Source organism: Saimiri boliviensis, chromosome 13 (genome assembly GCF_048565385.1).
Source record: "Saimiri boliviensis isolate mSaiBol1 chromosome 13, mSaiBol1.pri, whole genome shotgun sequence".
In the NCBI taxonomy this organism is placed as follows: Eukaryota; Metazoa; Chordata; class Mammalia; order Primates; family Cebidae; genus Saimiri; species Saimiri boliviensis.
The window spans coordinates 46,174,741-46,300,784 of NC_133461.1; the positions used below are offsets into that span (position 1 = coordinate 46,174,741).

Sequence of the window (126,044 nt, forward strand, 5' to 3'; positions counted from 1 at the left end):
GCAGAAAGCAAGAAAAAGAAATAACCTAAATCAGAGAAGTACTGAAGGAGATTGAAACATGACAAACCATACAAAAGATCAATGAATCCAGGAGGTGGATACTTGAAAAAATTAGTAAGATAGACCAGTAGCTAGACTAATAAAGAAAAGAGAGAAGATCCAAACAAACATAGTTAGAAATGACAAAGGGATGTTACTACTGACACCACAGAAATATGAATAACCATTAGCAGCTGCTACGAACACCCCTACACACACAAACAAGAAAATCTAGAAGAAACAGATAAATTCCTGACTGAATCAGGAAAAAATTGATTCCCTGAGCAGACCAATAACAAGCTCTGAAATAGAATCAGTAAGAAATAGCCTACCAACCAAAAAAAATCGCAGGACCAGATGGATTCACAGCCAGATTCTACCAGATGTACAAAGAAGAGCTGGTACCATTCATATGGAAACTACTGCCAAACATTGAGGAGAGACTCCTCCCCCAACTCATTTTATGAGGCCAGACAGAGACAGAGAAAATCTGACAGAGACACAACAAATAAAGAAAACTTTAGGCCACTATCCTTGATGAACATAGATGCAAAAATTCTCAACCAAATATTCACAAACCAAATCCAGCAGCACCTCAAAAAGCTAATCCACCATGATCGAGTAGGCTTTATCCTTGAAATGAAAGGTTGATTCAACATACGCAAATCAATAAATGTGATTTATATAAACAGAATTGAAGACAAAAACCACATGATTACCTCAATAGTTTCAGAAATGTTTTTGCTAAGATTCAACATCCTTCAGTTAAAAACTCTCAGTGTACTAGGCATTGAAGGAACATACTTGAAAATAATAAGAGCCATCCATGACACATCCACAACTAACATTGTACTGAATGGGCAACAGCTGGAAGCATTCCCCTTGAAAACTAGCACAAGACAAGGATGCCTTCTCTTACTACTCCCATTCCATAGGACCTAAAAGGAGTCTGCATGCGATAGGGGGTGAGTCTGAGAAGTAAACAGAACCAGCAAAATCGTCAGGCTGTGCAGGAGCTAAGGCTAATCCATGGGCAGCCAGAGCATTTGAGACATGGTGCAGCTGTCTCAGGAGCACCAGATGCTGCTCTTGGTGGACCAGAGAGTGAGGCCCGCGGGAACATAGGGCTCCCTGCAGTGAAAAGCCTGAGTAAGTCTTGTGCAAGGAGTTGAACTAAGCTATCACTTACACAGCTTTCTGCAGCAATGGCCGACATCATCATTGGCTTGAGTTCCCATTCTCCCTGAGCTTCTCTCTTTTGAAAATGGTCCTTTCTACTTCTATGACCAGACATCCCTCATACTATGACTTGCTTTACCCCTCAAAGAGTGGCAGATGTTCCCTGGAATTATTCCTTGGAGCACAGACAGCTTTGATAGGACATGTAGAGTCTGAACCTTGGATAGCGGTGGAAGGGGGGCCATTGGTATCATTTAGAGGGAAAAAAATCACAAATGTTAGGCTTTTAAGCCACCGACAATGTGCAAAATGCCAATCGCTCCATCCTTGAGCCTCGCATGATTGCTGACTTGTATCCCTGGGGTTGCGGTTAGGGGTAAGAATCAGGAGTGAGGTGGCTCCAAATGGAATTAGGGAAGGAGTGATGGGTCCAAGTGAGGAATAAGGGTCAGAGCTGGAATAAGGCTCTGAGCCAACTTGCTGAAGGTCAGAAATGGGCTGGGGCAGGACTGCCTGGTAAAGCTCTGTACTTAGCATTAAACTGCTTTGTAAAAAGTGACTTTATGCTTTGATAGCATCCTTTGATGTGGCATACTGGCAAAATGTATCCCCTGTCAGAGTATCTGCAGCCAAGTCACATTTTTACTAAACCCTTGAAGGTGTTATAAGCTGGGTTATAAGATCAACCCAGCTCTTTTAGCAATCATATCAGGCAGGTCCAAAGTGATTAATTTCCCCAAATTAGAGAAGCAACTTCCAGGGGAGCCATCTGAGGATCCCCCTTATTTGGGGCCCCTTCAGGTTCCCTTCTTATTACAAGACCACAGGCAAATAAAGGGAGACTTAGGCCGATTTTCTAAAGACCCTGATAGGTATATAGAAACTTTCCCAAAAAGCCGGGCGCGGTGGCTCGAGCCTGTAATCCCAGCACTTCGGGAGGCCGAGGCGGGTGGATCACGAGGTCAAGAGATTGAGACCATCCTGGTCAACATGGTGAAACCCCGTCTCTACTAAAAATACTAAAAATTAGCTGGGTATGGCGGCGCGTGCCTGTAATCCCAGCTACTCAGGAGGCTGAGGCAGGAGAATTGCTTGAATCCAGGAGGTGGAGGCTGCGGTGAGCCGAGGTCGTGCCATTGCACTCCAGCCTGTGTAACAAGAGCGAAACTCCACCTCAAAAAAAAAAAAAAAAAAAAGAAAGAAAGAAAGAAAGAAAGAAACTTTCCCAAATTTAACTCAGGTATTTGACCTCATTGACAGATATTATGTTGCTCCCAAGCCAGACCCTCTCTGCAGCTGAAAATAACTGGTTGTTTAAAGGGAGGGTGTTTAGAACAGGTCAGAAAGTTTCAGTATGTTTTAAGAGGGTCTGTGAAAATCATGAAAGAGTTTAATAATGAAAGGAATTATCAAAATTAACGCTAAAGTTATCTTAGCCACCCAATAACGTATTTCTCCTAATAATATTGCAATTTATAAAATGGCCTAAGCCTAAGATTATTCTCTACTGGTAAGTCATGGGGGAATGTATGCTTTTCTCAAGGAAAATGTTACTTTTAGGCTGGGTGTGATGGCTTGCGCCTGTAATCCAAGCATTTTGCAGGCCAAGGCGAGCGGATCACCTAAGGTCGGGAGTTCAAGACCAGCCCGACCATCCATGTTAAAACCCCGCCTTAAAAAAATAAAAAATATAAAAAAAGAAAATGCTACTTTTATATTAATATTGCTGGTAATGTACAGCGACATCTCGTGGACGCAAGCCAGTATTACAATCCATTGGTGTAACAGGTAGCAAATTACTGTCACAGTTAGGCTCTATAGGACTTCCACTAACAGTGGCAATCTTGTTTTGGTGGTTTTTTTTTGTTTGTTTTGTTTGTTTTTTAGACAGACTCTATCTCTGTCACTCAGGCCGAAGTGCAGTTCCATGATCTCAGCTCACTGCAACCTCTGCCTCTTGAGAGCAAGCAAGTCTCCTCCCTCAGCCTCCTGAGGGGCTGGGACTTCAGGTGCATACCACCATGCTCGGATAATTTTTTTTTTTTTTTGTATTTTTGTAAGACACAGGGTTTCACCATGTTGGCCAGTGTTATATGTAAATTTTCGGTGCCACAAAAGAAGTAGCCCTCGAATATAAATTTCCTCAGCAAGGCAATTTACTTCTGTAGAAGGGTGCGGCTCACAGATGGAGCAATGGCAAGTGTACACCTGGACAAGGGAGGGGAAGAGGGTTCTTATTGCTGGCAGAGGTAGCCCCTACTGCTGTGCTGCTCCCCTATTGGCTAGGTTTAAACCTCACAGTTTAGGCTAATTCTGATTGACCATTTTAAAGAGAGTGGAGGTACTAGCATGAGTGGTGGGGTGGGTAGTTTGGTGGGAAGGACAGTTATGAGACAGGTCAGAGCAGGTAACCAAGGGTCAAAGCAGGTGACCAGTGCAGGTGACCTGGATGAGTCAGGATGGAGCAGGGGACTGGGGGAACAGATATGAACTACTGATTAGAATTGGTGGAAAAGGTTGTTTGCTGAAATTACAAGGAAATTATACTTTCAAATGGAGAATCAAAGGATAAGAGAGCTGAAAATACTGACATACTGATTCTTTAAAGAGAAGCTTGGAGTTAACTACATCTAACAGCCAGTCGGGTCTCAAACTCCTGACTTCAGGTGAACTGCCCACCTCGGCTTCCCAAAGTGTTGGGATTACAGGCATGAGCCACTGCACTCAGCCAACAGTGGTAATCTTAATATTCATGTTCTAACCCTGTATTTTAAACCTTCTTTTAAAATTTATCTATTTTCATCTAGAAGCAATCAAACTGCAAATGGTGCTGCAGACAGAATCACACATGGACATGCCATTCTTCGAAGAACCCTTGGATCAACCTCAGGAAGAGGCCCAACAGCTGCCCCTCACATGACACCCCCTTTTCATCAGGAAGTAGCCAGAAAGAATTGTCATTCAACATGCCCTAACAGCAGTTAGGTTTACTTCTCCAGAGGTGGGAAATACAGGAGTTATTTAGAAATAATTTTTAGGCAGCTAGAAAGAGTGAAACTTCTCAGTGGAATTTTCCTTTAATAAAAAGCAACCCCCAATACATTTCTTTTCTAACAGAAAGCGACCTGAAAAACCAGACTGGCAAGCATTGCTAGGCAAATGCTGGTGGCTGGAAGCCAGGTACATTCAATATGGTGTCTCCTGCCCTCTTTACCTTGTGACTATGTGTGCTAGGTGTCACCGCAATCTCTAGATAAAGCCACAGGTGCAGGACATCGTGGCAACATGAATTTGCATATTAAAAGGCTAGGGTGGCAGGGCTAGATTTTTTCTGGGCTATGTGAAAGACACATGCAGTCAAACCAATCCATTGGGCTCTATGCAAATCAGACACAGTCTCTTCCAGCCTCCCAATATAACTGACTGCTTTCCTCCATACTTGGAGTTTTTTCATTTGGAGCACCCCTCCCACCGTACAGGGGAGCTGTTTTCTTTTTTCTTGTCTATTAAACTTTCCACTTCTTAGAACCACTCCGCATGTGCCCATGTCACTAATTTTATTGGTGTGAGACCAAGGACCCTGGGTGATTCTCCAGACAACAGAACCATATCACATTCAGATGGTTGGGGGTGGAGGAAAAGGGTGCTTAGAATTTTGATTTTGGTTTACAGAACTTTAAACAAATACTTCTGTCCAAACTCCACCATTTAAATCAGATCTTTGGTGGAGAATCAGGCGCAGTATTTCTTAAAAGCTTGCCAGGCTATTATTATTATTACTTTATTTTTAGTTTTTGAGATGTAATCTCACTCTGTCACTCAAGCTGGAGTGCAGTGGTGTGATGTCGGCTCACTGCAACCTCTGCCTTCTGGGTTCAAGCGATTCTCCTGCCTCAGCCTCTCGAGTAGCTGTGACTACAGGTGCAGGCCGCGATGCCTGGCTAACTTTTGAATTTTTAGTAGAGATGGGGTTTCACCGTGTTAGCCAGGATGGTCTCAATCTCCTGACCTTATGATCTGCCTGCCTCAGCCTCCCAAAGTGTTGGGATTACAGGCGTGAAACGTCACTATTTTAATGTGTCATCAAGATTGAGAACCGTTGCTCTAGAACATAAAATGGTTGTAGTGATTCAGATTTTATGTTCTCAGAGCCTAGATGAATGGCAAGGAGAAGCATTAAAAAAAGTCATCTGGCTAGTGATAATTTAGGATGACATATTTGGCATTTATTACTATTTGTTTTCAAAAGAATGTAAGACAGAAAAAAACAATTTTATGTATAATTCAAAATACCAGGCTAGAGACATCTAGAGTTGAATTTAGATGCTTACTCAGAATTTCAGCAATCTTCTTTTCCCTCTTTGGCCAGTGTCATTTAAAGTTAAATGCAGAGATAAAATTTCCAGTAGTCTTTTAATTTGGAGTCTTCAGGACTATGAAGTGGATGATTTGGTGATTGTGTGGGAGTTGGGGTGGGCCTGTGTCAACATGAATATACATCTTCTAGCCTTCTAATAAATTTGAAAAAAAAAAAAAAAAAAGAAAAAAAAGACAAAGAAGCCATATGAGGCTGAAAGAGCAACATCAAATCATTATCCCCAAACATAAGGCCTCTAGTATGCTAACTTGGATTAGATCTTCCTATATTCCTGTCCTACCACAAATCTAGAGCTTTTGCACCCATTCACCATGATTTGAGATTAAGATACTTGTCTCTCCAGCCATATGGAGAATCCTAGCTCTCTTAAGACCTAGTCACTGCACAGGGCTTTGGACCCCTGACAGTGGCTCTAGGCCCTTCCCTGGTACACTCGCTGTGTAACTCGCTATTCGTATCTTGGCAGTGAGCTAAAAGAGAAATAAATCTGCAGCAAGGGTGAGCGAGAACCAGACATGAACCCAGTATTTTCCCCCCTTTATCTCCAAACAGATAAGTCTGTCTTTGTCTCAAGGAAAGCAGAGAGTTAGGGGCATTAAAAAGAAGTTTGAAATATTCTTCAGTACTGTGTCTTCTCTTTATGAAAATAAGCATTTCCTTTTCCTCAGTTGCACGCAAAATACGTTTCGGAGCAAAAGGTATTATTTCTGTAAGTCAATGTGCTTTAAATGTAAATGTCAAGAAAACAATAAAGCTTAACTTACTTAGCATTTTCCTGAAATCCTGAAAAGCTATTGCAAATACTGGTAATGTGTATAGAGGGTATACAACATAAGGTCTTCATGACAATTTATTCTATTAAAAATAAAGGCTGGGTGCGGTGGCTAACGCCTGTAATCCTAGCACTTTGGGAGGCCGAGGAGGGCAGATCATCTGAGGCTGGGAGTTTGAGACCAGCCTGGCTAACATGGTGAAATCCCATCTCTACTAAAAGTACAGAAATTAGCCAGGTGTGGTGGTGCATGCCTGTAATCCCAGCTACTTGGGAGGCTGGGCAGGAGAATAGCATGAACCCAGGAGGCGGAGGTTGCAGTGAGCCAAGATTGTGCCACTGCACTCCAGCCTGGGCAACAGAGTGAAACTCTGTCTCTAAATAAATAAATAAGGTTTCAGATGGGTGCGGTGGCTCATGCCTGTAATCCTAGAGCTTTGGGAAGCCTAGGTGGATGGATCTCTTGAGCTCAGAGTTTGAGACCAGCCTGGGCAACATAGCAAGACCCCCATCTCTATGAAAAATAAAAACCTTAGCTGAGCATGGTGATGTGTGCCTACAGTCTTAGCTACTTGGGAGGCTGAGGCAGGAAGATCCCTTGAGCCACGGGGTTTGAGGCTTCCGTGAGCTATGATAGTGCTACTACACTCCAGTCTGGGCAACAGAGCAAGACTCTGCCTCTTTAAACAAACAAATAAATAAATAATCCTATAATATGGGGAAGGCACTTTTAGACTAGAGGTCTCAGGATGAGTGCCATTTAAAATATTCTGTGGGATCCACATTAGAGAAAAAGTGAGGACCATGTGGAGATGACATCCTGCAGTTAGAAGTTTCAAACTATTCTTAGATGGTCTTTATTTTTAATAACAATTTTTTAAAAAATTGTGAATAATAGATTCTCTTTTTCATTTAACTTGTAACAGAAATAAACCTCAATGAAACAATTTGGACCTGAATTTTTCATGCTGAGGAACAGGCCATTTTGCTAATTCCATAATTATATCAACAAATAAACAAATTAGTGTTTATTCAATTTGTTACGAAATTTGGGATCTCACTTGAGCAGCTGGTTGTCTTTGCTTGCCAAATTAATTGTAATGAATGATCTAATTTCTTAAGTAAATGAATTCGAAAAAATGTTGGATTAAATAGGTTTGTGACTAAATGGTAGAATTATTAGGTTACCCTGTGTTCTGTTATGAGTATCCTGGAAACCACATTTTGGAGTCTGAAACTCTGTTAACAAATGTGACTCTATAGTAAAACGCCCTTTGGTCATTAGTCTACTCCCATAATTAGCTGAATGAAGCCATTTGAGTATATTCTAGCAGTTTGAATTTGAGAGCCAATGCTATATTTTATATGTACGCATGGGACCGGATTTTCACTCCTATTTTTGAAGGCATGCCTTGGCAGCACAGGTCCTACACAGTTGACCCATCAGTTTTGATCATATTCAGCTGTCCCATAAACAGAGAAAGTCCCCTGGCCTGTTTTTCTGGAACTGCCTATAGTGATAAGACATGACCCTAATACATGCTATCCTCAGATCACAGCTTTTGAAGAACTTGAGCACCTTTATAATCAAAATAGAAAAGGGTACGGCTGGGCGCTGTGGCTCATGCCTGTAATCTCAGCACTTTCAGAGGCTGAGGTGGGTGGATCATGAGGTCTGGAGTTCAAGACCAGCCTGGCCAAGACAGTGAGACCCTGTCTCTACTAAAACAAAAAATTAACCAGGCGTGGTGGCAGGCATCTGTAATCCCAGCTACTTGGGAGACTGGGGCAGAGAATTGCTCGAACTCATAAGGTGAAAGTTGCAGTGAGCCTAGACCGCACCACTGCACTCCAGCCTGGGTGACAGAGCAAGACTCCATCTCAAAAAAAAAAAAAAAAAAAAGAAAGAAAATGATATCAAAAAGGTTTTTCCCCATATCTGAACTAATCTCTTTTGCCTTATCACATTATCTATTACACTTCCTTCAATGACTGCTGACTATTCAGGGCAGTAGACAGCATTCTTTTTTCTATTTTAATAAAAATAATTTGTGTTTATTTAAAATGTTTATGATTATTGATTTCCAGGAAATAAACGTCAACATGTTTGGAAGCTTCTCTTTGTCTTAAATGACTTTTGAAATATGAAGAATGGCTAGTTGAATTTGTAGTATCAGTTGTTATGATCATGTTTTTATTCTCCTTCCATGTCTTAAAATTTTAAATCATGTTTTTCCAGTTCTCGAACTATTCCTGAATTTCTAAATTAAATCCTGTTTTGTTCACTGATTCTTTCATATGTTGATAGATTTGATTTGCTAGTTAAAAAAAAAATTTCTGACCTGTATTCCTAAGTAAAAGTGATATTCCGCTGGGCGTGGTGGCTCACACCTGTAATCTCAGTACTTTGGGAGGCCAAGGCAGGAGGATCACCTAGGCCAGGAGATTGAAACCAACCTGGCAACACAGCTAGAACCCTGTCTCTACAAAATAAAAAGTGATCCTCAATTGTCCTGTGTGTGTGTTTACTTTTTATTGATTTTCCCCAGCTTTAAGATATAGCTGATAAATAAAATTATATATATTCGGCTGGGCGCGGTGGCTCAAGCCTGTAATCCCAGCACTTTGGGAGGCCGAGGAGGGTGGATCACGAGGTCAAGAGATCGAGACCATCCTGGTCAACATGGTGAAACCCCGTCTCTACTAAAAATACAAAAAATAAGCTGGGCATGGTGGCATGTGCCTGTAATCCCAGCTACTCGGGAGGCTGAGGCAGGAGAATTGCCTGAACCCAGGAGGCGGAGGTTGCGGTGAGCCGAGATCGCGCCATTGCACTCCAGCCTGGGTAACAAGAGTGAAACTCCACCTCAGAAAAAAAAAATTATATATATTAAAGGTGTACAATGTGATATTTTATATATGTACACATTGTAAACCATTAAACCAAGCTAATTAACATATCTATTATTTCACATACTTAGTTTGTGGTGAGAACATTATAAAATCTATTCTCAGCAATTTTCTTTTCTTTTTCTTTTTTTTAAGATGGGATTTTACCATGTTAGCCAGGCTGGTTTTGAACTCCTGACCTCAAGTGATCCGCCCACCTTGGCCTCCCAAAGTGCTGGGATTACAGGTTTGAGCCACCACACCCAGCCGAAATTTTCAAGATTACAATACATTATTATTAACTATAGTCACCATGCTATACAAGAGATCTCCAGAACTTATTCCTCCTGTCTAAATAAAAATTCGTGCTCTCTGACCAAAATCTCCTCATTTCCATCCCAGCCTCACTCTGCCCCAGCACCTGGCCACCAATATTCTACTCTCTACTTCTATGATTTCAACTTTCTTAGATTCCACATAGAAGTGAGATCATGCAGTATTTGTCTTTCTGAGCCTGGCCTATTTCACTTAGCATAATGTCCTCCAGCCTCATCCATGTTGCTGCAAATAACAGGAATTCCTTCTTTTTTTTAAAGGCTGAATGGTATTCCATTGTATATCTATATCCCGTTTTCTTTATCCATTTGTCTCTTGACAGACACTTAGGTTGATTCCACATCTTGGCTATTGTGAATAATGCTGCAATGAACATGGGCATGAAGATATCTCTTTGACATAATTATTTCATTTACTTTGAATATATATCTAGAAACGGAATTGCTGGATCATATGGTGGTTCTATTTTTACTTTTTTGAGGAAGCCCCATACTGTATTCCATAATGGCTGTGCCAAGTTACATTTCCACCAACAGTGTGCAGGGGTCCTGACTTCTCCACACCCTTACCCACACTTATTATTTTGTCTTTTGGATGATAGCCATACTAACGGTGTGAGGTGACATCTCTTTGTGGTTTTAATTTACATTTCTCTGATCATTAGTGATGTTGAACATTTTTTCATATACGTGTTGGCCATCTGTAAATGTCTTCTTTTGAGAAATATCTATTCAGGTATTCTGCCTGTTTTAAAATTGAATTATTTGTTTTCTTAATATTGAGTTGTTTCAGTTTCTTATATATTTTGATTGTTTCCTAGTCTGTGCAGAAGCTTTTTATTTTGATGAAATTCCATTTCTCTATTTTCACTATGTTGCTTGTGCATTGAGGGCCATATATGATCAAAATATCATCTCTCAGACCAATGTCTTGGAGCTTTTCCCTTATGTTTTCTTTGAGTAGTTTTTTTTTTTTTTTTTTTAGACAGAGTCTCACTGTCACCAAGCTGGAATTCAGTGGTGTGATCTTGGCTCACTGCAACCTCCACCTCCTGGGTGGAGGTTCAAGTGATTCTCCTGCCTCAGCTTCCTGAATAGCTGGGATTACAGGCTCGCACCACCATGCCCAGCTAATTTTTGTATTTTTAGTAAGACAGGGTTTCACCGTGTTGGCCAGGATGGTCTCGAGCTCTTGACCTCATGATCTGACTGCCTTGGCCTCCCAAAGTGCTCAGATTACAGGGGTGAGCCACCATACCTGGCTTCCTTGAGTAGTTTTATAATTTCAGGTCTTACATTTAAGTCTTTATTTCATTTTCTTTTGTTTGTTTGTTTGTTTACGGGTGAGACAAGGGTCTAAGTTCATTCTTTTGCATGTGGATATCCAATTTTCCCAGTACCAGTTATGGAAGAGACTATGCTTTCTTGAACATTGTATGTTCTTGGCACCTTTGTTGAAGATCAACTGAATATAAATGCATAAACTTATTTCTGGATTCTCTATTATGTTCCTTTAGTGTCTGCATCTGTTTTTATGCCAGTACTATACTTTTTTGATTACTATAGCTTTGTAATATAATTTGAAATCAGGTAGTATGAGGCCTCTAGCTTTTATCCTTTTGCTCAATGTTTCTTTGACTATTTAGAGTCTTTTGTGGTTTCATACAAATTTTAGGAATCCCTTTCTATTTCTGGGAAAAATGTCATGGAATTTTGATAGGCATTGCATTGAATCTGTAGATTGTTTTTGTGGCATGAATATTTTAGCAATATTAATTCTTCCAACTCATGTACATGGGATATCTTTCCATTGATTTGTGTCTTCTTCATGCTTTATCAATGTTTCATAGTTTTCAATGTACAGGTCTTTCATCCCTTTGGTTAAATTTATTCCTAAGTATTTTTTTTTTTTTAAAGATGGGGTTTCACCATGATGGTCAGGCTGGTCTTGAACTCCTGTCCTCAGGTGATCCACCCACCTTGGCCTCCCAAAGTGCTAGGATTACAGGCGTGAGCCACCATGCCCGGCATTTTTTTTTTTTTTTTGATGTAGTGTAAATGGGATTATTTTCTTGATTTCTTTTTTGGATAGTCTGTTGTTAGTATATAGGAATATTGCTAATTTTTCTATGTTAATTTTGTGTCCTTCAACTTTACTGAATTTGTCTTTTCTAATAGGTTTTTTGATGGAGTCTTCAGGATTTTTTGTATATGTGATCATATAATCTATAAACAGAGACAATTTTACTTTTTTTTCCAACTTGGATTCCTTTTGTCTATTTTTTCTTGCCTAACAGTTCTTGCCATGACTTCCAGTACTGTATTAAACAGAAGTGGAAACAGTGGGCATTCTCATCATTTTTCAGATCTTAGAAGAAAAGCTTTCCAGTTTTCACCATGGAGAAAGATATTAGCTGTGGGCTTGTCATATATGGCCTTGATTAGTTTGAGGTATATTCCTTTATACTCGATCTGTTGAGAGTTTTTATTATGAAGGGATATTGAATTTTGTCAAATGTATTTCCTATAGCTATTGAAATTGTCATAAATTTTTTGTTCTTTATTCTGTTCATGTGATCTTATATACTTGCATATGTTGAACAACCTTCCTCTGGGATAAATTTCACTTGACCATGGCATATGATTCTTTTAATGTGATGTTGAATTTGATTTGTTAGTATTATGTTGAGGATTTTTATATCTATGTTTATCAGAGATATTGGTCTGTAATTTTTTTGTAATGTCTTTATGGCTTTAGTATCAGAGTAATAATAGCCTTCTAAAGTGAGTCTGGAAGTTTTCTCTCTCCTTCAATTTTCTGAAAGAGCATGAGAAAGATTAGCATTAATCCTTCCTTAATTAATGGTTTGGTAGAATTCACCAGTGAAGCTGTTGGGTCCTGGGCTTGTCTTTGTTGAGAAGTTTTTGATTATGATTCAATTTCTTAGCTCATAGATCTGTTCAGATTTTCTATTTCTTCATGATTCAGTCCTGTTGGGTTTTGTGTTTCTAGGAATCTATCCATTTCTTCTAGGTTATCCAACTTGTTGGCATACAATTGCTGATAGTAGTCACTTATGATACTTTCTTTTTTGACACGGGGCTAGATTGTAGTGGTGCAATCTCAGCTTACTGCAACCTCTGCCTCCTGGCCTCAAGTGGTCCTCCCACCTCAGCCTCCCTGGTAGCTGGGAACACAGGGAAGTGCGACCATGCCTAATTTTTTTTTAGTTTCTGTAGGGACAGGGTTTTGCCATGTTGCCCAGGCTGGTCGTGAACTCCTGAGCTCAAGCGATCTGCCTACTTTGGCCCCCCAAAGTGCTGAAATTACAGGTGCGAGCCACTGTGCCTGGTCTTTATGATCCTTTTTTATTTCTGTGATATCAGTCATACTGTATCTTCTTTCATTAATAATTTTATTTGCACCTTCTCTCTTTTTTCTTAGTCTAGCTGAAAGTTTGTCCATTGTGCTTATCTTTTTCAAAAAGTTAACTCTTAGTTTTATTGAGATTTTCTATTGTTTTTCTACTCTGTCTTCATTTATTTCTGCCTTGATATTATTTCCTTCCTTCTGCTGACTTTGGTATTAGTTTGTTCTTTTTTCTAGTTCTTTGAGGCATAAAGTTAGGTTGTTTATTTGAAATCGTTCTCATTTCTTCTTTATGTAAGCCTTTGTTTCTATAAACTTCCCTCTTAGAACTGCTTTTGCTGTATCCCATAAGTTTTGGTATGTTATGTTTCCATTTTCATTTGTCTCAAGATATTTTTTTATTTCTCAAAAGGTCTCGAGCTCTTGACCTCATGATCCGACTGCCTTGGCCTCCCAAAGTGCTCAGATTACAGGCGTGAGCCACCGCGCCCAGCTTCTTCGAGTAGTTTTATAATTTCAGGTAATAATGATGTTATGAATAAGACTACCCGATGTCAATATTGACCAGAGTCTAAGACTCTCCCAAATTCACAAACAGGTCTAAATCTGCCTGTCCCACAATGTTTCACTCACTAGCAGGGCTGCTTTCAGGCGGTCTTTGCAGGCAAAAGCCCTTCCATCTGAGTTTCAGGTTTGGAGATAGAAAGCTTTTTGGATGTGAATCACTCACAGGTGCTCTGTAGCATGCCTTCTGACCTGTGGCCTCCTGTGCCTTCCAGGCAGCCGCAACTCATTCCAGAGACTTCCAAGATGTACTGCCACAGAGGCTGCATATCTCTGGTCAGTAACTAGTTCTCTGAGATGAGAATAAATAAACAACAATGAAATGATTCCGTCAGGAGATTTATCTTCTAAAAACTGCTGTCTGGAGAAAGATGGCAGTGTTAACAGATGATTAAATAAATATTTTCCCTGTAGCCACTGAAAATTCCCCAAAGAAGCAATAACAAAGGAGAAAATGACACCTGGGATGAAGGTAACAAAGTGCTGAAGAGCAGACAATATACCACAGGAGCAAAACACAATTTGAACAAAAATGAAAGACTCTAGCAGCCAACTGACAAGTTTAGTACCTTGCTGGGTGGTAGGAGGCAAGTGGGGGTAATACTGAGGTCTCCTGTGAATTTCTCTCACCTAAGAGACACAAGGGCTGGACACATGATTTGGGCAAAGATAGGAAATTTTCTTCATAGAAGATGCCAAGACTGGCAGAGCTGGAGGGCAAATTTATTCACCAAATAGTGTTGGAATTAAAAGGAGCTCCTCAGTCAAGCAACTCTGTTGGACTGGAGAAGGTTCTACCTTCTCCAGGGGTCTGGAGTCTGACCTTGGGCCTCTTGCTGGGCTGCAGATTCAGACCTTTCCGAAGAATCCAGAGGTGAGGAAGGGGGATGAGCCTGGGCTAGAGAGAAGTCAGCCTGCTCAGTGGGAAGAGGAGGGTTGCCCTGCTGGACTGGACAAGGTTCAGCCTCCACAGTGACTGCTGTAGGTATGTAAGCTCCAGATCCACATTTTTAACTGTGGTATTAGGCAAAGTTGAATTACTTCGGAATACTGAAGTCAGATCTAGAGGTGAAAATACCATCTCATCATTCAGTGAACTTAGAAATTCTGAGGAGAGCTGAGTTGTGGGCTCTTGATGGCCTGGAGGAAGTCCATCATATTCAGGGGTATTTAGCTGCTGAATTATAATCTCTTGCTGGTCTTTCAAATATTGAAACTGCTCAGGGGACATTAAGGACTCAGCTGGGGCTTCCTGTTGGGTTAAAATTTCAACCTGATTAGTGAGATCTGGAGTCATGGTAACCATGTGATCCACAGGTTTAACAGTGATATTGTGTAATGTTAGAGGAGGAACCGTTACCTCATGATGCTGTGGAGTTGAACCACACCTTCAGTAGGGAGCTCTGAAGGCTGAGCTGGGGCCTCTTTCTGGGTTGGAGAAGATTCAACCTCCTCAGAGGTCTGTGGATGCTCAGCTGCAGCTTCCTGCTGTGTTGGAGAGGGGTTCTCATCCTCAACAGGTTCTGAAGATTGAACTAAAGTCTCCTGCTAAACTGGTAAAGATTCAGCCTCTTCCGATGACTATGGAGGTAGAGGCGGGCCCTGTGCTGGGTGGTGGAATGTTCTACATCATTAACCGGCCCTGAGAGCTGAGCTGTAGCCTCCTGGTGCATTGGAGAAGTTCCCACCTCTGCAGTAGGCTCTGTGGCGATCTGGAGGCTTAACAGTGACATTGAGCAAATCCGAATGAGCTTGATGGTAATCTGGAGGTGACACTGTTACTTCATGATGTTCTGGAGGCTGGGCTGGGGCCTCCTGCTGGCTCTCAGAAGGTTAAACCTCCCTGAGAAACTCAGAAGGCAGAGCTGGCTGCTCCCGCTCACCGAAGGAAAGTTCAGGCTCCACAGGAGGACCTGGAGGCTCAGTCAGGGCCTCCCCTTGGGTTGCAGAAGTTTTCGCCTCCTCTAGAGGCTGGGTTGGGGTCTCCTGCTAGGCTGGAGAAGGTTCAGTCTCCTTGGTAGGCTCTGAAGTTACGGTAACCTCCACATCTGCAGGTCTAACTGCAGCACTGGACAAGTTATAAGGAGCTTGATCCTCACCTGGAAGTTGAACTGTCCAATTCAGTGGAATTTGAGCTGCTCTCTCCATAGAGGACTCTGGAGGCTGGGCTGGGGCCTCCCCGGGAAACTCAGAAGCCTTCTTTCTCTAGGGGAAGGTTCAGGCTCCAAAGGAGGACCTGGAGGCTCAGCTGGGGCCTCTAATTGGGTTGAGGAAGAGCCCACCTCCTCAGGGTGCTCTGGAGGCTGAGCTGAAGCCTGTTCCTGGCTTGACGTAAGTTCTTTGCCTGGCTCTGGAGTTACTGTAAGCTCCACACCCACAGGCTTGACTGTGACATTGGGCAAGTGTGAGTGCTGAGCTTCATTCTGACTTTTTAATGGAATATTTACCTGATGATGTATTAATGGCTGAGCTACAATGTCTCAGAGGCAGGGAGCTGCTATGCTGGGGTCTCCCGCTCTGTTGAAGAGTAGGCCTCCTCAAGGGACTGTGAAGGCAGAGCTGGGGCCTTCTGCTGGGTTGAAGAAGGTACTACCTCCCCAGAGAGCTGTGGAAGCTGCACTGGGGCTTCTTGCTGGCATAGAGGACTGGATCTCTTCACCGGTCTTTGGATGTTGAGTTTCAGGCTCTGGATAGAATTGAGAAAGTCAAACTTGCTCACGGGGCCCTGGAGGCTCATCTGCGTTCACCAGGAGTCCTGGAGGCAGGCTGCCCGGATTCAGCATATCCATACTTGAATCTAAATACTCATCCTGCAGAGTTTGTTTCTGACGCTGTTTTGATACAAATCGGTGTGGAGTTCTAACAACAACCTTGGCAAGCCCGTGATGCTGTGATAGATCTTTCTTCCGGTTCTTGGGCGAAACAGTAAAGGTGGTTGGTTTTGAATTCTATCTAGAGGTGCAACACGTATTTCGTATGCCTGATGATCCGCAGCCTGATCTACATCTACAGTTTGAAACTTACTTTTGAGGCGAAGAGGCCGAGCTAGGGCCTGGTTCTGACGCCAGTCTAGCATGGCAGCCACCTCTGGGAGCCTCCCTTGCTGAGTCAGCCTGTCATTCAGATCCCGGTGTGCAGCGGCCAACTGCTCTGGCCCCGGGGCAGCGATCCCGCTGAATCCCCATCCGGGAATGGAACCAAAGCCCGGGCCAAAGACTCAGTCAATTCCTGAGGCGGGGCTGACAACCGGGAGGAAGCAGAGGACCCCAGACAGTCAAAGTCCCTGGTCTGCCCGGAAGTGGGGGGTCGTCCATGCGGGCGATTCGGGTGGGAGATGGGAGGAGCGGGAAGATCAGGGCTCAGTTGGCCGCAGGGGGTTCAGAGGTCAGCTGGAGCGGGTCCTGGAGCCACTGCAGAGGCTGGGCCGCCCGGACTAATAGCCACAATAGTTGCCACGTGGGGACGGGCCGTGGGGCCCAGAGACACAGCCGGCACGGGACGCGCGCGCCCCTGGCAACCGCGCGCCCGCCCCATCCTTTATTAACGTCACCTTTATTTACGCAGCCTTTATGAGGCTCGGGTCCAGATCCGCTTCGCGTCACCAGGTGGATCTTTTCCCACAATCCAACCCAAGCCTCCCTTCCCACCCCGCCCCGCCGGAACACCCCTCCCCTCCGCTTAGCGAGGAAGGATTCGGACCGCAGACCCGGTGGTCCCAGGACTCCAGCAGCCTGTTGGGGTGGGGTGGGGTGGGGTGGGGCACGGCAGAGCTTCCCAAGGAAGTTACCGGACCTCGCTTCGGGATATTCAGAAGGGCCAGCTCAGTTCTGGCAGCCTGAACTCTTCCTCCTCCAAGCTAAAATCCGAGAGATACTCTTCCTTGTCTTGGCCATAGGAAGGAGTATCTTCCTCCTCTTTCCAGGGAAAGCATCTGACTTGCAAAATGTGCGCTAGTTAGGGTGTTAGGCAGAGCACACAGTACAGTCATTTATTCCAAAATGTTGCCATTTTCGCTAAACTTTCGATATCCTTTGTTGCATGTTTTATCATTAATTCACCACCCTATTACGTAGGGGCTGCCAGGGAATAAGCGAGGACTCTAATTTTCTGTAGGAGGTGTTTTGGGAGGTGGGTAATTCTGTCTGGGAGAGAGGGCTTTAATCCTAGTGAATAGCCCTTTGCACTAGCCTTGGGAGGAGGCTGAACTGTCATCCCGCCTTGACTTAGCATTAAGAAGTCACAGTGCCGCTCTTTTTTTTTTTTTTTTTTTTTTTTTGATACGGAGTTTCACTCTTATTTCCCAGGCTGGAGTGCAATGGCACGATCTCGGCTCACCGCAACCTCCTCCTCCCAGGTGAATTCAAGCGATTCTTCTGCCTCCCCCTCCCAAGTAGTTGGGACTACAGGCGCGCTCCAGCACGCCTGGCTAATTTTTTGTATTTTTAATAGAGACGGGGTTTCTCCATGTTGGTCAGACTGGTCTGGAACTCCCGATCTCGGGTGATCTGCCCTCCTCGGCCTCCCAAAGTGCTGGGATTACAGGTGTGATCCTGTAACACAGCCATTACCCTAGAAGTTACAGCGCCACTCTTGAGAGGTCTCCCCTGTGTGCACATATGGAGAACACGCTTAAAGTCAGCATGTTAAATAATTTTCTGAAATGCAACTGTAAGTAGAACCCAGCTGACTTCCCCCACTGCCGTTTTTACCTATTTTATCACTCACTGTCTGGCACAATCACAAAGTTCGGTGGTACTGATACTTACCTTTTAGGATTGTTTGAAGATTTAAAGGGATAATGAATGTAGACTGCTTTGCAAACAGTGAGCTTTGAATAAAAGGTATGTATTATAAAATCATAATTAAAAAAGAAATTAGAGCCAAAAAGAAAAATATTAACATTGTGTGATAGTCAAATATGTATGTTATGTTGCTAAATTATATGTTTAAATTTCAAAAAATTAGTTTAAAAATGGATTTTCCATATTTCATTATTCAGCTGCAACCTACAGTGGAAACGTGGTTAGGAAGTCCTTTCTGTGCATTCTGAGTATGTCAGGATTTAAAATCCAACCTCATGATTAATATGTAATTCATTTACACGTCAGAGGCTACACATACGTGAATAATCGTCCCCCAATTTTTTTTCGAGTTAATATTTTTGAACCAAATTGAGTAATAAAAAGGTCTTGGTATTTCATTCGTGACTAAAAACCTCAGATTCTCTTTTATTATGTTGTTCTGCGTCTAAGAACGGGATCTTAGTAGCGCTGTGGTTTATTCAAGTTCTGATTCTTCCCACTGTAATAGCCGCTTACTGCCAACATTACTGAAATCACTGTTGCCAGCTGAAATGAAGGCAGGTAGCCAGCAGAAAAGCATCCTGTGAGCACCCACTACAGGCCTGTGCTCCCAGACTCAGCGGAGCCGGCTGATGAGGGGGTCAAGGGGACGTTCATCTCAAGCACTTCTGAAAGCCGCCTCTAGAGGTCAGAGCAATCACAAACCCGAGAGCGCTACTGAGGAAGTCTCGTAACATGAGCAGTCACCCAGGATTCTGCATACTTTCCTTATAAATGTTATGTGATGTGCCTTTTAATTCCACTCACAATTGATTTGTTTTCATGATATGTGGTACCAAGCTCTAAAGTTACAAAAAGAGGTTCTTTTTCTCCACAATCAATATTACCCAATATTACCAATTCCTTATATTTTTTTTCCAAAGACTACGTGTGTGTGTGTGTGTGTGTGTGTTGCGTATATAACACCCTTGCTCCTTCCTCCTTTTTTATGAGTGATAGTATCCATATACTCAATTCTGTTTTTTGGTTTCACTTAATATTATCTTGGATGAAATTCAACAAGAGAAAACAGGAAGCTTTTTTTGTTTATGGTTACAAATTATTCTAGCTATGTGTGTACCATAATTTTAAAATACTTTAGTAAAGGGCATTTAATTATTTCTGCAGTGCCACAGAATCTTGTGTGTGCATAATTCACTTATGCATGAGTACAACCGAGGGTGGAAATCCTAGTGTAGAATTGCTGGTTCAAACGGCATGTGCCTTTTCAACTTGATAGATACTGCCAAGTGTATCAATCAGGGCTCTCCAGAGAAACAGAACCAATAGGACACACACACACACACACATGCACACACACACACACACAGACACACACACACACAGAATTGGCTGACACAATTGTGAGGGCTGATAAATCTGTAAGGCGGGCTGGTCTCGAACTCCTGACCTCAGGTGATCCACCCACCTCAGCCTCCCAAAGTGCTGGGATTACAGGCGTTACTGGTGCCTGGTTTACTAATTTTATTTTTTAGAGTTGAATGAACCTTTTCTGGTAGCACAATAATGCCCCATGATCATGCCACAGCACTCCAGCCTGGGTGATAGAAGGAGATCCTATCTCTATAAATAAATAAATGAATAAATAATAAAATAAAAAGGCAGTTGTAAGGAGACAGAAATTGACTAAGAAGTGAAACACTTCCCAGAGGCAGGTGAGTTGAATATGACCAGGGTTACCAAACCTGATGTAATTGTGGATGTGTGATGACTTGGGGTACCTCCAAGAAATTGCTCTCAACAGCGAAAAGCTTATTGAGATGAATTCCAGGACAGGTCAGCTTCAGCCACTACCCCCAGGCATTCAACTGGGGCAGGGTAGTTAGTTATCTGCCCTCTGGATCTTAGAGCCTAGATCAGGCGTCCCCATACTTTTTACACAGGGGGCCAGTTCACTGTCCCTCAGACCGTTGGAGGGCCGCCACATACTGTGCTCCTCTCACTGACCACCAATGAAAGAGGTGCCCCTTCCTGAAGTGCGGCGGGGGCCGGATAAATGGCCTCGGGGGCCGCATGCGGCCCGCGGGCCTTAGTTTGGGGACACCTGGCCTAGATTTACGGTTTCTCTCTACTTCTACTCCTTTTATAGTGGTTACCTTTCTCTGACCCTGTTCACTGCAGTGTAGTACCTGAAGTCAGATGAGGCGCAGAGCTACTCATTACGTTCCTTTGAGAAAATACCAGGGTATGAACTAGGTGGTGGAGGTAAATTACAGGCATGGTATCTCATTACATAGTTTAGCAACAGTTCTTTCAAACACTCTCTGTTGTTACTGCCATAACCAGTCCAAAAGCCAATTTCTAGATTATTTTGATTGCATTACCCAGTTTGAACGTTTACTCTCTCAGGCTCCTTGATTCCTGAAGATGTGGGACTTTTTGAATTCTGGGTCCCTGGTCTTCTTCTGCTTTCAGAATTGATTGGTGGGCTGGAAAGGTGTGAATCAAAAGGGTGGTAATTGGTGAAGTAGCCATACTCTCGATGAAAAATTCTCTTCTTTTTCTCTCCCTCATTATTGACATCTCCTTTCACTCGCAGCACTGAATAGTTCAATAAATATTGAAATGGGAACCCAGAAGACCTGAGTTTGGCACCTAGGTATGCCATTTATTAGTAACTTTACCTGAAAAATTTAAGTCGCTGAGCCTCCGTTTTCTCATTGACAAGGTAAGGAGACTTTTTGCCTTTCTTACTCTACCAGGTTGTTGTGATGATCAGATAACACCATAAAGGTAATAGTCACGTGTAGCTTGATGTTTCACTAGAGGAAACTGTGATTCCATTTAAAAGGACAGTTCCAGACCATGTGCTGTGGCTCAAGCCTGTAATCACAGCACTCTAGAGAATTGCTTGAAACCAGGAGATCAAGGCCAGATTGGGCAATATGGTGAGACCCCATCTCTATAAAAAAATTTTTAAAAAATTAGCCACGTGTGCCTGTTGTACCAGCTACTTGGGAAGCTGAGGCAAGAGGATCGTTTGAGCCCAGGAGTTCGAGGCTCCAGTGAGCTGTGATCATGCCACAGCACTCCAGCCTGGGTGACAGAGGGAGATCCTATCTCTAAAAATAAATAAATGAATAAATAATAAAATAAAAAGGCAGTTGTAAGGAGAAAGAAATTGACTAAGAAGTAAAACACTTCCCAGAGGCAGGTGAGTTGAATACGACCAGGGTTACCAAACCTGATCAATGTTGAGAATTTGTGGTTCCAGTAAGAAATTTTTTTTTTTTTTGAGACGGAGTTTTGCTCTTGTTACCCAGGCTGGAGTGCAGTGGCGCGATCTCGGCTCACCGCAACCTCCGCCTCCTGGGCTCGGGCAATTGTCCTGCCTCAGCCTCCTAAGTAGCTGGGATTACAGGCATGCGCCACCAGGCCCAGCTAGTTTTTTGTATTTTTAGTAGAGACAGGGTTTCACCATGTTGACCAGGATGGTCTCGATCTCTCGACCTCGTGATCCACCTGTCTCGGCCTCCCAAAGTGCTGGGATTACAGGCTTGAGCCACCGCGCCCGGCTAAGAAAATATTTTTATAAAAAAAGGTCATATAAAATTTCCAGATAAAATACACATTGCATAAATACAGGACATACTTATACTGAAAAATTATTCACTGTTTATCTGAAACTCAAATTTGACTGGGAATCTTGTATTTCCACTTGTTATAGCTGGCAAGCCTATGGAGGTGATCCTCATGAGCAATCTGCTGTTGAGACTACTGACCCAGATCCCGAGTAGGGCCTGCCATAAAGCCAGGGAAATGAGCTGACAGCCCACATGGTAAGAGTTCAGATGCTTCAGGGAGATGATAGTGGTTTTTTTGCTATGAGAATATAAAATCCTGCTTCGCCATCTCCCCTAGACTTGACATCTTACTCTTGGAATTTTTTTTGTTTTTTGAGACAGAGTTTCACTCTTGTTGCCCAGGCTAGAGTACAATGGCTCGATCTCAGCTCACTGCAACCTCCACCTCCTGGGTTCAAACGATTCCGCTGCCTCACCCTCCCAGGTAGCTTGGACTACAGGGGCCCACCACCACACCTGGCTAATTTTTTAAAATATATATTATTAGTAGAGATGAGGTTTCACCATGTTGGCCAGGCTGGTCTAGAACCCCAGACCTCAAGTGATCCACCTGCCTCGGCCTCCGAAAGTACTAGGATTACAGGCTTGAGCCACTGGGCCCGGCCAACTCTTAGAATTTTAAACATTGTAAATACCAATGTCCAAGGCAGGGGTAGAAACTTCAGGTACATATCCATTATTTATGCTTTACTGTAGTTGAATGAAGTTTTAGAAACTCTAGAAATAAGTTTTCCTGAGTGGGCAAAGAGATTATTAGGCCCTGGTTTCTGTAGAGAGGGGAGGATGGTGGCCTGACTGGTAAGTCCCAGAGTCCCAGAGCAGAGACTGGGAGATGCTAAAGACACGCTTTGCCTTCTTCCCAGGCTTTTCCGTCTGTGCGACCCCACCTGGCTTCATGTCAGACCCAGGGCAAGCCTGGGAAATAGGTGGGGCTGCCTGTGCAACCTCTGTCTGTTCAGATGAAAGAGAAGTGTCTGGAGTGGTCCTGGGCGAGCAGTGACTTCAGCATTCTAGTACAAGCTGTTGATCATGATGGAGGACAAAAAAACAGCTCTGATTTTCTTGTTGCTCCAGTTCAGTGCTGTCTGATAGAACTTTCTGCAATAATGGAAATGTTCTGTATCATCCATTATAGTAGCCACATATCATGTGTGACTACTGAACATCAGAAATGTGGCTAGTGTAACTGAAGAATTGAATTTTTAGTTTTATTTACATTGAATAAAAATGTAAATTTAAATAGTTGCATGTGGCCTATGGCTACCATAATGGACATGTGCTTTATGGGCCAAGGTCAAGTCTGTACTGGAGCCACTCACTGGCTCGCAATTTATGGGCTGTAGAGACATATTTAGTTTGCACAGTTAGAAAACAAATCTGATTTAGATGCTGACATTTAATAATTGAGAGATTTCAAATGAAAACGTGAATTTCTGTTTTCTTTTGAAAAATAATAGGCTACCTGGCAATGCCAGGCCAGCAATCCTTTGATGCATCCATTATCTTGAGCTTGCCAGTGGTTATTTCACTTTTGTTTTGCTTTGCATTCTGTTTTCCCTATTTATCTTACCTGCCTGGCTGCCACAGGCATTCGATTTGAAAAAAATTTTGTTTCACCTTTATGAAAAAGACTAAGCTCCTAACTTTGCTTTAGGAATTTGGACCTTAGGAGGTGTCTGAGACAGATATCAATTAGAAGTTTCTTCTCTCAGACCGACTAAAAAAAAGGCCAAGTACAGGAAGGCAGAGGCTTCAAACTGTCTGAGCAGGCTTGCATGCTGGATCCATCACGTTCTGAATGGACAACTTTGGGCAAGTCCCTTCCCCTCTCAGAAACTCAGTTTCTCCATCTGCAGCATCAAACCTGTAATGGTAGGGACCTTGCATTGCTGTTATGAGGCCCTAATGAAATGAGGTGTATAAAGTGCTCAAGGTCTATACTCTGTAATAAACTTAAAATTTAGAAAGTAACTTATTTACATATATATTTAAAGACAGAGCCTTACTCTATTGCCTGGGCTGGAGTGCAGCAGCATGATCCTGGCTCACTGCAGCCTCTACTTCCTGTTCTCAAGCTATCCTCTCATGTCAGCCTCCTGAGTATATGGGACTACAGGTGTATGCCACCACACTTGGCTGATTTTTGGATTTTAGTACAGATAGGGTTTCACCATGTTGTCCAGGCTGGTCTTGAACTCCTAAGCTCAAGTAATCCACCCTCCTTGGTCTCCCAAAGTGCTGTGATTACAGTCATAAGGCATTGTGCCTGGCCCATTAATAATTTTTATATTTAGATAATGTCACTTTTGGAAAGAAACTGGTAAGAACCAAACAGTGTAAAGAAAACATGCTTTTTTAAAAAATAGATCGAAAATAAATTGCTGCAGCCTATACACAAGGAATGAAAGATTGTTTTTATATGATTTCTGGGTTAATCTCATTGGTCACAGTCTAATAAACCAAGTAGAAATAGATTGCATTTTGAGCTTGTCAATATGATGTTTGCTGCTTAGTGGCATTCTTAATTTGGAATTGGAAAGGAACCAGAAATGGCAAAAGAAATCAAATTCAGAAGGCACATAAAGCACCAAAAGCCTTGAAAAATAGGGCAATGAATGTAAATGTGAGCACAACCAAAGGATTAGGAAGGAAGAAATGAAAATGTTCTTGCCACAGATACTACTCGAGCAAAGGGAAAGGAAAGAAGGTGTCTGAGTGGGTCAGGCGTGGTGGCTCATCCCTGTAATCCCAGCACTTTGGGAGGCTGAGGTAGGTGGATCAGGCAGGCAGATTATTTGAGGTCAGTTTGAGTTTGAGACTGGCCTGCCCAACATGGTGAAACCCTGCCTCTACTAAAAATACAAAAATAAGCTGGGTGTGGTGGCAGGCGCCTGTAATCCCAGCTACTCTGGAGGCTGAGGCAGGAAAATTGCTTGAACCCGGGAGGTGGAGGTTGCTGTGAGCCAAGATCATGCCACTGCACTGTCTTCACACTGCCTTCTCTGATATAAAGACAGTTGACGTTGGATATGGGGCTACTCTAAATCGCAGATTACATCTCTAAAGACCTTGTTTTCTTTTCAAATTAAATAATATCCACAAGTTCCAGGAGAACATATTTTTGGGGAGGCTGCCATTTAACCTACTATAAGAGGAGTCATGGTAAGAAGTCTCCTAGCTGATACCAGCCAATTGCTGAATTTCTTATTTATATCAGTTTACAGTTCACTGTTATTCAAGTATTTGTCACTTACTTGGTGTCTATTGTAGCCTAGGCAGACTTTCATTTCACAATTGTGTGACTTGGTTTTATTCTTACCCGACAATTGTCTTAATCAGAAAAGTATAGTTCTCATGAACACACTTCGTATTTCTTTTTTTCTTATTTATTTATTTGAGACAAAGTCCCTCTCTGTCATCTAGGCTGGAGTGCAATGGCACAATCTTGGTTCACTGCAACCTCTGTTTCCCTGGTTCAAGCAATTCTCCTGTCTTAGCCTCCCAAGTAGCTGGGATTGCAGGTGTGTGCCACCATGCCCAGCTATTTTTTTGTAATTTTAGTAGAGATGGGGGTTTCACCATGTTGGCCAGGCTGGTCTTGAATTCCTGACCTCAGGTGATCTGCCGGCCTTGGCTTCCCAAAGCGCTGGGATTGCAGGCGTGAGCCACCACACTCAGCAACACTTCCTATTTCTGAAAGACGAAAAGTCCTTGACTACAGTCTTTAAATTTTAGCCTGAATTTTCTATTTGCCAGAAATTGTTTTAAATTGTCGATATCTTAGAGCATCATTTTCTCACTTATTAGTCTTTGCAGAGTGATTTCCACTGATGTATTAAAACCTTCATGCAATCGACAAAGGATTACATGGAAGGATATGTGTATAAATATATGTCCTACTGTAACCTTTCTCATCCAAGGTACATCAGATACCATATGTTTTTCTAAAACAAAGGGTGCCAAGAGAATAGGATAGATATATATATATATATATATATATATATATATATATATATATATATATGGGTTGAAGAATGCTCGTTGTCACATACTCTAATGTCCATGGGTTTTTAAATTAGCATTGTCAGGTAAGGTGGCACATGCCTGTAATCCCAGCTACTTGGGAGGCTGAAGAGGGAGGATTGCTTGAGGTCATTAGTTTGAGACCAGCCTGGGGAACATAGTGAGACCACATCTCTAAAAATAAATAAATAAGAATTTTTAAAAAGTTCTTTTTCTGAAATGGGGTTGGTTACAAAATGAAACAAATTGTTCTTCCATGGAATTAAAGAATGAGAGACCTGAAAGTACTGTAGATTGACCAGCTCACACATTTTACAGACAAGGAAACTGATGCACAGAGAGGCTGACATATCAAAGGTCACACAGCTAGAGAGTGAAGGAGAGAGCATTAAAGTCTAGTGCTTCCTTCCTCACCTCTATTGCTTAAATTTGCAACAATTGTGAAAATTAAGTACGTAGATAGAAGCCCTGATGAAATGAAAACTGGCATTCCTGTTTCCTAATGGCGCACCTAGAATGAGAAACCCGGCCTCATCCTTTTTCTTTCACTTATTCCAAAACCCGAGGATGACCTCTCTCGCCCATTGCCATCACCAATTTACATTTTTCTAATTTTCTCCTCAGAACTATCTAATGTTTTATTTCTCCTTCCATGGAATGAGAAGAAGTAGAAAGTTCAGACTCTGGGAGGGAAACAGGAAGAAAGGTGGAAAGAAATAAAGGGGAGAGAGAAAAATACAATGTCTCCTTCCCAGCTCTCTATTTTTTCTATATTCAGATGTCAATATTATTCTAGGGTTTTTGTTTTGTTTTGTTTTTTATTATTTATTTATTTATTTATTTATTTATTTATTTTTGAGACGGAGTTTCGCTCTTGTTACCCAGGCTGGAGTGCAATGGCGCAATCTCGGCTCACCACAACCTCCGCCTCCTGGGTTCAGGCAATTCTCCTGCCTCAGCCTCCTGAGTAGCTGGGATTACAGGCACATGCCACCATGCCCAGCTAATTTTTTTGTATTTTTAGTAGGGACGGGGTTTCACCATGTTGACCAGGATGGTCTCGATCTCTTGACCTCGTGATCCACCTGCCCCGGCCTCCCAAAGTGCTGGGATTACAGGCTTGAGCCACCGCACCCGGCCTATTATTTATTTATTTTTTAGATGGTGTCTTGCTTGTCTCCCAGGCTGGAGTTCAATGGCACGATCTGGGCTCACTGCAACCTCTGCCTCTCAGGTTCAAGCAATTATCCTGCCTCAGCTCAGGCTCATGAGTAGCTGGGAATACAGGCACCCGCCACCATGCCTGGCCAATTTTTATATTTTTAGTAGAGATGGGAGTTCACTATGTTGGTTAGGCTGGTCTTGAACTCCTGGTCTCAAGTGATCTGCCCTCCTTGGCCTCCCAAAGTCCTGGGATTATAGGCATGAGCTACCTTGTCCAGCCCTAGTGCTGTGTTTTTAAAAATTAGAAAGAAACAAAATGCCTGTCAACAACAAAGTCGTTAAATAAGTAGTTCTCAATATTTGGTGTGTTTCAGAGTCTCCTCTAAACACTCCTTTTTAAAATTTTAATTTTAATTATTTATTTTTATTTTTTCCATTGGTTAGAAGACACTCCTAAATATATGAATGTTTGAGCCTCATGCCAGACCTTCTGTATAAGCTGGATACTAGCAAGAGGAGAATGACCAAACTTCATAGGTGATCATAATGCAGACTGAAGTCTAAGTACACATCAAATTATATTATGATAAATTCAAGCAAAGGAATACTATGCAGCCATCAAAAGGATAATGTAGATCTATATGAATTGACATTGGTGAATGTCCATAATATGTTGAGTGAAAAGGTCAGGTGAAAGAATAATAATTTTGAGATTATTTCATTTATTTTGTAATATATATCATATAACGTATACATGCAATTATAGCATATTGTGAATATGTGTGTATGTATGTATAGTAACAGAAAGAATATGGAGCCAGTGTTCTACAGTGGTGTTAGGGACTTCCATTTTCAGCCCAATATAGCTCCATTTTTGAATTTTTATACTGAGTCTATTATGAACCATGCATAATGTGTCGAGGGGGAGTGTTAAAATAAGAAACTTCCTAGGAGCTTCTGTCCTTAAATGATAAGGTCAGGGAAGCTTCTGATGAGGATTAAATTAATTAACACTATTTAAATAATTTACCACTGTAAAAATGTCTTATTCATTTTCTCCTTGAGCTTATTCTTTTCAACCATTCTAAATTACAGATAGCACATGTTTAACTTACCTTGTAAATTAACTTCTTCATCTAGAACAGGAAAGAAAACAAAATTTACTGCCCACCTGTTTTGTGGCAAAAGCCACAACTTGTAGTGAGGTTAGTTCACTAGCTTTCATAAGAGAAAGAATAAAATGATCATCATTCAGGACAGATACACTGTTTGCGTCACAGGCACTCCTGAAATATATTAATACATACTAACACTGGAGTGTCTTGGAACGTGAGTGAATATTTCACTGGAGACGGAGAATAGGTTCAGTTTTCCTACATGGCATTAAATGTAAAAAAAAAAAAAAAAAAAAAAAAAAGACAGACATTTAAAATCAATTTACCATTTCTCACAGATGGGGCATGGTTAATAATTTTGAGTCCCTGAGTAAAAAGTTTGGAAAAAGTTGGCTATAATTTTATTTGCAAGGTAAACAATTTCCCAGACACTCTGCAGTGTGGTCACTCCTATGAAAGGAGAAAAAGGACAGAGTAGTAGAGGTAATGCATGTTTCTCTGTGTTGTTTCCTTCTTCCTGATTTGGCATTATATTGTGTCTGTGATTTCTTAAAAACTATAAATTAGGTCAAATTCTTTTGGTAGGTAGACAGAATATTAATATAGTTATATCAATAAATATACATCTCTCAAACTGTAAATTAATTATTAACTATGTGAGTTTTTTCATTTTCCTAAGACTCTGAGCCACTTCCTCTAGTTGGTGTTTGTACGTATTGTACAAATGAGCCTATTGTATGTAGGTTGTTTAACTTTAATTTGAAAAAGACACTTCCATGGCTATTGCTAGCATCCTTAAAACAACTGGTTAATTCACAAGTATGTATTGTTGCTTAGGAGAGAGCAAAACCCTACATATTGTAGTCTTCTAAAAATGCAACCCATCATTACTTTTAGAAAAACAAGCCCAAATACCTGACTGTGTATAAGAGATTTTATATATTTGGAATATGGTATGACAAAAGTTGTACTAAAAATAGATGCAGACCTTTGATATGAGAAAGATCTTGGCTGGGCATGGTGGCTCACGCTGGTAATCTCAGCACTTTGGGAGGCTGAGGCAGGAGGATCACCTGAGGTCAGGAATTCGAGACCAGCCTGGCCAACATGGTGAAATCCCATCTCCACTAAAAATACAAAAAAGTTTAGCTGGGTGTGTGATGGTGCATTCCTGTAATCCCAGCTTATCAGGAGGCTGCAGCAGGAGAATCGCTTGAACCTAGGAGGCGAAGGTTGCAGTGAGCTGAGGTCACGCTGGCCTGCGTGACAGAGTGACACTCTGTCTCAAAAAAAAAAAAAAAAAAAGAAAAATCTCATGTTCTTTCATAAAAAGATATTGGTTTTGCCTAACCAATTCTATCATTTCTAGATATCTTGAAGTCCTTTTCAGATTTGTAACTAATTATAAAATTATTATTATTATATGTACTTGATGTTTTCATATTTATGGCAAGACTTACAAGACCAATTTTTCACATTCAGTTTTTGCTATTGTCATTAATGTTGTTTCTGTGGAAAATGGAGATGACAAAAAAGGATTAAAATCCTGGATTTATTGTGATCAAAGACAGTCTGATGGTTAGCCTCTTCTGAATCCTAAAGCACTGACTATTAACTTTCACAATAATATTAAACCTCTTACCCCTGGTTAATATATATGCAAAAGAACCAATGCAAAATACTTGAGCTTAGAGCTTTACGTTTTCTCCATATAGATTTTAGACATCTGTGGAAACACCTGAGTCAGATTTGTCCTTGAATGCATTTGTTTGGTTCTGCTTTAATCCTGTATATATCACACAGCTCCCCAGGCATGCTCAAAGCACCAGCTATTTAGATTCAGTCTTTTCTTAGTACTGGCTTAACCTCCAACCTCAAATATGGTGAAAATCTCCATCTCTCCTAAACTGCTGAGGATTTTCTAGGGGCTTATGTTTTCTGAAGGCAGGTTCTGTCCCAATTTCTGGTTGAGGATGAAAGTTCTTTCATATTGATCTAACAGTAGTTCTTTTTGATTCTCAGTCCTAAACCAATCCAAAACAGGAAGCAGAGTCCTTATTCCATTAATTTCTCCCACCGACCCTAGCCACATACCATAAACAAGGCAGTGGATGTGGCTGGCTTTTCTGAAGGATAGGCATAATATAAAACTGAGAAAGCTTGTCCTTGGAAATTTGTGTCATTCTTGTACTTTTTTTCCTCCTCAGGCCCCAGCTACCCAGTATTTTCTAAACCCTTGTATCTCTCCTCAAATTTTTCACTTTTCCCCCTTTCTGCCCACTCTTATGAAGAGAGAATTCCCCCCCCCCCCTTTTCCTTGCTCCTTTGCTTTTCAGAACTCCTTTTCTTCAGCTAGGATGACTATCAAGATGTTTTGCTAAACCAGTTTTCCCTCTAAAAGAAATTCTGCCACAAGCTAATTTTTTTTAATCAAAAGACTAATGCAGGCATAAGATTTAAAAACTTTCCACAGAGAATGCGGAGAAAGTGTGATTTTCTCCCACTGCATACTGCAAACCCTTGAATTCTAATGGTTCTTACTCGAAGGATCTCTTTGTGCTAGTTTCCTGGGTACATACGTGTGTCTATATCCCCATGTTTTGAAAAGTACTGTGCTGTGTACCTCCCATTTTCGCTGCATCTCCACTTTTGACCTTTTCTTCCTCACTCAGAGTTCCTCTTAGATGCATCCTCAGGCTCCTGCACCTTGGGCTTCACGTTGGAAGATGAGAGAAGAGAGGTGGGGCCTTGGCCTGGCTTCCTGAGATCCCACTGTGGCTCTCTCTGGTGACTCTTTTCTTCCATGTATGGTATTTGTGCCTTTCCTTCATCTGTTTAGGCCTTTTTGTGGTTACAGTGCCTCATCCTCTCTCTAGAGGTTTCTCTGCACCCCCCCACCGCCACCCAGAACTTATAAACAGTCTCCTTTTAAAACTCAGATCATCCAGCATGACTGTGCTATATGCTGCCTTTAGGGAATCCCAAAATACGAAGCAGACCACCACATGTATGGTTTTCTGGAGCTTAGCTGTCAGGCCATATCAACTTGCACGCAATCAACATGAGGCCTTTATGAGCCTAATTTCCAGTTGCACTGATGTAATTTATTTACCCAGTCCCTTATTGGTGGCAAATAGTTTGTTTCCAGTCATCCTATGTATAACTTTACTGCAAACCTAGATCCCCATGTTTGTGTCTTTGCACATATGTGTAAGTATTAACTGCAGGATAATTTTTAAAAATAGTAATTGCTACACCAAAGAGTATTTGTATTTAAAATATTAATAAATACTGGCACGTGTGCCACTTAGAGGTTTGTATTAGTCTATACTGCCATAGTGTCTTGCCATTATAGTGTATTATTTGCCAAACCAATAGGTGCAAGAAGGTATCTTGTTGCCATTTTAATTTGCATATTCAACATTTAAGATGCATAACAACTTTCCATGTACTTAAAATGATTATTTCCCCTGAGAAGCTCCTTTCCCTATTTCTCTTATGTAAGTGCCTTTTAAAATGTTATGTAATATATTCTTCTTATGTAAGTACTTTTTTAAATATTAAGGAAATTAATTCTTTTTCTCTCATGCATTTCGAATTTTTATTTTCATATCACATTGATTTATAACTTTACTTTTGAAATACTTCCAATAAAGACAATTTAAATTTTGTATAGTAACACTTATTAATCATTTATTTTCTTTGTTAACAAGACCTCCCCCATTCTGAGACAATAGAAAGATTCACACTTTCTCCTAGTATTTTAACCACTTTATTTTTTATGTTTTTATGTTTAAAACATTGAACCGTGGACATTTTTGGTATAAAAAATTAAACAGGTCTAGTTTCTCCTTGATGTTAGCCTTGTTCCTTTGCCACCTAATGACTGTTCTCATGTTTCCCCATGACTTGAAAACACGCCACTTTTGTATATGTATTAGTTTGTTTTTGCATTGCTATAAAGAAATATCGGAGACTAGGTAATTTATAAAGAAAAGAAGTTTAATTGGCTCACTGTTTTGCAGGCTGTACAGAAGCATAGCAGCTTCTGCTTCTAGGGAGGCCTCAAGAGATTTACAATCATGATGGAAGGTGAAGGAGAACCAGGAATGTCTTACATGGCCAGAGCAGGAGCAAGAGAGAGGAAGGGAGGTGCTACACACTTTTGAAACAACCAGATCTTGTGATAATTCACTCACTCACTATCACAAGAACAGCACTGAGGAGATGGTGCTAAATCATTCATGAGAACTCTGCCTCTATAATCCAATCACCTCTCACCAGGCCCCACCTCCAACACTGGGGATTATGATTCAACATGAGATTTTGGTGAAAACACAGATCTAAACCACAGCAATATATACTGAATTCCTATGTTTATTTGGGTCTGACTCTGAATTTCTATTTTCTTGCATTGTTTTTGTTAATCTAATTTATTAGTTGTCATAGGCTATGCTACGCCATGATATAAATTATTCCTGAAATATCAGTTGATTAATAAAATGAAGGTCAGGTTCTCACTCAGACTCTATGGCAATGTGGATTATTGCTACAAATGGGTGTGCTCCACATGGTCACTCAGAGATCCAGGTTGATACACACACCACTGATCTTATGACACCAAAGACCATCCTTGTAGTCTAAAATATGGTCAATTTTATAAATGTCCCATAAGCACTTGAAGCAAAAGTATATTATCTTTCACAGAGTATGAAGTTTCACATATATTTTAGTTAGATCGACATGCTTAATTGTATCATTTGCTTCCTCTATATCTTATTCATGTCTACATGGCTTTCTTAGATTAAGAAGAATAAATTATATTTCTTCTACTGTTCTATTTTTTCATTTCTTTAGTTTTGCTGAACAATTTTTAAGAGCTCCTTTGAATTAAAAACATGTGTTGAGTTATAATATACATATAGTAAAGGACACACCTCTTATGTGTAAAGACTGATGATTCTTTATGTGTGACCACCAGGATCCCAGAAGACACTTTCTTGCCCTCTCCCAGTTAGTACCCTGCCATAAATAATCTGTATATTAGTTTTGCCTGTTTTTGATCTTTATATAAACTCCCTTCTTTCCCACCATCTGATTTTGCTAGGTTAAAGAATTACTTTAGTAATTTCCTCTTTATTTTCAAACACATTAGACCTCTATAGCTTGACTAATCAACTTTAAACAAATTCCTTTTTTTTCCTCTGTGATAGATAAGGAAACAAATAACCTTACATAACTACCGCCTTTCTCTTTGCTTTCTCTTCCCAATTTTAGTGAGTTCAGTTATTACACTTATTATGCAATAACCTAATTGTTCAGTCTTTGTTCATCCTAAATTTCTATTGATTCAATGGTCACCTTTATTCCCTTCACCATTGTTTCTTCCTTCAGCACTTTGAGAACTGAAGTTCTCGCATAGCAGGTTTTTTCAAGAAGAGATTGATGGGAAGTATATTTCCTGATTTCTTTGACGTTTGAAAGTATCTGTCTGGACCAGGTACAATTGGCTCATGTTTGTAATCCCAGCACTTTGGGAGGCCAAGGCGGGTGGATCACGAGGTCAGGAATTTGAGATGAGCCTGGCCAACATGGTGAAACCCCGTCTCTATTAAAGATACAAAAAATTAGCCAGGCATGGTAGCATAATCCCAGCTACTTGGGAGGCTGAGGCAGGAGAATCTCCTGAACCCAGGAGGTGAAGGTTGCAGTAAGCCATTGCATTCCAGCCTGGATGACAAGGCAAAACTCTGACTCAAGAAAAGAAAAAGAAAAAAAAAGAAAAAGAAAAAAGATAAAAAATGTATCTGTCTATTGCCCTTATTCTAAGCAACCAGATGTGTGGGTCTAAAATTATTACATGGAGTTTTCTTTCCCTGATGACTACTTCTGAAATTATTGTAGAACTCAATGTTCCTGTAGAGAAGTCTGAGTCATTAAAGCCAGAAAACAATTACATTTTTTTTTTTTTGAGACAGAGTCTTGCTCTGTCACCCAGGCTACAGTGGCACAATCTTGGCTCACTGGAACCTCTACCTCCTGGGGTCAAGTGATTTTTGTGCCTCAGCCTCCCAAGTAGCTGGCACTACAGGCATGCACCATCACACTTGGCTAATTTTTGTATTTTAGTAGAGACAGGGTTCTGCCATGTTGGCCAGGCTGGTCTTGAACTCTTGACCTCAGGTGATCTACTTGCCTTGGCCTCCCAAAGTGCTGAGATTACAGGCATGAGCCACTGCCTGGCCTTACTTTTTCTTTTTAATGAGCTGACCATTTTTGTTTGGATGCCCTTAAGATGCTTTCCTTTCTGCTATTTATTGAGTATACTGATCAGTGGTAATCAATATATATTATTTTTTTCTTGGGACATGTTGTGTTCTTTTTCTTTTCTTTCTTTCTTTCTCTCTCTCTCTCTCTCTCTCTCTCTCTCTCTCTCTCTTTCTTTTTGATGGAGTGTTGCTTTGTTGCCCAGGCTGGAGTGCAGTGGGGCAATCTTGGCTCATTGCAACCTCCAACTTCTGGGTTCAAGTGATTCTCCTGCCTCAGCTTTTCTGTAGCTGGGATTACTGGTGCACATCACCATGCCTGGCTAATTGTTTTGTATTTTTAGTAGGGACAGAGTTTCAGCATGTTGTCTAGGCTGGTCTTGAACTCCTAACCTCAAGTGATCTGCCTGCTTAGCCTCCCAAAGTGAAATGCTGTGATTACAGGTGTGAGCTACTGCACCTGACCAATGTTGTGTTCTTTGAGCCTGTTGATTTAAGATTTCAATTTCTTGTAAGATGGTAGACTGAGTATTTAAGAGGGAAGCCTTCTTTCCATTGTAAAGACATTGAAAACGTCAAAAGCAGGAAGAGAAAAGTGAGTCCATAATTGAATTAAATATGTAGCTTAGAATCTAACAAGAATGAAGCATATAGAGATGAAAAAATGGAAAATTAAAAGAGAAGGCAACCAACAGGCAGAGAGTGGGAAGAGCCAACATATGCCAAATAGAATCCCTGAAGGAGCCTCTAGAGAGAATGAGGGGAAAGTAATATTCAGAGGACTAATGGCTGAGAACTTTCCAGACTTTAAGAAAGACACCATAACCTTGAATCTTTACGAGGATAAACGAAAACACATTATTGAGAAACAAGATATTGAAACCACAGAACATCAGGAATAAAACCCTGTAATAGTGATAGAAATTATCCACAAAAGAATGATAATGAGACAAATAGCAACCATAGATACCATAAGACAAATAATATCTTCAAAGGTTGGAGAAAAAACCCAACAACCTACATTTCTATACCAAGCTAACAACATAACAGTGAAAAGGAGGCTTAGCATGACTAACTCCATTTTGTTCCTAACCCTCTCATCCACGTGATATTTTTAGATTAACTGCTTTTGCTTTCTTCTGCACACAGGCCAAGCTAACTATGGGAGGAATTTAGTTTGTAGTTTAACTTTAAAGCAAAGATGATAATAGTTCTCCCTAAACTAACCTGAAGAGATAGTGAGGGTGTACACACAAGTAACAATGTTATGTTAAGGACTTCCAGGAGCAAGGACAAGGTTTCTTAACCCATCCCTTTCCCCTTCACCTCCAATCCTCGCTGCCACCCAGATGTCTAATCATTGGTCACCTCTGTACCTCAAACCCTTCCCTCTTCCTCCTGCCCCCAACCTTAAGGAAGCCTGAGATTTCTATTAACTTATGATGGTTCTTTAGGATAGTAGTCTGCCTACCATCTTCTCTCTTTTTTCCCAGGATGAGACAGGGTCTCACTCTATTGCCCAGGCTGGAATGCAGCGGCATAATCTCAGTTCACTATAGCTTCTACCTACTGTGCTCTCCCACCTCAGTCTTCTGAGTGGTTGGGACTACAGGTGTGCACCACCATGCCCAGCTAATTTTTGTATTTTTTAGTAGAGATGGTGTTTTGCCATGTTGCCCAGGCTGGTGGTCTCTAATTCTTGGGCTCCAGTGATCCACCTCCCAAAGTGTTGGGATTACAGGTGTGAGCCACCATGCCTGGCCTAGCCGGCTCTCTTAAAGTCACTTTCCTTGCTACAACACTTTGTCTCTCAGCTGATTGGCTGTTGCACTGTGAGTGGAAGTCTCATTGGAAATCTAATTGGTCATAATTGTAAATATTGTTATAGTAAGGGTATTGTCTCTTGCCATGGAGGCATGCTTACTGTGGTGCCTTAAATTATCTATTTTAAGATAAATAATCGTAATTTTCTACTTTGGTTACTCTCCAACATTCAGGGTTACATTTAGGAAGAATTCACATCTTTATGATACTGAATTTCCTATCCTTTTCATTATTTATTTATTTTTTAAAGACAGGCACTCTACTGCCCAGGCTGGAGTACGATGGCATGAACTCGGCTCACTGTGATCTCTGCCTCCTGAGTTCAAGCGATTCTCTTGCCTCAGTCTCCTGAATAGCTGAGATTACAAGTGTGTGCCAGCACACCTGGCTAGCTTTTTCTTTTCCTTTTTTTGAGACATGGTCTCACTCTGTCTCCCAGGCTGGAGTGGCACGATCATGGCTCACTGCAACCTTGACTTCCCAGGCTCAAGTGATCCTCCCAACTCAGCCTCCTGAGTAGCTGGGACTACAGATGTGTACTACCATGCTTGGGTAATTTTTGCATTTTTTATAGAGATGGGGTCCCACTATGTTGCCCAGGCTGGTCTTGTACTCCTGGGTTCAAGCAATCCTCCTGCCTCAGCCTCCCAAAGTGCTAGGATTACAAGCATAAGCCACTGTAACCAGCCAGCCCTTTTCATTTTTAAGCCTTCTTTTTTGTCTTCACTTTATTGATGTTTTTTTCTCACATTAGTTTTGCACATTTCCTTTTCAGTTTATTTATTGGTATTATGTATATTTTGTTGCTACTGTACTTGAGATATTTTTGTTGATGTTTATTATATGATCTCATGTTAACATTTGTATGAAGTAAGCTATATTTTATTAATTTTATAATATAATTGGGTATATCATATCACCCATTTGCTGTTTGTCTTTAAGATGTTTTAAAAAGTAGAATATGCTGTATGTGTAACAGGTATTTACATATTTGTCTATGATATTCTGTTAATAGGACTTTTCTCCATGCACTGAGTGCCATCATATGCTCCACCAGTGATTTACTGGTGTACGCAAGCAATAAGCAAAGTCGAAACTGTCCTGAGCTGAGTGGCTCCACAATGTGTGTTGTGTTTTCTTGTTCTCTGCCTGAGCCTCTCCTTCCGGTTTTTATCTTGAGTTCTAGTAAATCATTTTTATATGCACTGACTTCCAAAGTTATGGTACCAACAAGGGCAGAGAATCAAGAGGTAGCTGAGGACACACATGTTCTGCCAACGTGTGATGCTTTTAAGGAAATATTTGAGGAAGCAGAGAATAAAGAAAATTAGGAGACTGGTAGAAGTCTTTGACATTTTGAAGGAGGTTCTAAACATTGCTTCAACTGAGGATTGAGCAATCACTTAAGTACAATGTCTATACTACATCTCCACAGGAATACAGGATCCCATAAATAAGTTCAGTTAGAGCCCTAACACCTAGGAATGTATCCCCATGCTGAACTGGGTAAGTGTCCATATGTTTCTTGATTGACTCTGCATCAATCTCTCCTGTTAATTCTAACGAGTTTTCTAGTGAACACTATTTTTGGGGGTAATAGCATAACCTACAAATAACAATAATTATTATAATTTTCTTTCCCTTATTTTTTACCTCTTAATTTTCTCATCTACATGAAATTAGCCAATTCTTACCAATTATGTCTTTTCTGTTATTTGAATGGAGATGATTCCATATTTTGATGTTGATGCAACTTGTTTAAGGTAGCTCTTTAGCCATGAGCAGTAGCTCATGCCTGTAATCCCAGCACTTTGGGAGGCTGAGGCAGGCAGATCACCTGAGGTCAGAAGTTCAAGACCAGCCTGACTAACATGGAGAAACCCTGTCTCTACTAAAAATACAATATCTTAGCTGGGCATGGTGGTGCATGCCTGTATTCCCACCTAGTCGAGAGGCTTAGGCAGGAGAATCACTTGAACCCGGGAGGCAGAGGTTGGGGTGAGCCAAGATCGTGTCACCGCACTCCAGTCTGAGCAACAAGAGTGAAAATCCATCTAAAAAAATAAAAAAGATAGCTCCTTACAAAATAAGAACACATCCTCTTATCCCTATTTTATGAAGTGTCTTAACATCAGAAATTGTTTACTTGTATCAAATGCTTCCTAGTCTTTATAAAAGACATTGTATGTGAAAAAATGTGTGAAAATTACCAATCCCATTAGCTCTTAGAAAGGTGCAAATCAAAACGAAAATGAGACATCACTACTTTCTACCTGAAATGCTGATAGTAAAATTAGGTTGAATATAGAAAGTGCTGATGAGAATGTGAGCAACTGGAACTTTTAAAAGCGGCATTTAAATAGGTATAACCAGTTTGAGAAAGTGTTTGCCAGCATCTCTTAAATCCGAGTAGACAACCATCATAAAACCTGCAATTCTGACTACTAAGGATATAACCAACAGAAATGCATGCACATGTGCACGTTTTACGCTAGTTCAATTTATTATTGACTCAAATTGAAAAGCAAAGTTCGTTAACAAATAATAGGATAATAGATATTTAGAATATTTATACAATTATTTTTAAAAAAAGATACTGTATTTTTTCTTTGGCCTAATATGTTGAACTATGTTAGTAATTTGCTTAATGTTGCCAAGTGCTTCTGTTTCTGAGCATTCCTTATTAGTCATGGTGAATTGGTATTACTAATACTTTGTAGACTGAAAAGGTTGGTTTCTTTCTCTCTTTTGACTAGCTCTGATATACTTAAACTTATTTTTTACAGTAACTTAAATCATTCCTGTGACCATAAACTTGTGGATTTTAGCTTAAGAGAGGACTTTGCTATTCCAGTATTCCTTTTTCAGACACAGAAACACTGAAATCCTTTATCAAATTTACCTGAATCCTGTTTCCTAATTCAATATTAACCCATTAAAGCTTAGAAAATTTCCCCCAGAATGATTTAGTCACTAAAAGAACAGACTGAGAAAATTTTATGAGCCTTATGACATTAAATATGATAAAAAATGAATAGAAAATGGTCTGGAAATATTCATTAAAAGTTATACTCTGCATCATAATTACATTTCTTGAATCATTTCTGTTGGCTACAAGGTATAAGATTCTTGATGATAAAAGAACACTTGCATAACATATTACCTTTCATTTATATATTTTATCTTTTGTGAGTCATTTGCTTATGAAGATGGCTCTTTTGATAATATGCTCTGGATGAGTTAAGGTGAACTAACTTGATTTTGTTACATAAAACTCAGAGGAATATATATATATATATATATATATATATATATATATATATATATAAATTAAGAGGTTAAGACTGTTAATCCACTCATTCAACTATTATTTATTGCTCTGTTTTTGTACTAGGTTCTAGGATAGTAATGTATATCATCAAAATAGAATCATGTTCAGACAATGACTTTTTAAAAAAATTTACTTTAATAAAATTTACTTTTAATAAAGATACATGTGTCAAAAAGAAAGGTATCTCTTGAGATTCTCAGGAGTAACACTGTGGAGAATTCAAGGAAGATCTAGTATTATGGCTATTGTGTTGTCTGTTCAATAGTCAAGTTTATGAACTTTCTCTCTAGGACTGAGTTGCCCAGCTGGTGTGCACAATACCTAAGGTGTCCTGTGTGTCTGGGTTACATACGTACCAAGATTGATTTCCCTCAACTTTCAGGGGGCTGCTTGGGACCCAGACAGCTGAAGCCTCAGGCAAGTGAAGGCAGCCTCTTTTTTTTTTCTTTTTTTGAGACCGAGTCTCATTCTGTTGCCCAGGCTAGAGTGCAGTGGCACGATCTCAGCTCACTGCAACCTCTGCCTCCTGGGTTCATGCGATTCTCCTGCCTCAGCCTCCCGAGTAGCTGAGACTACAGGTGTGGACTGCCACGCCTGGCTAATTTTTTATATTTTTAGTAGAGACACATTTTCACCATATTGGCCAGGCTGGTCTTGAACTCCTGACCTTGTGATCTGCCCACCTTAGCCTTCAAAAGTGCTGGGATTACAGGCATAAGCCACTGCGCTTGGCCCAGCCTCTTCTATTTACCCTGGTGAGTGCTTAAGTATCATCCCTTACCATGGAAGGTACTGGGCACCATATTGTAGGACTGGACTCTTTTTTTTTTGAGCCAGAGTCTTGCTCTGTTGCCAGGCTGGAGTGCAGTGGCACATCTCAGCTCACTGCAACCTCCACCTCTCGGGTTTAAGTGATTCTCCTGCCTCAGCCTCCCAAGTAGCTGGGACTGCAGTACCTGCCACCATGCCCAGCTAATTTTTGTATTTTTAGTAGAGACAGGGTTTCATCATGTTGGCCAGGATTGGTCTTGATCTCTTGACCTCGTGATCTGCCCACCTTGGACTAACTCTCAATCTTCTATTTTTGCTTCTCACTGTCTGCCCTCCCACTTTCCAACCCCATAGTTTTCTGAACAAATTCTCATTTCCGTTGGACTGGCTTCTTTTTCCAGTCAGCCTAGGATTTGCTGGCCTTGAGTCTGAGGCCAGTCAGTGACTTTTGGTTGGCAGCTCAGATTCCCTTGTAAGGCAAAACCAGCAATCTACTGAATAAACCTAGCATTAAGCTGAGAAAAAGAATGAATAAAGCTAACACCATACATTTTCTCGTTTTGACTTACAAACTGATGATAGGCAAGGACTACATAGTGGGACCTTTACTTTATGTACCACTTTTTCCCTGTCAATGTACCATGTAGTACATTTTATACAGTTTCTTTGCAGAGATGTCTAAGGCAAAATTGGTAAAGAAAGTTTGAAAGATGGATTACATATATTTACTTCTTAAAAAATGAAAAAACACATGAATAATACACTTACCCTGATAGGCAAAGCAGTCTGTGCGAAGATAAGAGCTGGTGTGGTTTGTAGGAAGGTCACCGAACTAGGCTGATAGCATCTTGTCTTTCTTTCCAGCTCTGCAACCTTTATACAGGCCAGGTGCTTTACCTCCTGCATTTCAGTGTCCCCATCTCAAAAAAACATAATACTTACTATACCAAACCCAAAGGGATGTTGTGAAAATGATATCAAAGCGATTGGAAAGCTTGAAAATGCTAGGACATTTGTATGATATGAAAGAATGATCTTGGATCTAAGATAAAAGAGTTCAGGCACTTTGAGATTAGTAAGAAATTTGGGTCAAATGCTGAAGTAGGGCTCCTACCACTACCGTGGTTTTCTTTTAAAAGTTTAACTACAATACAGAATTATCATCCATTCTATATTATTTCATATATAGAGAAGTATTAAAATTTGGCTTTACAGTGATCATATTTGTTCTTAAATGTAAGACTTATTTGAAATTTCTTTTATATAATCTAAATAAGATACAGGGACCAATATCTTTTTTCTCAGCAGAGATCTGACCATATTCATCACATAAATTTTTATTTATGAGAAGTATCTGTACCACAACATATTGGAATTTTATATATATATGTATATATATATACTCAATTATACGTATATAAATATTCAATTTTATGAATCACGCCAATGTCTTTTATATGATCTACAATTATATAAATACAAATACAATTGTCTAAGCATAATTCATAAAACTAATAATTTTCTTTAGCTGGGTCTCAGATGTTGAGACCATACATTTAAACAGATATAATTACTATTTTTAATCGGTAATTATAACACGAATATCTGAATCTTGAGCTACCATAAAAGTGAGATCCTATATACTATTTTCTTTCATTTCTTTTCCCCTCAATTCACAGAAAAAAATTAGATATTTTTATTTTACCATGCTTGTGAGCAAATTCAAGACAGTGTATATTGTTCATCCTCACTCAGACAGCACAGACCAAGTAAAATGTCATCTATCTCATTAACAAGTATATTTTCCTTTTTTGTTTTAATTGCAATCTCTGTGTATACTTCTTACTAATACAACTAGAAAACCATTAATTATGACTTCATTTATTCAGTTTGATGCCCAAATATTTAAGAGCATGGTGTCTCTAGTGGACAGAATAAAAGGAATACTTGGTGGTAATAAATTTAGAACAAAGCCATTAAATAAAATTTATTTCTGTCTTACTGTTGTAAGTTATGTCTTACTATTATAGGATTAAGGTCTTTTTGATGGCATTAAAAAATAGACTTAAGATTTCTGCAAGGTCATTCTTGTTATGGGGCTTACTTGGCTCCTGAGGAAGATCAGTTGGTATTGTGGGTTTGGAAAAGCTCAGTTAGCATTCCTTGTGCACTGAGTATTTAATCTATCTTTGTTTTAAACATAAGCTGAGACCCTGAGGCATCCCTCAGACTATAAGAGACAGACTTAATGGTGACCCACTAGGAAAGTTGGTGTTTAAACAGAAAGAGGAAACCAACATTTGTTACTGTGGGCAGAGAGTGACTGAAAGGAGAGATTTCTAAAAATAAATTTTACAAGTACTCAAATAGTACTTACCATGTACCAGCCTCAGAGCCCATGCTCTTTACAGGCATTTATTCATTTAACTTAATCCTCGAAATAATGGCTGCACCAACTAGGCTTGTTTTCTGGTACAACAGATGAAGTCTACCCCTGAGGAGAGCTACTCAGTCTTAACAAGTACCATGGGGGCACTTGCTGAACAAGATAAGTCAAGAGATAGGGTATAAATCAGGAGAGATACGGATGGCAGTCATCTATGCCAGCTAGGTTCATCCATACAGTCTTCAGATTTCTTAAAAAAAAAAAAGAGGAATCATCAAATTCTATAATGTTAACACTTCTCTCTCAGTTTTATAGTAACCCTTCCTTTGACAAAGCCAACCTTGGCCACGTGCGGTGGCTCACGCCTGTAATCCCAGCACTCTGGGAGGCCAAGGTAGGTGGATCGAGACCATCCTGGCCAACATGGTGAAACCCCGTTTGTACTAAAAATACAAAATTAGCTGGGCGTGGTGGCACGTTCCTGTAGTTCTCGCTACTTGGAAGGCTGAGGCAGTAGAATAGCTTGAACCTGGGAGGCAGAGGTTGCAGTAAGCTGAGATTACGACACTATACTCCAGCCTAGTGACTGAGCGAGACTGTGTCTCAAAAAAAGAAAAATAGAAAACAAGAAAAAGTCAACCTTGCCTGAGAAGAACCGTCTACCACTAGATCAGCAAAGATACAGAACTCTCTTTTGACTAGTGGTATGGTAGCATTAGATTTATAAACAAGCAGTTGAACTGATGCAAATAAAGAGAAATGACCATCAGTGAGATTGGAGAGAGGAACACCACATTTTTTGCTTCCTCAGCATTCATGGATTTGTGTGGCTAACATAGGTTTTGTTTTTCTTTATTTTACAAGTGAGTTTCCTGTTATTTAATGTTGTTCCACTTTGCATTTCGAATTTCCCTTAAGCATCTAAAAATGTTACAAAATAGTGGCATTACCTTTTGCATTAAATATTAAATTAGCCAGAGAAGTTGAGTAACTTGTAAGTACTCCGACAAACAAAATATTAAACAATGAATTTGAACTTGGTGATTCCACCTAGTGAACTAATGGGATATAAGAGAATCTCTTACCAGACACCATGTTTAGTATTACACACAGTTACCCATCTCAGAGCCTTTTGAGGGGGTATTATATCTACTGTTTGAGGGTGGAGAAAACAGGCTCACACAAAGTACTAGCTTCCACAGGTCTCACAGCTAATATTAATGAAAGGCTTGGGCTTACAAAGTAGGTGTTTCAGGTTCCACATTGCATAGTACTATCTCAAAGACGATCTAGGGCATGGACATCCTGATAAAAACGGGCCAAATTTATTGGCTATCAACAACAGTTCCCTCTGGAAATACTGATCAAATAATGGCAGTAGGGCATCCCGCCACTTCCTGATTAGTTGAAAAAGAAACACCTGCGCACACACGTTTGACTAATGTCATACAGCTAAGGACCTGGACAAATTCAGCTAGCAGGAAGAAACATTTGAACAAAGGGTAGACCACGGCCTAGGAGGTGGATGAAGCCACCAGATCGTTTGCCTACCGAAGCGAGATGGGGCTGAGGCCCTCAAGGGCCTCATCGGCTGCCCAGAAGTCTTCTCAGCCCTGCCTGGATACAGCGCAGACGACCCAGGATTCACCTTCAGCGGTGAAGGCAAGTCCGAGTATAAGAGACGCACATAGGCCCGGGCCTCATCTTGACACTGCTTCTTACAAGAAGGGGGGGATTCAGAGGGATGCATCAATCCAGGTCGGAAAAACACCTTGTTCCCCCAGGAAGGTTTTGGAAGGAAATACCACCCGCGAAGTCCCCTTTCGGAGATGCCCTTTCCCTTTCAGGTACATCAGCCTTCATTTTGTACCCACAGGGTAGAATGTATGCGGGGCTCGCAAGGCGTCCCTCAGCCCCCAGGAGCCCCTCAGCCCCCAGGCGCGCAGCCACTGCGGGGGTCCCTGGGCGGGCGGGGGCGGCGGTGACGCAGGAGGCGGCGGGGCCCCGGTGCGGCCGGCGCGGGGAGGGGGCTGCTCGGCGCCGGCCTATCAGGACGCGCGGTGTTTCGGGCGCGGGCAGGGCGGGGGCCTCCAGGTTTCCTCGGGTCCGGCGCAGCGCCGCCTGCCGAGTTCAGAGCGAGCGCGCGGAGCCCGCGGGGGTCTCCGGGCGCGCCTGCCGGTCCCGGTTTTCCTCCGCGGCTCCCCCGCCCTTTCACGTCCGCCTCTTTCTCCAACCAGGCGCGGCTCCGACGGCGCTCGGCCTCCTGCTCTTCGGGCTCCCCGGCTCTGCCCGCAGCGCGCGTCGCCCGGTGGCTCATCGCCCGGTGTCCGCGGGCCCGGCGTGGGAGCCTCACCCGGGAGGGCGGCGGTAATGCCGCTGCCGCCCTTGCGGCCGGGCAGGCAGCTGGCGGCGGCCGCAGTCGGAGCGCGTTCGCCGCTGGCCGGGACGCCGCCCTGGCCTGCGCTCAGCTCCCGCGGCGGCCGTGGGGCTCCGGGGCCCGGCGCGGCATGAGGAGGAGGAGGCTCAGTGCAGGCGAGCGCCCAGCTCCTCGGCCCCCAGGGCCCCCGCGGGCCCCCTCGCGTCGCGCGCGCAGGTTGCGGCCCCGGCGCCCACGCTAGCCCCGCGCAGGCACGAGACGCCGCGGCCCGGAGCAGGAGGCGGCGCAGGCCTGCCGAGAGGACGCGGGCGGCCGGGACCCTGAGCGCGGGGCTTCGCGGCTGGGCCCCACCGGGCGCGGGCAGCGGAGCCGGGCGTGCTGCAGTTCGCTGCCCCTCTCCGCAGGGGCGCCGCGGCGCGCAGCCTGCGCCTCTCCGCACCTGCAGCCCCTCCTCCCGCCGCTGCCAGGCGGAGAAAACGCGCCTCCTTGCCCTTCCCAGGCCTCCTCGGATCCCCCGTCCCCTCTCCCTCCTCCACCTTTTCCCTCCTCAGCCTCCGCGCCTCCCCTCCCCCGACTCTCGTTCATTCCATCCGCTCCTTCCCTTTGCCTCCTTTCCGCTCGGTCCCTGTCCCCAGAGCCTCCCCGCGTGGACCCCGCTGCAGTTTCGGGGTTCTCAGCACGTTTATGGAAGTTTAGGGCCTGGACAGTGGCCCCGAGTCCGGCCTAAGAGCGCAGCTTGGGCTGCTTGCCGGGAAGAGGAAGATGTCTGTGCTCAGGCGGATGATGCGGGTTTCCAATCGCTCCCTCCTCGCCTTCATCTTCTTCTTCTCCCTCTCTTCGTCCTGTCTGTACTTCATCTATGTGGCCCCGGGCATCGGTAAGCACCGAGACACACCCTCGCTTATCCTGGTCATATCACAGGCAGCGCAGGCTGTTAAGGATGTTACTTCTGGGATTTGGAAGCTGTTTAAACAGGGGCCCGCAGAAAAGCGTTTAGTTTGAAATGTTATTTCAGACGTGTCAAACTGCTTCAGAGCATGGCTTTGGTATGTGAGTTTTGTTAATGCATGCATTTGGTTAATGTATGTTTGTTAATAACTTAAAAGATTGCATTAAGTAGACATAGCAAAAATTAGTGTGATGGCCTGGGATGCCCTAGTCGCTTTCTTGAGTGTTCATGACAGCTTTATCCATTTAACGTTAAGTCTTTAAGCCTAAACTCAGTGCTTAATTGTAGTTTTATTCAAACACCCTCGGGTATAAGAACTGGCTGTAAAAATATGGAGGAGCCAACAGCAGGGAATCTGATTGAGTCCAACAGTGTGTGTATTCTAGGGTCTTGTGTCGCTTTTTTAGAATGGGGTCAGTGGACATTTGTGCCATACTTCGGGAATTTTAAGGCGGTGAGTTGTCTTGTAAAAACAATGCCTCATTATTTTAGTTGCTTGGGTCTGATTTTCAAGAGTAGGTTGACTTTGCTACCTGTTAGGATGACTTCTGAGAAAATAGTGATTAAAATAACTGTTATTAAGGGGACTTGTAGATTAAACTGTTAACCTGTTGTATCATTTTTTTGTCCTTTGGTGCAAAATACACTTTTGTAAAATCTGCTTGAATTAACTTCTTTATTGAATATACGAATTCCTCTTCCCCCTTTTGCTGAAAAGGAGCCAATGCGGCGTTAATTCTAGGGAATGAGAAATAGGAACTTAACATGAATATTAAAATACGTCTTATTTCTAAAACTTTTTCTGAGTTTTTTCTGGCTACTGTGTATTTAATGTTCAATTACTTAGTAACAGTGAGCATCTTCTCTCATTTCTCCTTACACACGAATAGTCGTTTGAACCAGTGCTGTTTCTGCCGAGTTAGCTACAAATGTAATGCCCCTTACAGAGTGCAAACAGTTGCAGAATTGTGAGAGAGAATTATCAGGGCATTGTCTTGAGTGTAGTAGATTATTGTAATGAATTGCAGCAGGGAGGGAAGATGGAAACCTCATCCAGACTGCTTCATTTCTTAAAATTGCTATGAGACTTTTTCCTTAATAAATTTTTGGGTTCAGTGAGATGTATAAACCAGGTGATGATGTTTGAGAAGAAATGGATTGTTGAAACGTTGATGTATCGTAAAATAAAAGTTGTAGGGTAAAGTTTGAAGAATATTTTAACATTATTGCAGTTTTCCTTTAGGCCGGAAATAAACAAAACAAAACCTCATAAAAACCTACTCCTTGAAGCCTGTAGTACTGATGACAGTAGTAGTTTAGTGGATTGGATATTATCTAAGATATTCAACAAGGGCTTTATTTTTTTTTTTTTTTTTTTTTTTTGCCATTTTGGAGTCTTATACATTAACTCGTCATCTATAGCATTGTTTTACTTTCTGAAGTAACTTCAAAAGTTGAGCGTCTTTGGGGTATGCTATTTTACCAGGGATTTAACTTTGAGAGATTTTGGTGAAAAAAGTTTTTTTTTCACACTTAGATAACAATTTTCCCACTTTCTTAGTATTATGAGTAACACGTTGAAGTTATGTTACTCAAAAAGCTAACCAAAGGAAATCAAAATTCTAGTCATCCTTTTTTTTTTGAAGTTAGTGCATCAGTATATTATTTGTAGATTCTTAATTCGATTTGTGTATTTGTGTGAAATACTGATAGATTTTTCTTGAAATGCTTAATGTTTGCCATAGAACAGTCACTGATACAATGTAAAAATTTTGGCAAATGTCTTTTAGGCAATTAGATTGACATGGCTTAATCTACTCTGTTTTTGTAGGTAATATAAATGATAATAAAAGAAGTTATTAAAACCAGTTAGAAGAGTGCAAACCAAAAACTTACGCTATGAACTTGTCGAAATGAATCTATATGTCCAAAACCCTGCACCATTTAGCCAAAACAAACAAACAAACAAAACAAAACAAAACCCAAAACCTCTTTTTTAATCTTGTGTATCTTTATTGGGAAGCAGTTTTCCAAAATTCAAATTTTTGCTTGAAAGTTTGAATTTTATCGTTGGCAACAAATACTGTCAGTTTTTCTTGATGTGTCAGGCTTACTTTGCTCATTTTTGAGAAAATGTAGGTCAGGTACACAAGTTTAAATAACCATAGTTTTTCAGTTGTTCTTTCAAGTAAAGATGATGTTCCATGAAAAATGTGGCTTGTTGAGTTCCTGCTGCAGCAATCAGTTGCACAAGTGCTTTGGTATGCAGCAGAAATGTTTTATGCGTACTTCCTATTACGTCACAGATTTCTTATTTATGAGGCATATCCAAAAGTCATTAGGTTCTTATAACTAGTTTTTATTCAATGTACATAGATTTTTCTTGAAATAATAACTTCAAGAAAATAATTCATATGTTAGCCTGAATTACATATTGGGGCAAAATATGTTTATGACTAAAATGTATGTTGTATGAGTACTTCTTATGTGCCCTAAATAAACGATTCAAATCTCCTCTGTTAAGACGTTCCTATTAATCCTACCATAGCAGCCTGTTTGGTAGACTTTAATTCTGCTTCCCTACTTCTTTTCTGTCCTGAGACCTGTGGATGTCATGGGTCTTCTTCCCAGGCAGATCTTCCATCACTTTAGTCCCTCCTCTTTGCCATCCTGGGTAAATACACCACACAGTTGTAGGCAGCATAATCTGTTTAGTTTCCAATGTTTTCAGATGTTGCTCAGCATTTCTGGACGATTTGAATCTTTAGCTACAGTGAGTTCCATAGAACTCAAAGCTCATTATTTTCAAGGAAACATTTTTCTTGAAGTGTATAATGGATATAAGAAACACAGGAATAGTCTTTACATTATAAACTTTAGTACCCAGAGAAACTGGATGGCAGACACCTGCCCCCTCACCACACCACAGGAAGTCCGTGGACAAATTGCTCTATCCCACCCAGTAGAGGCTGGAGCCATAAATTGTTTCTTGTTTTGTGTCTACCTTTGTGCATAATTGCAAAAAGATGAGTGCAGTTGTTTTGGCTTGGCTGGATTGAAAATAGAATTGCACTTAATAGGAAACCTCTTTCCATATAACTTCCAATATAACTTCATTTTCTAGCTGTCATATCAAATATGAGGTGACTTATAAGTTCATTCAACAAGTAAGAGTGGTCCACCCAAGAGAGGCTGTGCCTTATTTGAGGCATGGAAGACAGATGACTAAGACCCAGTTTCTTCCCTGGTAGTACAATGTATGAGCTCCATAAAATGGAAGGCATGTGGTGGGGAGTGAGGGCTGGCTATGGATTTCCAGAGGAGAAAGTGGTTGAAATGGGATACATAAGATTTATCTGACCTTAGCAAAGGGATCCTACTCAGAGAGAGCAGCATGAGCAAAGAAAGATTCTAGAAAATGGGAGTAGTTCCATCCAGCTACTGCTTGGTGGCACATAGGCCGGGTTGTGGAAAGTCTCTGGGGCTTCAGTGCCCAGCCCTGGTGTTCAGGTGCTTGAGGTCTCTAAAATTCCTGACAGAGAGAGACTAGTTTTTGTTCACACAGCTTTATCAAAGCTGTCTATGATTACAAAATAAATTGATAGGGCCTCTGTCAGTGGGGCAATGTAATGGGAGGAGATTGCATAACTTCCCTGGGAGTGGGGATTTCACTGTCCATTTGACTCACCAAAAGTCCTGACCTTTCCTGTACACACTGACGTGCTGTTTTGTTCCCTGGGTAGAGGTGAAATCTGGTTGGGCCACTTTGGTCTGACTTCCTCTGGGCCCTTGGAGGAATTATCTGGCGGGTGCTTTGTTATTTGGGCCTCCCTGGGGTGTGTGCCCAGCTGGGAATGGTGGAGGTGATGGTGATGTGTGATCAAGGTGTGTGGTCTGTGTGCAAGCACGTATGTTGGGAGAGGTGTCTTAGGTCCTTTGCTCAGGGTCCCTCTGCCATATTGGTTGGGGGTCTTCCTGGGCTAGCACAGAAGGTGATTAGTTGCCCTGCAGGTTTCTTATCATAGCCCTTAGCCTCCTGCCCAGGCAACTGGGCCTTTGGAGCTGTTATAGTCTGATTTTGTTTCAAAGGACCCAGTGCCCAGAACACCCAGTGTTCTGATCTACATGGCCCATTTCAGGAGTTTGCATTTGGGCCATGATATTGGGCAACTCTTTTCCCCGGGCTTCCCTTACTGGCCACATGTTCCCATGTTATTTTTGTCCTGTGAATAGCAGGAAATATCAAGTTTTGGAAACGATGCAGTCCATTGTTTTAGAGTGACCCTTCTCGTATGAGGGTTGGGTTATACGGGGCAATAGACGATAGAAGATTAGAACTATTGAGGTTGGTAATTGCATCAGGGCAGAGTTGAATAGATGGGAATAGTGGGTTTGAAGAAACAGGAAAAGATTTAAGATGAGGCTTGGATTCTAGCTTAGACAATCAGATAGCTACTAATAGGGAGTATAGAAAGGCATGTTTTTAGGGGCTATTTTGATTTTAGAGAAATTGAGTTAGGATCCCTGTGTGATATCCAGGAAGAATTAGTAGGTAGGCAGATTAAAGTAAGGGCTTGCAACCCAGAAGAGAGATTTGGTTGTCTTCATCATGTAGGTGAATGGTATTTACTTATCCTCCAACACACTTGAGTAATAAAACTCACTTCTGCAATTGGAAGTGACTCACTGTGTTACTCTGAAATGGGGAATAACAGGGGTTAAATTGGAATACAGAGGAAGACCCAGTATAGTTTGAAAGTATCCCATGAGAATTGCTACCCTTCTCACTCACTAGCCTGTTACAAAAGAGTCAGTAGGTCCATTCCACCCTCAAGAGATGATTTGGCCTTCCTAGAGATTGTTTCCACAGTCAGATTGCCATTCCTGAGTAGCATATGTAACTCAGCTGTGTCTTTTCAATGTACACTAATCCAAATCCTGTGGCCTTATGGGAAATTAAGTAATATTGAAGAGAAACTTGATTCACTGAAATCCGGCAATGCTAACTGCTGTTTTCCACCTTAGCCTTCCTTTTACGAATACATTTTAGGTTTGTTAATGTGGCACAATGAGGCAGTGATGTGTTTTTCTGCAGCAGTGCTTATCACGACTGCCTTTAAGTTTATTCAAGATAAAAATAGCCATGTCTGTGATTACTTTTGGAAGAGAAACTTGTAACCTAGGTTTGCAGTATCTATATGTAATAGGTATTCCAAACACTGTTTGTAATTTGGTTGGGAACAGAACGCATGTTCCTTCTGAGGCAGTGTGTCATCCACAGTAGTTAATTTCCCAAGCAATCTTGTGGAAAGCCTGTTTCTCACAGGTTATCCTGCAAGGCTTCTCAGGGCACTTGTCCTTCTGGGCCTCATCTCTGGTGTTCTAGCTGTGGCTCTTCCTCTCACCCTCAGAGCCCATGGATTTGCTCCTCTGACCAGGGGCCCAAGGCCACGGGAAGCTTGGGCGCAGAGGCGTTGGTGTTGCTGGAGCCAGAGCTATGGGCAGAGCAGCCCCAGGAGCAAAATCCTAAAGGTAGCCCACTGCCTTGTCCATATTTGGAGATCTACCTCTTCCCTGCCACAACCCACCCCCTGCCAGCAGGGCTAGCCTTGTTTGTGAAATGAGAGAAGAAAGATGGCCACTGCCTGAAGTGTCACACATTATTGTTGGAAGAGCTAAAATGTACACCTTAGGATTCCTGACTCATCCTACCGTGCCTGAGTTGAAGGAACTGATCATTTTTGCCCTGGAAAATGGAAGATTTAGGAGAAATAATATGAGCTCTCTCTTCTTCAGTTTGAAGGAATACTGTATAGATGAGTGACAAAACATTTTTTGGATAGCCCAAGGTAGCAGTGAGGGTAATGACGATGAGGCAGAGTTTAGGCTTATTGTAAAGAGAGAGAGAGAAAAAAAACCAATCTTCTGACCTTCAGTCAGTGAAATAAGTGGCCTTATAAGTGCTCGTTTCCTTACACATTGTCAGGTGAGGAAGATGACTGTTACGGCTGTGATTACCCTGGCGAGGGTGCTTTACTTGGGAGCGTGGACAGACCTCTTGGATTCCCTTACACTCTGTTGCTTGGGGCTACGTTTACACTGTGTGCTTAGACTGCAGCACCCTGGCTCACCTTGCAAAGGGGCAGACCTGCTCCTCCACCTGTGCCCGCACCCACACTGTCTTTGTAACTACTTTTCCCTTTCAAACCTGCCTTTCATGTTTGTCTTAAGTAGAAATGTGGAGGTGGGCGGGGAGGCTGAGGTGAGATGTGTGGGAGGTGATTTTTCCAGAGCTTGGGTTTCCTAGGTCGCCCTTGGGAGTTCCTCAGGCCTGTGTGTTTGCAGCATTCTTTTTCTAGTTCATTGTTTTGGCTGCCTTGGACCGAGCTGGCTTTTGTGACCGCTTTCTTTCGTTTGTTCGCCAGCATGAGCGGAGCCGGCCGTCCCTACCTCTTTCCTTTCTTTTTTTCTCCTCCCCCCCTTGTCCCTCTGAATCTGGTTTTCCCTTTTTAATTCTTGAAGGACACAGTGATTTCATGTTTGAAAGGCATATTTGATCAAATTCGGCCTTTTTTCAGGATAATAACAGGGAATAATATACAAATAATAGAGCAGTTCACATTGAAGGTCGATTCAACTGAAGATTGAGAGTAGGTTTTCTGAGGATGCCCATATGTCTTTTACATACCTTTGGAAAATTAAGCATTTACTCCAATTATGATGAGATATTTTTACCTCATATCTTGGGCCCATTGGAAACTTTCAGGTAGCACCCCAATTCTGTTTTTCTTCAGCATTTATGTCTTGTATTGGGCCAGTTTGATTGGCTGTGTTTCACCATCAGACTGCTTGTGGACATAATTGGTTTTGGTCTTAGCTAATTTACCTAAGTTTGGTTTAAGATACAGCAATACCCCTCCTCCTTTGAAATAGGAGAGTTACCTTAAAGGATGTTTATGTCACTATTTAGATTTTTGGCTGTGAAGCACAGCAAAATGTTTAGGAGAATATACTTAGTAATTTCAAATCTTAATTTTTTTTTCCTCTGGAAGTATAATAAATACAGCTTTTTGCTTGCGTCTTTGTTTTTATGGTTAATTATTTGAATTAGTGAAAGTCTTTGGCTTCACCAAATTGTGCTACATGTTCATTAAACATGAAACACACATACTCCTATGTCTAAATGAATTGTATATTCCAAAGCTATGTAAAAGAAGATCCATTTAATGTAAGTTAAACTGATTTGGAAGGGTCTACTATTTTACTTGTTGCAAATGTTATGTTTAGAAAATTACTACAAGCAATAGTTTTCAAATATGTTTTTAAGGGTTATTTGAGGTGATAGGGTTTAATAAGCTTATTTCCCAGGTATTACCATGCCAGATTCTGATTCATTTTTAACACATACCCGGATGATTCTGCACACTGAGAACAATGTTTCTGAAAAATACCCCAAATGGTTGGGAAAAAATAGTGCTACATACTTTTCTAGATTGATTACCTTACATCATTTAATAGAACTAATATTTTATAGAACTAATCTTATTGAAAACCTGATTAACTTGTTTATAACATCATGTTTTACTGGCAGTAGAGATGGCTATTATAGTGAAGCAACTTTTCTTTCAGAAGAGAAATGGGCAGATACATTATTTATGCCAACCAGGAAAGTGTGTTCCTTTATGAGTCTGCAGTGACTAGGTGATTGGCTCCTAGGTTATCCTAAATTTGTTTAGTGTTTTTAATTATTAGAAAGATACATCATAATTCCCTTGAGACCAATAAAACTTATTAAACTGTATAGCATTATAGGTTACCCAGTGGAAGTAGTTTCAAAACATTTCCTAGCATTTGGCTAGAAAAGTCTTTTTATAATATCTTTACAGTAATATATTTAAGTAGCTATATGAAGTTTGTTACTATAAAATGATATTTTGATTGAATACTATGGCCTGTTTTTATATATTTGATGCTAATGTTAATATGATTTTACTGAAATCTTGTTACATATATTGCCTTCCTGATAATTAAGTTAATTGCTCAGAAATTATGACTTCTAATTATAGGGCAAATTTCAGTTTAACTCATAGGAAGAGAAGTTGGACATTATTTTCATTTGAATCAAGAGATCAAAGGTAGAGAATTAAAAGATATCTTGCTTACTGATTTGGAAATAAGCTTTGGAAGTCATTGAAATTCATTTCCTACCCAGTTCCCTTCTCTGATTCTTGTTTTAGGCTCATTTTCCTTTCATGAATACTAAGTTGGAATTCTGAAAGGTATTTTAATTGTGAAAACACAAGAAAATTGGAGATGATTATAAAACATATTCAAATAGTTCACATTTCAATTTTTCTCATTTTGACAGATTTCTTATATACTCATATGTATATATAGATATATAAGTAATATATGTGTGTGTGTATATATATGTGTGTGTATATATACATATATATATACTTATATACTCTGACATCACTAATTTTCAACAGTTTTATAATGTTTTCTGGGCCTGCTTATTGATGACTTGGTCTTTTAGTCTGTAATGTCATTAAGTGAGTTTTCTGATTAGATTTGGAAGACCTGTTTAATTGCTTGCATTCTTCCTTCCCTGATTTCCTCATTTCCTCCTGATTCTACTTTCCTCAGTGTGGTTCATAACTCTCATAAGGCTCCTGTCATGCTTTAAAAAACCTATATAGTCATTTTAAGTGAATTACATGGTGCGTTAGCAAATGACAGGGCTGATGGTTATCTTTTGTTAGATAGTGTTTTCATATCACTAGGTTCAGAGTCTACTTTTCAAATTATCAAATAGGGTTAAAGTAGGCTGAACTAATGATCTGGTTGTTGCAAAAGTCTTTCTAATGTTTTAGGCAGTTTGTGGATCTTGGTTCTTTACAGAGGAAGCCAAATGGCCCCTTAATTTTTGACATTGCTTGGTAAACAGTAGGCACTCAGTAAACTTATGTGGATAAACATGTTTTTGCCCTGAACATTTTTAGTAAGATCATTGGAAAAGTCAGTTTTTATTTAAAAATGTTTAACCTTGATCAGTGTTCAAACACAAATAATCTCCAAAAATAACTTAAAATTGTTAAAATGTGGAGTGGAAGTTATAAAGATACCTGTTATAAAGAATTACTTGTTAATTTTTAGTGTTTGTATTTGCAAAGCTTGAGTTGTTAGCTAAGATCTGAAATAGATCTGTGTGTGATCATTTATTGTTTGATAAAATGGGGCTCTGAACACAGAATTCTTGCAGTCTCTGTATTCATTAGTCAGCTTATAACTTGAAAAGTAGAGGGAAGGATATTATAGGTTAGTAATAATTTGCATTGAAGATTTCCTTGAGTCCATACCTGGTTTTGAATTATTGTCACCATGGTTACACAAATAAGCACTTTGACGTAAAAGAAAACAGCCTGGCTGGGTGCGGTGGCTCAAGCCTGTAATCCCAGCACTTTGGGAGGCCGAGGCGGGTGGATCACAAGGTCAAGAGATGGAGACCATCCTGGTCAACATGGTGAAACCCCGTCTCTACTAAAAATACAAAACATTAGCTGGACACGGTGGCGCGTGCCTGTAATCCCAGCTACTCCGGAGGTTGAGGCAGGAGAATTGCCTGAACCCAGGAGGTGGAGGTTGCAGTGAGCCGAGATCGTGCCATTGCACTCCAGCCTGGGTAACAAGAGTGAAACTCTGTCTCAAAAAAAAAAAAAAAACCAACAAGAACAAAACAAAACAAAACGGAAGAAAGAAAACAGCCTGGCACAGCCTTGACATTTGTGATATTTTGATTTTAATCCAAGTAATACCTTCCTTAGTCCTAGGTTTAGTATGAATAATATATCATATGTAATCTGGCCTAACCTTGGGGTTTACACCATTGTTACTGAGGATAATGTTTTCCTTTACCCACATGGATGAGTAATTCTTGGGAATTTATTGAACAAGAGGCTAGATGTGGAAAGAAGACAATTTTTCAGCATCTGAAACAGATATTTAGAAGATTATTGTGAATTCTTAGAAATTCTTAGAGATAACCTGATCCACATGTCTGTAGTTAGTATTGAGTATTAAGATCTTTACTTTTGTCCATATTATTTCCTGTGTTCTGTAAATAATATGGGAAATCATTTTCTCCTCTGTAACTTTTAAGGATCCTTTCTGGCTTTCTCCTCTTTGTATTGAAGGAAATCTGGTTTATCACTCATAGTTTCACTTCCCTCATAACTTTTTGCAATAAAAATTTCTTTTTTCTTGTCCCTCCCTGTCCTCTGTGACCTTGAACCAATGTTTCTTCCAAATCCCTTCCCCTCGGAGTCACTCAGGCTTGTGCTTGAATCCTGAGTTTTTAATTCTACCTATGTTAACTTTCTTCCGAGTTTGTTATCTCATCTTCTCATGGAGAAAGTTGTACCTGTCATGGGGTGGTGTGTTATTTTCCTGGGGTCAACATAGCATACTACCACACATCAGCTTGAAATCCCAAGTGTATTTTCTGAGTTACGGATACCAGAAGTCTGAAATTAAGGTGTTGGCAGGACAGTTGGGGCTCTGGGGAAAATCCTTCCTTGCCACTTTCAGCTTCAGGTGCCTGTTGTTGGCTGGTGGCCACATCACTGCCACTGTCTTCACATTGCCTTCGTGTGTCTGTCTGTGTGTGTGTGTGTGTGTGTGTGTGTGTGTGTGTGTCTGTGATAGTGTGTGTGAAATCTCCCTCTGCCTTTCTCTCAGAAGAGTACTTGCCATTGGAATTAGGGGTCACCTGGGTAATCCAAGATGATCTCCTCGTCTCAAAATCCTTAGTTTAATTACATCTGCAATTTCCAAGTGTCACATTCACAAGTTCTGGGAATTAGGATGTGGGCATACCTTTTTGGGAATTTCCATTTAACCAACTCCAGGTGGTTGTAAGAATTAAATGAAGTATAATTGTGTTATGTGTACTTACATATATTTATATGTGGACTTTAGCTCAGTGACTGACCAAAGTCAGCACTTAGTAAATGTTAATTCATCTCCTGCTCTTCAGAAACCTATGCCCACCAAGATGCTATATTCCTGGAAGATTTCGGCAGTCAGTGCTCAATTCTGAATGTTCTCCTCCACTTTGTCCCCGACCTCTGTCCTTGTTGTTGACCACCAGGATGTCCAGCTCTTGTCTTTCGTCCTCACTCTGCCTGGCCATGCCTTGGGTGTCAGCATAGCTGTGGTCTGCTCTGCCTTGCACCTCTGCAGACCACAGCCTCCCTAACCTTCCACTTCTGGAACTTTCTCACCTCTGTTAAAAGTTATGTCTCATCCTCACAATGACCTCTCGTTCTCTCCATCCGCTTGGACCTTCCTAACTTCTGTTACTACCCATCTCCACTCCAGGTGGATTGTCATTTCCTGGCTGCGCACTGCCTCTGTGCACCTCAGAGCCTCTGCTTAAACTCTCCGGCCCATAAAAGGGATTTCCCTCTTTTCTGTTGTTCTTTTAGTGCCTTAAATCATTCATTCTTTCTTCTACTTTCTTCCACTCAGGTTGCAGACATGCTCAGGGCCCTCTTCTTCCAGAAAACCTTCCCCTGATCTTGCTAATCGCTTGTTTTTGTTTTCTGAAACTTGCAGCTTTCACTTTGTTAGTATCCACTGAAATCTTTACTATTTTCCTTTTGTTTCCATTGCTTCCTGAAGCTGCTCTCTTGAAGGCTTACAGTGATCTCCTGTTGGCTTTTTAGAGAGGCTAAGTGGTTGATGGTCAAGGGCTAGCTTGCTAGAGCCAGACTGCTGGGGTTGAATTCTGGCTCCGCCACTTACCAACAACTGTGTGACCTGTGGCAAGTTATTCAACTCCCTGCTTCAATTTCTTTATCCGTAAAATGGGAATAATAGTACCTACCTTAAAGAGTTGCTTGTCAGGATTAAATAGGTTAGTATATGTAAAGTATGCCTGACAAAGAGAATATGCTGAATTTTTTAAGCTGTTTTTAAGTCTTTCTCTGTAGCATCTGCACATTTGACGTGGTTGACCTCTCCCTCTTCTTTAGTCCATTAGGTTTTTCACTGTGCTCAAGCTGAGCTTAATTCACTTTGGGGTCTTTTATTTTTATGCTGCCTGTTTGTTGTCTGTCTTCATACATCAGATCTTCACCTTCTTATCTCCCTTTTGGATAATTTTTCCTCTGGAAATTTATCACGATAGTTACACCTTTTACATTTATTGTCTCCCCAAATTGTATTTCTAGCCCCATTTTAGCTTCAGTCCTATATTTATAACTGCATCTCAGATTGCCTGAACAGCATCATCCTCTCCCTCGCAAAATCATTTATTCACTGGACTTTTGTTAAGAGACCTGGGAACTGTGGCAGCATGTCATAGCAGCTAGGAACCCAGATATCAGGATCACAGGGATGCTGCGTTAGCATCCTGAAAAGCCCAGGCAACAGTTCTAGATCCCTGCAGACAGGCATGGTCTCCTTGTCTTGAATCCTTACAGCACTGTCAGTGAGCAAAGCTGTTGTGGAAAGGGGCTGGGAGGCACAGTTCTATAGCAGATGTGTCTCTTAATTTCCTTAAGTGGAGAATTAGACAAGTTCATAAATCTCTTGCCTTACAAACTCAGGATAGAATGCCTGGCCTAGAAGCTTTCATAAACTTTGAAGATAGGTTTTATTCTTTAAAAAAATTTTTTTTTGAGATTTTACCCCCTGGGAAGCAGAACTGGTAAATAAATTAGATTTATGTCTCACAATGCAGAGTCTAATAGAAAATGAAATTAGAGAACACAACAGCATGGCTTTAAGCAGTGGTAGGTTTCCCTATTTGTTTTCTGAAATGAAGTTTCTTATAAATTGGAATAGAAATTTTAGACAAGGATTTTTCTCTACCCAAAGACTTGCCAATAAGACATTACATTTTATACTACTACTGGTAAGTTTTGGGTTTGAGTTAACATAGTCTTATATTTGGAAAGCAGACAGTTGGAACCATTCTCGTGCTGGTTTAGCGTGTCTTGCAACCCTTTGACATAGCACTTTCTTCCTGTTAAGCACTCTATTAAAACACAGCTTCCTTCCCTAATGGGTTCTGATCTTTAGGGATTAAACCCATGAGGACCATTAACCTGAGGAATGTAACTCGATTAGCTATAAATGATTTGAAATAAATGAATAGATTTTCCTTTTGGAGAAATTGGCATCTAGCTTTTCTTAATTTCAGTCTTCATTCATCTATTGAATAGTAAATGCACTCTTTTGATAAATCACCTTTGTTAGAGGTACCATTAAAAAATCATTTTTAAGGCCAGGTGCAGTGGCTAACACCTGTAATCTCACTACTTTGAGAGGCCGAGGTGGGCTGATCGCCTGAGCTCAGGAGTTCAAGACCAGGCTGGGGAACATGGAGAAACCCCGTCTCTATAAAAAAATTAGGTGGGCATAGTGGCAGGTGTCTGTAGTTCCAGCTACTTGCGAGCAGTAAGGTGGGAGTAGACAAGGAGACCATACCTGTCTGAGGTGGGAGGATTGCTTGAGCCTAGGAGGCGGAGGTTGCAGTGACCCAAGATTGAGCTACTGTACTCCAACCTGGATGACAGAGCGAGACCTTGTCTCAAAAAAAAAAAAAAATCACTTTTTTCCTTAACAGTTTCGTTACCTACAAGTTAAATAATTTAAAAAATTTTTCTAGGAAACACAATAATACATAGAATGCTTCTACTCAGCATCTTGTTTCTTAGGCCAGGATCAGTTCTGGAAGTCCAGGTTTTTTGCCTTAGGCTGAGTTCTACTACTTTGTGGCAGGTTTGCTTTTTACAGTTTGGTGTAGCACAAATATAAGACGTCCATATTATTGACAACAAATTTCATTTGTAACTTTAGGATTAAATAATCCAAGGTGCTGCAAACCAGGTGGCGTTAGTGATCTGTGTGATGCTGCCCCGCCCACATAATTTCAGTTGAACTTTAAGATCTTCATTTAGACAGAATTGTTAATGTTAGCTTGTCTTTTATTGAACATTTTCCTACATTTTTGGTTGGTTGTTCTTTTAGTTTTTTTTTTTTCTCTTCATCTCTTTTTTCCATTTTTTCATAATTATCAAAGATACATTTATTGTAGATACTTTCATTATTAAAAAATGAAAATGGATTAAGAAATTAGAAAAAGAAAAGTCTAAACATGTAAGAATGAGATCAGGAACTAATATATTTAAAATAGAGGAAAACAGAATTGAGATATTCAAGACAAATTATTTAAATATAAGCAATGGAATACACAAATATGACACATCTTATCAAAGAGAAAAGGGAATGCTTGCTCTGGCAGCAAATATGCTAAAATGGGAACAATACAGAGAAGATTAGCATGGCCCCTGCTCAAGGATGACATGTTTATTTTCAAATTTTAAATAGAAAAGTAAAGGGAGAAAACACAATTAAAAATCAAAAGTAGAGGAGATTCAAAAATTATATGTGATCATGCACAGCTTTACCTAATTTGAATATCTCAATAAAACTGTTGAATCTCTGGGACAAAATAATTACTCCAAATTGAATCAAGAATAAATAGAAACTGAAATACACCTAATACAATTTCTGGCAGAGGGCAGGCATTCAACAAATCAACAAATTGAATACGTGAACAGAGAGGAATTGGAACAGGTGTCTGATTACAGCTTTTATTTTTCTTTTGAGACAGTCTCGCTCTTTGCTCAGGCTGGAGTGCAATAGCACAATTCTGGCTCAGTGTAACCTCTACCTCCTGGGTTCAAGTGTTTCTCCAGCCTTCGCCTCCCAAATAGTTGGGATTACAGGCATGTGCCACCACGCCCGACTAATTTTTTTATATTTTTTAGTAGAGACGAGGTTTCACCATGTTGACCAGGCTGGTCTTAAACTCCTGACCTCAAGTGATCACCCATGTTGGCCTCTCAAAATGCTGCGATTACAGGCCTGAGCCACCACGCCCTGACATTACAGCTTTTAGATGACTTCTTATGAGAGGTCAGTTCAAACTTTTAAGGATTTAATATCTGCCGCACTACATCAGTTGTTTCAGAGTTTAGAAAATGATTGCAATGTGTATAGTCTATTTTATGAAAGTAACATTAAGAACAAAACCATAGATGGGCAAAAAAACCCACAAACCTTACTTATGAATATATATTAAATAAATTGTATGAATAAGTGTTTCCCTATACGGTCTATTTATTTTAAATAATTTTAACTTTTATTTTAGATGCAGGGCATGCATCTGCAGCTTTGTTACATGGGTATATTGCATGATGCTGAGGTTTGGAGTAAGATTGACCCTGTCACCTCAGTAGTGAGCATGGTACCTGATAGGTAATTTTTAGACTTCTGCTCTGCTTTGTCCCTCTCTTCTGGTGGTCCCCAGATTCTGTCGTTGCCATCTTTATGTTCATGAGTACCCAGTGTCTAGCTCCCACTTACAAGTGAGAACATGCGGTAGTTGGTTTTCTGTGCCTGCGTTAATTCGCTTAGGATAATGGCCTCCAGCTGCATCTATGCTGCTGCAAAGCACATGATTGTGTTCTTTTTTATGACTGTGTTCTTCATTCTTTTAAAGTCCACTTAAGTACAAAAATGTAAAAATGTGTTGTATTTGTAACCCAGTATAGTAAATTCACACATCAGCAAGTTTTTTTAGAAAGCCTGTAGACATGCTCTTAAAAATGACATCTGTAAAGCTTATGTGAAACCTGGATTTCTGTTTCTCTCTTTTTTCTGGATTGAAGTTGAAAGAAGTTTTATTTTACTCTGCTGCTCTAGTAGTTTTATTTATGCTGTGCTCATATGAACTTTGAGCAAGTTAACATTTACATAAAAAGTGGAAAAGAAGGTAGTAAACATTAAATTTCTCTCATCCCTCTGTTCCATCTTGAGAAAGTAGAGCAGGAGTCAGAAAATTAGTCAGCATTCTTAATTTTTTTTATTCAGCATTCATCTTTCGAGAGTGTCATTACTGTGTTCAGAGACAGCTTATCTTAAAATTGAGTCATTAACTGAGACTTGCAGTTTCTTGGTTTTTGCCACGGTAGCGAGTTGCTGCCTCTTATCTGAATGGAGTTTATGATTTGCTAGCTTTGTGTTTAGAGGCTTTAAAGAAGGGTGCACTACGTGCACATCTGCCTTGTGAAAATGAGGAAACTGGGATCCAGGGAGCTGTACAAAGTTATGCATAGCACTAAACAGAATTGGGACCAGGAAAGGAGTTTCTGACTTAGTTCTGTGCCTCTGGGGAGTCTGGACATCTCAAAAGTTGGGGATTTTTCTGATCTTTGTCAATTTACTAGTTTCTCCCAGCAGAAGAAATTAGGAGCTTATTTTTGAAGCAACTTACTATGAAGAATTAAATTGACCTGCTTTAAAAATGCACATTGATTTTGATTTTGCTTTTAGCGATCCTGGTAGATAGAATCGTGATTGAAAGGGAGTGTAAAAGTTTAACTCTTAGGAATGACCCAAACAGATACTGATCCGAGATCACTCTTCCCTGCAAACACATCCAAGAATTTTCAGGACCATTGTAAGTTCTTTATTCATACTAGATATTACGGGATTTATAAGGAATCCTAGCATTTGTGAAGTTTTTGGTATGAAGAAATTAATATTTTAACTGGATTTTATAGCTGTAGGATTGAGTACTTGTAATAAAATGCCTTTTTGAAATTTCTAAGTCTATTTTATAGTAGAAAATCACGTATGGATGTGGGGGTTCATTATGATACTTTAGTTTGTTCAGTTAGTTTCATTCTATTTGATAGATGGATATTTCCACATTATTATTATTTTTTTAAAAATCTGTTTTTGGAAGTTTTTATAGTAGGCAATATTTTACATTTCTATTTTCCTTTTGAATGTGCTGATTTAGTCAGTTTATGTTTATTGGGCACTTCAATTCTGAATATTATTTTATTAAATAAAAAAAGCTTACTGAGCTATGACATTCTTTCTCTATTTTTCTTTTGTAGCCAACACATATCTCTTTATGGTACAAGCTCGAGGTATAATGTTGAGAGAAAATGTGAAAACAATAGGTCATATGATCAGACTGTACACAAATAAAAACAGTACACTCAACGGTACAGGTAAGATTACTTTCTGCTTAACCCCTTGTCATAAAGCAGTCAGCCAAATATTTTACAGTCTGTTTTGCCTTCAGGTAACTGCCTGTTAAAGATGAAGATATCTTCCCCTAAGCATCCTGGTAGATTATTTTACTATGCAAATAAAGACTTACCTATTTTAGGATGTATGAAGGTGTGGTCACAAAAGTGATGGGGTTTTGTGTAGATACTTAATTCTTGCAAACAAATTAAAATATAGAAAGCTGCTTCAACATTTTCAGTTCATATATTTTATTTAAGAGAAATTAACCAGAGAATAATGTATTCATCTTCATGAGCCATACTACCATCTCTATGTTCATTCTAGTTCCTGATTTGTTTTTCCAACTAGGTCTAGAAAATAGTTGTTTTTAATTATAGAAATTGTTAATAGTTTTATGGCCTTTTTAATGATCTAAAGGAGAAGTTTTATAAAATTGGAAATTGGTAGCTGCTCTTGTCTTTGTAAAATGTTACCTGGAAATAGAATCTCCATTAGAATCCCAAGATGTTAAAATCTAATAAGCTGAATCAATGATTTAATGATGGTAGAATTTATGTAAATAGATTCAACTACTGTGCAAGAATGTTAAAGCTCTTTTATGGCAGTTTTGCCACAGTGTATCCCAAAGTATTATTAGGTGTTACTTTAAAGGATTCAGTGGGGTCGTCAGTTGTTGCACTCTTTATGGTCTCATTTTGAACAATTAAAGATTTAATTTGTCTTAGTAATTCTTCCTTGTGTCATTGTAAACCTACACATTCTACTAAGAGAACGTCTGTTTTCCAACTGTAGGTATTCTTTCTTACATGTATGTCAAGGTGGGTAATAGTTTTAGACCCTTCTAAACATTTAAGACTGTGACATATTGACCTCAATTTAATAGCACATGTGCTTTTCTAAAATCCATTCTAGTCATTTGCCTCATATGTTTATGATGTCACAAATCAGAACACTCTTGTTTTATTTTAATTTTTTAACCTTGAGCGAATTTTTTTTTAGAAGGACTGTCTAACATAGCTGATGTTTTAATACTACAGTAAAAGTCTCATTAACTGTTCTTTAGCATGAATGAGTCTTCTGAATAGTAGGTCAATTTTAGAAATTTAAACATTTTAGAAGTTTCTGTAGGATTTGTGTTGGTTGATTAAGTTGATTGTAAAAATGTTCACTGAAAGTTTACTCAACTGAAAGGAAATAAACATCTTTGAGTTGGTATATTTGTGTGAATGCTAAAAATTTGTGCATATCAGGTTGTTTTCTCTGGGGAATGAATAAAGGATATGTGTGGATGTTGAGCTCGATTAGGAGGAATAATTACCTGCGCAAGACAATCTTTCCGCATCGTACCCTGCAACTAAAACAAAACAAAACAAAAAAACCAAAAATAAAAAACCGGGGAAATCCTTTCTTTCTCTCACCAAGTGATAGTTTCAATAAAGACCAAAGAACCGATGCATATTTTGATTAAAGTTTGCTTACTTTTATGAACCTTTGAAAACTTTTCATAGGGTTCCTTTACTGATGGTAAAACTGTTCTCAGGAAACAGTCATTTTATCCATTAGGAATTGGGTTTGGATGTAACAGAGACCTGTCTGTGGTGGTGTAAACACGTGAGGCTTTCTGTTCTCATGTGAAAGAACTCTACAAGCTGGATATATGTGGCTGATGTGGAGGCTCCTTAAAGTAAGTCAGCACATGCTTTTCGTTTTCTGCTGTCTGTCATGTAGCTCCATAAACTCATAGTCTAAGACGGCTGCTTCAGCACCATCTTTGTGTTTGAACTTGGGTCAGTAGGAAGGAGGAAAGGGAGAGCAAAGAAGAACAAATAAGGTTCCCCCTTTTCTGGAGCCTTCCCAGAGGCCCCACACAGTATTTCCTCATACATTTAATTGGCTAGAATTTAATTGCATGCCCACACGGGAAACACAGTCTTTGACCTGGGTATGCTGGAACTCTAGTGAAACTAGGGTTACCTAAGGGGAAAGGGAAAAATGGAGTTTGAGTGAGCAATGAGCCTCTGCCATGTTCATTTAGCCAACATTTACTGAATAATTATTATAGTTAGTATATTTAACCAGCTATTGGAGACACAGTATTAAGAAAAACAGTTTCACTTTATATGAGAATCTCTTGGCCTCTGGGAGAAATAGAAACATAAATAGTTATTTATAATGCAACTGGTTATTTCTACATAGACTTCTGTAGATATAATCTCCAAAGAAGAAGATAATGGCCTATAAGGTGTCCAAAAAGAACTGAGCTCTAGAGGAGAATTGATTAATATGCAGTGGCTCATTTAAAATTTAACACGAAATGATAAATAGATTGTGATAGTTATAAGCACATTTGATTTCCAAAAGGGGTTTTTAATCCTGTACCTGACTTTCTGTGGCATCAAATAGAAATAGATGTATACTATTTTTGTAAAGAAATCATATACTTTCGTAATGAAATGGTGCCATGTAGCCCACAGAGCCAAATTATGAAAACAAGATGTATTCAGTGAATTCACCTAATTACTGAAGCAGATAAGGGCCAAGCAATGTTAGAGTGGATAGGTTTGCTGGAAATAATCCAGCACGCTTCCTCTTTGATGGATACATGAAGTAAGATCCCAGACACTGCCGAACTGACAAGTCAAGTTAGTGAGAACAGATCAGAACTCTCCTCGGTAGTGTAACACCTGTTTTAAGCTGCTGTTTAGCAGGAAAATAAAGCCATTAAAGGGTGTTCTTTGGTTCTGTTCTTTTCCTTTAAGTGATAAGGTCTAGTGAGAACCAGTGGGGGATCCATCTGGCAGTTTTCATTCTTTGTTTCCCTTTTCTTTGGTAGTGTTTCTGGAAAGGAGGAAGAAAGCGAGGAGCCCAGAGCTCATTTTATTTTTATCCCTTCATTAGATGAAATAATGTCTACCTTTTATAGCAGTTGTGGTGGATCTCAAATGCATCTGTCATGCACAACCTTTTAAATGGTTCCTGACTTTGAAAAGAGTGGTTATACATGATGGACCATTACTCACCTAACGCTTTTGTGAGAATAATGATTTTGTGGGTTTATTATGGTATCATCTCCAAAAGATTAATTATTGGCTGTATTATCATTTGTGAGGTGTTTATTTACAATATGTTCCTACTGTGTTGTAGGTACTTTATTAGGTGCTAGAAATTGAAGACAATTTGATTTCAATTAAAAGAGATATTCGGAGTAGTGGCCAGGGTGGTAGATAGACTATATACACATAATACATTGTGAAGACACAGATAGCACTGGACAGAGTACTCAAGGAGTGTGGGAGTGTTTCTCTAAATCTGGCAGTGAGTTGAACTCCTTACAGTATGGCCAAGAATAGCACATGTTCATCTCTAAAACTTTTTATTCAATGAAATGAATATAATGATATTGCGTAACTTGAAGGCACTTAAAAAATTTGGTTCTTTAAAAACTGATAAAAGTGATGGAATGTGTACTTTTGTGATTCAGCCATTCTAGCACTAAAATAAAAACTGGAACAATTCTCTCCGGCCCGCCTCTTGCCATCCGACTCCCCAGAATGAGTTAAAAGTTTGTTTTGCAGAAATGTCTAGAGAGCTGAGCACTTCTGTGAGTTGGATGTGGGTTTAGAGAATCATAGCATATGGCTAAGAGAAGGAGCCCAAGCATTAATTATAAGAAGTAATAAATTATGCAGAGTAAGAAAATACTCTTAAAGTTAATGCATGACATTAACAAGTTACTTGAGGATTGCATGAAAATGTAAATATTTTTCTGCCTCAGGATTGTAAGAAAATGAGCTTTGGAACACTTCAAGGCAGATGACCCCCAGGGACAAACTTACTCATTTTTTTTGTATTTTAAAATATTGTTATATCATAGTTGTACATCTAAGGACAACCTTATTTATTGTCTCATTCCTGTGACTGTGTAGTGTATAGTATGTTCTTAATAAAAATGGAAGAGATTCAGAAAAATTATCATCTCTATATAGCTAGCTCATCTTTTCTTTCTGGTGGTATGTGCAACAAAAGCTGTCATATGAACTCTATGATATGTGTGTGTGTGTGTGTGTGTGTGTGTGAGAGAGAGAGAGAGAGAGAGAGAGAGAGAGAGAGAGACAGCGAGAGTGAGCGAGTGCATATTAGCTAATTTGTGAAGAACTTGCCATTCTGTATTTATTGTTTTAACTGCTCATTTATTCATATTGAAAAACAAACTAAACTTGCATTTTTAAGTAGTGCTTTTTATGTCTTAAAAGTAGAAAAAAGTACAACAGTCTCCTAGTTCACTCCTCTCTGAGTTCCAATCCTCAGAGAACTAAGTTTATTATGTATTTATCTTTATGTTTCTATCATGCTGTCTCTTGATTTATCAATTTTAACTACTCTTGTTATGGAAGAAAGTCATTTAGTATTATAGCCTCACCCAGTTTTACCTATCTTTATCCCCAGTATAATTGTGTCACAATTTAAATACAAATTAATATTGTTGTTGATGTTAAAAGAGTGGATAGATAATGGTTTGTTTTCCTGAGTCTAGTTGTAATTATGTTTGTTTTGTAGATCTGTTTATTTTTGTTGATGTTACTTATTAACTCTTTTTTTCCCGCAATTTGTGGAGCCTTCTTAATCTGTCACTGATTTTTGCCTGAGCTCCTTAGGCACGAGTTGACCACACTAAGGAGGGTTTCCGAAATTCCTGTGCCATTGTCTTCTCTCTTCCAATGCTGCTTTTGAGAAGTTTGTTGACCATCCTGATTGCAGTTACTGTTCATGGACCAGTTTTTTCTTTCTAGAGACTTTTGGGATCTTTTTTGTATTGTTAAATTTTACAAAGAGCATCTTGGAGCTTTGCTTTTCTTCTCTCGCTGGGAGCAGACAGTCCTGTCAATATGGAATGTCTTATCCTTCAATTCTCCAAAATGTATTTATATTATTTCTTTGATAATTTTTCTTCCTGCTATTTTTCTTTCTGTTTGGAACTCATATTATGTATTATCATTTCTCTCTTGTTTTCCAATTCTTTTTATTTCCTTTCTATCTTTCTGGGAGATTGCTCTGACTTTATTACAGTGCTTTGATTTGATTTTTTAAATTTTGGCAAACTTATTTTTAAGAATTCTTCTTGTTTGTTTTTTTCTTTTACTGTCTCTCTCAAATAAGAATGTCTTATCTTCCTTTCCAGGAATATTGAAGATAAATACCCAACTCTAAGGTATAAATCAAAGAATTTGACTAGACATTGTAACAAACCTCATAACAATAGTAATCTTAAGCAGTTTTGTTGGGAGTAACAGAAACCCAATTCATGCTGGTTGCACTCCCTCCTACCACTAGCAAAGTCGGAGTCCCCATAAAAAGGAAACCAAAAAAAAACAACTTCAAATGTGACACATATCTAGATATATATATTAAAAGCATCTTAAGTAAAGAATCAGGCCAGGTGTGGTGGCTTATGCCTGTAATCCCAACACTCTGGGAGGTCAAGGCAGGAGGATTGCTTGAGCCCAGGAGTTGGAGACCAGCCTGGGCAACATGGCAAGACTCTGTTTCTACAAAAAACTACAAACTAAGCTGGCTGTGGTGGTGTATGCCTGTAGTTCTAGCTATTAATAGTTGGGAGGCTGAGCTAGGAGGTTCTCTTGAGCCCAGGAAGTCAGTGCTGCAATGAGCTGTGATCACAGCACTGTACTCCAGCCTGTGTGACAGAGCAAGATCCTGTCTCAAAAAAAAGAAGAATCGGAACTTTATTGGACTTCCTTACACTTGCTTTTGCTTCGAATCTTTAAATGTTTCAGACACATGGGGAATACACTGAGCATGGGCTACCAGAGCAGTGTCTGTGGTCTTGGTGTATCACTTGGCATACAAAACAATTAATTGTCCATTTAATTTCTCCTCCCCTTGTCATTTGGAGGGTTTTCCTTGTCAAGTGCTTTCCATCACTCCTCCAGGGAGAGACAATGGGGAGGATTGTCTCACTGGGGCTTTCCCACTTCCTGGTAGAATAGGCTTTAGCAGTTGTACCATCGCTGGTCTCTATTATGTTGGGGTTTTCTGGGAATGCATTTACCTTAACACCTTACTGATGCCCTGTGAAATTCATAACTGGGCTTTCCATGCAGTTCTTTGGAATTGAACCTTGTGGCTTCTGTTTCCTCCTTGGTACCCAGCCTGGAACCTTTGTCCATCCCCAACACCCTCTGCTTAACAGCCATGGTAGGGCCGCTTTCATTTGACAGCCTTGCAGGTGGCCTGAGTCTCTGCCATGAAGTACTATCCTGGCTCCCATGCTACATCCCCACCAACTTCATTGTGATGATGACTGAGTACTGATGTGAGGTAAAGGTGTGCAGGGGAGATGCCTAGTTTCTTTGGCTCTTCTCACCTCTCACATACTTCATATCTAATTTGCAGGATTCTGTCATTTGCCTGTGGGTCATAGGGTTTAGCTTTTACAGTCTCTCTCATTGGAGTAGATTACTCAAGATTCAGTGAATATCTTTACATTTTCCTAAAGTGTCTGCTTGAGTTTCACTCTCTGTGGTACAGAGACAGACAGATCCAAGAGACAGACAGTAGTTTAATGAGCTGTTTCCATCTCTAATTTCTTACTCATGCATGTTGATGTCATTCTCTTAGGCCAGCTTCCCTACAAAGCAGGAAACCTGCGTGTCATGGTTCCTAGATTTGTGTCTTAGAACTTTGCTCCATAAAGGGACTGAAATGTGATCTTTCTGGTTCAATATTCAAAAATCCCAAGTCAGTGACTGTCTCATGGGTCAGGTGCTCATTTCTAATCACTTATAGCTACAATTGTTAACTATTTATCTGGTCCCGGGATTGTTCTCAGTGTTTTACACATTTCCTTTTATTGAAGTTTAAAAATGACAGTATGAAGTAGGCATAGATGGGAAGCAATGCCTACTTCATATCCTGCCCTGTATCATACAGCTACTGTGTGTTGGAGCAAGGATTTGAACTCAGGCATTTGACTTTGGTGCCCTTTGTGCAGTTTAACTTGCTGACTCTAAAGATAATGGACCTAATGTAATAATAGTTCTAGGGCTCCCACGGGGCTGCAACCCACAGGCTGGGAATGACTAATTTAAAGGTTTAAAATGAGCTGTATTACAAAAGTAAGTTGAGTGGGTAAATCTCATTTCTACAGGGTGAGGTGGTAAGAAAACATTACTCCCACCCCTCTGCTCTGTGGATGCTAGTAGCAGCATGCCATGGTTTGGAATACCCTTAGCTGTGCCATAGTGGAGGGGATTCCCTGGTATGCTTTCACACTCCCTTTAGATCTGGCTCAGCCAGGGGAGGGATGGGAGCAGGTGTTCTCATGTGGTTGCAAGTGGGACTGCTATGTCTGTGTGCAAGGATAAGGGTGTGCTGCTCTCTAGATATCTCTTGGAAATTGTGCTGAGAGGCCTGTTCCCAGCAGCAGTTTGCTATTCTCTAGTTCTTTAAAGATAATTGATTTTAAGTACTTTTTTAGATTGTATGTTGTAGTTTCCTCACAGAGACAGTGATGTATTTCATTCCAGGGACAAAGCAAAAGGCCTTTTTTTTTTTTTTTTTGGTAACTCTTTTCTCTCTCTTCAAGATTATCCTGAAGGCAATAATTCAAGTGATTATCTTGTTCAAACAACAACGTTTCTTCCGGAAAACTTCACGTATTCACCATACCTCCCCTGTCCAGAAAAACTGCCTTACATGCGTAAGTCGTCATCTAATTTTGACTTAACTGTTTACTTGTGTTATACAATCATAAAAACCACATGATTTGAGCACATCAGGATCAGGTCATTACTTTGGGTGCTAATGTTTATATTACACAGCATGTTATTTGAATTCTTTTTTTTTTTTTTTTTTGGCAAAGTGCTTTTTGAAGGGAGATGATTGAAAAGCTAAAGAAAAATACAAAGGGGAAAGTGACAAATACCCATACTTCTCCCACCCAGTTTTAGAAACTAATACTTTGGCTTACTTAATGTGCAAATTCTTTTAAAACAGTGTTTAAGAGAGTAATTAATGTATAGTCTCCTTTTGAAGATGTTAAAATGTTCCTGATTAAGCCAGTCCTTTTTGATCACTTTCTCCAATGCTGGCTCCCCATTTCTTCCTCAGAAGTAACCTCACCACTGAGAGTTTACTGTGTATTTTTACAGGTTATGAAAATTGTTTTTTACATAGATGTTTATATAGAAAATAGATATTCTTTTGAAGGGGTATTTATGTAAATTGGTCTTATACAATACCTTTCATTCTTATAACTTGCTTTTTCATAAACTTTCTTGAGAACTGCCTATATTATTACATATAGGCCTAATTTATGACTTAAATATGACTTAAATATGACTGCATTGTATGTGTTTGTATAAGTGCATCACATTTCATTTACCTGTTTCCCCATTGATTTACGTTTAGGTTGTTTCAACTTTTTTGATATCACAAAATAGCAACAACAACAACAACAAAAAATTTATGTATCTATATATTTAGTATAAAGAACAACAGAGTGTGAGTTTTCCTGTGCATATATGTATGTGTACTTGAGGGTTGATGGCTCATGGTGGAATTGCTGGGTAGGTTGGCTCAGTTTTTCCAGATTTTGTCAGTTACTCTCCAAAGCAGCGATACCAGTTTATATCCCTAACAGCCAAGCATGGATGTACCACTTTGATATTGATGGACTTTTAAATTCTTGCTAATCTGAAAGATTAACAAATGGTTTCTCATTGTTTCCATTTTCACTTTCCTCATTACTGGTGGATTTGAGTGAGTTTCCATGTTTGTGTTTTTAAATTTTCTCTCCGTGACTTGCTGCATCATGGGCTTTATCAGTTCCTGGCTGGTTATTGGGTGTTGGTATTGATCTCTAGGAATTCTTTATATTCTGGCACTGGCCTGCTGTCTGCTGTGTGTTTCATAAGCATCTTTTCACATTCTCGGGTTTCTCATTTTATTTTGTCTTTTATTTTATGGAAGTTTAAAATTATGATTTTTCAAATGTTTTAATCACTTACAGGTTTTGCCTTTTTTTGGTCTTAAAAGCTTTTCTTACCCTGAGGATCATTTATTTCCTTCTAATAATTTTACTATTTTGTTTTTAACCTTTATGCATAATGTGTGGTAGTGATAAAGCTACTGTACTTTATATATTTTTAAAATTATGAAGATAATACATTATTATTTTTATTTAAAGAAAACCCCACTATGCTATACTTTCGACACTCAGAAGTCACACAGGTATTAATTTGGCATTTTTTTTGTATGTCTTCTACCCCTGCCCCATGATTTTGAAGCATGCTTTGTACATAAAAGTTTGTATCTTGGATTTGATATAATTAAAGACTTAAATAAACATCTTTTTGAATTGCATTTTTATCCTCGTTCTGATGTATTTGGTATCTGTGGTTTGTATTCTTTCCATGAGCTTTTTTAATTGAGGAAATCAGCTTCTGCCTATCATATTTGTAGGATTTGTTTTAGTTTATTGTTGATAGATATTACATATCAATAATAGAAATGTTGACCTTTTAAGATCATCTAAGGCCATGGCTTTTCAGACTTGAGGGTACTTCAGAATCACAGATCCTCTTGTCAAATTGCTGTTCCTGCTCTCAGAGTTTCAGACTCAGCAGGTCTGGATGGGCCTGAGAATCTGCATTTCTAACAGGTCCCGCCAGGTGATGCTGCTGCTGCTGAGCCTTGGGCCATGTGTTGAGACCTGCTGATCTAGAGTAGTGGGACTGGGCCTGGATGTTAAAAAAAAAATTCAGGTGATTCTAATCTTACTGTCTCTTTGCTGCACCATAATAAGCAGCTATACCAATTTATATCGGTATATATAAATTGATATAAAACTCAGTGATTTTTGTGGCTGTCATTACTTGTTACTGCAGCCTTGTTTTCCTAAAAATGAATATTTTTGTCTGTATAATGCTGAAACCACTGGATAATGTTCTGTTGAAATATTGATTACAATAATTTCATCTTCATAATTTGCATATTCAAGGTTTATAGTTTCAGGAAATCTTTCTGTTCTTGGTTTAGTTGCCATTTTCTTTAATTAGTGCTTTATGAGTACTAATTAAACTCTATTTCAAAGCATCTGTCTGCCAGTTCCTCATGCTGGTACTCCTCTCCTTCAGCCCTACAGCCCATTGTACCTTCTCTGTCATGGCGCCTGAGAGATTGCGTCATGTGTGGCTGCTGTGCACTGCCTTTTCACCGGGGGTGGGGAGGGACCTCGGTGCTACCGCCCCTTCTTCCTGCTTCCCTGGGATCCTTGCATTCTTTTGAAAGAGAGAATCACACTGGTGTGGCCAGTCATCTTTTCACAGCAGGCCCTCTCATGGGTTGCCAACTTTGGGTCCTGCCCCAATCCTGTGCCCAGTTAGTAGTGGCCATGGTGGTAGGGTGATTTGATAGAAAATACAGTCACATACAGATAAGGCTTTAGAAAGGAGTCATGAGTGCAGCCAACATAACAAGGCTTCTGCTGAGAGAGCCTTGCATGAGCTGCCCAGCAGAGCGCTTCACTAGTCCTGTGATCTCTGCAAAGTGAAGACTTAGTTTACCTATCTGTAAAACCTGGGATTCTAATATCACCTGCAGAGTGTGGGAAGGAGCGAATGAAGCACAGTGCTTGAAGTTTGAGAGGCATTAATTTGATTCTCCCTTTCCTTCTCCCTGCTTCTTTGAATAATAGAGCCAGACTTTAGAGTGGTCAAGGGAATGAGACACCTAGGAGAGTTGTGTGGAATTTAGAAGTTTTACTCTACGCTATGCATCCTTAAATTTTTTTACTTAAAAAGATAGTTTTCATTGATAATAGAGAACAATGTGATAAAATGCCTAAGTATAAAATCTTATTATGATAGTCACACAAAGAAATTGAATATGATTCTTTCCCAAATAATAATAATAAGGGATTTGTGTAAGAATTAGATCTACTTGGATGAAAACCATTCAAGTATGAGTGATATTTACTTACAGTCACTAAAAGTGAAGTTAAATCTTAACATGGGTGTATTTGATTATCCTGTTATAAACCTCTTTGATTTTTACCTAGTATAGCAATGGAAACACTGGCACTGGATTTCTGTAAAAATAAAGTGAATTTTTCAAATTGGAATTCAGATAAATTGTGTTTCATACATTTCAGCAATGTTTCATATTCAATAGTGGCTAATTACACTATAAAATCTATTTTAATGTTTTTTTTTATATGAAGAGTATGAGTGAATACTTCTTCCTTGTTAGTATTTATAGATTCTCCAAAGAGTAAATCCACATTCAGTTTTATTGGATTTATGTAAGATTCTTTGTGCTAACAAAGTAAAATAGAAGTTTCACCTTGTCGAAGGCTAAAAATTAATGTGTGTAGTGTGGATGTTTTGATTTTCATTTGTATGGGTGAGGTAGAAATGGAAAATGTCAATTGCATACTCTGCATTAGACTGAAAATAGACTTACCTTTAGTTTTCCTATCTTTTAATTCTTATTCAAATAGAATGCATTTGCAATGACCTTTATATATTCTGTTCTTACTATTTGTGGAATAGTTCCCTTTATGGTTTAACCTTAATAGTTTCTATGATTGCTAACCTTATGAATATAACAAAAGCTCCAAGGACTTTTTGAGGTGAATTTAAATAATTCAAATGAAAATCAGCAAAAAAAAGGAAAAGATAAACAAACTTCAGCAAAACTCAAGTAATGCTAATATAACCGTTATACATATGTTTATTGTAAAAAAAAAAAAAATGAGATGGGAGCCATTTTAGAGTCAACAAGTCATTGATGGACAGCTGCTGTGCAGCAGGGCCAGTGTTGTTCATAGAAGCAGGCAGGGGAGAGGCAAAGCTGAACATGGTCATGTGTGTGGCACCTAGGAGCAGGGAACACACTTGGAAAAGGCATGCTATGAAAAGGTTATGAATGTGACAAAAGGCAAATAGCAGTTGATTCTGGAAGGGCAAGCACAATGTCAGAGAGAGGCGTCATTAGAACTGGGTCTTGCACGATAGCTGAGAACAGCATCAGCACGAGGAGACCCTGTGTATTCCCGGACTGGAGAGTGGTCAGCTCTGCCCAGAGGGGGTGTGTAGGTGGTATGTATGGGAAATGAAGCCGGCGAGAAGGGTCTTGTGTAAAGGACGGAGGAATCTGAGGGCCTTGTGGGTTCCATCATTCCTTGGCATCCATGAGGTGAGCGTCGGTGGGAGCAGAGCCCGTGAGCTTATATGCAGAGGGTTGATTTATGAGCCTCTGTGCATTTCTCACAGATAAGAGTGCATGATTTTCAAAGAGTCTAGGGGCAAAAAAAGCCAAAAGCAAAAATAAACCCCACTGCTTTAGGGAAATGGAGAACCATCGAAGGCTTTAGTCAGATGAATGATGGACTAGGATTGTATTTTAGGAAGATTATTCAGATGAGAAGCTGAAAAATGGGTGAGAATGGAGAAATACTGGGATGGCCAGGAGACCAATGAGGAGCTTGCTGCAGGGAGCCGAGAGGAAAAGACAAGGGCATGTGCCAAGGCGGTGGCGTTGGAGAGAGGAGGAGGCACAAAAAATGACCTACTGGGTGCCATTGGCCAGATGTGGTGACCAATTGAGGAGTGAGGGTTAACTTCCAGGTTTCTGACTTGGTGACCATGAACTGAAGTGTCAGGGTAAACATCACATTTGGAGGATGGGGAAGTGAATGAGTTCCGTTCGGGCTGTTTTGTTTGAAGTTCAGGAGGGTTAACTTGGGGTCAGACTTTCATAAGAGATCTGGACTGAAGATTAGAGGAAGTGAGATGGGAAGAAGGCTAAGCGTGGGTCCCTGAGAAGATCTGTGCTTGTGGGGTGAATGGCAGTTCACAAGAAAGGGAGACTGGAACCTAGAGAAGCCAGAGGATGGTGTCTGGGGGGCCAGGGAGGAGCACATCCCAAAAAGAGACTGCTCTGTCTTGTCGCACACCTCCAGACAGCAGGGAGAGTGAGAAATCATGAAAGGGCCATTGATTTGGTGCAGAAAATGAACAGAGACCTCAGCAAGCACGATTTCAGTAAAGCGGTTGGGAAAGAAGCAAAGTAGACTATCCTGAGAAGTAAGTCAGATGTGTGTGAAGACTGTAGGTGAAAGAAACTTGGTGGCAAAGGAAAGGAGAACAGGGTAAAGGAGCTGGAGGAGGTGGGGGTAACAGAAAAGCTCTTGAAGAAGAGATGGACTTGAACGTGTTGTAGGCATCATGGAAAGAAAGGATGGAGAGAAGAGAGCTGGGCAGGATGAGGGAGAAGGACAAAGGAGGTCTCCACAGAGCCAGGTTAGAAGGTGAAAGGAGACAATGCCTCAGGTTGAAGAGTGAGTGTGGAAAGCCTCAGGAACCCCTCCTCCCCTGAGGAAGCCCTCAGTTCATTGGGAGATGAGGTGGAGGCACTTGTGCCTGCTGCGACTGTTTTCCTGGTAAAGTAGGAGGCCGCATGTCCCTAAGGGGATAGCCAGGAAGGACTGAGCAGCTTGAAAGGGAGGAGTAAGTATTTAAAAACTTCTTGTAGGGAATGAAAAGTGGAGTCGACTAATCGTAAATTAAAAGGTGACTAACAGATTAGCCTGGAGAGCCCCTGCCCCATCCTGGTGGAGTCACAATGCAAAAAAAAAAGTGACACTTGTTTTGCCGAAAGCTTATTGTGCTTGAGGCAGCATGTTAGGTATTGCCACTCAAATGATGGGATTAATCTATATGCTTATGTGCTTTCTTCAGTGCTGTTTATTAGGTAGAGAATTGGAGCATGGATAATTGCTGCTCTAAGGTTGGGACCTGTAGCCCAGGTGTGGCAGGTTGAGGGGGTTGTGGATAAGGTGTTGGTGAGTGTGTAGGTGCTGTGATTGGGTGAAGGTTGAGCTAAACCCTAGACTGTTTGCGAAAGTCAGTGTTCTTGATTGCAAACTGCAGAATATACTTTATCTAATTTAAGAGAAAAAAGAATTCATGAAAATATATTAGAGAGCCCAGAGACAACCTGGGTGTCTAGAGAATTAGATGGAGAGATTGAGCAGCCAGATCAAGGCTCAGACCACTTCGAAGCATCTCCTCCTGTTACTTGTCTGGGCTCACACCTTCTACCAGCATTGCTCAGGTCTGGGGACTGGAAGTGCCACTTTTTGGCTCCATAAAGCTAGAAGCTTCTGCCACTGCTTTTACTTGAAAGATAGTTTTGCAAAGTACCCTTGTCCTTATATTGTTTGCTACTGCTTCCATTATCCTATGGGTATGTTTGGTCACATGAGCACTGCTACCTGCTAGAGGGGTTTGGAGAGTGGTTCTAGCTTTTCCTCAATGGTGGGTAGCTTAAGCTACTGAAATGTGTTTGGATAAATCCAGTGGCCATAAACATGACCCAAACTGTCACGTTTGGGTCAACTCACCCAAATTGTCACTTTTGGGTCAACTGACCCAACTGACCCACGTTCAGCTGACACAAACTTTGATGATGTGGCCGGTCACCTGCGTTTTAAACAAGCACAGCTGGTAATTCTTAGGCACACACTAAAATTATCAAACCATTTTATACGGAGGCCAGATAGAGGAAAATGTGGTGATAGCAGAGAGGACTTCAAGTCTCCATGAAATTGAAAAGGGACTTTTGTGGGAGGGTAATGGTGGAAGGTGAAAGGGAAGGAGGCTTTAATGAGAGGGCACAGTGTTAGAATTGAAAGCCAGTCATTTCTAGGTGACTGTGATTGAGGTTCTGGACACAGAGCTGGGTGTCACTATGAATTCACGATTGAGAATATTGCTGCAATGAACATAAGAGTGCATGTGTCTTTTTGGTTCAATGATTTCTTTTTTTTTTTTTTTTGATTTATTTTCTTTTGGATATTTACACAGTAATAGGATTGTTGGGTCAAATGGTAGATCTGTTTTATGTTTTTTTGAGAAATCTCCAAACTGGTTTCCACAGTGGCTCAACTAACTTACATTCCCACCAACAGTATATGTGTCTCCTTGTCTTCATAAGCATCTGTTGTTTTTTGACTTCTTAATAATGGCTTTTCCTATTGGTATTTGATGGTATCTTATTGTGGTTTTAATATACATTTCTCTGATAATGAGTTATTTGGAGCATTTTTGTATATGTTTGTTGGCCACTTGAATGTTTCCTTTTAAGAAGTTTGTATCTTTTGCCCATTTTTAAATGGGGTTGTTTTTTGGTTGTTGAATTGTTTAAATTCCTTATAGATTCTGTATATTAGGCCTTTGTTGGATGCATAGTTTTGCATAAATGCCTTAAAGAAATACGTTAGCACTTGATGGAGCCTGGGAATAGAAATGCAGGAAGGTGGAAACAGGGAAGAGACAGGAATCTTCCTACTCATTAATTCATTCATTCAATGTCCAGGCATTGCCTTTGGCAGTGGGGATGTGTGACTAATGCTGTGTCTTATGTTTAGAATGCTTAGGTTTGGTTGCTTCAAGAATACTTGAGTAAGAAATAGTTTGTTAAGCAGAGGTTGTAAAATTCTAGAAGTTGAGAAGCTTAAGTAAAGCATTTGACATAGGCAGCGTCTGATGTTAACTTCAGAAAGGACAGGAGGTGACCAATGGCTGGATGACTCATAACTGTTCAGCCTCAGAGCTGTACTCAGAAGGCAGCACAGAGGATGGGGGAGGGAATGTTCTATCTTATAATAAAAATGCTTTTCTAGCTTTGGAGAGGAATTTACCCTAAGGGACCTTTCTAGGGGAAATTCAGGTCTTTCTCTGACACTGTCATCAGAGCTTTGAGCTGTGCACATTTAAAACCCTGAGGGTAAAACAGTCAAAAGCCAACATATCTAGAATTAGGTTTTAGATACCAAAAAATAGATATAGGCTCCAAACAAAATGAAAGTCGTTTAAAATTATTGATTTATAGAGCAAACAATTCTCTGTCTGGAGATTATATGCCTTAAATTTTACTTGAAAAGTTAGAAAAATATAAATATAGATAATTCATATGTTTTGAATATTTGTTATTTTAAGAATTATATTTTAATAGAAAAAACAAAATCCTAAATCATGCCATGTACATTATCATCCATAGCACAGTAAGCCCCTTGTTTGGGCCCATGCATACCTCACTTTCCCAGATGGGCAGCATTGCTGCATATCTTGCAAATTCAGCATTAGGAAATTATAGTAAATGTCCTACATAACCAATGGTGCAACTAAGTTACTCTCACACATGACAGAAGCAGTTTGGCACACACGACTGGAAGGCAGCTTCCAGCTGACTTGAGTTCCCTGTCCTTCACCTTGACCCTCTAGGTACTTGGCAGCCCCTCCACTCTTTAGACACTCAGTTCTCCTGCTCTTTCCTTTCTGACCCCAGCGCCACCTTCAAAATAGTGAAATTCAGTATTTGGTAAATTATTGCATTGCTGGGTAAATGGATTTCAGTCTATAGTTTCTGATCTTTAAATCTCTAACTGGGAAAGAAACCACTGGTACCATTTGAAAATCTCAGATTTATACTGTCATATCTGGGATTAAGAACAACAAAAAATCTCATATTCAGCACAGGGGAGAGTGAAGATTGGCTGTCTGCAGAGCTCAGTGGATATCTGCAGCTGCCCTTGAAAGCTCAGCAAGTGAAATAAAGGAGGCTGGCCCATTTGATGACTTCCTTCTTTACAAGAAGGAGGTTTCCTCTCCTGGCTTCATTCATAGCAGGTGGTTTTCTGATGCTTCTTGTTTTGCTGGTAAAGCGGTGGAAGGCTTTCTTGAGTGAAACCTAAAGGAGACAAAAGAGTATGCAAAAACCATGAAAGTGGTTGTGTCCGGGGAGCCTGAGTCCTCCCTCCTCCAACCACAGGGTCCCTGAGAGAGGTCCTTCTTGAGGATGGTTTGGAAGCCACACCACCGTTAGTTTATCTGCAGGGGACTTCTTCCCGGCCACTCTTTTTATAACATGCCCTTTTCCCTTCCCTTCCTGTGTATCTGATCTTCTCCCTAATACTACTCCACCCCAGTGATGAGTGTTTGTTCTTCCTCTCTCTGATCACACTTCTGCTGTTCCCAGTGGTGACAATACCTGTCCCGGGAGGCCTGGTCGCCCACACTCCGTAGTATAACGATGTTGCTATTATCATGGGGAGCATTCCACCAGGTCAATCTATGGCTTTCAATCAGCACGTTAATAGGATTTCAGAGCAAAGGGCAACGAGCACACAGGAAAGCTGCTGATGGACTCTGAAAGGTGCAGATGAGGTGGGTGTGCACAGACAAAGGAGTGTGAACTTAGGATACTTCCAGCATGGGTATCATAATATGTGATGGACAGAGGAAGCCCTCTCTATTGAGGGAAAGAAATAAAGCCTGTCTCTTGCCAGCACATATGCGTTAGAGATGAAAATTAAACTGCAAATGACGCTGGAGAAAACTGCTGACAATAATGATGATTACAGCTGTTGAAGCAATAAAGCTGGAAAAAAGACAAAAAATTTGGTTTAACAGTGCAGAAAGAATATGAGCTTCAGTTACTTATATGAACTGCTTATTATTTAGCCTAATTACTATCATTTTAGCAATCATGCATACTATTAAATGTATCAGATTTATTTGTGTAAATTTTATTTGATTACAATGTTAAATTCTGTTCTTTGTCAGCTGAGTCATGATAGTCTGTATTTATGTTGACTGATCAATCTTCCATTTTACTTACTCTTTCTCTGCAAGTTTATAGGTTTCTCTTGCTTTTAGATAAATTCGACCTTTCTAAGATTAGCTAGTTTATGCGTATCTCTTCACACTGAAGGCTGAGTGTTTGGTTATAAAAGACCACAAATGTTGTCAGTAGAACAGGTAGGCATTAGAAGATTGCAGTTTTTTTCCTAACTTATTCTGGGAAGCAGGCATTTCGATGTAAAATACTCTAGCATGCCTCTGTGGAAGCTACTGACAGCTCTGCCTGGTTAGGATGAAGTGGGGAGGAAAAGAGGCCATTGTGAAAACTCCTGAAATATAGAATAGCAGGAGGAAAGAGGCCCTCTAGAGAGGAACTGAGTGTTTTTTATGTGAAATTGTGGCCACATGAAATTCAGAAGACTCGAAATGGAAACCTCAACATTTGTTTGTTGGTATTTTATGAGATGAGGTCAGAGAGAAGAATTTGGCTGGAGGGTGCTCCAGAGCAATTTGTACCTATTTGGAAGTTAACAAGTGACATTAAAACTGCTAAAAGATGATCTGTAGTTTTGCTTCAATAGCTTTTTACATCCTGTTCTCTCTAACAGTGAAATCATTGAAGATAGCATTGCTTTGAAGGGATGTTAGTGATCATGCAGCTATTTTAATTCAGGGGGAGATACGGAGGCTTCCTGATTTTTAGTTCTGTTTTAGGGTTAATGGAAGTGGTTTTCCAGCCAAGATTCATTCCTGTTTCAATGGTATACATTATTTCTAATGTATACTAGTCTACTAGTTTACTACTAGTAAAAACACCTCCAGTAATGTCATATATTTGTTAATTTGGAGAATGAGTGCCTATTAGACCAGAAATATCTTAGAAGTGGTTTTTCAGTTTTGTATGCCAAGGGGCCTGATATATATTGAGTGTTCAGAATCAGTGCTTTGAATTGTTTGCAAATTCCCTCTCAAGAAATGTCAGTAGGTAACAGTAATAGTAACTAACATTTGTTGATTGTACCTAATGCCTGACACTGCATGTGATCCTTCACACAGATGATTTCATCAAATGGATACAACCACCTTGGGAGGCAGGCATCACTGTCCCTTTCACAGAAGAGGAAGCTGAGGCACAGAGAAGTTAAATAATTTTCCCAATAGACAGAAGATAGGAGTCGGTTTCTAGTCAATCTGATTGCTTATTTCATTCTTAAGTACTATGCTGTTGTGTCCCCTGTGTTGAAAGTGTGAAAACTAAAAGTGGTATTAAAATACTTGAATAGTTGTTAAATTGCAATGTTGCAATGACATGCAAACATTTTCCAAAGAATATTAAATTATTCAATGTATTACCCAAAAGCAAAAGGTTTTTTTAAAAAAGAATTTGATTTCTTTGGCTGATTTGCCAAACATAGTAGGGTGACCACGTATATTATCATTGAAACTAAAAGTGAAAGGGACACTATTCATAATTCTGTGGTGGTAGCAGGAATAAACTGTATTGTCCTGGCAACAAGTTATGCCATCACCCTGCTGATTATTTGTTTTACTAGATCTTTGAGGCAAAAAATATTAAAACAGTTCTTCACATTTTGAATTTGTAGGAGGATTCCTCAATGTCAACGTAAGTGAAGTCAGTTTTGATGAAATTCATCAACTCTTCTCCAAGGATTTAGATATTGAGCCAGGGGGTCACTGGAGGCCAAAAGACTGTAAACCCAGATGGAAGGTGAGGTAAATTCTTTTCATAAGCAATTTAACCGTTACTGCGCATTTGAGAAAAGAATGTGCTTGATTCAAAATACAGAGACAAATCTCTTTAAGTCTTAATACATTTAAAACATCAAAATTTTGTCTTTAATGTTTACTATTTATAATTCAAATGTGATTTAAGTGTTATGTGTGAAGACTGTAAATGTACCTGTGTATATACAAAATAGGTCCTCGGTTCATTCTCTTTGAGTTCCTGGTAATAAATAAGTGACTTGAGTTTGGCTTGGAAAATAGATTTTTTTTGTTGTTCTATTTTGTTTGGAAGAGAGGCTGTGAGTTCCCTGTCTCCTGCAGCTGTCCCTAATGATTACTGACACCTGCAGGCATAGCGTCACCAATTTCTGGAATTGTGAGAACTCACTGGGAGGATATTAATATCCTGATTTTCAGTTTGGTCTGGCTGGCATTGGGGTCTTCAAGCTCTGTTTCTCAGCATCCAAAATTTTAAAGGGACTGCTCAGAGATCACTGTTGGACTTGAAAGGTTGGACGTTGGGCTTTTCTCAGCTTCAGAAGGCACAGCCGAAGCTTTCAGTCTTTTATCAGGATTCTATTTAATGTTTTGTTTGAAAAACTGTAAGGAGGTGGGTCTGTCCCGAAAGCCATAATTTAAACCAGACGTGCCCTCAAAGCTATAAAATTGGTTAATAAGTGCGTATTTATCTAATGTCATTATACTTGAGTAAGAAATAGCATTTATGTAATTCAAATGAAAATTACAACTGATTAAATGTTATTTCCTAAAGGATTGTGATGTAACCTTGATCTGGAAACAGTTTCCATTTTCTCTTTTAAAACATTAGTATGCTTCTAGAATATTTGTATGTTAACCTTCCCCTGCCAAATCACTAGTAGGAAGGAAAATTAAACTCATGAAAAAGACCCTCTGACTCTACTGTGAACTCTTTGTGTTTGAAGATGTGTATTATTTATATTCATATTCCCAACACAGAGTGCATTGTGTTGTGTAAGGTAAGCACTAAACACAGTTTTGTTGAATTGACTTTATAAGGTAAATAAAAGCCTTTTTGGCCTTGTCACAAATGATTCACTAAATGTTCAGCTTTCTTACTGCCTTGAGCAAGTTGTGAAGCTGCTTAAATGGATTCCAGTACCAATTTTAGCAAAACATTTTATTTTATAATTGCCTTATGCTGTTTCCCAGATCAGATTCATTTAATAAATGAATCTCTTCATATTTCTTGATTGATTTTCCTCACATTTGTGTCTTTGTGAAATGCAGCCCAATTTACACACATTCTACCTTTTAAAAATAGCCTGGGCAGATAAATTATTTTTAACAGTTGGGTGCTGAGTGTGTATGTTGAATGCTAATGGAAAAAGAAGCACACTAAGTCACCGAAGCTGTGGGATAGCATGGTGGTTGATGCTCAGACAGCTGTTTGTACAGGATGTAGCACACCTCTCAGGTGTGCTCTGGGTGGCATACTAGTGGAACAGTTTGGGATAGGAAAAGTGAAGTATACTTGTCCTGTTTCCAGTCATCTATACAAGATGGATTTTAAATTTTTTTGTTTGTTTTCTTCTCATTTTCCAGGAGACAGTTGTATCACATGACTAGTTCCTACTTAGGGATGTTAGTAAACTGACTATAAACTGCATATGACTCAGTAGGTAACAGTATTGAAAGGAGTTCCTGGAAAACTAATTCATCTTAAAAATTAGCTTATTTTGGCTGGGCACGGTGACTCACACCTGTAATCCCAGCACTTTGGGAAGCTGAGTTGGGCAGATCACTTGAGGCCAAGAGTTTGAGGCAGCCTGGCCAACATGGTGAAACTTCATCTCTACTAAAAATAGAAAAATTAGCTGGGCATGGTGGCACATGCCTGTAATCCCAGCTACTCAGGAGGCTGAGGCAAGAGATTTGCTTGAACCCAGGAGGTGGAGGCTGCAGTGAGCTGAGATTGCCCCACTGCACTCTAGCCTGGCCCAAAAGCAAGACTCTGTCTCAAAATAAAAATAAAAATAAATTAACTTATTTAGGAACTATATGATAATGCTGATTTTATTTCAATTTTTAGCAAACCCTTCTCAGAATATAGTCTCTAGTTCAGAATTATACAACTAAAGGTATGAGAGGAATTTTGGAGATTATTCAGAGGTGAACTGTACTCATATGAATATTATATACCTATCAACTCACTAAATATTTAGTTAAATAGTTTTTCCCCTTGCCTGTCCCTGCCTGCTTACTGATAATGTTCCATTCTCATACTGGAACAGTGGAGAGAGAGAGGGAAATAAATAAATGGATTTATGTTAAACATTTGTCATCAACTTGATTTTTAATATTTGAGGCCCCTTTTTTAAATGAGAAAAAAAAATACCAGTGAAGTTAATTGATGGCAAATTAATTAGAACTGAGATCTTTCAAAAGTGATAATTTTAGTAATTCCTCGGCATCTGTGAATGCTGCAGGTTTGAGTGAAAGATTTCTGCACAGATTGGACACCTTATGGGACAAGCACATATCTAAAGAACATGAGGATACTTTGTGGGTCATTAAAAGTGAATTGTTTACCTGTGACATTGTCTTTCCATTCAGATTTCAGATGGAGGGCTTGATGAACAACTTTGGTCTATAATTTCCAGGCTTCAAGACCCAGGCAGATGCTTGATGCTTTTGTCTACCCAGAGGCCTGGAGTTTCATTTGTAGTCCAGTATACCTCAAAGATGAGTCCTGGCCCCTGTTTCAGAACTACTTGAGGCATATGGTAAACATGCTGATTTTTGGCTAGGTGTGGTAGTTCATACCTGTAATCCCAGTGCTTTGGGAGACTGAGGTGGAAGGATCACTTGAGCCCGGGAGTTTGAGGCTGCAGTGAGCTGTGATCACACCACTGCACTCCAGCCTGGGCTATAGAATGAGATTCCATCTGTAGAGGAAAACAAATGCAGATTCTTGAACTCACTTCTCAAACACTCTGATTCTTTTGGTGGGAAGGAACAAGAATTTGCATTTTTAACCAAATGCCTTCAGTTTGAGGACTGCTCCTGTACTGGAAATGAGGAGGAATAGGAAGATGGAACTAAAAACACTGGAGGAGAATGAGAGCTTACTAGCTTCTACTTACTCAGTGTCAGATAGCTAGATTCACCTTAAGGTTACTGAGTCTAAAGCCTGTCATTTAGGGACATCATAGCTGGTGGTGTGCTGAAAATTTGAAAGTAGGACAGAAACTTGGTGGGAGAAATTGATGTGATAAACATTTTTCTTGATTATCTCCTTATGGTGTATATATGAAGAAATAAGCAAGGGAAAAAATGGTGAATACGTTCAGCAAGATTTGTGGTTTTAAAGTAGGAGCAAACTGAATGGAATAATTTTGCTTGAGCAAGAGGTGGTGAGGAGAGATTCAGGAAGATGAGGTGTTGTTTTATCAGAAGATTATGACCAGATGTTCTCCATCTCCACTGGAGGTATATCAACAAGAGGGTGGCTCAAACAGCACATTAGGGCACAGAGAAGAGTGAATGACCTGAAACAGGCTATTAAGCCTTAAAATAAATGATCATAGAACACAGATCTTTTCTAGACAAAAAATTATAAACTATGGAGAACATTATTCCACAGACACACACAAGAAGGGATGAGCCAGATGAATTTTTAAGATATTGCTTAGCTTTCTTTTAATAAAAATCTTTGCTTTAAATTTGTCACGTATTCACAATCTTTCATAACCCTCCCATGAAAATTTAGACATCTATTTGCTATTATCACATTAGGTTAGCTTATTTGAATTTGCCAAGACACTGGTAATTTCTTTCTTTTATTACCTTGCCTGTTTCTTTGTAAGATTAAAAAAAAAAAACAACTCTTGATATTTAAATACTTCACTGAAGAGATGATTAGGAGCTAGAACTTTATCCTTATATGTTCAGCTCATCACTCAGTCTAATTGTCTTTAATTAATATGCACTGTCTTTAATCAGGACTCTGCAACCATTTAATAATTTCTTCCCTCAAATATCTATAATTGGTCTTAACTGCTTTTCCAGCTTATTGATATGTGGCCAAATGCAAAATCAAGAAGAGCAGGCTTGACTTATTAAGCTACATGTTATCACATGGATATACCTTAGATAAGGTCAGTGGTGCGATATGTACTCACCATCTAACCCCATTTGTTCCTTTTACTTTTCATAGCACTTTCCTATCCTAAAAGTAAACCTAGGGGCCCCTGAGCTGATTTGGCAGTTGTTTTGATTTGGGAATTCCTTGAATATGCCCGCCATTGGCGCTGAAGCCTAGCAGTAAGTCTCCCTCAGTATATAGTTCCAGCATAGTTGGCAGCCATTGCATGAGGGCAAGAAAGAGGTCTTGGGTGTTGGGTTGGTGTTGCTGGGATAGCCTCATGGTCCTCAGGCTCCTTAGCCAAGGGAGACCTTATGGGAAAACCAAACAGGAATGGGACCCAAAGTTGGACTGGCAGGGGCACCAGACCTCTTTAGTTCCTACCATTTACCAGATAGATATGTAGTAATTAATATAATCATGAAAACATCAGCCTCATAGCAGCCATTGTCTGTTTTTTTGGTATTCCATCAGCATTAAGGGAAAATGAATGGTGGAGTTCGTAGTTTAGATATCTTCAATTTTACTAAACCATCTTTTGTTCTCTTTGTTAAGTGAAACTTTAAATAATTTAAACATTTCTCCCATCTATGTTCCTGGTAATGTAAAATACATGGGTAGATATTATTTTCTGTTGATGATACCTGATGTCATGTCCTGATTTTAAAAGGATTAGGTGCAAAGCTTATTAATTCTCAATTATTTGCATTATTCATTTATTAATAAACTTTATTTGGTCTAGGTAAAATTTTAGTAAGTCATAGATTTAATCTTTCACAATATTCTGTTACAACCAGTTTAGATTGTGTATTTAAAAAATCCAAATTATAGAGTAACACAGAGGTATTTGGGGTAGATATACTTTCACTGTTGTGGTTTTCTTTTTTTTTTTTTGAAAAATCTAATGATTTTGGAATTTACGATCTGTAGAAAACTTGTTTTAATTTCAATTTTATTAGAAAATTTACAATAATAATAAAAGCAGCTTAGTCAGGAAGTTGCTGAGAAAAGTAATTTATAAACCAGTTTAGCTTTTTCAAGGGCAAAATCTAAATTGTAAGGAGACCTAGATTGTATGACAAAGTTTGGATCCAAGAAATAGAGGATTCGAATTAGTGATGATTGATGATCATTCATGTATTCTAGTATTATATTAAAACACTTTATATAAATGATGTTTTTAAGTTTGGGTTTGAGAGTTCCATTAGGTTGTTGTTTTTTTTTTTTGAGATGGAGTCTTGCTCCATATCCCAGGCTGGAGTGCAGTGGTGCCATCTTGGCTCACTGCAACCTCCGCCTCCCGGGTCCTGGTTCAAGCAAGTCTCCTACCTCAGCCTCCCAAGTAGCTGGGATTACAGGAACGAGCCACCATGACCAGCTAATTTTTGTATTTTTTTTAGTAGAGATGGGATTTCACCATGTTGGCCAGTCTGGTCTTGAACTCCTGATCTTGTGATCTGCCTGCCTCAGCCTCCCAAAGTGCTGGGATTACAGGCATGAGCCACCGCGCCCGGCCCCAGTAGGTTTTTAATTTCATATTAGAAGAAAGATGAATATACTAAGAAACTATTTTCATTTCCATGTATGTGTTTTTTTCTTTTACTTTTTGGATGAGAACAAATTTCTTTGGTTGATAAAAGACAAATTTCTGTGCTACTCACATCATCTTTTCTTGTTATAGTATGTTAACAATTTCATTTTAAACTGAATATTATCCTACCACTGAAGTAGTTTATCAAAAACTTAATTCTGCATTTTGATTAAATGAAAAATATTATATTATCAAACTTCACATGTGTTTTGGGCCAATATCATGTATGATTGAGGTTTTTTGTATGCTGTGGCTGGAACACGTGTGAAGATTTTGGTTTCTATTATGTTTCTGAAAAATATCTCTAGTACAGAGAAACCATGTGTAAGATAGTAGATATTCAAGTGAAATGTCTTTTAAATTCAATTCAAAATCCAGAAAGTTATTATTTAAGATCTACTCTAAAACCGAGAAGTTACTCTTATGATACATTTCCCTCCTTTACTTTTCACGCCCAATTGATAGCCATATCCTGCTAGCTTACGTCTTAGATGTGTTGAAAACCCATGTACTTCTCTTTTCCTTTATCTTCCTCTTAGTTTAAGCTACCATTACCTCTTTTCTCAACAACTGTGTTAATTGCCTAACCAGCTCCCTGAGTCAATTTTTGGTCGTCTCCAGTTTGCTCTCCATATTGCCACCAAAGTAGTCTTTGCAGTCACTACATCTGATTTATCACTCTTTTCAGAATCCTTCTACAATTTCTTACGGTGTTCACAGGTAAAGACCACAATCCTTAGAACAACCTTCAGAGCTCCTTCTACCTCTGCAGCATGCAGCAAGGGCTTTCTCCGTGTGTGCTTACTGTTGTATCTGTGGTGAGAAAGTTCATAAGGGTGTGGCTTTAAAACTATCAGAAGTTTTCAAGGGTTAATTTTTATCCTTACTTCTAGGATGTGCTATTGTATTTATTTACATACATGACTATTTTGTTTTAAAGGTGGCAGTTCTCATTCCTTTCCGTAATCGCCATGAACATCTTCCAATTTTTTTCTTACATCTGATTCCAATGCTCCAGAAACAAAGGCTGGAATTTGCCTTTTATGTGATCGAACAGGTGAGAATATTTATCATAGTTGTCACTAAGTATACTAGAATCTAAACTCTTAGATATGGTTAGATTAAACATGTTTAGGATTAATAAGGTAACTTAAATTCTTAGTTTTATATTTGGATGAAATTACATTTTGGATTGGGCCTACATGTTTCTTATAATAATTGTAATTTGGTCAAGTGAGTTAATTGGCAATCATGTTTCACTTTATTATGATAGCCTCGTTATATTTGAATGACATTCTAAACATTGTCAATCTATGATTTTTAAAATAACTTTATAGCTGATATTTACCTTAGGGGATTAAATGTGTCTTTGACTTGTATTATTCCTTTTTATGTTTTCATTAGGCTTATGCTCTTTATTTTTGAAAACATCTGTAAATTTCATTTAATTGAGAAACTGTTTATTTTGTAATTTAGGCTGTTTGTCAGCATTTAGACTCGTGTACAGACATCTGGACTCATAAGTGGTGCAATTCAAAGTTCTTTTCTAAATGATACTGAAGCACCTTACAGTTACTTCAGTTGCATTCGCAGTGTTTAATTTGAAAAGACATTCCAGTTTATGACCCATGAATTTAACTACAGAAAAGGAAGGAAAGTTTTTTCTTTTTTTTTTTTTTTAACATAATAGCAAAGCATAGGTAATTCTCAATTGAGTATTCTTTGTACTATGGGGTAGTTGCCGGCAATCCCTGAAAATCAATACTGTGTTAACTTTGTTAGGTAATTGGGGCACCTGAATGAGAGCTGGGTAGTAAACCTAAAAACAAAAAGTAGTATACATTAAACATTTTCTGTCCTGTTTTCAGTTTTTCATCTTCAAAGTCATCTCTCTTGGTAGGGAACCTTGACTGTTTTTGTTGCAGGGTATAGACCCAGCTGTATAGCTGGTAAGTCAATAAATACGAATCCAGTGAACTGACAGGTTAAAAAAAAAAAAAAAGCTTACATTGCATGGAAGACTAAACTATGTGATGCCCAAGATCTCTTCCAAATTTGAGATTCTGTGATTCTTTTAGAAGAGATAAAAGAGGTGGAAACTGGAACTTTAAAATATTGTCAAAAAAATCTTATTTGTTTTGTGTCTGAACAGATGCTATAAAGCTGAATAGGTCGTAATTCTTTAACATAGTTAATTCAAATGGAAGTGAAATGACCCGGACTTACTTTTTGTAGTCAGTCTTTGTTTAAAGGCTATAAAGTGTAAATATAAAGAAAGAATTTAATTTGCTACATTATTTTAAACATGGATAGCGTGATGTTTTGGAAACCTAAAAAAGGTCTGATAATACTTGTAATACTTGAAGACCAGTTCTCCATGCCAGCTTTTACCACTTTGGTATTGTCACCTCATATTTCACATTTAAGTGTATGTGATAGATGGTGATTTTCTCTTAATGTATACTCACCTTTCCAATCGCTTTACATCATTGCCAGCACTTGGTAATGGTCAGTCTTTTTAAATTTTAGCCATTTTACCGGGTCTGTAGTAGAATCTTATTTCCCTGATGACTAATGTCGATCATCTTTTCATGCGCTTATTTGCTACCCACATACCTTCTTTGGTGAAGTTTCTGTTCAGATCTTTTGTTCATTTTTTAATTGGGTTGTCTTTGTTTTACTGAGTTGTAAGAGTTCTTTATGTATTTTAAATACAAGTCTTTTGTAAGACATAAGTTTTGCAAATATCTTATAGTCTGTGGCTTGCCTTTTTATTTTCTTGGCTGTTTTTTGAAAAGCAAGTTTTAAATTTTGATGAAGTCAATTTATTCTTGTTTCTATACTTTGTGCTTTTTGTATTATATTTGAAAAATTATTCTCTGTGATTTTCTCTTTCTTTCAGAAGCTTTATAGTTTTAGCTCTTACACTTAGGCTAATTCATTGAGTTAATCTTTAGATATGATATGAGCCAAGGGTGAAGTTTCATTTAGTTGTTTCGTTACCACTTATTGAAAAGACTGTTTTCACCATTGAATTGCTTTGGCACCTTGGTTGAAAGTCACTTAATATATACATGTCATATGTATGCAGGTCTGTTTTGGGTCTCTGCATTCCATTGACCACTTGTCCGTTTCTACTAAAAAGTCGGCTAGGCTTTATTTCCCTAGTTTTCAATAAATAAGTAACAGTATAAATGATTGACAAAATGGCCTGACTTGTATTATTAGAAACTTTTATCTTTTCTTTTGGTAGAAAGTACTAAAAATTTTTTTTGAGACGAGTCTCCCTCTGTCGCCCAGACTAGAGTGCAATAGCATGATCTTGGCCCACTACAACCTCTGTCTCCTGGGTTCAAGTGATTCTTCTGCATCAGCCTCCCGAGTAGCTGGGATTACAGGCACCTGCCGTCATGCCTGGCTGATTTTTGGAAAATACTCAAATTTTTATTTGTAAAATGGTTATAGTTTCTCCAGTTCCTTTATTCTAAATCTGCCTTTTTTTTTTTTTAAAGTTTCTCCTAGCTTTTTACCTCTGCTTTTTTCTCCCTGGAAATGCTTGATATTTAATATAACAGGCATACTTCTCTGTGTATAAATCATCATCATTGTGCCTTATGTACTTTTGAATGTAACAGTCTATACTGTGAAATGTACTTTTTTACTTAACAACTGGAAATTTTTATCTACTTTGATGATAGCTGTAGTTATTATAGATTAGATCAGTTTTACTCATCTAGGAAAGTGCTAGTTTCCTTTGTGTAAACTTCAATTCCTCATAATGTATTGGGAGGTGAGAGAGCTAGCTGTCTCTGTTTTTAAAGGCATATTATCCTGAGAGTTCAGCACCAGTTATTTGGTCTATGTGATGAAGCAATCTTTGCAAAACAACCAAGGTCTGTGTTTTTATTTTTAAACCTTTAAAGTATGACTCTCAGCCTTGATCAGTACTAATTCAGGACCATGTGTTTGACAGAGTGAGATTTTGAGCTAGAAACATCTTCACCATATTTGAAATAGAGGAGTAATTTTTCTGCTAAACAGGTACCCAGGGAGTGCTAAGTAGTTGAAGAGCAGCTCAGGAATCCTGGTTAAATATGGAGGATGGACATAGGTTCACTGCATCTTTACAAACTCCTAAAATGAGAGTGAAAGAAAAAAACTTTTGAAAAGTTACTAAACCTCAAGGACAGTGAGTAGTGGGTGAGAGATTTTCACACGTTTCTGTTAAGTCAGGAAGCAGATGGAGTGCTGACGCCTAGCAGAACAGAGGATGTGCAAACCCACGTGCTTGTGGAGGGCGATGTGACAAGACTAGAATCAATTTGTTGGACACACCTCTGTCTCAGTGCTGTCACAGAAGGTAGGCTGAAGCACTGCACTGAAGTAAGGAGATTGTTTAAAAGTTTGACTACAAAACAGTCAAATTCCCAGTTGCTCGTCTTTGCTTGTATTGCCAGGTGATTACTCTGTTATATCTTGTAGAAACGTTTCCCAGTTTATCGTCTGGAAAAAGTGTGGCAGGAAGCTCTTGAGGGTACTGATGCAGCTGTGTTGAAGGGCCTAAAACCAGGGGGATTACGTAAGTCTTCATGCTGGCCTTAGGAACCCCCAGGCCTTTCCCTGTCTGGCCTTTCGAAGCCAGCTGCCAGGTATGAATCTTCCCACCCCTCCAGCTATGGCAGGGCATAGTGATGTCTTCACTAGAGAAATAGATTATCCCCAGGAAAGAGTCCAGATCTCATATTTGAAGGTCTCCCAAGGTAAAGGCCAGCCTGTCACTTTATCAGCTCCCTGCAGCCCAGTTTCATTCATTCATTCAACAAAGGGTATATGACAGTGAACAAACCAGACAAGGCTCCCTCTTTTGCTGGCCCAGAAGGACAGGCAGTAGTAAATCATTGTGCAGTATCTCCATGGCACTCAGGGAAGAGAGTGGTAAGGGCAGGTAGAGGTGCTCTTTTATGCAGAGTATTCGGGGAAGGCCTCTCTGGAGAGGTGAGATCAGAGCCTCCCGGAATGATATAAAGGAGCACGCCATGCTGATTTGCAGGCTGTGCATTGTGGAGAAAGCAGGAGAATACTTGGTGAGTTTGAGCAAAGAAGTCGGTGTCGCCAGAGCAGGTGGTTGAGGAACATTCTGGGGAGGGAATCAGAGAAGCAAAGATGGAAGTAAAGGATGAGGGGCATGGCTTATCCTGTGTGAGGTAGATTAACTCTATATATAACCTTCAGAAGACACTAGATAAAGTGATGTTTTGGAAACCTAAAGAAGGTCTGGTAACACTTGAAGACCAGTTCTCCATGCCAGCTTGTACCACTTTTAGTATTGTTACTTCATATTTCACATTTAAATGTATGTGATAGGTGATAATTTTATAGTAATGTATACTGACCTCATGTAAGTGTCTCCTCCACTTAAAACCCTCTACTGCCTTCTGGAGGGTCTTAAGTAGAGGAGCAATTTAATCTAAGTTTATAAAATGACTCTGGCTGCCGTGTTGTGAATAAGCTGTAGAGGGCCAAGGCTAACGCAAGACAGCTTTGGCAGTTGTCCGGGAAGGCAATGAGTCCCAGAGGCAGTGGTGAGCAGTGGTTGGGTTTGGGCTGCCTTGGGTTTTAAAGTGGTATGAATTGCTGATGAATTGGATATGTAGCATAAATGATAGAGAACAGTCAAACGTGATGCCAGGGTTTTTGTCCAGAATAAGGAAGGACATTGCTGCTTCCTGAGCCATGCCCACTTTTGTTCGTTGTTTTAACTTGGTTCAGGGGTGTGTGTGTGTCTGTGCTTATGTGAGTCAAGAGTGTTTTGCAGCAATACTTGCATACTTATTCTCCTGAAGGGAGGTGGGCAGGGAAGTGCTTGGTAGAGAATGGTGGGTCTCTAACGACACTTCCACCCCTGGGCTTGTCCCATGGACCTAGGTGAGGACAGGCTTTTTCGGGCCCAAATATTGCATTTTCCAAGACCACCCTGGCCCACCACGCTCCCCATCCTATGGCTATAAAAGCCCCGAGATCGTAGCAGGAAGAGACACAAGCAGATGGAAGTTGAGAAGAACACACTGGTGGAAGAGCATACCACGGGCACCGATACACGCCAGCAGGCCATCGACCCGTGGAACAACACAACGTTTGGCTGGGGCGGTTGGAGGAGAGCCCACCTACTGAGCCACCCGACTCCAGGGGAAAACCACCTTCCCACTCTATCTCCCTTCTGGCTCCCATACATCTGCTGAGAGCTACTTCCACTCAGTAAAACCTTGCACTCATTCTCCAAGTCCCCATGTGAGTCCGATTCTTCCAGTCTACCAAGGCAATAACCCGGGATACAGAAAGCCCTCTGTCCTTGTCATAAGGCAGAGAGTATAACTGAGCTGATAAACACAAGCTGCCTACAGGTGGTTTAACTGAAAGAACATACTGTATGTAACACATGCCCAGTGGGGCTTCAGCTGTGAACATTTACCCTCGACACTACCATGGGGTCAGAGCCCCACAGGTTGCCCATCCGCCTGCTCCCCCTAGAGGTTTGAGTAGCCGGGCACTGAAGAAGTGAGCCACACCCCCATTGTATTCCCTGTGAGGGGCATATGAGCGTCTTATTCTCAAACATGAATGGGCAAGTCAAGAATACCTAGATATTTGAAGAAAGCCTCCTCAGGATGAGACAAATCCAAGCAAAAAAGCAAGTGTAGAAAACACAATGGAGGAAGCAGAGGAATTCTTAGAAAACCAAAAAGAGCCGGGCGTGATGGCTCAAGCCTGTAATCCCAGCACTTTGGGACACCAAGGTGGGCGGATCACGAGGTCAAGAGATTGAGACCATCTTGGCCAACATGGTGAAACCCTGTCTCTACTAAAAATACAAAAATTAGCTGGGCATGGTGGCGTGCGCCTGTAGTCCCAGCTACTTGGGAGGCTGAGGCAGGAGAATTGCTTGAACCCAGGAGGCGTAGGCTGCAGTGAGCTGAGATTGTGCCACTGCACTCCAGCCTAGCGCCTGATGACAGAGTGAGACTCTGTCTGGAAAAGAAAAAAAAAAAAGAAAAGAATAAAAACTTACCAGGATCTACAGTGAGAGAAGGAAAGATAACCTATGGAACAAAAGTAGTACATCACGAAGAATAATCGGAGAATAAGAAAGTTACTGAAATATGAAAATAACTAAAACAAAACTTTCAATAGAATGGCTGGCAGATAAACTTAACTTTCCAAAATAGAACCAAAGCTAAGAAAATAAGAGAATCTTTCAAAGAGTACCAGTATGTTATGGGAGTAATCACCTCAAGGTGGCCCTCAGGGGTCTTTGCCTCTTTGTAATCAGACCCGGTATAGTCTTTCCCCACAGTGAATAAGGAAGGACTGCTTTGCATGGGGAGCCACATACTGTGGGAGGAACAGTACATGGCTTTTGAGGCTAGGTCATAAAAGACATAGCTGCTTCTGCCTTGATCCCTGGATCAGTTGCTCTTGGGGAAGCCAGGTCCCCTGTCATATGGACACCCAAGCAGCCCTGTGGAGAGGAGCCTACTTGCCAGCACCATCTCATAGCCATGTGTGCGAGTCATCCTGGAAGTGGAAGGAACTGCCCAAAGTCAAGCCTTCCAAAGTGTCCAGCTGTCCAGCCTTCCAGTCTTCCAGCTGAGGCCCTGGACTTAATGGAGCAGAGATGAGGCATCTCCTCTCGGCTCCCAGCATTCCCTCTCCCCAGAAGCCATCAGCATGATAAATGATTTATTTGTTTGTTTGTTTGTTTGACAGGGTCTTTCTCTGTTGTCCAGGCTGGAGTACAGTGGTACAATCTCAACTCACTGCAGCCTCGACCTTCTGGGCTCAGGCTGTCTTCCCACCTCAGCCTCCTGAGTATCTGGGACTACTGGCACATGCCACCATGCCTGGCTAATTTTTGTATTTTTTGTAGAGTTGGGGTTTCACCATGTTGCCCAGGCTAGGACTATTGCTTTTTTTAAGCTACTAAGTTTTGCTGTGATTTATTAAACATCCATAGATAATTAATAACATCCAATAATCAAGGGTATTGTAAAGAATATAGCAGAAAAAAATCTGAAGGGAGAGAAAAATGACCAAAGAAGGAGAAAATTTCCTAAAAGTGAAGACATAAATCTTTAGATTAAAGGAGCCCCACATGCACACGAGTAAGATACAAATCTGCTATGAAATGTGTTAAAATTTTAGAATACAAACAGAAAAGAGAAGATATTACAAAGGATCTAGAGTACTGGGAATTCTAGGAAAAATGACAAATGATTATGAACCAGAAACCTATGAACGTTCTCAGCAATACTGGGAAATTTTTTTTCTGGATTTTTTTCCCCAGTCAAAATGACAAATGTGAGAGTAGACTAATGGCATTTTCAGTCATTCATTGGCTAAAACATACTTTCCATAGGTCTCTACTTAGGAAGCTCTTGAAGAATGTGCCTCAGCAAATTAAGAATGCCAAGGAAAAGACATGTATGATTTAGGGAATGAAGAAGACCCAGGTGATATTCACACATGGTCTGGAAGGGGCAAGGGAGAGTTTGGCTTGAGAGCTGGAGAAGGAACTGATAGATGATTTGCTGTGTTTGAATGATTATATCAATTATTAATAGGTATAGGGCATATTTCTTGGGCCTTTTATACAAAGTAATAATAGTTATATGGAAAACTGTAGTTAATCCCAGTTTACGAAAGAAAACAATCAATTTACTCAGCACTGAAGAAATATTAAATATTTACATAGTCCTAATAATGTAAACTCTTGATTTAACCAAAAATTATGATAAAACTATATTGGGAGAATAGCGGTAGGAGCAGGAGTATGGTGGTTTAACTCCTCCACTGCCAAGATAAGAAGTCAAGAGACAGTGTCTAAAGTCAAAGAAGCAAGAAATATCAGAACTCTCGTTTCCTCAAAATACATACATAAATACCAGAATAAACTGGAAGAGTTGAAATGTATTGCTCTTGGGGGATTGAGATGGATTAGATATGGAACTTCTTATTTCTGTTATAAGCCTTGAGTATTATGTTCATGTTTAATAAAAACAATTTTTAAAACCTTAAAGGAAAGTAGTTTGTTAAAGCTGATGTTGATGTACTAGTCATAACATTATAATTTAACTCCCTTTTCTTTTATTGGTATTTCACTGGTGAAAAAAGAGGCTGTAAAAAATAAAGTGATTTCTGTTACCTCAAGTTAGTGCAAGGCCAAGGACTAAAAATTAGTCATTTTCACTCTTGAGGGAGCACTCTGATGGTGACTACAATGTGTGTCTCATTCACTTTTGTTGTAATCCTTTTTTTGTTTTATATTTTAGAATGGTTTTGACAGATGTTGCTAAGACATTGGTAAATGCTCCTTAATTTTCTTTAGATGCAGAATGAAGGTTTTTTTTTATTGCCAGTGCACCTTAATTTATGCTCACTGATAAAGGAAAATGGTTGTAATTTAGGGAGTTGGGTTCTGTATAATAAAATTCTATTTTTTTGGTCCCTTAAATAATGCCCTTAATCGTAAGCAATAATAATAGAAATTATTTATTGCCCACATACTTTAATGCATTTTTCATAACAATAAAGGAAAATGGTTGTAATAAAGGAGACTGGGCTTTTTGTAATAAGTTCCAATTGTTTTTTCTCTAAAATGCTCTTGGTATTTATTAAAAGCATTGATAATACAAAAGTAGACTTCCCTGGTGTTGGTACTTGAGAAGGGTCACTGTTGAGTCATTTCTAGTTTTCTTTTCTTAGTATTGACAGTATATGGAAAGCTCAAAAAAATAAAACTTATATTATTTTTAATGACTCTTCTTTTCTTGGCACAAATAATCTATATACTGATGTATTTCAAGTACAGCAGAAATAGAAGTTATATAAATGTGCTGATGTACCATTGGACTAGACACTAAGTGTGTTCTTCTGTTGTTATAAAATAATATAGTAAGTAAATTTAAACAATATATTTGAAAATCTTAAGGTATGTTTATTATTTGTCTGATTTGGGTCTAATTAGTGTAATCATTTGACCATGATGCAACAGGTTTGAAAAATAATAGAAAAAAGTCAGATGATGAAGTATGAGTACATTTCTATTTTTTTCTCTGGGTCTGCTCCGTGAAGACTGGCACACAACCTTTTAATCGTGCGATGCTCTTCAATGTGGGCTTCAAAGAGGCCATGAAAGACTGTATCTGGGACTGTGTAATCTTCCACGATGTGGACCATCTACCTGAAAATGACCGGAACTATTACGGATGTGGAGAAATGCCACGTCATTTTGCTGCAAAGCTGGATAAATACATGTATATGTAAGTAGTATGCACTGTTCCTGATACTGTACAATATAATTGCACAATCATAGCATTGAAATGGTAGCAGCATTATGTCCCTAAATCTGAGAGAACTCAAGAATCCCAAGAATATCATCTTTAATTCCATCACGTCCTCCTGGGGAGTCAGAAGACAGAGGGGCTTTTTTGTTCCTCTGGGTGCTTCCTTACACAGAGGTTTGAATGTGGTGTGGTGGAAAAAACCTGGTTTCTGTGGTCAAGCACACACAGATTTGAACTTGGGTTCTCACGCTTATAGCTCCAGGACTTACAGGTAGGTCACTTAAATCTCTGAAGGTATACCCCTTGTTCACTGTGATAATAGATCCCATCCATAGAGCTGTTGTGAGATCATATATGCTCTGTGCCTGCTGGGTGGTAGGTACATAACTCATCTTGACTCCTGCCTATTCTCCTCCAGTGATGGTTTGGAGGGCCACAAAGCCCTCTCTTCTGCTATTTGTTGTCTTCCTAAGCTATGCACGCTTGACCTGCCCTTTAATAAAAAAAAAAAACAAAACCTTTTCCTTCTCTAATTGGAGATAATTTAAAATGTGAACATTTATCAGAGCTGAGATAGTAACTTAAAAGGACATGAAAGAATGCAGGTGTAATCCTGGGAAAGGATCACAGTTTTCATTGGCTAATGGGAGTGGAGAGAAAAGAAAGCTGTTGCTTAGGGCAGGAATGTGTTGCTTATGTTACAGTTTTGCATGGTGCTAGTCTACAGAGTAGAGAGAAGCAAAAAGTCTGACAAAAGCAAGAAAAGAATGCTTTCTTTCTTCTTCCTCTTCCTCCTTCCCACCCCCCTCCTTCCTCCTCCCCACTCCCTGCTTCCCCCTTCCCTCCCCTCCCCTTCCCCCTCCCCTCTCCTCCCCTTCCCCCTCGCCTTCCCCCTCCCCTTCCCTCTCCCCTTCCCCTTCCCCTTCCCCCTTCCCTTTCCCTCCCCTCCCCTCCCCTCCTCTTCCCCCTCCCCTTCCCCCTTCCATTTTCCTTCCCCTCCCCTCCTTTCCCCTCCCCCTTCCCCTTCCCCCTTCCCTTTCCCTCCCCTCCCCTCCCCTCCCCTTCCTCCTTCCCTCCCCTCCCCTCCCCCCTCCCCTTCCCCCTTCCATTTCCCCTCCCCTCCCCTCCTTTCCCCTCCCTCCTCCCCTCCCCCTCCCCCTACCCCCTACCCCTACCCCTTCCCCCTCCTTCCCTCCCCTCCCCTCCCCCCCTCCTTCCCTCCCTTCCTTCCTTCTTGTTTCTTTCTTCTGCCTTTTTTTCCTGGTCATCGTTATCGTTAGAAAACCTTTTCCTTTTTACCTCTGTATCTGAACTCTGAGTATGGGGTAACCTTGAAGAAGGCCATCAAGGTTCACAGTCTGGTTCTTACCACCTCTGGAAGCTTGATTTTGGTCAGCTTGCTGGAATCAAATTAGATCCAAGGTAACCGATTTTCACTAAAAAGAAAAATCATAAAGATCTCATAAACTAAGAATTCTAAATTAATTTGATATACTTGAAAATATCAATTTCTAATGAACAAAACACAGTTGACCTTTGAACAATGCAGGGGTTAGAGTGGTGACCTCCACCCCCGCTGGAATACAGTTGAAAATCTAGTATAACTTTTGATTCCCCAAAAGCTTAACTACTAATAGCCTGCTGTTAGCCAAGAGCCTTACCAATAATATAAACAATTGAGTAACACATATGTATATGTATTATATACCATATTCTTACCATAAAGTAAGCTAGAGAGAAGATGTTAAGAACATCATAAGGAAGGGAAAATATATTTACTGTCCGTTAAGTGGAAGTGGATCATCCTAAAGGTCTTCATCCTCGTTGTCCTCACGTGGAGTAGGCTGAGAAATAAGAGGGGTTGGTCTTGTCTCAAGGGTGGCAAGGTGGAAGAGTTGGAGATGGAAAGGAGGCAGGACAGGAACATTCAGTGTAACTTTTATTGAAAAAGATTGTGTATCAGTGGACTTGTGCAGCTCAAACCTGTGTTGCTCAAGGGTCAGCTGTATTCATATCCATCTAGATTAATCCCTGGATTGGTAGGGCATCTTGGACATTTGTGTAGAAATTAGAATGTAGCTCAGGGAGAATGGCAGTAGATCAAGGTGTAGGCTGCACAGTGCATAGACATCAGCTGTGGGATGAAGCCTGGTGAAGCGTCCCTGCCCCACAGTGGTGGCAACACTGACACCTGCTGACCAGAGAACTCAGACCCCCACCCCCAAGTGTGGTATCTCTCCCACTTTGGACAGTGTAAGAGAAACACTGCAGGAGTTTCACTTGTTGGGTTTTGTGTTCTGTTCTTTAGTTTATCTGTTATACCTTCATTTTACCTACTAACTCAGTTCTTTGTATAGTACAATTATTTCCACTTAGTAAATGGAATTGACATGCTTGCTGATTTATATATGTCAGTAAACACATACACACACATTTATTCACATTTCTCTATTTAACAATCTCAGATTTCTCCTAAACTACTAGCCTGGGCAAGAATAATCCATCGGATGTGGGCAGTACATGGTGCCAAGAACACTTACTGGCCCTGTGGAACCCCCAGCCAGTCTAATTATAATACCAGAACACTAAGCTCCCAAATGTGAGCCTTGAGAGGTTTCAGGAGAGAGTATTGTTGGCTTTAGGATCAGGGTTGCTGTTATTGTCTTGGAGTACCTTTGACCTAGGGCAAGGGCAAGACTGCTTTATTCTACAACCCTAGGCTTCCATGAAGGTGCTACTCTTCCCTGGTCTGTGTGCCAAACGAGAACCCAGCTGGCAAACAGCACATCCTTCTCACAGTGTTTGAGGCGAGTCTAACAAAAAGGTTCCTCCTCTGAGACAGCTTTGCTGTGGTCGCAGCCAGGTTTCCCTCTGCTTGATTTTTGGGTGCTGTGCATGGTCCTGTTTTCTCTGCTCCAGCATCTGCTCCCAACGGGCATGTTTCAGGCCACAGGAATGTATTCAGGGCTGCAGATCTAGGGACGCTGTGTAAACATCAGAAAGCCAGTCTATATCTAAACGAACAATTTAGCTAAGTAAAAATGCTGTTTTGAAAAGTTTTAAAGCATTGTATCATTTGACAAATTCCTTGGAGTATGAGTTAGGGAAGAATAAAGAAAATAAAATAGAAATAAAAATATAGTTATTTCTATAAATATCAGGACATTGAAAATGAATATATTTGTAAATATCCACGAGTGTTTTGAGAGTATAATCCCAACAGATAAGATCATTATAAAAGTAGGCAGCTAGAAAATTAAATGCTAGAGTTGCCTTTTGTAATTGATATTTATCCTGCTCTATATAATAAATAATGCATTTATAATTCAGTTAATTTTTAAAATGCTACTCGTTTAGGAACATCTGACATGCATTGATTGTTATTAATATATTTAATCATGTTTACTTTTGTTGTGAAAATACACAATTTTGAGGCGCTGGGTATTGAGCCTTACAGGTTTTATTTTGAGCCTTATTTGTATACTAAATATTAAATTTCAGTTACCATAAAGGCTTTGTGTTTAACATAACATATTTACATGCACTTGTTTCATTAGTGCATGTAATTTCATTTCATAAAAATGTTTTGTTTATTGATGTACTTTACATTTTCTAATATAATTATCTGTATAGACTATAAGGCCATATTTTGCAAAGCAAATGAAAGACTGCAAACTTCATTTCACATGGCAAACTAGTATGACTTTATTTTTAGAATACTGTTATCTTTCTTTTCTAGTCTTCCATATAAAGAGTTTTTTGGTGGTGTAAGTGGGCTGACAGTGGAACAATTTAGAAAGATCAATGGTTTTCCTAATGCCTTCTGGGGATGGGGAGGAGAAGATGATGACCTTTGGAACAGGTATGTTGAGGTACAAATTGTTAACTAATAGAATTTTTATAAATTTTTTTTCTATTAGGTAAACTGTAGTACTTATCTATTCCAAGAAAAGATTCTTTGGGATGGGAAATGTTAGGGGTTTCTAAACCCTATTTTCTGTTTCTCCTTTTCTTTTCTTTTTTTTTTTTTGATTAAGACTGTTTTCCTAAATTATCTGCAGCATATAGAATAGAGCAGTGGTCTCGAACTTTTTTGGCACCAGAGACCAGTTTCCTGGAAGATAATTTTTCCATGGACCCAGGATGGTGGTTTTGGGATGAAACTGTTCCACCTCAGATCATTAGGCATTAGATTTTCAGAAGGAGCACACAACTAGATCCCTCACATGTGCAGTTCACAATAGGGTTCACGCTCCTCTGAGAATCTAATGCCACTGCTGATGAGACAGGAGGCAGAGCTCAGGCAGTAATTCTCACTCACCTCCTGCTGTGTGGCCCAGTTTTTAACAGGCCATGGACCTATACTGGTTTGTAGCCCAGGGGTTGAGGAACCCTGGACTGAAGCATTCTTTTGTGTTTTAAAATTGAATTCCCATAACCCATTTTCACATTTTATTTCTTTATATTTTCATTTCCACATATGGTATTATAGAGTTCACTATGCTGGATATAATGTAACCAGACCAGAGGGAGACTTAGGAAAATACAAGTCAATTCCTCATCACCATAGAGGTGAAGTCCAGTTTTTAGGACGGTAAGTTGAATGTCATCTTCAGATACCAAGGTAAATAAAAATGGGTTGAACCCCAAACAAGCTGCTGAAGGGAATTTTCTTAATGGAAGGAAAGTATTTTTTGCTAAAGGGAATCATTACAGAAGGAAGCATTTTTGGTGCTTGTTTTGAAGAGATATATGTATATGTGTATTAATGAATACACATATTTACCTTAAAGAGATAGGTTAGCTATTTAAAGCATAACATTTTAAAGATGTATAATTGTAAAAGTGCAAAATAATTTTTTCAGGTGGCATTTTTTGAGTAGTAAAATTGCTAATTTAGAATAGTAGTTTAAATATTAAATTATACACAAGAACCAGAAATTGTAAGGAGCATTAGCTGCTTTAATTATAAGATGACCTTGAACATAGTCCTTATCAATTATCCTTTTTGAACATGTTTCTGTTACTTTTTTTTTTTTCCTCTAAAACTATAGGTATAAACTACTAAGGTATTCCAAGGAGCGTCAGTACATCGATGGGTTGAACAATTTAATATATAGGCCAAAAATACTGGTTGATAGGTTGTATACAAACATATCTGTAAACCTCATGCCGGAGTTAGCTCCAGTCGAAGACTATTAAAAGAAGTGGCTCTCATGGCAACATAGACCACAATGCTGGATCATAAATTTGGAGTGCACTCTTAGTGGAGGTCAGTGATTGGCTGTGTCACAGCGCCCTTTTTTCTGAGAAGAGCCAGCTGTCCTCAATGTTTACAGAGTGGGACTATATACAGTCACCCTTCTCTCACCTGTCCTCCCTGCTCTGAGACATACCCCCACGGTGAGCACCGAAGAAACTAGAAGCCACTACTTAAGATTGGCAGTTAAGAGAGCTCCCTACGAAGAGAAAATTTTTATACCAAAATCTATAATTTAATTCAAGAGAATGCTTTTATTTCCATTTAAACATATTTTGTATATATGTGATATAAATTAAGGTGTGCAAATTGTTAAAAAATAAGATGTGTTGCAATTTTGCATGTAATTGGTTATACCTTTATTGGACTTTTATAGACATTTTTTATTTGCATGAAAAAAACCTCACTAAATTTATGCCACTAAACAAAGGTTAACCCTTGTGTGAAATGAAGGAACTGTCAATAATTGACAGCCAACTAATACAGTAAACTGTTATACTAGTTTTGAGCTTTAGACCTCAGCCTTTTGTGTGGAAGAAGTCACAGCTTACTTAGGCTTTAAAGGGAAAGAAGAAAGGACTTAAACAGCTTTTCTTCCTACCAGTATTACCTATGTTTTTCCTTGCTTGCAATCTCATCTGATTTTGCTAGAAATCACAACCATATTGTTTATGCATATTGCATGAGTATTACCAAGAAAATCTTAAAAGTTGTGATGTGACATGATATAAAGGACCTCTTTATGTTCAATGTCTTTCATGTACCTCTGGTGTGTCAGGGATTTTGTGCCTCAAAAAATGTTTCCAAGGTTGTCTGCTTATACTCTGTATTTTTTTTTAAATTCACAGTGAACAGCACTTTTATTATTTCCAGTTTAGAAGAGCCAAAAAAAAGTATCTTCATTTAAAAAGAAATCAAGTCAGTTTTTTTTAAAAGAATGATCTATGGAAGAAAACCCAATAGTGCTTATAATATACAAATGAATTATACTATTAGATAAGAATTAAATGTTCTATTTTTATGAAGATAAATACTTAGCAGTTAAAAACAAATTTTAAGTTTAGTTCTCAGACATAGAATTTTGCTTTTGGAGGGGACCCTTGAATGTTAGTCAGTTTCATTCAAACTATATATATATTTTTTTCACTTTTAAGAGATTATATATCTGGTGTTAATTACTAAAATTTCTAAAAGTATAATTTAATAATCTTAAAATACATGATCAGTTATTAAGTGCACTGATACTATAATGTCTTCTATATGTCGTATCTTGTATGTTTCCATGAGTGTCAGGGCTTCGTCCAGTCGTCTTCATATGACAGTTCTCTGAAAAAGGTCTTACTACCTGATACCAAGTACATATCTTAATTTTGGATGAAGTTTTCCACAGCAAAGCCAAACAGTATTCTTTTTTGAAAATTAGCAGTTATAATGATTCTTTAAAATACCTTGATATTTTCACAAATTTAAAACAAGAAAATAAAGTGACTCTTCAACAACAATAGGAATCTATATGTGAGAGATATTTGTGTAATATTTGCCTCAAGGATTGTTTACCTGAAACAGAACTATGGTTATTTATCGCAGATTGTAAGTTTTACTTCGAATGGCAATATAGATAACACAAATGACCACAAAATAAATTATAAAATAATTACAATTCTTACACTTTGAGAAAATGGATAGCGTCTCTGTTATGATACCAAACAAAATATTTTCATATTTATTTCTTAGAAATATTACCAAAATATTTATCCTTTGTGGTACTCAAAATAATGAAAAATCAAACTTTCTGAAAATCACAATATTTGTAGCTTATTCGTGTATCAGTTCATTTTCTGTGTCTATTACTAATGTAGTTTTAAAAGTCAAACTGGGAATGTTAACATTTGTTGATCACTAATGTGTTAGGGGCTTAATTAACCCAATAATACCGAAATAGTGGTGGGGAAAATTAGGACTGTTACTGAGTCTTACTATAAAGGAAACATTTTTTTCTCTTTTTAATATGGAGCTGTCCACATTGGTATCTTTTCATTTTTATATGGATTTTACAATTTCAAGGAAATTTAGTACTACTAATATCTGCCTTATTTTCTTAAGTCTGACGTTAATTTTTGTTTCAGGAGTGAGATATAAACATTTTGCTTTTTTTTCAGTTTTGAATATGCTTTGTTATCCTGTAAAAACCCTCACTAGTTTGCTTTTTGTTTGGTTTGCTTTTTATATGTAGACCTAAAATTATTTTTGCCTATAAACAGTGACCTTAATGTGTTTCTGTAAGGTTGACAGAGCTGTGCCCAGTTATCTTCATTGTATGACAATAAATCTATTACATAAAGATTAACAAATACATTGCAAATGCAAACTATCTTCTTTATAGTATGTTTGGAGGATTTATTAATGAGCATATATTGATTGCCTTTTCCATATCAGTGCAGTGCTCATATGTCTATGGAAAAAGTATTATTCATTCCTAAACAAAGGAAGTCAAGAAAATTGAGATCTTTCTGAAATTATTAGGACATCCTCTGATAACTTATCTGTTGTATTTCCTAGTCTTAAAGTCAAGAAACCTGTATATGTGGACCTAGGGCTAATAGGAGGTCCCTATGGCACTAACTGGGAAAATTGCGTGGTGCTTTTCAACTACAGAAGGAAGTAATGATTAATGAGACTGTCTGTAGGAAGAAAAGGGGAAGAGCATGCATTTGCTGTAACACTGTATCTAATTCACAGTGGCGATAGTTAATTCTTTGCCAAAACTAGGGTTTTATGAGTATTTTTAAAATCTACATTTAAATTTTTGTTTTTTGTGAAAAGGTATTCAGTAAAGACTATAATATTAAGTAAATACAGTTATGTTTTAAAAACTTGATTATATACCCTTTTCCCAGCCAAGATACTTATACCTATTCTAAAACAAAATGGAAAAATGTCCAATACAATATTCTCTTTCTGGAGGCTTCCTACAAGTGAAAGCAAATTTTGTGTCATTTTATTTGGGCTTTGCTTGTCTTTGATGTATTTCTTTATGTATTTTTTGAATAAATACTACTATAGATTTATTGTCTTGGATTTGCAAGTATGCCTGTTGAGAGAACTGAAATGGTCATAGTATTTATCAGAAAGAGGAAGTGTACTTACGATTATTTTACTTACTTAGATGAAAGGCTTCTATATAAATGCACTGAAATAAATGCTAGTAATTTCTTGTATTCCCACTTTCTTCTTTTTTTGCTTCTCATGGAAATGTTTGTACTTTTTTATCATTGTCTTTTATGAAATATAATGTTCTAAAGACTTTGTGTGAAGATGTAATTATTTTCTTCTCAGGAACTTTTTTGGATTACCTGGGTTTTTTTGTTTGTTATCCTACATTTTTAATTATTGATGACTATTTTGGTTGACATTAGGGTTGCTACATAAGCATAAGGTAACCACAGCTTAAATACATTTGGAGATCATCTTATTCCTTTTATCTCAAAAAGTAATATTTAAGTATTTTTCATTAGTACAACAATTAGTAATCTATTATATCAAGATAAATATTTAATAATTAACTTTTAGCTTAAATTTTCTTCTCCCTGCACAACTTCAATAAACTAAGCTGGTGTACTATGCTCAATTTACTGCTTGTTTTTCAGGTATCAGGTAGTACAAATTTTTAAGGCAAAGAGCCAAATCTCAAAAATATTTAAGGACTAGATTTGTATTTGAGACTAGATTGTGAGATCGTGAGTTTTATCAACTTACTATTTGTGAAATGAATTGTAATTACTTTATATATAATAAGATCTATAGGGATATTGTTACTGCATGTCATAACTAAAACCAGTTATTAAATCATAATCATTTAAAGCCATGAAATTTAGTCAGCTTAGTCTGCCCCACTGTGGTACTAATGTGTCCTCTGGTAAAAACATGATAACTCCATTTAATGATCATATATATATGTGTGTTGTATGTGATCATTGTATATTTGATCTTATATATCTCCTTGATATATATCTTACACACACACACACACACACACACACAAACACATACACACTTTTTGTGCTATCTTTAGACAAGGACTTAAAGATGTGCGTATATTCTGGACCAAAATTTTATTTAGAGAAGGCTGTTCTTAAGGAGCATGTACTGTATAGCTCTTGATTTATGTGAGTTCAGAAAAGTGATTTACCACTCAACTATACAATGAAAAGAAACAAAATATGGTGTGAAAAATAGAACTTGCATCTTTATCAACACATTCCCCTAACAGCTTTTGGTTGCATGCCCTTGCTAATATAATCTTAAATGTGTGCTCTGGAGGATCTTGAGAGGTATCAGACATTACCTACCATCAAGGTGTTTACATCTTCTGTGTGTAAAACTGATGTAGCAGAAACATGTGAAGGACCACATGCCACCAAATGAGGGGCTCATTTCTGTCCTTTGCAAATGTTGGTTGTCTGTTTCACTAATTGGGCATCTTTATAGGAGCGGCTTTTCTCTGTACATATTTCTCAGCTGTAAACGTATACTTCAGAACCGTTGTTGAAATAATTGTTCTTCTGCAATAGATCTTAAAAATGTGCTTAAGGATTTTGCATAAAGTGGGCTCGGTGGAAGGTGAGGATTATAAGCAAATACTGTGGAATATTTACTTGTAACTTACACTGATCTGAGTTTGAATTCAGGACTCCTCTGCCATTATCTGTGAAACAGTAACAAATTTTCAAATCTCTCTTGTCCTCAGTTTCCTGTTCTCCCAATTGAGGATGTTCTATCCAAGGAAAATTAAATGATTAAAAATAAGCTAACCCTAGTAGAGCGTTTAGCACAGTGCCTGACAGTGAACAAAAACTTGGCTCATATTAAGTCAGTTTTTCAGCTTTAGATTAACAAGCTTTTCTTTCATGCATATTCTTGGCTTATATTTAAAGAATGATACTGCATTCTTTAATTGAACTAGAAAATGAAGTCAGTGATTACCCTATATGTGATGGTGTATGTGAACAATAAGTAAAACTGGCAAAAGTGTACAATTGAAATTTGTCTAATAGTCATAAGAAATGTAGCAAATAGGAATCAGGGTCCCTTTCCTCACAGGGTTGTGTGATTTTAGATAGATGATATGGAAAGCACACATTACAATATGTAGTTCATGGAAGGCATTCAGTAACTCAGAGCTTCTCTCAGTATCATGCCGGAGGAAGTCAAATATCCCCGATGTGCCTGAGTCCCTGCTCTCTCTCTCCTACCTTGGCTTTTGGGCTTGGCTTTTCACACATATCTGCAGTTTCATTGGAAAGTCCTTCCTCTGACTTCCATTCTCTCCCTCTTTGGAACAATACTCACTTTTAATAGTGTCCAATAGAATGTTTTGTGATGACAAAGATGTTCAATGTCCATGCTGTCTGATATAGTAGTCACTAGCTACATGTGGCTCTCAAGCACTTAAGAGGTCAGTAGTAAGGGTAAGAAACTTGATTTTTGATGTTGTTAAATTTTAATCAAATAGCCAAATGCAGCAGGCAATCTCTTGTACTTCTAAAGCTTTAACTCCATGGACCCACTAGGCATATACAGGATGTTCCCAAGCCTTTATCTCCAGCTTGGAATTATTATTAGCATCTGACCCATTATCAATTTATTGGTCATCCCAACCTGTTTGTTCATAGAAACTTAAAATTCACCAGGTCCTTAGTCAAATGTATCGAATCCCTCTTCAAAACAGTCTGTTCCTGTATTTCCACCCCCTTAGTAAGTCAAGGCATGAATCTGAGTCATCATCCTCCCTTTTGCACCTCCACACAGACAACATTACCTCTTAATTCTCTCTTCAGCCCATCTGGGTCTTTTGTTTCTTCAACAACTGCCCAAACCTTCCCAATCTTTTTTCTTTTTTCTTTTTCTTTCTTTCTTTCTTTTTTTTTTTTTAGATAGGGTCTTATCATATTGCCCAAGATGCACTCAAACTCCTGGACTCAAGTGATCTGCCTACCTCCCTCCATCTTTTCTCACTGTAAGGATATATCTTCTTTGATGCCATTTTCCATATTGCCACAGAAATTGTTTCTTTTGAAATACCATGTTGCTGAGAATCTTCTTGGGTCTACCACTGCATACAGTTGAGGTCCAAGTATTTTTGCTTCTCATACCAAGCCCTTCATGATCTGAATTCCCCTTGTCTCTCTGGGACAGATACCTCACCTCTCATTCCTGGACCATCTTTTCCATTCCTTAGCCACTTATGAGCTGCTCCAAGAGGCCTGTGTTTTACCCTTTGCCTTTGTACACAATCTTTGCTGTCTTATCCACCAAAGGATCTACATAGTTTTTTTTTTTTTTTTTTTTTTTTTTTAAGCAGGATCTGGCTCTTTTGCCCAGGCTGGGGTGCAGTTACACGATCTTGGCTCACTGCAACCTCTACCTCCTAGGTTCAAGCAATTCTCCTGCCTCAGCCTCCTAAGTAGCTGGGATTACAGGCACATGCCAGCATACCCAGCTAATTTTTGGATTTTTTGTAGGGAAGGAGTTTCACTATTTGCCCAGGCTGGTCTCGAACTCCTGAGCTCAAGTGATCGCCTGCCTCGGCCTCCCAAAGTGCTAGGATTACAGATGGAAGCCACTGAGCCTGGCCTACATACCTCTTTGACTCAATAAGCTCATCTTTCCCATAAAAGAAGGAGAGTTTCCAGAGAAGGAAGCCTTCTCTGGCCAACCAATTTGCCACTCCTTTCACCTCTGCTCACAGTACCTAAACCGTATTAAAAGCATGACTTACACTGTTGCATGTGTTGGTTAACAAATTTTCTTTTCTCCCAAAGACTGCTGGCTATCTGAGAGTAGCAGTATCTTATTTATTTTTATACTTCTATCATCTGGGATAGTGCTCAATGAATGAATGAGTCTGTCAAGGGAACACTTTGCCATCAAATTAGGGAAAAACTAAACAGCATTCTAAATTACTGTTCTATTAAAACATATACCTCGTATTTACTGGATTATGTTAGGTAGGATCAGTGCCTTCATTATGACTGCTAAGGGCCATTGTCAAAATGTGTGACACACCTGTGAATATTTCTGAATAGAGAGCCTGGCTTTTTTATACTCAATATATTTTTAAAATTAAAAGGGATCTTCTAAGTCAAAAAGTTAATAGAGGTTAGTATGTAAGAGAAAAAATAGCAAAAAGTTCATTGCCAAGATCATTTTTGTTTTTTAAACAATGAAAAGTGAAGTCGCCCCTCCCACAAAATATACAATAGGATGTGACCCTAATATTTTGATGAAAGCGTATGAGAGCAGGTTTGGCTTATCAAAGAGAAAGCGTCACTTTATCTCTGGAGCAAAATTTTCATCTGAGGTAGTTTTAACAATGTATCTCGTTAATTTCCAAGGATTATGAGACGTTCTTTACACAGTTCTCACCCTCCACCCCTCTGTTGCCTGCTTTTCTTTCTCCCTTCTTCTCTTCCACCACCATCTTTGTCAGAATCAGGAACAGTCATGATGGACTATTAATTTTCCTGGAGTCTCTGTTAAATCCCATTGAGTGTTTTTGTTCCAGCAGAACAGGGTCACTATGGTAACTAGATTTCCCTTTTATTATACTCTTTTTTCCCTTGACCTTGGTATAAATGGCATTTTGCATAAGGTGATTATGCAGTCTTTTAGCCTGTTTAGCAGCTTGGGTAGCCTTGCCTTTATTCTCTCCAACACCAATAATTTTTTGTCATTTATTAACACACTATGTTTTGGCACCGTGCTTAGTGCTGGGGGAATAGGGATAAATGAGATAGAGTTTTTACCAAGTAGCCCGTAACCAAGAAAGGGAGACTCTTGCCAGGGGTTTCTCAAAAGGGCCAACACCCTTTTCCTCTAAATATTTTATAATCTACTTGTAAACCTGATGGAAAATTGGGCAAAAGTCTTGGACAGGTCCCATAAAAGAAGGAAAGTTTCCAGAGTTCTGCCTTAGGCTGTGTAAGGAAGGGGCCTCATCTAGCTACTGCAGACAGGGTGGGAGTGAGGGTGGGAAACAGGTCGTCCACTGCACTGCAGGTTGGGGCAGAGGAAGGGCATAGCTTATTTCCTGGTGCCGCTCTGGAGAGCAGACAGGTATGGTTAAAAGGGCTGCTATTCACTGTTTGCAATAGCAAAGACTCAGAACCAACCCAAATGCCCATCAGTGATAGACTGGATAAAGAAAACGTGGTACATATATACCATGGAATACTGTGCAACCATAATAAAGAATGAGTTCATGTCCTTTGTAGGGACATGGATGAAGCTGGAAACCATCGTTCTTAGCTAACTAACACAAGAACAGAAAACCAAACACTGCATGTTCTCACTCATAGGCGAAAGTTGAATGTGAACACATAGACACAGGGAAACATCATTAGAGCATTAGAACAAATACCTAATGCATGCGGGCTTAAAACCTAGATGACGGGTTAATAGGTGCAGCAAATCACCATGGCACATGTGTACCTATGTAACAAATCTGCATGTTCTGTACATGTATCCCAGAACTTTATATATTTTAAAAAGGGCTGCTCTTTTCTATGTTCTTATACTTACAGCATGTTTTCATGGGGGAATTTTTAAAAGTCTGCGTTATTGGCATTTCTGGGGCGCAGATGTCTCTAGCACCCAGGCTGGGGTATTGAGGCTAGAAGAAACTCCAGGAGCTCCGAGCTGGGTTGTTCATCCTGCTCACATGTCCCTAGTCAGTGTGCTTTCTTCACTGAAACTTTCAGAGTCCTGGTTGGCTACCTATGTGTTTTGTATAGGGTGTAAGTTTGTTTTGTTTTTTGTCGTTACTGGGAGGAGTAAATGGAATTTACCCCATCTTATTCAACGCACATAAAAATGTCATAAAAAGATCAGGATCTACTCTGTATCTTGACTGTGCCAGTGTCAATTGTGGTTGTGACATCCTACTGTAATTTTACAAAATGAGGAGGAGGACTAGGTAAAGGGTATCCAGGATCTCCCTATATTATTTCTTAGAACTGCATGTGAACCCACAATCATCTCAATTAAGAATTTAATTTAAAAAAATATTAATGGTCCTGTATGAAAGATGACCAACTCCACTTACAGTAAGAGAAAAGCAGACTTAAATTACTCGCAACTATGAATTCTGACCTGTCAGATTGGCAAAAATCCAAATGTTTCTCAAACACTGTTGATGAGACTGTGGAGAGTCTGGAACTGTCATACATTGCTGGTCATCCATTGCCTGGTATTTTCACCGTGTCTGTATAGGGAAAGTTTGCAATATCCAAGAAAATTACTAAAGCATTTACCTTTTGTCCCAGAAGTCTTCTTTGAGGCATGTACCTTAAAGAAACGTCTCTGTAGATATGAAACAACATATGTTCTGGTGTGTGGAGGCATTGTTTAGCAAAAGATTGGAAGCACTCGAATGTCTATCCAGAGAGGACTGGTTGAATAATCTCTGTTTACCCATACACTGGAGCACTTTGAAGCCATGCAAAGGGAGCTGAGGGGTATTAAAGTTTTAAACACACACACGGATTGACTTTTCTGTCTGCAACCTGAAGGGCTTCATTGCTTGTAAGTGAAAAGAATATGGCATTAATTTTATAGTATATTTTAATAAGGAAATAAAAGCTATCCAAATGCATATTAGGACTCATTGGGGGAAATGATGGCGTAATTTTTTAATAATGAGTTTTAGTAGCTACTTATTTAAAAACTTCTTTTAAAGGTCATTTCCTGGGAGTAAATATAATTTTTTTCTTCCAGGGTCAGAAACTACGTATTTTAATCACGAATCTCATTGGGGGAACAAATTGAGTAGCAATCATGAAATCACAAATCAGGAAGGGAACTTTAAAATCATCTAGTTTATTTTCCTTACTTTTTATTAGAATTTAATAAAAGTGAGAATCCCTCCCTCCCTCCCTTCCTTCCTTCTTTCCTTTCTTCCTTCCTTCTTTTCTTCTTTCCTTCCTTCCTTCCTTCCTTTCTTCCTTCCTTTCATTCTTTCTTTCCATTGCTGAGAATATTCCTTGCCAATAGACCCTATGTCTCCATACACCTTTATAGCTCCAGCATCTGGAACAGAGTAGGTGCTCAATTAATGTAGGTTGAATGAATCAATACATTTATGCTTTTGTAGGCTAAGTAATTGCCCTCAAAGCTGTCCACATGTGAATTCTCAGAACCTGTGAATATGTTACCTTACATGATAAAAGGGATTTTGTATGTGTGATTAAATTAAGGGTCAGGAACTGGGGAGATAATCTTGGATTTTTTGGGTTTTTGGGGTAATCCAATATGATTACAAGGATTCCTATAAGAAGGGGCCATAAACCAAGGAATGCAAGTTGCCTCTAGAAGCTGGAAAAGGCAGGGATACTGATTCTCCCCAAAGCAACCAGAAGGAACACATCCCTGCCAACACTTTGATTTTAGACCTCTGACCTCCAGAGGTGTAAGACGACCGTTTTGCATTGCTTAAGCTACTGAATTTGTGGTAACTTGTTACGGGAACAATAGGAAACTAATACACACACCTATACAAATTAACAAGTCACAGTCCCTTTGGATTATTAGATATACTTTATAAAATGGTCTATTAAAGGGCACAGACCACACATTAAAAAAAAAAAAGACGTGGAGAAATGTTCCCCTTCAGTAATTAAAGAAATGAAAGTTGATAATGATGAGATAATGGTATGTCTGTTCAAGTGACAAAATATTAGCAATAAGCAGCACTGATAAGGCCACAATGCCATAGAACTTACTGTACCAATGTGTTCGTATGCTAGCATTACTCCCAAACAGTAATAGAGCACTTGAGAGCTTGTGTACCATGCATTGTTTTAAGTCCCTTGACATGTATTATGACAGCTGGTCTCCAAAGTAACTCTCTGGTACGTGCTGTGATTATTCCCATTTTACAAATAAAAGGCAAAGAAAGCTTATGTAATCTGTACAAGATAATAGCAAGATAATACAGTTTGCAAGAATGGAGCCAAGACTTCTTCCCAAGTAGTTTGATACCTAGGGACTTGCTTAGTCTAGGAGTTATACCATCCTAGAAATGCTAGGCCATTCACTTAATTCAAATTCAACAGAAGGAAAAAGCTGCATGCTTCATAAATTTGTTAATTGCAGCAAAATTACAAATACAGAAAACTAAGTTGAAGCAAAGTGTATGGATCACATTATGGGAGTGGTCTAATTAAATTACTGTATATAAACAAGATGGTAATTTAAAAAAAATTACAGAGAAACATGGGAAATTGGTTATGATAAAATCATTAAAGAATAAAAAATAATTTCAGTTATGATTGTAATTTTATATAAACATTTTTAGTAATCTATTAATAAAAAACATTTGGCCGGGCGCGGTAGCTCACTCCTGTAATCCCAGCACTTTGGGAGGCTGAGGTAGGCGGATCACAAGGTCAAGAGATCGAGGCCATCCTGCCCAACATGGTGAAACCTCGTCTCTACTAAAAATACAAAAATTAGCTGGGCTTGGTGGTGTGTGCCTGTAGTCCTAGCTACTTGGGAGGCTGAGGCAGGAGAATTGCTTGAACCTGAGAGGCAGAGGTTGCAGTGAGCTGAGATCATGCCACTGCACTCCAGCCTGGTGCTTGGCCACAGAGCGAGACTCTGGTCTCCAAAATAATAATAATAATAATAATAATAATAATAATAATAATAAATAAAAAGCATTCTACTGTGGTAAAACCATGGGTTACTATAATTTTAATTTCTTTAAAATTATCAAATTCTTTTCAAGAAAAGCATAATAAAATAATTACCTTTGAAAATATTCTGGCAATTTTATTCTCAAAGCATAGTATTGACTCTTTCAATTTAACATTATGTGTGAAGGGAACGCCTATTTTAGATCCTTTACTGATGTTTTTGTACTTTATCTTACCAAAGAGAAGATGCTGAATATTTTTATAGCTGTATCAGTTAAGACATTCTTGGTCGTAAGTAATGAAATAACAGGATCAAACTCACTTAAAAAAGGAAACTCTTAGTTAATGCTGGTGAAAATTCCAGAAATATTCAGTGCTTCAGCCACTCAGCAGTGTCATTAAGACTGACTTTCTCCCTTCCTGGAACCGCCCCCTCTCCTGAGGATGACTCCCCTCACATTCCTAGGATGGCTGCCAGCACCAGCCAGAGCTTCCTTTGCCCAGGGACGTGCACCATTTTTATCTATGTGTAAAAGAGAAATCCTGGGTTTCCTTCTGATTGGGCCATTTTAGATCCCCTGCCATCCCTAAACCAAAGGCATGACAAAGATGATGAGACTTCATTGATTTAGACCAATGAGTTGCTCACTCCCATCCCCCTCCTCCTGGAGCTATGGCTGAGATCATTTTCATTCCTACTCAGTGGGAGAAGAATGAATGGGATCGATGCTGGTGTTGTAGCTATAACGTCCATTATGGAGCATTTGTGAATTTCCCTTTTTTGTGTTTACCTTTTTAGAGAGGAATCACAGGCAACTCTCTGACCAGGATCCTGACTCTCCGTGAGGGTCCCAAATCCCCATGTAGGACCCCTGTTTCCTGTGCAGGCCCCAACTACCCCAGCAGTGCCTGGACCCAGGCAGCTATCCCATCCCTTGCTGCTTCTCTGTGGGGAGGCCTCGAAGAGCAGAGGGTCTCTGCCTTTCAAGTCCCTCAACCCACACCTTCTTAGTAGGTTTTGGTTGTCATTTCAAAAGAAGCAACCCTTGTTGTTTTGATTCTAGCCCTAGTTGGAAGACACTTTAAACAGACTGGTTCTATTTTTAAATATTCCTAATGACTAAGTTGCTGAAATCAATCCACAGACGCAGAACTTGCCACTTGATATTTGAACAAGGTTACCCCCAAGAGCTGGTAGTTTTCTAGTGTTTCCCAACAAAATGGTCAGTTTCTCATATATTGGTGGGTCATGGTGCCATTTCTCATGTCTGAGGAAAAACCACACCCTCATAAAGCCCATGGGCTCAGGAAGGGTTCAGATGAGAACTGTTTGCCTACCTGGAGTCAAACTTTTCATTCCTTCCTTCCAAATATTTATAAAGAATGCTGCCCCATCCTGCTCAAATATTTATTGAGCACTGATTGTGTGCCAGGCACTGTTCTTCAGAGACTTGGAAATATATTCTCATATATTTTCCAAACACATTTCCTAATGAAGCCAAGAGTCATGTTCATTGAGCTCAGCGCAAGTCCTTCTTCAGGCAGCGGCCCGGGCTCTGAGGTCAGCCTCAGCATTCTTTCCTGAAGCCTGTTACTGCCCATCCACACCATGCCTTATACCCAGTTCCACCACCTTCCGCCTCCTGGGGAGTCAATTTAGTGGCAGCAACAGCAGGTGGGTGACTGGTGAGCCTGGAGGGAAGCGCCATGCGAGTGTTGATTTAAGAAAGCCTGCGTGTGACCCATCTCTCCTTCGGCGCTCGCATTGATTGCCAAAGATGTGTTACCGTCTGCCTTGGCTTTAAATTAACTGGGGCAGTTCTAATCCAGAAAGAATGGGGAGCCAGGAAAATGGAATTGCTTCTAAGCTGATTTCCATTTTGAAAGGCAGTTAAGAAGATGTAATGGGGCTCAGGAGGGGTGTGTTCTATGAAGTGTGAAGTCAGAGGAAGGAATCGGCTGTAAAGCTAAGGGTATGGGTGGGAAATAAACATTGTAGGAAGTGCTGCCTCTGCTGTAGCGCTTGGTGGACCAACTGCTGTTAGAAATTCCCTAAATTTTCTTGTTTGACAGGTGCTGTCAAAATGTTTCAGGAGGCATTTGTGGTTTGTGATTAGGCTTTGTGACTTTTGTTTTCAGAAGATATCTCAGTATTAGCGGTTTTTGTTTCCTGGCTGTATGTGCGCACAGTGCTAGCTTCAGAGCTATGAGATTGGAAACTGGCCTGATTACTTCCGGCTCAGTGTGGCTAAAATTGGACTCATTACCTCTGACTGCAAATCCGTTCTTCTGCCTGTATCCCTGAGCTCAGTTACTCTCTCATCCATTCATACTGTTAGCCAGGACGGAAGCCCGAGACTTCCTAGAATACTCTAATTCTCTCACAGCCCACAACAAAGCTAGCATCACTCATCTGGTGATTTTCTATTCTAAATACCTCTATAGACATCGAGGAAAAGAGGAAAATATTTAAACATCCTGATACCTGAGAACTGGCCTCAATGTTATTACATGCTAATCTGGCTCTCTCATATCTGAGCTGTGTTGATCCCTTGGACATAATCTCACAGAACATCAACATTAAACAAGGTTGCTCTGAGACCGTGACAACATAAGACAAAAGCAGAAACCACCGTGAAACCCACAAAATACCAAACATCACCCTCTCACTAAAACGAATGACTACTACTGCTTTATAAATCACACCTTTATCTCTACTCTGATCTGCCCTTTCTATAGAAGTGCTTGAGATACCCAATCATAGAATTATCTGCAATTCCTTAGACTCTCCCCAAAATCACCCAAGGCCCGAATCTCATAGGTTCTTTCTAACACTGTGAGGTGCCCCACAGTTTCCCATGGAGTATGTTTTCTCTTGCTGGAAGGCATAATACACCCAACTGATTCGACTGCAAAGGTGTGTTCCTGGGGGATGTGGACTGTAGTGTATTGACACCATTCTCTCCTCTCCATTTCTAGTGAAATCCTGCTCTTTATCATCAGCAGCATGTTCTCTCCCTCCCAGCCTTTTCCATGCACCATGAGATTACCTCACTCACTCCCACCAGTGGATTATGTGAAACTTTTTGTTTTAAAAATGGGCCACAGAATATAATGTATTGACAACTTAAACTCCTGGATATAATGCACTGAGAAGATCACAATATCATTCTGTAGTATTCTAACAAAAATGCATAATCCCATTCCAGTCATGAGAAAAACCTCAAGAAATCCAAATTGAGGAATATTCTCAAAATAATTGATCAGTATTCTTCAAAAATGTCAGTCACGAAAGACAAGTATTGTAAATTGAATTGTGATCCCCAAATCAATCCCACAATTCAATGTGTGACCTTATTTGGAAATAGGGCTGTTGTAGATGTAATTCACTAAGACAAAATCATACTTTTCACACACACACACAAAAACCAGATACTACATGATTCCACTTAATGTAACTGAAGTAGTCAAATTTATAGAAACAGAAAGGAAAACAGAGGTTACCAGGGGCTGAGGGGAGGGGTAAAGATGAATTGTTGTTTAATGGGTATAGAGTTTCAGATTTGCAAGATAACAAAGTCCTGGAGGCCAGGCGTGGTGGCTCAAGCTTGTAATCCCAGCACTTTGGGAGGCCGAGGCAGGTGGATCACGAAGTCAAGAGATCGAGACCATCCTGGTCAACATGGTGAAACCCCGTCTCTATTAAAAATACAAAAAATTAGCTGGGCATGGTGGTGCGTGCCTGTAATCCCAGCTACTCAGGAGGCTGAGGCAGGAGAATTGCCTGAACCCAGGAGACGGAGTTTGCGGTGAGCCGAGATCGCGCCATTGCACTCCAGCCTGGGTAACAAGAGTGAAACTCCATCTCAAAAAACAAAACAAAACAAAACAAAACAAAACAAAACAAAACAAAAACAAAGTCCTGGAAATCTGATTCACTACCATGTAAGTACACTCAACACTACTGAACTGCACACTTAAAAATTAAGATGGTAAATTTCCTGTTACATTTTTAAACATTAGATATACACACATACATGTGTATAAATATATATTGGTTTTAAAAGATGAGGCCATGCTGGTTAGGGTGGCCTCTAGTCCAATATGGCTAGTGTCCTTATAAAAAGATAGCCATGCAAAGCCAGAGACACGCAGGGAGACTTCCCTGTGGCAACAGAGGCAGAGACTGGAGTAGCTGCCAGCCCAGGAAGCTTTGAAGAGGCAAGGAAGGATTCTCCTCCACAGAGTTCAGAGACAACACAGCCCTGCTGGCATTCTGATTTTGGACTTCTGGCCTCTAGAACTGTGAGACAATAAATTCCTGTTGTTTTAAGCCACCCTGTTTGTTCATTATTACTTGTTACAGCAGCTCTAGAAAACGAATACAGCAAAGAAACACTGAGAAGCTGCTCCAGGTTGGATGAAACTAAAAAGTACTCTTATTAGTGTTCTTTTCCTCATTTTGATAATTCCACTGTGGTCATGTAAGTGGTTAACATTAAGAGAAGTTTGGTAAAGAGCTCTATGTACTACTTTCTAACTTCCTTGAAAAGCTAAAACTAGTTAAAAATGAAAAATTAGAATTTGTGCTGCTATAACAAAATACCTAAGGATGGGTAACTTATAAAGAACAGAAATCTATTTTGTACAGTTCTGGGGACTGTGAAGTCCAAGATCAAGGTGCCAGCTGATGAGGGCCCAGTCTCTGCTTCCAAGATGGCACTTTGGTGCTGTGTCCTCCAAAAAGGGAGAGATACTGTGCCCTCACATTTTGGAAGGGGGAAGGGCAAGAGAGCTGAAACCTGTGTGAATTGACTTATGTAAGGGCCTTAATCAGGTTCCTGAGGGAGGAGCTCTTACAGCCTAATCATCTTTTAAAAGTTCCACCTCTTAATGCAGGCATCCCAGTCTGAAAATCTGAAATTTGAAATGCTCCAAAATTCAGAACGTTTGGAGCTAAAACGGGATTCTCAAAGGAAATGCTGATTGGAACACTTTGGACTAAAATTTTTGTATCAGGAATGTTCAACACCGCTCTGCAGCTGCTTCTCACTCAGTTTCCAAAACACAGCCCTGGGCTCTGGGAAGGGAGAGGAGAAGACGGCTAGAGAGGCAAATACGCTTAGAGGTAGGGACTAAGTGTGCATCCTGTATTTTTGTTTTGTTTTGTTTTGTTTTTTAAACATTTACATCTAAAACAATAAGAAAAATAGTCCCATCTCTGGCATTGCTTCCATCTCCAAAACTGCTGAATATCTGCTCTTACCTCAGAAATGATTTTCCAGTTTTAGCAGTCTAGCACCTTGAAATATCAGGGTGGTTAATGGGAAAAAAATCACTAATCCACTTCTAATAATTTTTAACTGTAAAGTCTAGATTCATAGTCTCAGGGCATCCACTGATTTTAACGGTGATCCCTGGTTCCCTAAAAATAGAATATGTGGCAAAGGAGAGCCTTTAGAAGAGGTAGTTGTGAAGTAGCCTCTCACATGTAAATGTCCCATACAAACACTATGTTTATTTGAGTGTGCCTTACATAGACATCATATGTAGTTGTTTCTTCTTATTAAAAGGGGCAGGGACATTTTATGAGAATGAATACCCTTCTTTTAAATGACACTATTGTTTAAACTCTCTCCCTCGATATCCATACACACATACACTCACACTGTTATATGACATCAGAAAGGAGTTGTAACACAAAGGATATATGCAGTAGTGTGCTGGAATCAGCAACTAATGGCTTGTTTGAAATTTTCAGAAAAGTGAGCTGGTTATTGAATATGGCATTAACTTTCATTCAAACAAAGGTAATAAAGAGTCAAATCTTATTACTTCCTAATTACCTTCCCCGTACTCAAGAGGCTGTTTCTATCTACTGTATCTGTATGGTAGAAATACTCCCCTATACTACTGTGCGACTCTTCCCAGCTCTGCCTTTAGTGATATCATGGTGGTAGTTTGAAATTGCCATGGTGAGATTGTTTTTCCATGAAAAGGCAAACATTACAAACCTGAGCTAGCTATTTTTCTCCAAAGAACCAGTTAAACATTTACCGTCAAACGTACCCACAGAACACACACCTTTTTTACAAAGACTGACTTTTTGTTTTCATATTGGGATGCAAATGATTGATTCACAAGGTAGAAAGTCCTCACAGATAAATGGGATCAGATCCTCACCATTCATCCCCCAGTAAGGCATAGGTTACTTTTTAATCTACCTCATGATTTTTCTCAGAGGAATGCAAATCAAACCTCTTCCCATCACAAATATATTTGGAGATCTGATATGCATTCCTTTTCCTGCATTTCCATGTCTACCTCCCTGATGCAAGATCACATCACTTCAAATCTTCATTGCTACAAATGTGTCAATATAATTCCTCTCCCTTCTCCCAATCAGTCCTGTGACGTTCATTCCTACAAACTTTGTTTTTCTTTTTAAATTCATCCCCTCAAACATTTATCCTTTGAGTTACAAATAATCCAATTACCTTCTTTAGGTTACTTTAAAATATGCAGTTATTATTGACTCTATAGTCATCCTGTTATACTATCAAATAGTAGGTCTTATTCATTCTTTCTATTTTTTATACCCATTTACCATCCCTGTCTCTCCCCAACCCCCCACTTGTCCTTCCTAGCCTCTGATAACCATCCTTCTATTCTCTATGTTCATGAGTTTACTCGTTTTGATTTTTAGATCTCACAAATAAGTGGAGAACATGCAACGTTTGTCTTTCTGTACCTAGCATATTTCACTTAACATGATGATCTCCAATTCCATTCACCTTGTTGCAAATGACTGGATCTTACGGCTGAATAGTGATCCATTGTGTATGTGTACCACATTTTCTGTATCCATTCATCTGTTGCTGGATACTTAGGTTGCTTCCAAATCTTACTATTATAAACAGTGCTGCCACAAACATAGGAGTGAGTGCAGGTATCTCCCTGATACACTGATTTCCTTTCTTTTGGGTGTGTACCCAGCAGTGGGATTGCTAGATCACGTGGTAGCTGCATTTTTAGCTTTTTGAGGAGCCTCCAACTGTTCTCTATAATGGTTATAAAAAAATTTACATTACCACTAACAGTGTGCAAGGGTTCCCTTTTCTCCACATTCTTTATTATTTATTTTTATTTTTACTTTTTGTTTCCATAGGTTGTTGGGGAATGGGTAGTATTTTGTTATATGAATAAGTTATTTAGTGGTAATTTCTGAAATTTTGGTGCACCCATCACTACAGCAGATACACTGCATGCAATTTGTCGTCTTATCCCTCACCCTGCTCCCACCCATCCCTCCTCCCCAAGTCCTCAATGTCCATTGTATCATTCTTATGCCTTTGCATCCTCATCACTTAGCTCCCACTTATGAGTGAGAGCATATGCTGCCTGGTTTTCCATTCCTGAGTTACTTCACTGAGAATAATGGTCTCCAATTCCATCCAGGTTGCTGTGAATGCCATTATTTTGTTCCTTTTATATCATACTATTCAGCCATAAAATGTATATATATGTATGTGTGTGTGTGTGTGTGTGTGTGTGTATATATATATATATATATATATATATATATATATATATAAAATGGAATAAAAAGTGGCTTTATTAATCAATGAGTGGATAAATTCTGGTATATGTATGTGTATACACACACACACATACACACACACACACACACACACACACACACACACATATCTCTACTCATTGATTGATGGGCATTTGGGCTGTTCCATATTTTTGCAATTGCAAATTGTGCTGCTATAAACATGCATGCACAAGTGTCTTGTTCATATAATTACTTGTTTTCCTCTGGGTTGGTAGATACCCAGTAGTGGGATTGCTGGATCAAATGGTAGTTCTGTTCTTTTTCTCCACATTCTTCCCACCATTTGTTATTGCCCATCTTTCAGAATGTAAGCCATGCTAATTTGACTGAGACGATATCTTATTGTAGTTTTGATTTGCGTTTCTCTGATGATCAGTGTTCAAACTTTGTTTTCTTAAACTCAATTTCCATCATGTTGCTCCCCTGCTCCAGAACCTGCAAGTCCTCCCTATTACCATACAAAGGGAACTTCAAAGGGCAAATGATAGTATAGTACCTGTATAAGTCGGGGTTCTCCAGAGAAACAGAACAAATAGTGTGTGAAGGTGTGTGTGTGTGTATTAAAGAGAGAGAACAATGCTATACGTATATCTGAATTGAACTTAGCTTTCTTGTCCATAGTTCCTTAATCCTATCTGTTGAACTAAACTCAGTTTGAGTTCCAGTTTAGTGCTCAGTATTCTTCCTTTTTCTGTGAATTCCATCCACCTTTTGGAGGGTATGCAGCATATTGACATAAAGGGGAATGTGTTGTCTGGTTACTGGTTGTCCTCTGTCCATGCTGCTTCCACTGAAGTGGTTGTAATTGGTCTGAAATTGTCTGGTGCATTTCTCTTGCTGTATATACAAAACCAATTCACTGAGATCATTGTATTGCAGTAAAGCAAGAGTTTAATTAATGCAAGGCCAGCCATGTAGAAGAACTGGAGTTATTATTCAAATATCAAATATCAGTCTACTCAAAGGCTTGGAGGTTAGGGCTTTTTTTTTTTTTTTTTTCTTTTGACAGAGTCTTGCTCTGTTGCCAGGCTGGAGTGTAGTGGAGACGGGGTTTCACCACGTTGGCAAGGATGGTCTCAATATCCTGACCTCGTGATCTACCCACCTTGGCCTCCTGAAGTGCTGGGATTACAGGAGCCACCACACCTGGCCAATTAGGGGTTTTTAAAGGAACGTTTGAGCCAGGTGTGGTGGCTCACACCTGTAATCCCAGCACTTTGGGAGGCCAAGACAGGAAGATTGCTTGAGCCCAGGAGTTTGAGACCAGCCTAGGCAACATAGTGAGACCCTGTCTCTATAAAACATTTTTAAATCAGACAGGTGTGGTGGTGCACACCTGGAGTCCTTGTTTCTTAGGAGACTGAAGCAGGAGGATTGCTGGAGCTCAGAAGTTCGAGGCTGCAGTGAGCTCTGATGGTACCACTGCCCTCCAGCCTGGGCAACAGAGCAAGACCCTGTCTCTAAAAACAAACAAACAAACAAACAAACAGAAGCATAGTTTGGTGGGCAGGAGGCTAGGGAATAGGGAATGTTAGTTGGTTGGAGATAAAATCATAGGGGTGTGGAAATGCTCCCTACGCACTGAGTCAGCCTCTGGGTGAGGGCCACAGAACTGGTTGAGTCACAAGTTGTGGACTGAGGTGAAGTCCAAGTCAGTAGATTGTCAGTAGTGTAAAAGTCTGAAAAACACTTTTAAAAGGCCAATCTTAGGTGTTACAACGGTGATGTTATTTACAGGTGTAATTGGGGAAATTATAAATCTTGTGACCTCCAGAATAGTGAGTGGCTGGTTAATGTTTAATTATGCCTAAATCAGCATAATTTAGGCATATCTCATAATCTTAACCTTGTGCCCTTTTATTAGTTTTACAAAGGTGGCTTAGTTTAGGAAAAACTATTATTATTCTTGCTTTAAGTTTAAACTATAAAATAAATTCATCTCAAAGTTAGCTTGGCCTATAGCCAGGAATGACTAATGGACCACTTGAAGGTTAAAAGCAAGATGGGGCCAACTATATCAAATATTTTTTCAATGTCCTTTCAGGGGACATGGTTTCACCCATGACAATGGCTATGAAAGGACTTAAGCAGAAGATACTAATACAGAACAACAAAGACCTAAAATTGCCTTTGCACAAATTATGACCTGTGAATGTGACCTTATTTGGAAATAGTCTTTACAGAGGTATTGAGTTAAGAGGAGGTAATTAGGGTGGACCCCAATCCAGCATGACTGGGGTCCTTAGAAGAGGAAAATTTGGGAACAGACACAGGGAGAGCATCATGTGCTGACAGAGGCAGAGAACGGAGTGGTGTGCCTGCAAGCCAAGGAACTCTGAGGATCAAGCGCCACCAGCAGAAGCTAGGAAGAGGCAAAGAAGGATTCTCCCCCGCAAGTTTTGGAGGGAGTGCGGTGCAGAAAAGACCTTCATTTCAGACTTCCATCCTCCAGAGCTGTGAGACTATCCATTGCTGTTGTCTTGAGCCACTCTGTTTTTGGTGCTTTGTTATCACAGCCCTGTGAATAAAGCCTCCTGCAGGATTCTTCCAAATTTAGTCCTAGGCTTATATTCATTGAAATTTTTGCCATTCTGAAAGTCAAAAATTAATTTTAATAGTTAGCTCAACTTCTCTTTTTGCTTCGCAGTACTGCACATATCATCTCATGGTACTGGCCATCTGAATCTCTTCTGTGAACGGCA

At 39.6% G+C, this 126,044-nt stretch overlaps 1 protein-coding gene and 1 pseudogene across 3 annotated transcripts; both read left to right on the plus strand.

Moving 5' to 3' along the window:
* Positions 1 to 44,678: 44,678 nt before the first annotated feature.
* B4GALT6 (beta-1,4-galactosyltransferase 6) lies at positions 44,679 to 107,331 on the plus strand. 3 transcript variants are annotated; one of them, XM_074383646.1, is made up of 9 exons: positions 44,679 to 44,699; positions 63,161 to 63,277; positions 70,903 to 71,016; positions 82,570 to 82,694; positions 89,369 to 89,485; positions 98,557 to 98,744; positions 102,508 to 102,630; positions 103,261 to 103,362; positions 103,823 to 107,331. In XM_074383646.1, the coding sequence occupies exons 2-9, from the start codon at positions 63,178 to 63,180 to the stop codon at positions 103,968 to 103,970; spliced, it is 1,017 nt and encodes a 338-aa protein (XP_074239747.1). In that variant the 5' UTR covers positions 44,679 to 44,699; positions 63,161 to 63,177; the 3' UTR covers positions 103,971 to 107,331. The 3 variants fall into 3 exon arrangements, with proteins under 3 accessions (XP_074239747.1, XP_003924802.1, XP_074239748.1); XM_003924753.4 differs by lacking the exon at positions 44,679 to 44,699 and adding an exon at positions 45,635 to 46,106; XM_074383647.1 differs by lacking the exon at positions 44,679 to 44,699 and adding an exon at positions 61,112 to 61,169.
* LOC120361693 (U6 spliceosomal RNA) lies at positions 60,481 to 60,573 on the plus strand (annotated as a pseudogene).
* Positions 107,332 to 126,044: the final 18,713 nt, after the last annotated feature.

Bases quoted from the DNA above. Each gene is read 5' to 3' on its own strand.
- B4GALT6 (XM_003924753.4), top strand. From the start codon at position 45,992: ATGTCTGTGCTCAGGCGGATGATGCGGGTTTCCAATCGCTCCCTCCTC. The intron at 89,486-98,556 runs GTGAGAATATTT...TGCTCCGTGAAG, and splicing joins CCTTTTATGTGATCGAACAG to ACTGGCACACAACCTTTTAA. The intron at 98,745-102,507 runs GTAAGTAGTATG...TTTCTTTTCTAG, and splicing joins CTGGATAAATACATGTATAT to TCTTCCATATAAAGAGTTTT.